The 144,179-nt window shown below is 40.9% G+C and overlaps 2 pseudogenes; one reads left to right on the top strand and one right to left on the bottom strand.

The window, feature by feature from the left end:
- Positions 1-79,356: 79,356 nt before the first annotated feature.
- LOC137210675 (ferritin light chain pseudogene) lies at positions 79,357-80,952 on the top strand (annotated as a pseudogene).
- A 2,826-nt stretch (positions 80,953-83,778) lies between these two features.
- On the bottom strand, positions 83,779-128,813 carry LOC137210209 (UDP-N-acetylglucosamine--peptide N-acetylglucosaminyltransferase 110 kDa subunit pseudogene; annotated as a pseudogene).
- Between the last annotated feature and the right edge of the window lie 15,366 nt (positions 128,814-144,179).

Raw genomic sequence — 144,179 nt, 5'->3', positions numbered from 1 at the left:
ACTCTGCGTGTGACTGGAGCAGAGAATGGGTAGGCGAAGGCTGGAAGTTAAGATGAAGTCATCCTTGAATAACATTAAAGTTTCCTCCTTTAACCTCAATTTCCACCTTCTACTCCCTTCACTAACATTGGAAAATTAAAAGTGAATTTGACTGGGTTGGTGACAATGGCAGTATGAAGCAAAGAGAGGAGAATAAGAGTAAAAAAATTAATAGTACCTTGGTGAAGCTGGGTAAATGATGGGTGGTGGTGTCACGTCAAAGCATGGGCAAGTGATTGTGACAAATACAGGCTTATTTCTTGACTATATGACTTCAGTTAAGGTACTTAAGCCCTCTAGGCTGCAGTCTCCCAACCTGTAAAATGGGGATAAAACCTCGCTTCCTCCAAGGTTTCTGTGAGGATCTAATGAGAAATGGAAGTAAGAGTTGAGTCCAGTAATCAGTTTTTAATACATATAAACTAATGTGAGGATAAGGGTAAGAATACTTGCTATCATTTATTGAATACTTACTATGTGTCCAATATTGTGCTAGTCTATTTACATATCTTTTCTCACTTAGCTTTCTTTTCTCTTATCTGCCTTTGTATAGGCAAGAGATAACTGATGGCTCAGTTATGAGGAAACGCAGTTGTGAGGAAAATGTCAGAGGGAAAATGTACCAGAAAGTTAATTCCTAATGGATCTGTCAGCCTTAAACAGAGCATGTCTGTGCTAAAATGTGTAAAATATCTGTGCTAAAACTACTCAATTGGACAAGTTTTGATAAAGTATTAACTTAATGAATAGGCATAAACAGCTTGGAGCTTTTTGGAGGGTATGTGGTAATATTAGTATTGGTGTGATGACTTTTGAAAGTTCTATGGCGTATAGAAGTCAAAAAGAAGACCCGGAAAGGGGGAAAACTCTCTCTGAAAGTTATTGGGGAAGTCTGGCTAGTAAGACTCCAAAAGGGAGAATCAGTAAGAGGCCAGGTTATTCATAGGCCTTCTAAGAATGTGTCCATGAGAAATATTTACAATGATTGGATGCCGGAATAAAGGAGAACACTGGCTCCACAAATGGTAACTTATTTTACACAAACAGGCTAATGATAAAAATAATGAAAATCTGATGGATTTTTGAGAGTTTCATTGACCAAACTGAGACAAAAGTGCATAACAGCTAGATGCTCATAGTTTTAATCAGTTCCCTTTGGAGTCAAGCAAATATAGCACCTGAAATGGTAAGGGACGTTTATGCAAGGTCACAAAGATTTTTGGTGGTGCATTTGGGATATAAACCCATTTCCGTAAGAATTCTTTCAGAAGTCAAATGTTTGCTTGTCAAAAATAGCATGAACTTACTTCCAGGAAAAGTTCCTAAGAAAAAATAATTTGAGTAATGAAGAACACTGATGTAACAGTTAATTTAAGAACCCAGAAATAGAGGTAAAGAGTAAAGCAATTATGGGTTAAGAGTCTGCATAAATTCCCCTGGAAGGGGGATATGGTCAGAGATGGCAATTTGAAAACAGTGAGTCACCAAAAGTAAAAGTTTAAATTACAAGCTGTTTTGGGGGTCTTCAAGCTGTTTTGGGGGTCTTCAAGAGAGATTTTATAGATTGAACAACAACAGCAGCAAGGATAAGATATAACGCTGTCATGTAGACTGCAGCCTGAAAAGAAAGCATTGCAGAAAAGCCACGTCATCCTGAATTTATATTTCCGTGCATTTGAACAGATTGGAGAGCAGTAAAGTTGTTTTAAGAGCGAGTGATTTAAGTCAGCCAGCTTGTGAATAATACGAGATATTTTTGCATTTACATTAACTTATGTCCATAAATAACGAACTTGAACAATGAACAAAATCCATAATCCTGATAATGCTAAGAAAACTGGAAAGATACCTTTACCTTGAAAAGACAGGATAAAGAAGACAGCATAGAAATTTAGGGAGATTGCAGTTTTGGAAAAATGATATTAACATTTATTAGCTGCTACAGCTTTGAAATGTGATGATTTAAAGAAAGAAGTAGACTGTTGATTTCTAAAAGGTAATGTGTTGGCTGAAAGAGAAGAGAATCTTGTTGAGACCTAAAGTGTTCTTTTAAGGATATATTTCAATGTCATTTCAAAAAATAAACGCATTTCCCATAACAAAACAGTGAGGTTAATGGAATAATACAGGTGAAAGCTTTTTGGCCGGAAGGAGTTCCATCCTTTGGAACAAAGTTTTATTGTTGAACACACCATGACCCGGGCCTGTGAGTGCCAGCACAGTGGCTGTTTTTACAAGATCTGGTACAATATGCACAGTAGTTCTGGCCTTAGCACTAGGCAAGGATCATTCTTTTTGTATCTTCCTGATTGCTTCCTCTACAGAAATGGGATAATCCCTCCTAAACTGGAAAGTAGTTTCTTCCCTCAATAAAACTAGTTTCTTCTCCAGGTTGAGCTTTTCCAACTCTTAGAGGTCTAAAATGAATGATATGAAACATACTATATTTGCATCTATTTTTATTTAAGAGTTATCTAAGGAGATTTATCTAATTAAATAGGAATTTCCTAAGAGACGCCAAAATAATCAAGTTTTCTTTAAAGATCATATATATTATATAACAAGATCCACCTAAGAGTTAAAATATAAGTAGGTATACAATTTAACTATTTGAAGATAATTTTTCTTCTTACCACTGAAGCAATAAGCAGGTAGTAGTACAATTTGGGGAAAACAATATTTCTGGCTTTTGTTTGTTTTATTTTAATTTGTGATATTCATGAGATCTTTTGTGAAGCCTTTGGGTATATAGTAAAATTCATGGGTTTTTAACTTTGTATTGACTCGTATTTTTGTAGGTTTTAAATTTTCTTCTGGCTTTAATTTATACTATCTCCTTTTACTTCTTCATTTAGAAATAATGTATTTTTCTCAGGATTGCAATCTCAGTGCAGTCCTCTACTTTTCTATTTGTTGGACGTTCTCTTAGACATCTACATTTTTATCTAGTTAGTACATTTCTAGTTTTTTATACAATTGGTAAGAACTCTTTAATCTTATGAATTCTTTATGTTTTCTCTTTGGAGACAAGATTTATAGGGATTTCCTTGGGCTTAAACTAGAAAGAAAAACGAATTTGCATATGAAATGTTGAAGGCTTTGTTACAAAGTGGATTAACATTATACGTATGTTTGAAATAAACTACTTCAACCAGAGCACCTAGCTGTTAACCTCCAGAATAATATCTATCATAAAATATGTGCATGCTTCCAACACATGGCATTGCCTCCTATTACTGCATGTCCAGGACAAGTTGTTTTGTCTTGTAGCAAACGGCATTAGCTCTTTGTACATTTTTTTTTTTTTAATGACAGCTATCCAAAAATCAAGCTGAACCCTTGTATGTGAGGACAGAAAAGGACAGTTTTTAGACAGGTCTAATATCCAGTTTCCAGTTGTACCTTTCAGTCACTTAGAGAGAAGACTTAGACCCTTGAAGCCCAAAGTCACAGGTTTTTTAGGATTATGGTAGTATATACCTCCAGTTTATAGAAAAAAAATGCATTGTAGAAAATCCAAGTTAAATTAGGACTAAAATCCAAGTTAAATCTAGAACTAAAGTTTTACTGCCCCCAATACTTGTAAACTCTAGGTTACTGCTCTGTTGTCCATTTCATCAGTTGCAGAATATTCAAGTTAGTCTTTCAATGCTAACAAGAACATAAAAATGCATTATGTCTAAAAGCAGAACATGATTGCCAAGCCAGATCTGCGCATTACCTGAGAGTTTGGGGGGCCACCCAAGCGGCATCTACTTGTTTGCTACTGACCTTCAGTTAGACTTGCTCAAGAATTGTTACAATGTAATAACATACACGCTTATGTACTCTTGAGTTTATTGAAAACACACAGCAAATGTGCACACACACACACATACACACCAGCACACCAGCACGCACCTACTCTAGAGCCTAGAATTTTAAGAGTCAGAACTGTTTATTTGCTTCTGGATTAAGATGGACCCTGTATTTCCTCAGCATGCTAATTAGAAACTCTATAAACAATTCAAAACCAGCTTCTTAAAATTCTGTTTTACAAAAATTGATGTTAAATATTGTCCTCAGAGAGTTCTACTCTGACTTTTCAAATTGTTTTTTTCTCCCTTCATGGAATAAACAGTTAGGGTTTCTTTTTGTTTGTTTTTTATATCTCATTGTAAAAAATTCTATCTTAAAAGCTGATTTATTATTTCTTCCTTAGCATGGATGACATGGGAACAAAGATGATATTTCATCAGTCTTGTTTTTATTTAAGTTGAAAGGTTATATATTTCTACTATCTACTGCAATAATGCTAAATATTTTTATAGTGCTTGTAAATCTTATGACATTATTTTTTTAGTTTGTATTTAAGGCATTTACTCAAAAGGGACCATATGCCTCAGTTCATGTCACTCTATCATCAGTGTGTACGGTCACTCTATTTTCTAATACTTTTAAGATTGGTTTTGGCCCCGACATTCCTCTGCCAGATTTATTTCCTTTATTTTCCCCTATATAGCACCATTTGGGCCATTTAATATGTAATTTCCCAACTCACCTTTCATAGTTATTTTAAACATGTGTATCTATTTGAAATACCGAATTGTTTTGTATTTTCTAATTTTTGCAAAAGTAGTATCGACTAAAAATCACATCCTATTCTTTTATTTTTTCTACACAAAATTATTGTTTTAAAATTTGTCTGTGTTGCTCCATGGAAATTATTGCTTCTGGCCACTGTCTAATATTCCACCATATGTTAATACCATGTTTTGCTTATCCATTACCCTGGTGATACATACTTAGGCTATTTTCAACACTTTATGTCCACCATAAAGCATTAATACACTCTTTCCACATGTCCCCTTGAGTAACAGTGCAGAGTAACAGTGCAGCTGTGGAATGGCTGAGGTAGAAGTCATATATATGCCTTATTTCACAGATTCCTCCCCGGAATAGCTGTACCATTTTCCCCTCACCAGCAATACTTGGAATTTCTCTCTTGCCATATCCTTTGTCACCACATGCTGTTAATCTGCATTTTTAAAAATTAATCAATTTATTTATTTTTGGCTGCATTGGGTCTTCGTTGCTACACTCAGGCTCTCTCTAGTTGCAGCGAGCTGGGTCTACTCTTCGTTGCGGTGCGCAGGCTTCTCATTGCAGTGGCTTCTCTTGTTGCGGAGCACAGGCTCTAGGCGTGCAGGCTCAGTAGTTGTGGCTCCCAGGCTCTAGAGCGCAGGCTCAGTAGTTGTGGTGTGCAGGCGGAGTTGCTCCACAGCATAATTTGCACTTTAACTTCTGGAAATTTGGCATGTGTGGATTCATATGAAGTAAGGTGTTTTAATTCTGCATTGCTCTGATTCTAGAAAAGTTAGGTCTTCATATACTTTCTTGCTATTCATGTTTTCCATTCTATGAATTGCCTATCATGACCTTCGCTCATTTTTCTATTGAGTTATTGTGTGTCTTTAGAGATGTAGAAGTTTTTGTATTCAGATGTTGTGTCCTTTGTTGGGTTTTAGATAATGTATATGTCTTCTACCCATCAACTGTTTTTCAGTCTGACTTTGGTATCCTTTATTGTACATAAAATTCTAATTTTTTATTAAAGTATAATTGATTTACAATATTATGTTAATTTCAGGTGTACAACATGGTGATTCAATATTTTTATAGATTATGCTCCATTGAAAGTTACTATAAAATATTGGCTATATTCCCATGCCCTACAATATATCCTTGTATCTCATTTATTTTATACATAGTTGTCTGCACTTCCTAATTCCCAGCCTGTATCTTGCCCCTTTCGCTTCCCTCTCCCCACTGGTAACCACTAGATTGTTTTCTATATCTGTGAATCTGTTTCTGTTTTGTTGTATTCATTCATTTGTCTTATTTTTTGATTCTACTTATAAGTGATATCATTACAGTATTTGTCTTTGTCTGACTTATTTCACTAAGCATAATACCCTCCAGGTCCATCTATGTTGTTGCAAATGACACAATTTAATCATTTTTTATGGCTGAGCAGTGTTCCATTGTGTATATATGGCACGTATTCTTTATTCATTTATCTGTTGATGGACACTTAGGTTGCTTCCATATCTTGGCTATTGTAAACAATGCTGTTATAAACACTGGATGTGGGTGCATGCATCTTTTCATATCAGTGTTTCTGTTTTCTTCAGATATATACCCAGGAGTGGAATTACTGGATTATATGGTAGTTCTGTTTTGTTTTTGTTTTTATTAACATCTTTATTGGAGTATAGTTGCTTTACAATGGTGTGTTAGTTTCTGCTTTATAACAAAGTGAGTCAGCTATACATATACATATGTCCCCATATCTTCTTCCTCTTGTGTCTCCCTCCCACCCTCCCTATCCCACCCCTCTAGTGGCTACATCAGTTAACATTCCCACCAACAGTGTACCAGGGTTCCCTTTTCTCCACATCCTCGCCAAGGCTTGTTAGTTTTGTTCTTTTTTATGATAGCCATTCTGACATGTGTGAGGTGATCTCTCATTGTGGTTTTGATTTGCATTTCCCTGATGGCTAGTGATGTTGAGCATCTTTTCATGTGCCTGTTGGCCATCTGTATGTTTTCTTTGGAAAAATGTCTATTCAGCTCTTCTGCCCATTTTTTTAAATCAGATTTTTTATATTAATAAATTATATAATTTTAATATATAGTTAAATTCATCACTTTTGCTTCATACAATGTATGCTTCTTTATTTTTCAAAGATCTATTTCATCTCTTACCCTGAAATCACAAATATATTACCTTGCAATTTCTTTTATTCTCTCTAGATTTTATATTTCACATTTAGATATTAAAACTATTGTATTTTAGTTTTGTACATTAGGTGGAATTATATAACACAATGGTTAATAGAATGATTTCTGTGGGGTTTAAGTTCCAGCTCCACCATGTACTTTTTAGGCTAGTCATTTTATCTCTCATACCTCAGTTTTTCCACCTGTAAAATGAGGATAATAGTTTATGCCTTGTGGATTTTTTTGTGATGATTAGGTGAGCTATATAGGACTGGGTACAACGTAAGTGATATCACTAGGTTAAGATCCAGTCTCATATCTCTTTTTAAAATGAGACTCTTTCCCCAAAAGCTGTAATTCAGCTTCCTGCATTGCACTATAATTCCATCTCTTTCATGTGCCAACTTCCTATCTGTATATAGCTCTATTTCTAGGCCACCTGTTTGATTTGTTTTCTTGTTTGCCATTTCTTCCAAGGGCATCACACAGTTCTTATCTATCATGACTTCCCAATATATCTTAATGTGTAGGGCACATTCTCCATTTTGAGCTTATTTTTCAAAACTACCTTAGCTGTATGGAGAACTTTATTCTTCCAGATACATTTTATTTTATTTTAATTTTTTTATAGAAGATAGAGCAATCTGCTCTTTTTTTTTCTTTTTTTTTGGCTGCATTGGGTCTTCATTGCTGCATGTGAGCTTTGTCTAGTTGCAGCGAGGGGTGGGGCAGGAGGCTACTCTTTGTTGTGGTGCACAGGCTTGTCATTGCAGTGTCTTCCCTTGTTGAGGAGCACAGGCTCCAGGCTCATGGGCTTCAGCAGTTGTGGCTCGTGGGCTCTAGAGTGCAGGCTCAGCAGTTGTGGTGCACCAGCTTAGTTGCTCCGTGGCATGTGGGATCTTCCTGGACCAGGGATTGAACCCATGTTCCCTCCATTGGCAGGCGGATTCTCAACCACTGCGCCACCAGGGAAGTCCCCCAGATACATTTTAGAATCACTTTTTTATGCTGTCCCTCAAAAAAAAAAAAAAAAACAAACGAGCTTGGCCTTTTATTACAGTTGCATTTAATTTTATAGATTAATATAAGGACATTTATATTATTATAGTAAGTCAGCTCATCCATACCTGTGATATATATTTCTTTTACTCATGTGTCCTCTAATAAAGTTTTCATTATGAAGATTTTCTGCATAATTTATTAGGTGAAACCCCATATCTCTATAGGTTTTGTTACTATGGTAAATTCATCTTGTATTGCATCTAGATATTGATGCTATGGAGGAACACAATTGATTTTGGTGTATTAATTTTTTTCCTGCCCCTATGTTGAGCTCTTTTCTTAGATTTAATAGCTTATTGATTTTCCTGTGTTTCCAATGACATACATAATCAAAACAATCTATAAATATGACATTTTTATCTATATTCTTCTAAACCTTCTCTCTTTCTATTTCTCTCAATACACAGCTCCAAAAAGGTCAGTTCCAATAGACCAGTAATGTTAGAAATCTTTATCTCAATTCTCTCCTTAAAGGAAATGCTAATTTTTTAAAAAAATTAGTAGTATAATAATTTTTGTTAATGTATACATGTGCCATGTATTTTTGGTATATAGCCTTTATCAAGGAAAGGTAGTTATTATTTGGATGTAGTTTTATAAAATTTACCCTACCCAATAGATTTTGAATCTCATGGGATGCTTTTTATCTCCTCTATCTAAAAAGAATGATGATATGATTTTCTCCTTTTATTTAACTAATACAGTGAATCACATGAATTGATTGGCTGATACTGAACCAACCTTGCATTCTCAAGGATAAACCCACTTGACCAAATTGTATTATAGTATAGATTAGCTTTTGCTGTATTACAAACCACCTCAAAACTTAGTGGCTTAGGGAGATCAGCTTGGTGCTTTGTGACCACCTAGAGGGGTGGGATACGGAGGGTGGGAGGGAGGGAGACACAAGAAGGAAGAGATATGGGAACATATGTATATGTATAACTGATTCAGTTTGTTATAAAGCAGAAACTAACACACCACTGTAAAGAAATTATACTCCAATAAAAAACAAAACAACCACAACAAAAAACTTAGTGGCTTAAAATAGCAGTTACTTGGCCATTTGGGCCTGGATTCATCTGGGTAGTGTTTTACTTTTGGTTTTATCTGGGCTCCTTCATGCAGTTTTAGTCAACTGATGGATCAGCTGAGTGAGAGCTGGTCTGAGACAGCCTCACTCACAGGTTTGGTGGTTGGCTTGGATGGTGGGAGCACCTGGTCCACTTGTCTTCAGAACCTAGTGGGCTAGTCCTTGGCAACTGAGCCATCAAGCTCTTTTGCTGTTGTCTCATCATGTGGGTTGAGTATGCCAAAGCCCAGTCCTGCTGAAGTGGTGACTCAGGAATGAGGGTGTCAGAAGGGGATTGTACCATAATTTTTGAAACATCCTATCACAATGATTTTAATATACCCTAAAACTCTGTGGAATAATAGTATATTTAGGTTTTTGACTTATATTTTTAATAAGGAAAATTTGATTGTAATGTTTTTTTTTATATTGCCCCTGTTTGGTATAATATTCTTCTTGCACCTCTAGCCCCATTATTCTAGCTTGGGGTACTTAAAATGTATTGAAGGGAATAGAAATGAGTATTGCATCTTAAATAAAATAGTCTTGGACAAGTGGTTCCCACTTATCACTGAGGTTGTTCAACAGGCTGCACTCTCACAGTGGACTATTGAAGCCTTATGCACACCAAGCATTACATCTCACTCATACCTTACTAGCATTCTTGTGCTGGTTCCTTGATTTTAATTTAAAAAGTAATAAGTCCTTGAAAAAATACAAAGTAAGAAGCAAAAACCCTCCATCACCCTAGTCTCTTTCCCTCACAGGGGAAGCAACTATAAAGTTAAGATGTCAATTTAAAAATATTTAGAAGATGAAAATGATTCTTAAAAGTCCCTGGGGGCATTTAATCATTGAAAGGTATGCTGAAGAAGGTAAGTGACAGTTTGACCTCCAGTCCAGAGACTATTGGCAATAAGTGTAAACAATGCTCTAACAACATGGCCTAATAGAACTATAGAACTAAAGAAAAAGCTAGGATTAGGATTATTGGGCCCAAATTCACATTTTTCATAATGAAGAACCTTAAAATCATGAAATATTGACTGATCTCTAATTCTAAGTCATTCCAGAATGCTATTTTCTATGTCGAATAGTGGAGTTTGAGAGAGACATAAGAAGGAATAAAGTCCAATTTGGTTTTAAAGAATCATGGAGAAATGAAGATTATTTCTGTCATAATTTCCCCATAGATAGAGCTCTTCTATGACTGACTGTTTCACTAAAGCAGGGAAATACAGGGTGTTATCCAGAAAATCATATCAGTTTACTTCAAGTCAGTCCTCTTCTGGGCAAACACATCTTTAACTTCATTTGTATTATATAGTATTTTAAATTATGAATTGTTTTGTCTTCTCAGGTCAGTTTCTTCTAGCCACGTGGGTTTGCTCTCTATTCCTTCCTCCTTCCCTCTCTTCCTTCTTCTCTCCTGTACTCCCTTTTTCATTAGTGAATTGGAAAGACGATTTCCTTATATATGCTAAACTATGCAATAGCAAAACCCCAAAATATAACTAACGTTTTATGAAGAAGACAATAATGAAAAAAAATTATAGTGGAAAAATCTTAGGAAACTGGAAGGAATTTGGGGGTCTTTCTGTCTCGAAGTAGATTTGGAATGTGCATTTCAGGTTCCCTTTTTTAATGCAGGGTTGCTAGTTGAGCCTTTATTTTGTTTCCAGAAAAACAATCAGCTTACATATTTTTTTAACAAGGTTTTCTTCACCTTTGGAAATTAGTAATGATTAAAAAGAATATTATATAGTTAAGTGATGTCTAACTTTTTTTCTCATGGGTTCACCGTAGTTCAGGTTATAGCCCTGATCTGTTTAATCCTCCAACAATCCTGAGAGGGAGCAAAGGGGCAGATGTTCTTTCCTCATTTCACAGATGAGAAAACTGAGGTTCAAAGATTCAAAGTGAGGTTAAATGCTTCTGCCAACGTCATTCTCTGAGGTGAAGCTGGAGCCAGGAATAGCACCTCATCCTCTTGTTTTCTCTCATGTGATTCTCCATCCGCTGACCCACTCTGACTATAAAAACGCACTGTACCAGGCCTCACACAGTCCCTGAAACGTCCTTTTAGTAGGACACTATGGTAGTGACAAGATTGAACAGATATAAAGAATGCTGTAAAAAAGGACCTGTCTTTTTTGTTGACTCCATCCCATAAAATTCCACAGCCACACTGCATGAGAAACATGAGACATCCATTAAGATCATGTTCCCATTAGTTCCCAAAATCTAGCTAGAACTAGATTTTGCAGAAATTGAAGACACACCTTGTGGCCTGACTGCTGAAAATGAGTGTCTCAGGAGTCAGAGAGGCATTGCTGCTCAACGAAGTCAAGAATGCCCTTTGCTAATTATTTCTCCTCCATTTCTGAGGGAATTTAAATTCATGATCGGCACCATATATTATACTTCAATACTATTCATCATCCATCTTGTACGTATTTGCAGGAAAGAATGTTGCCCAAGTCATTATATCCGCCATGATTCACAGTCGTATGACCTTAGGTGGCAGCTCAGCAGGAGCTTACCGGTGCCTTAAATCATCCCTGTTGTGGACATACAAGAGCGTGACCTCTGACTTCCCAAGCTGTCTCTTCATGAAATGAAAATGGAACTGAGAGTTTAGGGGAAAGTGTCTGGCTCTTGTAGTCATCTAATGAGGTCCTCATTTCTAGCTGCTAAGCATGCCCTTTAATTGGCGGTCACTCGAAAATCAATGATAATATAACTGTCCAACTCTTTGGATCTATTTTTCTCTCTGCTTTCTATCCTGCAAGTACACGATAAAAGAAACCACCCATTCAGCCATTATCTTGTGTCACTTACTATTCAGAGATCAGTCTTCCTTTATGTGCTCCTTCAGGAAAGACCTGGGTTGTATTTTTCACTTGCCTTTCAGGCAGAGAGTAGAGTCCTTGGCACAGATTAAGTCCTCAAAAATGTTAGATGGGTGGGCAGTGGATTGCAGCACATGAGCAACTACAGTAGCATTGTGATACATGACAAGGAAATGACCTCAGTTGGGGAAATAAATGCCTAGCACATATGCCGCCACTTTCCCCTTCCATCTTCATTACAGTCCTTACTAATCTATTATGACATTTTTTCCCATTGGGTCTAGACGTGACCTCAGGATCCTTGTAGAATATAAACAGTCCTGTGCAATGTAAACCTTGTATAATGTAAACAATGCTTTACTGTTTGATTTGAGTTGGGACACGAGAAGAATCTTATTTTCCGTCCATAACATAGACGTTGGGAATAATAGCTAATGCTTATGTAAACATATAGATTCATAGGATAGAAAAAATAATTTTTAAGAAATGACCTAGTACAGACTCAGGGGGAAAATATTGTTAACTTGATTATAGAAATTTGGTTCAGCCACTCAGCTTCAACCTTCAAAAATCATGTCACTTTTAATTTTAAACCAACATATGAATCCAAGGTATAGCAAAATAAACCATAAACCTTGCAGAACAGGGCCCTTCTAGATACGATCTCGTTAGGACCTGATCCTCCATGGTTGTATCTACACAGAGGGGTAATGCCAGGTCCCCTACTGGGAAGCTGAATTGGAGGAAGAGATAGACATAGAGGTACTATGGATAATTCTAGACTGACATGGTCATCAAGAAGTCCTATGAAAAATAATTTCTGGTGAGTATAGAGTAAATCAGCAATGAGAAATGGAGAGGATTGGAATTAAGTAGACTCATCACTACTCCGTGGTTATTACCGGTGTACCAGTTTAGCAATGAATTACTCAAGGTAATTGATGCTAGGTAGTCTAACAAACACTCCTGAAAGCCAAGTGTCTTAACTTAATAAATGTTTATTTCTCTTGTCAGAGACCAGTATGAATTAGGTGGTTCATTCTTAGCAGATTGCTTTCAAGTAGTGAATCAGGAACCCATGCCCCCTCCACCTTGAGGTGTTGTCTTAAATGCATGACTACCTAAACTACAGCAGAAGGGAACATGGGCAATCATGCATAATATCTCCTGGCCAGGCCTGAAAGTGGTAGACCCATACCCTTTCAACAAGAATGCAAAAACTTGACCTCTGCCTGGCTCCAAGGGAGGTTAGAAAAGGTCATTGTTCTGTGTGTCCAGGAAGAGGAGAATGGAATGCATCTCACTGTCTTATCCATAGCTGAAGGCAGGTAATCTGTGAGAGAGAGCAATGTTTGCAGATGGTGATACATGAAGATTGAGGAAGATTGATTTCTCAATCATTGAGGAGTACTGTTCCATCTAACTGAGTTTGGAATGGTAATAAAGTCATCCACTGAAAACTTACCAATCTAGTTTGTGTGCAAGATATTATGAATTATAGTCTTACCGTTAATTTAGCAGACCCACAAATATTTACATCTACCAAGCACCGTGCTGGCAACTGCAGCTTACCAGTACTTCTTTCCTGGGCCCTGGATAATTTCCAGTAGTTGATATCGGGATCTAAGCTATCCACTTGATGTGGACACTAGTCCCCTTGTAGCCCTCTCACAGGAGCCTTTAACCATTCGTGGCCAAAAACAAAGGAAATGGGCAAGAGTTACTGCTCTACTTATCAGAAAGTGTCTCCTAAAATCTTGTCTCCTAAATCATTTTTCTGGCCCCTTTATAGTAATTCTTTATTCACATTTCTTGGCCTACTGAACACTATAATCAAATCCTCCTTCAATTTTCTTTTTTCTGAAGTATATAAAACTACATTTTCTTCAGCCTTTTTTTAAAAAAATGATAATTATCTTGTTTATTTGTAGTTGGAAAATCTAATGAGATCACATATTTAAAAATCACATACTATCAAAAGGTAAATAGTAGTAGTAATTCCTTCTGGAATATTTTTGCCCCTCATCCAACCAACGTTAGGTCCCTTACCCCCTTTCTTAGCAACTTTTATTAATTTCTTATGTGTCTATCAGAAGTTTTTTGTGGCAGAGGTACATGTGTATGTTTCAGAGGTTACTGTTGTCATGAATTCACAGAAGCCAGAGCCTGGAAAGCATTAAGTGGTCCTGAGCACCCCATTTCCAATGAGAGAGCGTAGCAGTGCTCAAACGGCTGGGTGTCCTATAATTCAACTCAATTCTGGCACTATCTACCTGTAGATAGCATCAGATCTCACACGTGAAGGGCTCAGTCCAGCAGGAATGCACACACACACTTCAGGTGCCAGTCACCAAGTATATGTTGTCACCTGTGCTTCTGACCCTTGTACCACAGATTAGAGGTTCCAACGACCCCCTTCTTAGCTTTAATTAATTTGCCCAAGTGACTCAGAACTCACAGAAATATTCTATTAACTAGATTAACCGGTGTATTATAAAATGATAAAACTCAGCAACAGCCAGATAGAAAACATGTATAGGACGAGGTATGGGGAGAAAGCATGGAGCCCACTCTCCCCAAATCTCCATGTGCTCACCAACTGGGAAGCTCCCTGAACCCTGTCCTTGGGGGTTTATGGAGGCTTCAGTACACAGGCGTGTCTGAATAACTCATTGGCCATGGGCGATTGAGCTCAGTCTTGAGTGGCTCTTCCCTGCCCTGAGGGCAAGGGGGTGGGACCGAAAGTCCAACCTCTAATCACAAGGTTGGCTCCACAGGCTGCCTGCTCCCATCCTTAGGTGCTTTCTAAAGATCACCTTGTTAACATAACAAAAGACACCATTATCAGCTCATCACTTAGGAAATCCCAAGGGTTTTAGAAACTGTGGCAGAAACTGGGACAGAGACCAAAAATATAAATCTTATTACTCCTAAAGCACAGTTATCTAGGTAAATGTTTGTATCACCCCAAACAGGCAGTAGTCACCAGGGAAAATAAGTTAATTGCCAGTCTTTTCTATTAATTTTTAAAAATCAGATTTAAGAAGAGAATTTTTTGAATGGCCAGTGAAAATGTCTCTTACTTTAGCTCTTGCCCTTTTCTACTTATTATTTATTTTTTCAATTTTTAATTTAGTTTTGAAAAGTGTCTTTAAGTTATTTTAAGGTTAGAACCGAACCTTCCAGGGTTAAAAAAATATTGCGTCTCTTGAAAGAGATTATTTTAGACTTAGTGAAATGGATTTGATGCTAGAGAACATGTGACATCATACATTTGACCTTTTTGAAATGATTTACATTATATCAGCTACATTTTAAGTCCAGCAACTGTAACCAAAAAAAAGAAAAAAAACCCCTACTAATTAAGGCAACTTTGCAGATTGATGGCATTAGATTATCAATTAAGATCTCAGTTTTAAACCAGATTTTTCCTCTAAATAGTGATCCAAAGAACACTAGTTTTATGGTCATTCTAATTAGTCAGACAGCCTTCTGATTGTTTAGTGCCTTCACTTGAAGTTTGTTATATTTTTGAATGGCACCTATGCTCCCATGGGACATTAGTGAATGTGAAGTCAACAAAAAAGAAAAAAAAGTAAGAAAAAGGATTTTGTAGTAAAATAAACTTGAGAAATCCTGGGTTCAGGAAATTTAAACATGTTTCGTGACTGGAGGACTTTTGAGATGTGGAATGAGCTATAATGTGCTCTGTGAATTTCACTGTTAAGTAGAGTTTGGTCTGAAGTGTTTTTAAACTTTATTTGGCTCTACAACCCTTTGTCAGTGGAACATTTTAAAGGACTCTTTGTTTCTAGCAACTTTGGAAAATGCTGTTCTGGTCTCAGTTAAGCCCTTGAAATCTTAGCATTTGGAAGGAGATCCACACACAAGCTCATCCAATTTCTGGTACAGAAATCTACCATGTATCCATGCTATAGGCTTACTCAGCTGTGGATGAGTATTTTGATAACAAAATGCTCACTACCCATAAATCAGCTGATTCTATAGTCGGAATGCTGGTCTGTTAGGAGGTTTTAACCTTTTAAGTGCCTTTTACTATTAGAAAATTTTAAGTTTTAAAATTTTGTCTATTGGACCTAGATCTGATCTCTGGATTAAGATAAGTCCTACTCAAGTAAAAGAATCCTTATTTTTCAAGGATGATTTGTACATGAAAAAAAAAATCCATATACTTCAAATCATCTGTAAATAGTGACTGAAGAGTAATTGAAAATAGATTTGAAAATAATTTTCATTTGAAATTTATGTCAAAATATGTTATTATATAAACGAATCCAGTATATTTTCTCTTATAGCCAGTAAAATTTAGGTTAAATTTTAATTAAGCACAAGTACTACAATTTAAAAAAAAGAATTACATTTTGTTTTGAGTGATTATTTCAGCAAAACTGGTTTATGGGACAGTAAACTGTCCTTCCCTGCATGTTCAATGTTAGCAGCTCAAACAGGCTAATTCTGGTAAAAATTCAACAGTTTTCCAAGGCCTTCTCTTAATTATTTGATACTCAATTGTTTTTTCTTTTACTTCTATTGTATCTCTTTTTAAAATTGTTAACTACACATCCTCATTTATCAGTGGCTTTGTATGTTTAACCCAGCAGATCTCTGGTATTATTTACAATGGCTTCATGATATTATATCTTTAAAATTCAGAATTTCACTTTAAAGTTGATTTGGATTTTATTTCTATTATACGGTATTATGTTTATGTTATGAATCCATCAGTGAGTAATTTTCTGAAACAGGATGAGCAGTTTGCTGACTTAGAAGGGCTGGAATCTATAGACACCTTAAAATTAGGATGTAGATAACGAATAGTTGGATGACAAGAAACCCTGTTATATGAAAACAGGAATAATAAGGAGTGTTCCAAATCTTATCTTTTCTGTTCTTACTTTTCTCCAAAGGTTAGTTCTCGAGTCCTTAATTCTCCATTCAGTATTAAATGATTGACTATTTGCAGCCTTCCCACCATTCTCCCCACTTCTAGGTCTGAGTTGGGTAAACCTTTTGGTTTCATCCTTTTTTTGTGAAGTAGTGTTCCTAGTCAAGCCAGAAGGCTGTTCCATTAAAGGTTTAGCATTTTAGTGATTTTAGTAATAAGGGTAAGGATAAGTGGTCTTCAGCCCATCACAGTCTTCCACCCAACCTTTCTTCAGATGAATTTCCTGCAGTAGAAAAATCAGACAACCAGGCTGAATGATTGAGTCCCTGACTATGACTAGCAATGAACTACTCAGCCCTGGCTTCCTGGGCATGCCATCCTTCAAAAACAGCCTGCCAGATGGAATCTCAATCCCCTAGCTTGGCATTCAAGATACTCATACTCTAATCCACCAAAATCCAGTTCCAGTAGTTCTCCCCACTTCTTTCATATAGCAAATATCCATTCACCCAACTGCATTCACTTATCTGGAGTACAAGTTCTTTTCCTTATATTCCAATATATCCCTATTTCATCTGCCTAGGAAGTCTTTCAAATTCTTCACAATCCTAAATACTACATGGTCTTTACTTTCCTACCTTTACAACTTGACCTTAAGAAAATTTTTGCTTTCCAAGATCTATAAGTCAATCAATCAATAAACCATTAATAAGTTCATAGGCTGCTTCAATACAGTTCTCCTCAATACAAATATAGTTGCCAATATATTTGATCACATAGAAATGTATTTTAACTCACATATTTGTTATCTAAAATGATAGTATAGCACTCTTCATTTTGTTGGTTATTTTCACATGTTTTAATGTCAGTATCACCTCTTTGAAGACTTAAAGTATATGTTGTCCATTTTTTCAGTATTTTAGTATCCTGCCCTGTTTTACACTTAGTGGGTGTTCAATAAATGACGTTGACACTTCACAGAATGGAGAAAATTTTCCCTAATCCTACCTAATCCTACAAGCGTTGACCCTCTCTGACTTTGCACATCACTTGTTAATGGCAGCTGGGTAGTTGTGTTTGATAGAAATTCAAGAAAAAATTTCTACATGTTTCAAGACCAAAGCCACAGTCACATGAGGACCTTAGTCAGCATCATGAATATATTCTTAAACATATACAATGGAGAATTGCACTTTTATGATTTTGGGATGAATCACATGTAAAACAGTCATTCACATTTTATTTATTTATTTATTATTTTTAAATATCTTTATTGGAGTATAATTGCTTTACAATGGTGTGTTAGTTTCTGCTTTATAACAAAGTGAATCAGCTATACATATACATATATCCCCACATCTCCTCCCTCTTGCGTCTCCCTCCCACCCTCCCTATCCCACCCCTCTAGGTGGTCACAAAGCACTGAGCTGATCTCCCTGTGCTATGTGGCTACTTCCCACTAGCTGTCTATTTTACATTTGGTAGTGTATATATGTCCATGCCACTCTCTCTTTGTCCCAGCTTACCCTTCCCCCTCCGCGTGTCCTCAAGTCCATTCTCTATGTCTGCGTATTTATTCCTGTCCTGCCCCTAGGTTCTTCAGAACAATTTTTTCTTTCTTTCTTTTTTTTTCTTAGATTCCATATATATGTGTTAGCATATAGGATTTGTTTTTCTCTTTCTGACTTACTTCACTTTGTATGACAGACTCTAGGTCCATCCACCTCACTATGAATAACTCAATTTCGTTTCTTTTTACAGCTGAGTAATATTCCATTGTATATATGTGCCACATCTTCATTATCCATTCATCTGTCGCTGGACACTTAGGATGCTTCCATGTCCTGGCTATTGTAAATAGAGCTTCAAAGAGCATTGTGGTACATGTCTCTTTTTGAATGATGATTTTCTCAGGGTATATGCCCAGCAGTGGGATCGCTGGGTTGTATGGTAGTTCTATTTTTAGTTTTTTAAGGACCCTACCTACGGTTCTCCATAGTGACTGTATCAATTTACATTCCCACCAACAGTACAAGAGTGTTCCCTTTTCTCCACACCCTCTCCAGCATTTATTGTTTGTAGATTTTTTTGATGATGGCCATTCTGACGGGTGTGAGGTGATACCTCATTGCACTTTTGATTTGCATTTCTCTAATGATTAGTGATGTTGAGCATCCTTTCATGGGTTTGTTGTCAATCTGTATAGTTTCCTTGGAGAAATGTCTGTTTAGGGCTTCTGCCCATTTTGGGATTGGCTTGTTTGTTTTTTTGATATTGAGCTGCATGAGCTGCTTGTATATTTTGAGATTAATCCTTTGTCAGTTTCTTCATTTGCAAATATTTTCTCCCATTCTCAGGATTGTCTTTTCATCTTGTTTATGGTTTCCTTTGCTGTGCAAAAGCTGTTAAGTTTCATTAGGTCCCATTTGTTTATTTTTGTTTTTATTTCCATTTCTCTAGGAGGTGGGTCAAAAAGGATCTTGCTGTGATGTATGTCATAGAGTATTCTGCCTATGTTTTCCTCTAAGAGTTTTATAGCGTCTGGTCTTACATTTAGGTCTTTAATCCATTTTGAGTTTATTTTTGTGTATGGTGTTAGGGAGTGTTCTAATTTCATTCTTTTAAATGTAGCTGTCCAGTTTTCCCAGCACCATTATTGAAGAGGCTGTCTTTTCTCCATTGTATATTCTTGCCTCCTTTATGAAAAATAAGGTGACCATATGTGCATGGGTTTCTCTCTGGGCTTTCTATCCTGTTCCATTGATGTATATTTCTGTTTTTGTGCCAGTACCATACTGTCTTGGTTACTGTACCTTTGTAATATAGTTGAGGCCTGGGAGCCTAATTCCTCTAGCTCTGTTTTTCTTTCTCAAGATTGCTTTGGGTATTCAGGGTCTTTTGTGTTTCCATACAAATTGTGAAATTTTTTGTTCTAATTCTGTGAAAAATGCCGTTGGTAGTTGGATAGGTATTGCATTGAATCTGTAGATTGCTGTGGGTAGTATTGTCATTTTCACAATGTTGATTCTTCCAATCCAAGAACATGGTATATCTCTCCATCTGTTTGTATCATGTTTAATTTCTTTCCTCAGTGTCTTACCGTTTTCTGCATAAAGGTCTTTTGTCTCCTTAGGTAGGTTTCTTCCTAGGTATTTTATTCTTTTTGTTGCAGTGTTAAATGGGCGTGTTTCCTTAATTTGTGTTTCAGATTTTTCATTATTAGTGTATAGGAATGCAAGAGATTTCTGTTCATTTATTTTGTATCCTGCTATATAACCAAATTCATTGATTAGCTCTAGTAGTGTTCTGGTAGCATCTTTAGGATTCTCTATGTATAGTATCATGTCATCTGCAGACAGTGACAGCTTTACTTCTTCTTTTCCAATTCGGATTCCTTTTATTTCTTTTTCTTCTCTGATTTCTGTGGCTAGAACTTCCAAAACTATGTTGAATAATAGTGGTGAGAGTGAACAACCTTGTCTTGTTCCTCATCTTAGAGGAAATGGTTTCAGTTTTTCACCATTGAAAACGGTGTTGGCTGTGGGTTTGTCATATATGGCCTTTATTATGTTGAGGCAAGTTCCCTCTATGCCTACTTTCTGGAGGGTTTTTATCGTAAATGGGTGTTGAATTTTGTGGAAAGCTTTTCCTGCATCTATTGAGATGATCATATGGTTTTTCTCCTTCTATGTGTTAGTATGGTTTATCACATTGATTGATTTGCATATATTGAATAATGCCTTCATTCCTGGGATAAACCCCACTTGATCATGGTGTATGATCCTTTTAATGTGCTGTTGGATTTTGTTTGCTAGTATTTTGTTGAGGATTTTCGCATCTATGTTCATCAGTGATATTGGCCTGTAGTTTTCTTTCTTTGTGACATCTTTGTCTGGTTTTGGTATCAGGGTGATGGTGGCCTCGTAGAATGAGTTGGGGAATGTTTCTCTCCTGCTATATTTTGGAAGAGTTTGAGAAGGATAGGTGTTAGCTCTTCTCTAAATGTTTGCTAGAACTCGCCTGTGAAACCATCTGGTCCTGGGCTTTTGTTTGTTGGAAGATTTTTAATCACAGTTTCAATTTCAGTGCTTGTGATTGGTCTGTTCATATTTTCTATTTCTTCCTGATTCAGTCTTGGCAGGTTGTGCATTTCTAAGAATTTGTCCATTTCTTCCAGATTGTCCATTTTATTGGCATAGAGTTGCTTGTAGTGATCTCTCATGATCCATTGTATTTCTGCAGTGTCTGTTGTTACTTCTCCTTTTTCATTTGTAATTCTATTGATTTGAGTCTTCTTCCTTTTTTTCTTGATGAGTCTGGCTAGTGGTTTATCAATTTTGTTTATCTTCTCAAAGAACCAGCTTTTAGTTTTATTGATTTTTGCTCTTGTTTCCGTCATTTGTTTTTCATTTAATTCTGATCTGATTTTTATGATTTCTTTCCTTCTGCTAACTTTGGGTTTTTTTTTTGTTCTTCTTTCCCTATTTGCTTTAAGTGTAAGGTTAGATTGTTTATTTGAGTTGTTTCTTCCTTCTTGAGGTAGGCTTGTATTGCTATAAACTGCCCTCTTACAACTGCTTTTGCAGCATCCCGTACGTTTTGCGTCATCGTGTTTTCATTGTCATTCGTTTCTAGGTATTTTTTGATTTCCTCTTCGATTTCTTCAGTGATCTCTTGGTTATCTAGTAACATATTGTTTAGCCTCCATGTTTTTGTATTTTTTACAGTTTGTTTCCTGTAATTGATATCTAGTCTTGTAGCATTATGGTCAGAATAGATACTTGATACGATTTTAATTTTCTTACATTTACCAAGGCTTGACTTGTGACAAGTCAATATATGATCTACCCTGGAGAATGTTCCATGAGCACTTGAGAAGAAAGTGTATTCTGTTCTTTATGGATGAAATGTTCTATAAATATCAATTAAGTCCATCTTGTTTAATGTGTCATTTAAAGCTTGTGTTTCCTTATTTATTTTCATTTTGGATGATCTGTCCTTTGGTGAAAGTGAGGTGTTAAAGTCCCCTCCTATGATTGTGTTACTGTTGATTTCCCCTTCTATGGCTGTTAGCATTTGCCTTATGTATTGAGGTGCTCCTATTTCTGGTGCATAAATATTTACAATTGTTATATCTTCTTCTTGGATCGATCCCTTGATCATTATGTAGTGTCCTTCTTTGTCTCTTGTAATAGTCTTTATTTTAAAGTCTATTTTGTCCGATTTGAGAATTGTTATTCCAGCTTTCTTTTGATATCCATTTGCATGGAATATCTTTTTCCATCCCCTCACTTTCAGTCTGTATGTGTCCCTAGTATGTGTCTGAAGTGGTTCCTTTGTGGACAGCATATATAGGGGTCTTGTTTTTGTGTCCATTCAGCCAGTCTGTGTCCTTTGCTTGGAGCATTTAATTCATTTACATTAAGGTAGTTATTGATATGTATGTTCCTATTCCCATTTTCTTAATTCTTTTGGGGTTGTTATTGGAGGTTTTTTCCTTCTCTTATGTTTCCTATCTAGAGAATTTCCTTTAGCATTTGTAGTAAAGCTGGTTTTGTGGTGCTGAATTCTCTTAGCTTTGGCTTGTCTGTAAAGGTTTTAATTTCTCCATCGAATCTGAATGAGATCCTTGCTGGGTAGAATTATCTTGGTTGTAGGTTTTTCCCTTTCATCACTTTGAATATGTCTTGCCACTCCCTTCTGGCTTGCAGAGTTTCTGCTGAAAGGTCAGTTGTTAACCTTATGGGGATTCCCTTGTATGTTATTTGTTGTTTTCCCTTGCTGCTTTTAATATTTTTTCTTTGTATGTAATTTTTGATAGTTTGATTAATATGTGTCTTGGCATGTTTCTCCTTGGATATTTCCTGTATGGCACTGTCTGCGCTTCCTGGACTTGATTGCCTATTTCCTTTCCCATATAAGGGAAGTTTCCCACTGTATTCTCCTCAATATTTTCTCAGTCCCTTTCTTTTTCTCTTCGTCTTCTGCGATCCCTATAATTCTACTGTTGGTGTGTTTAATGTTGTCCCAGAGGTCTCTGAGACTGTCCTCAATTCTTTTTATTCTTTTTTCTTTATTCTGCTCTGCAGTAGTTATTCCTACCGTTTTATCTTCCAGGTCACTTTTCTGTTCTTCTGCCTCAGTTATTCTGCTATTGATTCCTTACAGAGAATTTTTAATTTCATTTATTGTGTTCTTCATCATTGTTTGTTTGCTCTTTAGTTCTTCTAGGTCCTTGTTAAACGTTTATTGTATTTTCTCCATTCTATTTCCAAGATTTTGGCTCATCTTTACTATGATTACTCTGAGTTCTTTTTCAGGTGGACTGCCTATTTCCTCTTCAGTTGTTTCGTCTGGTGGGTTTTTACCTTGTTCCTTCATCTGCTGTGTATTTCTCTGTATTCTCATTTTACTTAACTTACTGTGTTTGGGGTCTCCTTTTTGCAGGCTGCAGGTTCGTAGTTCCTGCTGTTTTTGGTGTCTGCCCCCAATGGCTAAGGTAGGTTCAGTGGGTTGTGTAGGCTTCCTGGTGGATGGGAGTGGTGCCTGTGTTCTGGTGGATGAGGCTGCATCTTGTCTTTCTGGTGGGCAGGACCGCATCCTGTGGTGTGTTTTGGGGTGTCTGTGACCTTATTATGATTTTAGGCAGCCTGTGTGCTAATGGGTGGAGTTATGTTCCTCTCTTGCTAGTTGTTTGGCATAGGGTTTCCAGCACTGTAGCTTGCTGGTCATTGAGTGGAGCTGGGTGTTAGCGTTTAGATGGAGATCTCTGGGAGAGCTTTCGCCTTTTGATATTATGTGGTGCTGGGGGGGTCTCTCGTGGACCAATGTCCTGAACTTGGCTCTCCTGCCTCAGAGGCACAGTCCTGACACCCTTCAGAGCACCCAGACCCTGTCAGCCACACGGCTCAGAACAAAAGGGAGAAAAAAAGAAAGAAAGTAAAAAAGTTATTAAAATAAAAAATATTAAAAATTTTTAAAAATTAAGTAATTTTTAAAAAGAAAGAAAGAAAGAAGAGAGCAACCAAACCAAAAAAGAAATCCACCAATGGTAACAAGCCCTATAAACTATACTAAAAAGCAGAAAAACAAAAGACGTACAGACAGAACCATAGGACAAATGGTATAAGCAAAGCTATACAGACAAAAATCACAGAAAGTCCACCGCCTCAATTTTGGGATGATTCATCGTCTATTCAGGTATTCCACTGCTGGGATAGATTTCCCTTTTTCTTCTTTGTTCACACAGCTCCTGGGGCTCAGCTTTGGATTTGGCCCCACCTCTGCGTGTAGGTCACCTGAGGGCGTCTTTTCTTCACCCAGGCAGTACAGGGTTAAAGGAGCAGCTGCTTCAGGGGCTCTGGCTCACTCAGGCCGGGGGGAGGGTGGGGTACGGAGTGCGGGGCGAGCCTGCCGCAGCAGAGGCCAGCGTGATGTTGCACCAGCCTGAGGCACTCCGTGTGTTCTCCCGCGGAAGTCCCTGGAATTCGGGACCCTGGCAATGGCGGGCTGCAAAGGCTCCCGGGAGGGGAAGTGTGGACAGTGGCTTGTGCTTTCACACAGGATTCTTGGTGGCTGCAGCAGCAGCCTTAGCATCTTATGCCTGTCTCTGGGATCCGTGCTGATAGCCGCGGCTCGCGCCCGTCTCTGGAGCTCGTTTCGGCAGTGCTTTATTAATCCCCTCTCCTTGCACACCCCGAAACAGTGGTGTCTTGCCTCTTAGGCAGATCCAGACATTTTCCTGGACTCCCTCCCAGCTAGCTGTGGCACACTAGCCCCCTTCAGGCTGTGTTCACGCAGCCAACCCCAGTCCTCTCCCTGGGATCCCACCTCTGAAGCCTGAGCCTCAGCTCGCAGCCCCCACCTGCCCTGGCAGGTGAGCAGAGAAGCCTCTGAGGCTGGTGAGTGCTGGTTGGCACCGATCTGTGCGGGATGCTCTCCGCTTTGCCCTTCGCACCCCTGTTGCTGTGCTCTCCTCCGTGTCTCCAAAGCTTCCCCCCACCCACTGCTCCCTGTCTCTACCAGTGAAGGGGCTTCATAGTGTGTGGAAACTTTTCCTCCTTCACAGCTCCCTCCCAGAGGTGCAGGTCCCATCCTATTCTTTTGTCTCTGTTTTTTCTTTTTTCTTTTGCCCTACCCAAGTACGTGGGGAGTTTCTTGCCTTTTGGGAAGTCTGAGGTCTTCTGCCAGCGTTCAGTAGGTGTTCTGTAGTTGTTCTGCATGTAGATGTATTTCTGATGTATTTGTGGGGAGGAAGGTGATCTCCACGTCTTACTCCTCTGCCATCTTGAAGGTTCATTCATATTTTAAATACTCTTCAGAGCACAATTTTTTAACTTTTATTTCTCTAAACATAATTATTTAATAATTAAGAGGTGTCAAAATATTACAGTTGGTTTTTCTTGTCATTCTGTTTGTTTGTTTGATCCCATATTGTATCTTGGAGATTTGGGGGCAACTTATATTCTGTAGCAGTATACAGTATATATGCACAATGTTTTAAAAATCTGATGTATAAATATTGAGTTTTACTGTCACCTAGATGGCAGATGTGCAAAAAATAAATTCATTAAAATATTTCTAATGTCCTGGTTTCAAAAGAGGGAGCACTTTGTCAATGTTCATCTCCTCACATAGTCATAAAGTTTCCTACTTTAACAAAAGTCACTTGGTTCTCTGCGCACCAATGAACTTGAATGTTAAATTTACAAGTTCATGCTAATGTGTTCTCTGCTAAATTTGGGAAATTTTCTTTCTGTGTATCCATTGATATTTCACTATTTATCATGGTGGTGTAAATGCTTGGGTTAGCTTGACCTAAAGGCATCCAAATTCATGGAAATGAATGTGGAAATGGGACAATATAATTAAATATCACAATTAATGGGCTTGATGCTCCTATTTCATTCTTCACACAAACATATTAAAAGTAGATTTTTTTTTATTACGTAAGACTTGGTTCTATATATAGTTCAGCCAGAAGTAAAATTATTCCTAAATCACCCTGTCTCTCAACCTAATGCATCAGCTTCAGCCTGTACACATAATGACAGTCAGACCTTGATTGGCTTTTTTCTCTTCCAACTGGCGGTGTAGACAGCAAACAGGAACCCTGTCTGAGAAGAGTTTGTGTATAGACCCAGAGAAAAATTTTAACATGGCACTGTTGTTTATGTTATGATCAACCAAATTTACTGATCCAGTCATTTATTTATTTGTCCTTACAAAGTCCTGTATTCATCCATCCATCACATTTCCTGAATACTTACCATGCACCAAATACTGAAAGTACAGTAATAAGCAAAACAGACATAGCCCACGTAGTCCCGGATTTCATAATTTGGAAAGCACAGCTGGACTAGAGTTACCCTTAGGAAAAATACGTTCAAATATAATTAGATAATCTCACGAATATGTGAAATGAATAATAAACATATGATGCTGTAAAAGCAACGAGACCCAGTATTTTCAAGAGGTCAAAGAAAGGCTTTTTTGTGTCAGTGCCATTTGAACTGAGATGGGAAGGACTCATTAACTAAACAATGGCGGTGATGGGGAAAGTAATCACTAGCTATCTGACCTCAGACAGGTTACTTAACCAGTTTATAGGTCAGTTTTCTCATCTATCAAATGACAAGGTTAATAGTACCTACTTTATAGGGTCTGGTGAGGATTTGGTAAGAGTTTAGGACTATGTTCACTACATGGGCTCTATGTAAATATTACATATTGTTGTTACACGGCATTTTTACCCATAGTTTGCTAAGTTAGAAACATACTGAAGAAAATAAAAATAATTAAATAGTACTGAATGTTGATTTCAGATTTATTCAAAGTAAGATGCAAGTGATAAACTTTCCATACAAAAAGTCACAATTCAGGTAGGGAGACAACATGGAAAATGTTGAAAGCGATGAAAATGATGATGTGAACTGCTTACAATATATGCATTATGAAATGACACCTAGAAAAACTGGAAATCAATGAAGTTGTGTTAATTGCTAGTTTTTCTGGAAAGGGAAGATGGATGCTTGCAATAAACTTAAATGAAAGATTTTTAAAAATGGTGCCCTGGGAACAGAGAGGCACAAAAGCATGCTCATAATTTTGTGGCTTGGGCTGAAGCATTTCTCAAATGTCCTTGAAAGTTTCCAAAGACAGTCTTTCCTCAGGAAAGTATTTCTCCTGTGAGTAAATAATGTTCTTGCCTAGAAATGAAATGCAGTAATATATTACATTGCAAGTGAACTGTTAGCAAGACTGGCAGCAGAAGTTCAGAAACAAATGTCTCATTGCAATCTAGAGTTTGAGGCTCTGTATCTGAACTTCCATAACTTCTAAAGGGATGCCCTTTGTATGAAATCAAAATAGTCCAGAGAAGAATTTTGACTTCTCTTTACTTAACTATTAGAAGGATTTATTTGGAATTATTATTGTGTCATGCATGTTCTGCCTTAAATTTTCTGTGGTTGAGTTGCACAATTGATAAGCTAAGGTTTCTTTCCACCATAAAAAGTTTCCTTTTAAGGAGTCCTATAATAATGACATTTAAAATACTTGCTTGCTTTTGAAGAAAGCTTCATGCTTTCCAAAGTGCTTTATAAACGCATTTCTATGAGGCAGGTGGAACATGTCCTGTCAACAGTATTTTACAGAAAAGAAAATGGAGGCTGTAAAGGAAAGCTGCTTGGTCGAGGTCATTCAGTGTGTTAGGCGAGTTTTCATCACAGGAGTACTCACAGTTGAGCAGGGAATCCAGCAGGGAAAGCTTAAGGCTTTAGTCTATCTTTACACACGTATTTTTGCATAAATGAAAAATTTACCCAAAATGAAGTGCATTAGGTACCTAGTACTGCCTTCTTGTTCCTTAGAGTCTAGTGAGGGATATAGACTGAGCATATTCTATCCCAATGAAGATAACTTAGATTTTTCTGAGGATGATCACTTGGGCTTTAGAATCTGAATTCCAGCTTGACCCCTTACATGAAGGAAGTTACTTAATCTTTCAGATCCTGTTTCTCCATCCCTTAAATGGCAATTTGAATGCTCTCTTATATGTTTATTAACTCATTCACTTAACAAAGCACCTGCTAGATCTCAAGTACTCTGCTAAGAATGGTGAAGCTTTTCTAGGAAGCCAGAAGGCATCCTTCAGTGGATAGCGGAGGTCAAGAGAGGTTAGAGTTAACACTTGAATTTGACAGTGGGAGAAGATGAAACGTTCACATGGCAAGGAAAAGAGAAAAAGACTATTATACAGGTTAAAGAGCTAGACCTGGAGATATTTGGAGTGACAAAATTTCTGAATTTTGATGTACCTTACTTCCTGCCTCAGTTTCCACATCTTGGAAATGGGAATAATGATTAAACATGTTTCACAGTATTCATTTGGTAGAGATTAAATGAGGATTAAATAAGCATGGAAAGTGGCATAGGACAAATTTGATAAATTATTATGTATGAAAGTGTGTATAAGTAAAATCAACTGCCATGACCCCTCTTCGTACCGAGTGATCACAGCACGCTTTAATTTTCTAGCTGAGTCTGGATATGGATTCGTAACTTTATTCAAACAGTGTATCAGGCACCACTTAACCTTTGGATTGGCTGGAAATTTTTGCTCCTCTGCTCTAATACAATTTAATTTTAATTTTGGTTTTTCAGGTACATGGGTATAAATAAGAGTGTTAAAGAAATATATTTCAGATTTTAAATTCAAAAATGTAGAAAAACTTTCTTTTACTATTTTTCATTTTACCTTTGGGTGCACTGATCAGCTACTTTTTCTTCTGCACCCAGGCAAAAGGGATTCTGAAGAAAACACTTGAAAATTTTGATTTCATTTATAAGATAGTGGGAGCCTCTGCCTGCTTGATTTACATTTGTGCTCACCTTCCACTTTATGCGGGAGGGGGCATACGAATAAAGGAAACTTTTATATGATTTCAAGTTATTTAATTCCTGATATTATATTTAGCCATGATAGTGTTATGATTTGCCTACAACATCCATCCTTCCTTTTCTTGTACCTTACCTTGTTCAGAGAGGACTTGTGCCTGTCCTGCTTTGAATTTCTCAACCAGTTCAGCTGCTAAAATCACAGGTGAAGCTTAGTTTCTGCTGATTTAATCCACCCAGTCGAGATAGAGTTTCTCATTTTATTCAGCAAATATTTACTCTGCCTTAAAAAAAGATTTTTTAAAAAATGCATGGTCTTATTTGCTGATGCTGCTGGGAATTAATTAATTAATTAAGTTTTAGGTTCACAGTAAAATTGAGCACAAGGTACAGAGATTTCCCACACATTCCTCTGGTGGGAATGTAATAAATTGGTACAGCCACTGTGGAAAACAGTACGGAGGTCCCTCAAAAGCTAAAAATAGAATTACCATATGATCCAGCAATCCCACTCCTGGGCATATATCCAGACAAAACTATAATTCAAAAAGATACATGCACCCCAATGTTCGTAGCATCGTAGCGGCGTTATTTACGATTGCCAAGACGTGGAAACAACCTGAGTGTCCATCAACAGATCAATGGATAAAGAAGATTTTTATATATATATATATATATATATATATATATATATATATATAGTAATATATATAATTTAAATTTATATATTTGCATACATATATATATATAAATACTACTCAGCCATAAAAAAGAATGAAATTAATTTTGCCATTTGCAGCAACATGGATGGACTTGGAGGGCATTATTCTAAGAGAAACAAGTCAGACAGAGAAAGGTAAATACTGTATGATACCGCTTATATGTGGAATCTAAGAAATAAAACAAACTAGTGAATATAACATAAAAGAAGCAGACTCACAGATATAGAGAATAAACTAGTAATTGCCAGTGGGGGAGGGGGGAAAGGCAATTTAAGAGTTGGAATTGGGGAGTGGGAAGTACAAACTATTGGGTGTAAAGTAGGCTCCAGGATGTATTGTACAACAGGGGGAATATAGCCAATATTTTGTAATAAATGGAAAGTAGTCTTTAAAATTGTATAAAGATATTTTCTTTTTTAAAAAGATACTTCTTAGCTGATAGAAGCTTTAGAAGTCTACAGAGGCAGATAATTTTAAAATTGCAGCATATAACTTCTGGAGCCTGGCTGACATTCTCACAGGAAGCTGCATGAAAATTACTTTCAAAGGCATTCATCACCTTAGCTTAAAGGAGTCTGTTCCTTCAGTGTGTATTAGTCCATGGTGCATCCTTACTTTGACTTATCTGTGAGGTTCACTTCTCGCCCCCAGGAACAAAGCCTGCAGAGGGGCAACTTGTTTGGCTTGGGAGCCTGCCCAATATGAAAAGTTTGCAGGCAAAATCAGAAAGAACAGCTGCAGGAGGAGAGATGAGGTTTGCCGACAGCTAACGATTCAGAAAGCAATTTGCATGAGAGCCTTCTGTTTAACAGGAGGCAGCATGTGCTGGGCAGTGGTTTACCATCCACTGCCAAGCTGGTTTCTACACCCTGAGTCCTCATTCCATCAAAACACGTGTCCTGAGGGAACGCCCAGCCACCAGCTTCCACTTACCTGAGTTAGCAAGACCTGCCGTCTAGAATTTCAGAGAGCTTTTCATTTATTAACTCACATGAATCTACTTTATCCTGAGGCTCTGGATACTAGTCCCATGCAAACTGATTTAATAACAAACATTTAAGTGCAAATCCAAGGTCATCTAGATAATATTCTTTGACAGCTTATTGCATATGAGGCACTGCACTGTGCACTTTTTATACCATATCGGACTTCATAACAGACCTCTGAAGTGGGTGGTTAAGTTTCCTGCCAAGGGATCCATACACAAGAAACGATCATCAGAAAAGACCAAAGTATTATTTATTACTAGTGAGCTAGTCGCTGTTACTTCATTTTGGAATTCTAATTGAGGCTTTCCTTCTCTCTCTCTCGCCCCCAAATCACAGATGACTAGGTCATGGGACAAGCTTAAGCTAACATGCCTTATTCTGTGAATCATAAGCTGAGCTACTGGGACAGAACCATGTGACACGTTTGTCCCTTTCAAATGTAATAATTCTACCCATTGCTCCATAGATGTTCTGGTTACTGACCAATAACATTAACAATTCCTCTTCCAAGAATAGGATGGAGGGGAAAGGCACTGGATCTCCTATGCCTCCCAAACATGTGAAGGCCAAAGCATGGTGGGAGGAGAAGCATATCTCTTCGTAATATGTTTTATTCCCTGTTTTATAGATGTGCATATGGAAGATTAGAAAGGCTGAGTAACTTGTCCATGTCATATAGCCCATGCTTCTAACTCTTTTATTATACCACTTATCCTTCTCACCTATCAATTTGCCTTGTATACTGATATCCTGAGAAACAGACCACTGTATGTATAGAAATGAACAACCATAAATAAGCTGGAAATGCATTTCTATTTACATTAACTAAGATAGTCACTTGTTTCTTTTAAGTGAGGTCCTCCACCTTTTTAGGGACCTGAGTAAACTAACGATGTGCTTCCATTGATTAAACAAGAATTCTCCAATATTCCATAGAAGAATCATACATTTCTTTAAGCCCTATGTATGCTTCTAGGGTTTAGATTCTAAATGAAATAGGTTTCTGTTTTTCATTAAAAAAAAATGAACACAGGATTTCACTTGTAAATTTATTAACTTTTTTTTTCTGTGTAGCAACAAGCAGTGACTATTGTTGGATTGGTGGACATAGTAGAGATGGCCATTCAGAAAATCACAAATTTTAGGAACTCTAGCATTCATGTAGCTCAGAACTGTAAGAAGAGACCAGAGGAAGATCAACATGCTTTAAAGTATATTACAAATCAATATTGAAATAGAGCTTAACGTATAATTCATCTGGAAAGACGCTCAGAACGTGATTGCCAGTTATTTAATATTCTGGTCAAAGACAATGGAAGCACTATTAAAGTATGGCATTTTGACTGCCATTGGAAAGGTCAGGTTTCAAACAGCAGTGCACTAGTTGTGCTCAAAATGACTAAAGAATGATGAATAATTAAGTGAAGAGGAAATGGGAGACCTGCACTCTAATCTTGTTTTGGCCACTGATGGGAATCATGTGGACTTTAAGCCCATCACACAATCATTTACCACCTTGGTTTTCTCACCTGTAAAATGAGGGAGTGACTGTAGTTCTTTAATAATCCTTCATGATCTTTAGCTCTGATTCTAGAAGCATCTTGATTTAATACAGTTTGAGGATTTATGTCTAAACTCTAGCAAGCAGAAAAATGTTCTTTTATTTCTAAAATGGACTTGACATTGTGTTAACAGAGCAAATGAAATCTCTTGAGTATTGTTCAAAGAACCACCAACTTAAAATTCATCCCCATTGTTGGTTTTTATTGTCTGTTTAACTTTTACTAGATCTATAATAGTTTTATTTATTTTCCTTTGCACCTGGACTGGCAGCCTGTGTGGTTGGAGAAACACATCACCACTTATTTTAGATACTTTGTTATCAGAGCCAACTCTGTAATCTTTGCTCTGCCTGTGAATTATTTATTTAATTTGATGTGTTTTTTCCTGGATTCATAGAATTTCCTTTTGTCATGATGCTTCTTTCCATTTATGGGACTGTAAATACAGCTGACTAAACCTCTCTAGTGGCCGAATACGTATCAGGTCTTTTGTGTGAAGGATGCTAGCTAATCTTCCCGTTCATAGGCTGACTACATTTTTATTCATTTGCTTTTTTTCTACTCACCCCTGACAGTAGTATCTGTGGAATAAATAAAATAATGATACCTACTACTTATTTAACTCGGATCAGAAAACTTGACCTTTTCCTAATTTTTTACATTTGCTAGCTTTGTGGCAATATGCACCCCTATTTTTCTCTGAATCTCAGTTCACCCTCTACATGGGAATAATTATGCCTACCATACAACGTGGTGATCATAAAAGAAATTCCGCCCATCTACTACCGTATTGGGGAAAAATATTTGGATTGACTTTGACCAGACTTGGAGGCACATGTTTGCAGTGGCCTGTTTGAAAATACTGACTACATGGGGTACAGTGGGATACTCTGAAGCCACCTTACAGAGGTAGATAATATCTCTCCCAGGGCATCAACACTAAAAGTGAGAAGCATTTTGATTTCTCATCAAGAAAGAAATGTTCTATGATGTTAATGGTTCTTAACTTTTGGTGATTCATTAAAATCTCCTGGGGAGCTTTTGATAATCTTAAAGCCCAGCCTGTAATTTATACCAATTAAATATGAATTTCTGGGGGTTGGACTGAGGCATTGGTATATTTTAAGGTTTGCAGAATGTAATGGTTAATTTTTAAGTGTCAACTCAACTATATCCTGAGATACACAGATATTTTTCTAAACATTATTTCTGGGTGGGTCTGTGAGGGTGTTCCCAGATGAGATTAGCATTTGAATTGGTAGCTGGAGTAAAGCAGATTTCCCTCCCCAGTGTAGGTGGGCCTCATCCAATCTCTTGAGGGCCCCAAAAGAATAAAAAGTCAGAGGAAAGGAGAATTTGCTCTCTCTGCCTGAGTGTTTGATCTGATCCCCTGCCCTCTGACTGTGGCTTACGTCAGTTCTGAAAACCACACCCCTGGATTTCCTAGTTTCCAGCTTATATTTCATATACAATATATTTAATATGTTTAATACCTATTACATATGTTAAAGCAATTACATACATTACATTATATTTATTATATATCTCCTATTGGTTCTGTTTCTCTGGAGTACCCTGACTAATATGGTGCTTCCAATACACTGTAAATATTGAGAACTACTATATATGTTAAAATACTATGGCTAAGGTATTACAAAAGTGGATGCTCTGACAGTGTAGTTCTGCTTCTTAAATGGGCAGCTCAATGAGGATAAGTAACAATGTAAATTATTTTTTTCATTTTAAATGGTGGCCAGTCATATATATATAAACACTTTGGGAGGCTATAAGACACTAATTAAAAGAACTTATAGGATATAAGCACTAAAACCACATCGACTCGCCACTCAGTAGAAGGAATTCTAGGCCCAAGATATAGAAACCTCCGTACCTGAATCATTGGAAAAGATGTAGAGAAGACTCTAGAACTATTGAAATTTTCGGAGATCCCTTGTGACCCTTTTGGAGGTCATGATATCAGGACTCACTGGCCCCTGAGTCTTGTTTTGTAATACAGAGAGGGACCCACAGTTACATAGTAAATTGACACCTGAGACTTGTTTTTTTTTTTCAGCTAGAAGTGGAAAGGAGAAATATCTTTCACTGAAGCAGAGAGTAGAGGTATAAGTGGGGAAGACAAGCTAAAGAAAGAGAAAAGAAAATAATCCATTTAGAGAAGACTTGCTCTTGGGGCAAGCCCTGGACGTATAGTCATTTATATATCCTATTTCAGGATACATTGCATGCTTTACTGTAAGTAAGCATTTAATGATTTGTCTTCCACATACTTTGTTTCATTAAAGAGATTCACTTCTGCTGGCATTTTGTTTCATGGGATCCCAGGCCCTTAGCATAGTCCCTTAGTAAAGTATTTGTGGAATGAATCAGTCAATATGTCCTCAAACTCAGTATCCTTCTCAAATCAGTTACCTGCTTTATACCATAACTGAGATTATATTATCATAGTGTTAGGACTCAAAGGGAAATATGATCTCGATTTTAGGGTGAGCGGCGAAGCTGCCGAGCGCCCGCGTCGCTGCCGCGGCCGGAAGACAGACGCCCCCCAAAGCCCCTCGCCTGGCTCGGACCAACGGAGCCGGCAGCCCAGCACTCCGGTGAGTGGCGGCTCCTCCCCAGCCCTAGACCCCCGCTGGGGACCGGCCGGCCGGGCTCTTTTGTGCAGCGCACCGGGGGTGCTCTGCATCCCCTCCGCGCGCCCGGGTCCGGTCCGCCGGACCCCATGGCTGCGGTGCCCGCGGTGCGATCGGTCTTTGTTTCCACCGGGGCCCGAGGCTCGGCTGGGCTCGGCTCGAAGCCTGGCAGGCAGCGCCGGGAAGGAGGAGGGGGAGGTGGACGAGAAGGGGGCGCGGGGATGGGGGGTTCTCGGGTTTCCTGGCCGCCCCGCGGCTCCCCCGGCTCGGGGCGAGGTGCGCGCCCAGCGCTGCCGCGTGCCCCCTCCTCCTTCCCCCTCCCTCCGTCTTTGGATTTAAAACTGCAGTTTGCTCTCCAGCTTGCTGAGTGTGTGGCGGGGGTGGGTGAAGGGGGGGACCGTGGGACCGGAGAACAAGGCTGGATTTTAGGAACGGCCCTGGGAAAAGGGGAGACTGCGGAGGGAGCAGCCCCTCCCCTTCAACCCCCAAATCCCAAGGTTCTGCTGGTGCTCTGGGAGTTGAGAGGCGGGGACCTAATGACCAGGAGCGGGTGTGGGGCGGAGGAGGGATTTGGGGGCGGCCAAGGCCGTAGGGGTTGGGCCGCGTGCCCGGTTACCTGGCGAACAAAGTCGGCTCACTTTTGCATAAATAAATAAATAATCGCCTATCGATGTGTTTCCTCTGAGGCTCTGATTGAATCGGGCCCCCTCTTCCCCAGGGGGTGGGGTGCTGAGTGACAGCTGTCAGCTCCCTGGGCCGGTAGCTGGGGGTGAATTGCAGAATCCCTCTGCTTTCTGGCTAAGGGCGCATTCCCCTGCTGGGTCCTGGTCCCCAGGCAGAGCCAGAGGGGCAGAGGGCTGGCTCTGAGTCTAGGAAATAACCTTGTTTCGTGTTCTACAGGAAAAGGGACAGCAACCCAGAGTTTGGGGGCTGGGGATGAAGACTGATGGGAGCTGGAGGGGTTCCCCAGCAGCCTGACGCCCCAGCCTCCTGCCAGGCGAAGGGGCCAGCTGAGGGAGGAAGGATGTGGGCCTTGCTGGCCTGAGGCGGGAGCTGGGGCCGTCCCTGAGACGGGCAGCGGGCACTGAGAGGGAGGAGGGAGAGAGAGAGAAGCGGGGGTGGGAATTCTCTACTGCAGACCCTGGGCGCCAGGGCCAGATGTGGAGGGGTGGGGAGTCCCCCCTCCCTCCTAGCTTGGGGGCCCTGGGGCTGGGCTGGGAGGGGCTGAGCCTGGTGCCCTCCGTTCTGCACCAGTGCCTGACTGGCAGGGCCAGCTGAATTTGGGCCCAGGCATCACCCTGGGAGGTCGGGCCAGGCTGCACCAGCCTGGCCCCTGAGCACAAGGAGGGACCCTTGGGGGGCCTGTGCCTGTCTGGCTGGGCAGGCGTTTCCCGCCAGACCAGTTGGTGTCAGGTGGGACTTGGCCCCAGTTCCCCGGGCAGAGCTCAGGGTGTGAGGACAAGTTTTGCCTCCGGGTCAGGGTGGCCACATTTTGTCCGCTGCTGCCGCCTGCAGGGTGGGGGCATGCGCCCGGGCCTGGGCACAGTCCTGCCAGGAGCATTTGGGGTGTTTCTATTGTTGGCTTGTTCCTGTTCCGTGTGGCCCGGTGTGTGTAGCTGTGTGAGCTGGGGCTGTAGGTGACAGATTACCAGTTGGTCGTCCCCCACCCACACACAGCCCCCACCCCTGCCGCCTGGAGGGGCAGGCTGGGTTGTGGTGGTGAGCTGCAGGGGGACCCCCCAGGTGGCATGTGCCTGCAGCTTGCCATCTCCCTCCTTTGAGCAGATGTATATTTTTATAGTAATGGAAAATCAAACTGGATAGTAAGTTGAATTCATTTTTTTCTTCTGCTGTGTCAATAGTTGGAATAACCCCTAGAGACTAGTGAACTTCTTGCCCCAGAGCTCCTACCCTCCAGAGATTGCAAAGATCAGTGAGGGCATGAGCTTTGGGGGACCAGTTCAAACCAGTGACTCTTGTCCCTCTTGGTCTGGCATTGGGGCAGGTGCCCAGGTGGGCGGGCATTGCCCCCTCCCCAGGCATTCCCCCCACACCCCACCCCACCGCAGGTGTAGTCTGTCCTCTCAGCCACCTCCTTGGTCAGTGCCTAAGCTGTGCCCAAGCCCTCAGGGACCTTCTCCTGGTGGGCTCTCTCCCCCTGCCTAGGCTCCCGGCCCACGTGTTGATATTTATTTTCTGTAGTAAAATCCATTTTTTATGCCGTTACTTTTGAAATAATATAGAGAGAAACAAATGTGATGTGTTTAAGTTGCCCTCTGTGAGTTTTTAATGTGATCTATGGCTGAGGTAGTGATGGAAGGAGCTGTTCGGCTTGGAGGAATTTGGTGTCATAAAGAAAAAGAGCTTGCTGTTTATTATGGTTGCTGGGCTGGGGGGTCTGGAACAGGGTCGTGGGGGCAGGGAGCCCCAGCACTCCCAGGTGCTGTGGATGGACAGGGTTGCTTCTCAGTTTGGAGGTGTATGGGTTCCAGGATTGTTTTGCATTGCTCCCCAGCCCTTGATGGGGCCTTTGGTGAGGGGGCTTGGGAGCTGGGGGGCTTTGTCCCCTCCCATTCCACCTGGTTAGATTGGGGCAAGGAGGCTTATGGAACCCCCTGCTGAGCTAAGTGGAGGTGTACTGTAGGGAGGATGGATTTGGATTCTAAAGGAGATTAAGAGACAGAGAGGCGGGATCTTTACCTGCTTGGTGTGGCTGTGCTGGAGGCTTGCGGGGCAAACTGTCCCTGGCAGAAGACCTTTTTTTTAGGGGGGGCTGATCTGGACCGGCAGAGCCCCAGAGGGACATTGCTTGTTCTCTATCAGCCTGGAGCGCTGGCTCGAGCCACTACCTCCTCTTGCCTCTGTTCCCCATTGGACAGGGCCTTCCTCCAGGCAAACCTGATCCCCCTCACTTCCCCTCTTCTCTGCTGTGCCCCACCCCAAGTCAACTTTTTTTTTTTTTTTTTTTTTGGTTTGTGGCATACAGAGCTCTGTGCCTCAGGCCAGCCACCCAAGACCACAGGGTGCCATGCCTTCATACCAGATGCCCAGGCACTTCTGGTGTGATTAGTGAGGTCAAGCAGACTCACCATTATGGGATGGAGCCCAGCTCTGCCTCTGGGTCCCCTGGGTCTCTTGGGACAGAGCCGGGGAGGGGGAAGCCAGGATGGGGTGGAGCTGGGAACTGAAGGGGGGGAGCAACGGTAACATTGTTGCTAATGTCAGCAGATGGGCCCCCCAGGGAGAGAGCTGGGGGAGGTGGGGAGGAAAGAGACCCAGAGAGCCCGACTTGAGGTGGAAAGAGGAAAAGATGATGACAGAAGCCAGTGATGAGGGGGTGAGAGAGAAAACGGTCAAGGAGAAGAGCCAGGATCACAGCCCCTGGAGATGGCATCCAGGGGACCAAGAAGGCCTAGGCATGTGCCACTCCCCACCCCACAGCCCAAAATGAGCGGGCACTGAGAGCCTCTCACCCAAGATCAATTGCTGCTAGGATAGTATCTGAAGGAGAGACAAGCAAACGTCTCTGGGAAAAGGGAGGAGGACAGGTGGGAGAGAGAGAGAAGGAAGCTCTCCCACAGGAGGAGGGAGAACGGGGAGACAGGGGGATTCCAGGGGTCACTTGACTAATGCTCCTGCCCCAGGGCAGCGTCTCCCCACTCCCCAAATGTCTGGGAACAGAGCCGACCTCTTCTTTGGACCTGGGGGCGGAGCCTGAGGCAGGTACAGCACCCCACAGGTTGTGGGCGCTCTGTCAGGAGGCACTGGGCTTTTAAAAGCGGGGAACATTAGGACTGTTAGAGACACCAGGGGTGTCATCTGGTTGGATCCCCCCCACCTTGTTTGACAGGAGGAAATCCAGTCTAGAGGGGCCCCCTCCCCTTGCTTGCCTGGGACCTAGGCTCTTTCCGTCCACCTCTCTGTAGTTAGAGAGCTGGAACAGCTGCAGGGGGCCTCCTGGGTGCGGAGGGGGCCAGAGCCTGAGGAGAGGAGCAGGCGGGCACCCTTGTGGCCAGAGCCCCCCCAGGGGAGGGGGAGGCGCCGCTGCTGGGAGAGAGGGAGGGAGGGGAGAGAGGAGGGGAAACAGTGAGTCAGGCTTCTAAGAGCTGAGGATGAGAGAGCCAGAGCTGGGAGGGAGAGGGTAGGGAGGGCTGCTCAGAAGTGAGGAGAGGGAGGGGGCCCAGCCCGGGGCAAGGAGAGCTCTAGAGGGAGGGAGCCAGCCCCTGGCCCTGGCCCAGCGGTAGGGCTGTGCAGGGCTGTGCAGCCAGCATGGACTTTGCCCGTGGCAGGTCAGGAAGGAGCCAGATTCTTGCCCCTGCGGCGTCCTTTTCATTCCCGGTGTCCTTTTCATTTCCTATTCCTCATTTATGATCCCACCCCAGGGTCTCAGGAAGAATGATTGACTGTGTCATCCCATCCCTTCCTCAGTTTCCCCATCTATTGTGGGATTTGGACTGTGAGCTCTTCTTAGAGAGGGAGGAACAGAGCCTCCTGGGAAGTGTTGGGGGGGTACTTCCTCCAGCTGCTGGCTTTGTGCCGGGGGCCCTGCTGGAGGCTGCCACCAGTCAGTGTAGGGTGCAGGTCTCCGCGGTAGGGCTCCTCTCGAGCCCTCAGAGTTGCTGGGCCAGGGAGTGGCGGTGGTGGGCCACGAGTGCTGGGGTGCAGTGTGTGTGTGTGTGTGTGTGTGTGTGTGGTGCCGGGCTGGCAATGGTAGGTGGACTGCCTGGGGCCTCTCAGGATGGCCAGGGCGTAGACAGGGCCACGAACTCCAGATGTCCAGAGCCAACCTCCATTTGGGGAGGGAGGAGACACCCTTGTGATCCACCCCCCTCCACCTTATCCCTGTGGGTCAGAGGCTCTGGGGCAGCTGGGAGGTAGGAATGGTCCCTGTGGGAGCTGGTGAGAACTGCCTATGGGGCCCCTCGTGTCCAGAGCTGGGACCAGCACTGGAGGGATCCCCAGGGACTGCCTGGGAGGGAGGAGGGAAGGAGCCCCCCTCCCACCCATCTGACAGGAAGCTATGGCTTCGTCCAAGGCCTGGCATCCCCCAGCCCTTCCCTCCTGGATCCCCAGCATCTCTTCCATTGGTGAGGGGATGAGGGAGGTGGGCACTGAAGCTTCCTCTCCTACAGGGCCTGGCTTTGGGGGGAACGGTGAAGTGAAGGCATAGTGAGGCCCCCTGCCTCCCCCTACGCGCACACACACAGACTCAGCTGCAGTGAGGCCCTGCTTTCTCCTCTCTCTGCTCTGGGGTCCTTGGCTTGGGAGCCCAGGGGAGGGGCCACTTCTGCAGCTGGTTGGCCCCGAACTCCCAGCTCAGCCAGCTGCTACTGAAGCTTCCAGAAGCTGCAGCTCTGCACCCCCTCCCCGCCCCCTGAGCCAGGAGAGGCCTTTGCTGACCTGGGGGAGGGTGTCTTGGTGAGCGAGTGGGCACCCTTAGAAGGACTAGCACAGACAACCAGACAGATGGGTGGCGGAGCAGATGGACAGAGACACCCACGCACAGGCAGACGGAGAGAGACAGACAGATGGACCAGGACTGGGAGAGACGGACATACAGAGGTGCTGGCAGAGACAGGAGTCAGAAAATTGGAAGGGCCTGGGGAGAGAGTAACAGACAGAGAGAGACAGAGACTTGGAGACAGGGAGATCCAAGGGGGGAGACAAGGTGACTGAGATGGGAGAAGGAGGGATACGGGGGAGAGAGGGAGGGGCAGGAAGAGATAAAGAAAGGGGGAAACCCAGACCGAGAGAAAGAGAGAGGAGAGACTGAAGGCTACAAACCACAAACAAGGATTTGATGAGAATCTGGAAGGTGTTTTCTCCTGCTTCCCTCCCCAAACCCCCAGGCCAGCCAAGTCTCCATTCCTTCCACCCCCGGCTCAGTTTCCAGCTGCTAAAGAGGTCAGGGAGAAAGAGAGAGAGGAAGACACACAGACACACACAGACACACAGACACACACACACACACACACACACACACTCACTCCCCCTAGATCCTAGAGACCCCTTTCCCCTGATCTCTTTGTAGGGGGAGGGAGTTGCGGAGGGTGCCTCTCCTAGCCCTGACCCCTACTCACAAATGTACATACCCCTTGTCTCAGAAAATATCCCAGAATACTTCCCACTCACTCCCCACTCACACTCACTGTGTGTCTCCTTGTGTAAGTGCACCCCCCCATACTCACACCTGTCAACAGGGGCCTGGCCTCACACACACTCACAAATACACATTTTGTGGCATACATGTCTCTGCTCTCACACTCATCTTGAATCTCACAAACATAACCGGTGAACCTGTCCCTATGCTTTCTTACCCATACAGGCAGTGACACACAGGCCTCATCGTGGCTTCTCAAAACATGTTGATACACACACATACACAGTCACACTCTCACACAACAGTGGCAGTCACCCCAGAGCCGAGAGAGGACTCTTTCTGTCTGGAGGGGAAGATCAGGGTTCCCAGGGAGCCATGGTGTCATGGTGGGGGGGTATGCCCCCCACTCTGACCTAGCTGGCAGGGCAGGGAGGCAGGAGACACTTTCAGCCGGTGGCAGCCTTCCTGCAGGGCCTGGCCTGGACACAGAGAAACTGGCTGGTGTGAAAGAGCTGAGAGCTGGTGAGAGTGTGTATGCACGTGTACAAACGTGCACGTATGTACAGGTATAAGGGATGATGAGTGTCTGTTACAATGTGTATGAGAGAGACTGAGTGCATATGAGGTGGGATATGGGTGTGACAGGGAGATCCACTCCCCAAGGTGTGTGGAGTGTGTGGGTGTGGGTGTGACAGCTACTTGTCGGGTATGTCTGTGTGGAGGCATGCATATGTGACAGGTGCCTGTGGCTGTACCTGGCTTTGCAGTGTGCGGGTGTGTGTCATGGGCGTATACATGTGAAGGACTGGGACTCTGGGGCTGAGGGGCATGTGTACCAGGGTGCAGTGTTCTGCAGATGTGAAGGTGTGGGGGATGTTTGCGTGTGAGTGTAGTGTAGGCAGGGTGGATGGATGAGGGGGTAGCTGCCTGTGTGAGGCTGTGAGCTCGTAGCCTGGGTTGGAGGGCTGTTTTCCAAGGCAAGGATGCTGCTCGAACAGAGGCCACCGGCATGAACACATGCGAAGGGGCTCCAAGGCACACAGTTGGGCGCTGACCCGCACAGACGTACAAGGACAGACATACCCGCCCCTGTCCTCCCTCTTGGTCTCTCCTGGCATCAGTGGTTTTCAAAGGAGCCTCCACGAGGACTGTTTGCTGTGCAGTTCCCCCCACCCCCCAGCCCGTGCCTCTTCAAGCACAGGGATGCCCTCCAGGCAGCTTTGTGGAGGCTCCTGCCTCGACCATCTGAAGGCAGATGGGTGGGCTGGGATCTGCTGCCGCCCCCCCAGGGAGCGAGGAGGCGGCACTGCTCCTTCAGCCTGGGCACAGGAAGAGACAGATGGACTGCCTGTCTCGACACCTGGACGTGGGGTCTGGGGGTGGGCGGGCACCACCGGCAGAGGGGCTCTAGCGGGCAGCCCCCAGGTGGGCCCGAGCAAAGGCCAGGACTCTGCCCTTCACCTCCTCAGAGGGGCACCCACCCTCACCCCGCAGCCCCATCACCTGTCTGGGCACAGGGGCCCAACTCCAGCCCCTTGTACCTCCTAAATACACAACCACTTCCCCACTCACAGCTCCAGCACCCCTAAACACAGCCCCAGCACGCCCCAAACACACAACCACCACATGCCTACCCACCCAAACACATATTACAGCCCTAGTACTTAACCAAAACCCAGATGTTTATGACCCCCAATATACCCCCAGACACCCCAACACACACACAAGGCTTCTACCACATCCTGAAACAGATCAACTCTTCCTCCAATCCCAGCACCTCCCCAGATACACCCAGGACCCTACTGTAGCCCTAATACCTTCCACACACTCAGGTTCTCAGAGTCCCAGCACCTAACCAGACACCCACAGACTCTCCCGACGGCCCCAGCGTTTCCCTCCGCTGCAGCTCATCACGTCCCCAGACACACCGATACAGCCCCCTACACCTTTCCAAACTCTCCCCGCGACATACACGTACACACACCGCCTCAACACCCACGCAGAGGAGGACACCCCTGTAGCCACACCATTTGCCTCAAACACACAGACAAGGTGCATCTTGGAACAGTAATGTCCTCTCAGCTTCTCGTACCTTCCAGGCCGTGCACGTGCATGCGCATCCCGCACACGCACACACACCCCCCAGGTCCCAGCACCTCCGCAAACAAGCAGTCCTCTTTGTGTTCCCCAGCAAGCTCCAGCTCCAGTACTCTCCTCAGCCATCCAAGGGCCCAGGGACAGCCCCCACCCCTCTCCAAACACCAGTCCCGCACTCATACACAAACACACAGGGCCCCAGCCCAGTCACCCCTGAGAGCAGCTCCGCCCTGCGCCCACACCTCACCCTGCAGCCGCACTCCCACCATCACACGTTCCAGCACAGCCTCCCTCCTCAGCGCTCTCCATCACCGCTCCCCCACCCCACCTTGTCCTCCCCAGCCTCCCTCCCCCAAACTCCCCCCAGATAGCCTCAGCCTTGCAGACACACTGGCCCACTCTTCCGTGCTCTGTCTCATTCTCAGCTGCCTGGTCCTCCCCCAGTTCCCAGAGCCTCCTCTGCCTGGGGAGGCATCTCCACCCCCCCTCATTGCCTCAGGCCTTTCATTCCTGGACAGTGAGGCTGTACATCTGGTTCAAAGCTGCCCCACCCAAGACCCTGTGCTCTGGGCACCCTGGCCTGGGCTTTGGGGCTTTGGGGCCTCTTTGGGGGCTCTTGGCACCTGGTCATCCTGGTGTGTCAGCCAAGAACTCTGAGTACCCAGCCATGCCCTGACTCTGTCGTGTATGGGTGGGGGTGGGGGGTCTGGGCAGGGGGATTTACCCCCAGCCTGCACATTCTCAGGTGCTTGCTAAATCCCCCTCTTCTTGGGCTCACCTGAGGGGGACATTGGGTCTGGAGCTTCAGGAAAAAAGATGGAGAAGGTGCTGGCTTGATATGCTTCCCCTCCCAACCCACCCCACCCCCAGATCCGGGCTTGGGGCTTGGTCTCCCTGGGAGTCAGTTCCAACAGTGAAGGTTACTTTACTAGATGCATGATTTTAAACGGAATCTCCACCATCTGTTCCACCCCCTAATTACAGATGCACAGACTCCGCCTCAGAGGGCAGCATGAGGTGAGTGATTTAGAGGCTGCTTCTGCCTGCATTAGGGCTGGGGAGACTGGGGGGGCCTCTGGGTATTGCTCACAGCCCCCCAGTCCCATCTCTTTCCCAGGGGCCCCTCGTGCCTCTTCTCTTGTTGGGGGAAAGGCTGCTAGAAAGGTGCCCCGACCCCCTAGACCTGAAAGAGGAAGCAACTGCAATGCTGAGGGAGGGGTCCCTGAGAGATCGCCTGTGTCCCAGGCCCCAAGTCTGGGGAGGCAAGCTCCATTAGAGCCTTAAAAAATTCAGTGGATCGATCTCTTGCCTGCTTCTTGTGCCCTGGGGAGCCACAGGTGCTGGCCTGGCCCAGCTGTCTGCTCACCCCAGGGTAGCAAGGATTAGTGAGGTTAGGGAGGGGGCGGTTAGAGCAGAGGTGGGGACATCCAGGTTTTGGCAGCAGAGGATGTGGCCAGGCACGCCAGGACCCACCAGGTGTGTTTGCACGTATGTGCCGGTCCTCCTTGGCGCAGCTGGTAGGCCCGACCCCAGCTTGAGCCTTGCCCTGTGGGGCTGGATGGGCACCAGGGGCCGGAGGGGATGGGCCAGGGCCTGGGCCTCAGAGGATTCCGAGGGACACCCCGAGGATGGGTCTACCTTTGCCCGTGGCTCCGGGGACCTGGGGCCCCGGCCAGCTCGCTGGTGGTGGTGGTGGCGGCCGCGGGCACGCTGCGGTAGAAGCTGGAGAATTCACTGTGGGAAGAAAGGGAGAGAGGCCGGGCTACAGGAATTTTAAAGATTGCTGCAGGCAGGAGGGTCTCTGGAACCTTGTGGAGCGGGCAGTCATGCAGAAGTAATCCTATCGCTGCCTGCCTGGAGGAGAGGAGAGGAGAGGGGGCTGGGAGGGGAAGGATGGCGCAGCCGCCCCTTTCCCACCTCAGCCCCTGCCCCAGCCAGCTGTGGAGGGAGCCCGGGACCCCAGGGGGCTCCCCCGGGGAGGCACCACCCTTCCACCGCTGCCTGTGCCCCCTGGAGGAGCGGCACCGCAGCTGTTGCTCGGCTAGGAGCTCTGGGTTTTATAAATAATGCAGCTTGGAGGTGGAGGCCAACTCAGCCTTGGGTCACCCACTGTGGCATCATCTCCAGCTGGCAGTCTTGTGGCAGAGCCCCTCTGCCTTCCAGCCTGCTCCTCCTCTTTTGCTATGTGAGTTTGGGCCAGAGGCCCAGCCTGTGTGAGCTGAGCCAGGGCAAAGGAGTGTGGAAGAACCCAGAACCCCCTGTCCTTTTGTACCCCGCCCCCACCAGCCTTCACAGGTTAACTGGCCACTGGCTCAGCAAATCCAGGCTGGGAAGGGATGACCCGCTGTACAGGGGCCTCCCCAGTTCCAGCCCCTCCATTTTGCAGATGGAGTAACCAAGCCCAGAGAGGGCAGGGATGGGCAAGGCCAGCCAGCTGATGAGCACCTCCTTCCTGTCCCATTCTGCTGTCAGTCAAGGCTCTTCTCAGCCTCAGCTCAGCTAAGAGCAGGGCCTGGGGGGCGGGGGGGATGTTTGGGAAAGTGGTTGCGGCTGAGACGTTGCCATGGCGATGCTGCAGGATGCCGAGCTGAAGTGGGGGTCTTACAGGGTCCCTGGGGCCCCCAGCTCCACACCCCTGTGGTCTTCTCCTCCCCATCTCCTGTCCCTCACCCAGAGGCCCGTCAGGCAGCTCCGGTGACAGGCTGGGTGGGTGACAGGTGGTGCAGGTGATGGGCTGGGTGGGTGACAGGTGGTGCAGGTGATGGGCTGGGTGGGTGACGAGCTGGGTGGGTGACAGGTGGTGCAGGTGATGGGCTTGGGTGGGTGACGAGTTGGGTGGGTGACAGGTGGTGCGGGTGCGAGGCAGGCAGGTGACAAGCTGGGTGGTGACAGACCCTGCTGATGACAGGCAGGGGGTGTGGTTGGCGGGGATGCTGTCTCCTGGCTGGTGGCCTGTCGCAGCCCCCCACCCTCACGCGTGTGCACATGCACAGACTCTGGGCTCAGAGCTTGGGGCTAAGATACTAATGAGGCTTATTACGTGTGGGGGGGCAGGTGCCCAGGCTCACTAATGAGAGGCCTTTAACGAAGAGGGGAGACAGCTGGGGGGCTCTGAGGTATTTGGCTGGCCCTCCTGGTCTGGAGGATGAGCCCGGTCGGGACCCCACCTACCCTTCCCCCCGGCCACTTGGCTTTGTGTTAATACTACCCACAGTCATGATAGTTACCACTGTCCAAGCGTTTGCTACACTGGCCGAGCCCTTTACATGCGTTTTCTTATTTCAACTCAGCAGTCGTAGGAGGGAGGCACTATTGCCCATTTTATGGATGAGGAATCTGAGGCTGAGAAGGCAAGGGACTTCACATAACAAGTTTCTGTTGCAGCTGACATTTTAATCTTAAGTCTTTCTGTCCCCAGAGCCCGTGCTCTTAACCATCCCACCAGTAACACTCAGGTCTTGGCGCAGACCCTGACCTTCTCTCAGGGCCTCAGTTTCACTCTTCTGGAAAATGGATGTGCGGTGGAGGAGTGAGCACCATATGTTCTTCAGCTCTGACTTGGGTGGCTTCAGGGGCTCCTCCAGTTAACTGCCAAAGCCTCACCCCATCTGGCCCAGATTCTAGGTGACACCCCTGGACTGGAGAGAGGGCAGGGCTTAGCACTGAGGGAGCGGAGCTGAAGGGGGGATGCCTGGGGTATCCAGACCACTTCCTGCATTGTGTGGTGGGGAGGCTGAGGCTTGGAGAGGAGCAGCAAGGGCCCAAGGCCACACACCCTGTAAGCTGTAGGGCCCCGTGGGATCCCAGGTCTCCTGGCCTGTTGGAAGGGCGGGGCTGGGAGTGGTGCCAGAGCTGGGAGGTCACCTCCTCCTGGACCCACCCACCAGCCTAGCTTCTTTCCTGGAGGTTGTGAGCCCCTACATCCTGGGAGGGTGCAGGGGGCTGTTGGCCACCTCTTTAGGGCCATGCCCCTTCCCCGTCAGTCTGGGCCCGTAGTGTCAGTTGATCTCCTCCCTTTGGGACCCATTGGGGTGGAAACTCCCTGGCAACAACTGATGGATGTGTTAAGGCCTTGACATTGGCCTGGGGCCACAGCATGACCCTGGAGGGACCAGGCTAGGGCTGGGGGGCTTGGAGGGGAATTTAAGGGAGAAGAATTAGGGTCATAAATCTTGGAGCGTCTGGGTTCTCTTCTCCTCGACCTTAATCTCTTACCAAACCTGCTCTCCGGCTGCTCATCCAAGTCTGAGGGTTGAGGGGGGTCCACCTGCCCATTCCCCTCTCCCTCCAACTGATGCCTCCCGCCCCGAAATTGCACCCCCTATGGGGAAGAACAAGTTGCAGCCACTGCTGCTGGACAGAATTAAGAACTTGTGTGTCTAGACTACTGGATTTGGCCTCTGATTCATAACGGTAGGCAGGGCAGAGAGCTTCACTGCCTCAGTGTCCCCAGCCTTGGGTTTGAAATGCTCTCCTGGTGCCTGACTGCTCAGTCAGGAAGGAGTGCTAAGACCAAGAGGGATTTCACAGCTGCGGGACACATGGCCCTGTCCTCAGAAGCCCCATTCTGAGATAAGCAGCACAGTCCTGGCCTTGAGAGCCCTCAAACCCAGAGGTGAGGTCTTGAACTCAGGCTGGGTGTGCGCTGAGGCTCAGGTAGGGAGTGGGTGGTGCTGGGTGGCTGGTCTGCTTTCTGAAGCAAAGGCCGAGGCTGGGGAGAGGCCAGAAGAAGGGTGGCGGTTTGCCTGGGGGGCTGAGGAGCCGTCTGTGGTTGGGGGTGGGAGCCTGGAAGGGTCTGGCTTTCCCATAGTCCCGGGCAGCTGTAGCCTGAAGTTCTGGGGCCCTCCTAGCTCCCCAGGGAACCCGCTGCTGCCCGGCCCTGGGGACCCAGGCGTCCTGGCGGGTGAGGGCGAGTCTCCGGCAGGCGCCCTGCCAAGCCTCGCAGCCTGCTCACCAGGAATCTTGTTGCTGAGAGATGGAAGATCCAGGTCGGGCCTGCAGCTCATCCCTCTCTTCCGGGAGGAGGAGGGGCCCAAAGATTGCTTCCTCCCATCTGGGGCAGGGCCCTCCTCAGCAGTGGGTGGGGCTGGGGGGCCCAGGACAGGCCTCTAAGACTCTGTCACTTGTCCTGGAGCCTAGCCCAGCCAGCAGTGGGCACCGGGGCACTCTGGAGGCAGAATGAGCCTGGTGTGGCAGAGGAGAGGTGGGGGTAGGGTGCTGAGGCCACAGGAGGCCCTGCATAGGGGCCTAAGCCTGGCCCTGGCCCCCACTGGCTCCCCCAGGGCGGAGGGTGAAGAGTTGGTTCTCTTCCATTATGGGAGCGTGATTTTATTCCACGTGTCACGGAGTCTGAGATTAACTTGCTCTCCAGTCTGTGACAAACCCCTCACACTCAACACAGACATACACACAGGCACAGAGACACACGGAGATCCTTGGTCTCACAAACACACCTTCCACAGACACACATAAGCATTTCCATGCTACAACGCATGGCAGACTCTCACATGCAGATACACAAGCACACACTCACACTTAAAGATACACCGAGATCTAGATCCACAGTCTCCAAAGCACAACGTTCTCCCACTCACACTAAGGCCACACAGACAGAGATACAAACAGGCGGTCCAGGGGGATGCTCGCAGCCCTACTTAGACATGCACAGATCAAGGATGCCCGGTGCCCCACAGGCACAGATACACATAGACACACACAACCCCAGACACAGTCTTGTGGGCAAGCCTAGACCAACCGCCACACACACTGAGACAAAGGCCCAGATACATACAGAGACAAAGACAGGCACAGACACACAGCCGGCAGCACGCACACAAGCACAGGCGTGCACACCCGGACGCAGACCAAGACAAGTAAATGCCCAGAGGTTTTGCTGTGGACAAAATGTGAGGCGCACACACACATCTGGGCCTCCTGCTCGACCTCTCTACCTGGGAACGTGGTGATCTGGCGCCCGTGGCCCCAGGGAGAACTCTGAGGAACCTTCTGCTCGGTCAGAGCCCCCCACCCTGGGCCCAGGGCCAGCCCCTACCTCTGGCTCCTGGCCCGTGGCCGAGGCCATGCAGCCACACCCTCAGCAGCGCCCTGACATCTTACCTTACCCTCCGCGTCGTGCACACTCACGGTCACACCGTCTCCTCCTGCACGTGCTCACAACACCCTCCACGCCCGCACACTTACGGTTTCTCCCTCACACCCCCCTCAGGTGTCCCCTCCTTGTTGTCTTTCTCAATCACTGTCCCCACCCCCTCGCTCTGCAGACATGCACAACCTCCGGCACAGCCTTCGTGGCCCACACCCTCGCCTTCTCACGCAGACCCCCATGCACAAATAGAACGCACGGGCTCTCCGCCACAGACCCACAAGCCACGTACACGTGCTCCTTCACATACTTCCTCAGCACTGCTCTCACAGACTGATTCACAAATGCAGCACACTCACACACGCACACTCCCCCGCATACATCCCCACCGCCTTCTCACATGCGCGTGTGCGTGCACACACACACTTTCAGAGCCTCCCTCACACCATCACTTTCCTTCCTCTGTCTCTCACAAACACGCCCTCTGCCAAGAGCGTGGCTCTGCTGCAGAGCAGCCCCTGAAGTACTTGTCACTGTACTCCACCACGTCCTTGGCCTTCCTGGCCTCAGTCTCTTCCTTCCCACCTCCAGCCCTGCATACTGTGGCCTTGTATTCTTTTGCCATTTCTCCGTTTAGTCAACAAGAATATATAGAGTATTCATTTATTCATTCAACAAATGTTGACTGAGCACTGATTATGGGTTAAGCATTGGGGATTCTATGATGACACAGGTCCTTCCCTCGTAGAGCTCTCAATTTTGTGTCCAATTCGTTTGCTGCTTGTCTCATCTGACTAGAATGGAAGGTAACCCTTGATCTTGGATGTTGAGAGATGTGTAGGAGTTCACAGGAGGAAAAGTAGGGGAAGGGTGTTCTAGGCAGAGGGCAAAGCATGTGCAGAGCCTACAAGTAAATCAGGGTACAGTAGGCTGGAAACTGAGGTGATGCTCAGAGACTAGAGGAGAAGCTGCAAAGAGGGAAGAAGCCAGATGTCACAGAGTTTAGATGCCATGCTTAGGGGTTTAGATTTTGTCTAGTGGGCCACAAGGAGTCATGGGAAGTCTTCAGTGACAGGACAGGGTGAGGAAATGATGGTGGTCTGACCTAGAAGAGGTGAGTGGGAAGGAAAGGAGACTCATTTAGGCACAAGAACCAGTGGGGTTCCAGTTCCAGAGCTCTGACCTCAGGAAAGTCACACAACCTCTGTGACCTGGGTCCATCACATGAGGATGGGAGACAGTACCAGAGCCGGGCTTATGGTATATGCTCGGTAAACAATAGGCATTATTGTCAGTTATCGGTAGGACATGGCAGGGCATCAGATGAGGAGGAGATTTTACTGAGCACCTACTGAGTGCTGGGTACTGCGCCAGGTGCTGGGGCCCAGAGGGGAGGTGGTCTGCGGCTTCAGGAAGCTCACACACCATAACCACAGCTCACGTGGACAACAGAGCGCGGGGTGTGAGGGTGGAGGCAAAGCACCTCGGAAGGTTAGAGGAGCATGAGGGCTCTGGGTGGCTCACGAAGGAGCTGGCATTGAGCCGGACCCTAAAGAGGCTGGTTGAACTTGGGCAGGCAGAGGTGGGAGAAGGAGCTTCGGGGAGAAGGAGCCCTGTGAACGACAGCCTGAGGGCAAGGGGTCTAATCTGGCTGTTGTGTGGGACACAGGAAGGGGGTGTCATGGGATGGGATTATGGAGGCGAGACCTTGGTGGCCAGGCTAAGAGGGGGTGTCAGCACGGGGTGAGCTGCACTCTAGAAATCCCATGTTTTGGTGGTAACATGGAATGTGTCCATTAGAGACTCTGCTCCAGGCTCCGCCAGGAGCCGTTGCCCTCAGTTTCCCCATCTGTGTGATGAGTTCAGTCTTGTTTAGGAGGGACTTCCGGTATTATGTCCTGGGGCTGGCCTAGCCTAGTTTGTTGGGCATCTTCTGGCCTGGGATTCTGGGTCTCAGCAGTGCTTCCTTCCTGAGCACCCTCAGCCAAAGAAAGGAGCAAAATGAGGGGTTCCCCAGAGGCAGGTTTTGGGTGCTGCAGATGAGGGGCCAGGAGCTCCACACGGAAGGGAGGGGTCTTTGCCTGGATCTGACTCCAAGCCCCAGAGGGAAACCAGAAGAGAATGTCAAGGTCCCTCTTCCCTCTCGCCCTGACCCGTGTGGTGGCAGATGTGGGCCATGTGCCCAGTCCCTGGTCCAGGGGATATCAGGACTATTCTGCCCACTGACAGAGGAGCAGGGCTTGGGTTCAAGAATGTGGCCCAGGGCTTAGAGTCCCCTGGGGTTAAGGAGCCAGGAGGCCAATCTTAGGGTGGCAGAGCCAAGTAAACGCCCATGGGTAACAGGGTTCATTTATATTTGGTGTTGCCAGGAGTTGTGGTCTAAGGCAAGTCCTGGTGACACCCAAAAAAATAAAAAAAATAAGAAAAAAAATGCTGATTTTATAAAGACTGCTTTCTTCCATAGTTGACAAACTTATGATGGTACCGATGGTTGGATACTACTCTTAGAGATGAAAAAGGTCTTAAGGAATCTTCCATATTCCATTCACCAATCTGTGTTCTTGTTCAAAGCAAAATTAATTCCTTTCAAAATTAACATATTAGCTTAATAATAACTTTTAATCTTAATCTATCTGTGAGAATGGGAATTTTGGGTAGGAAAAAGTGACAGAAGATGGGACAAAAAGAGAATTCATAGAAAGACAAAACAGAATTTTTTAAATGGTGGGTACAAACTTCTGTTTCCAACTATATCAGTTTACCTTAGGAAAACGTACTAGAAAGGCCAGATAAATCATAAGCAACATTTGACTGTGAGCGTTAGAAAGCTACTGAGGTAGCCATGACCTAGAAAAGTAAAATAGAGAAAGAAACTCACTGAAGTGAGAACAATATTCTGCACATGCGATTCTAGCCCAGTCATTTAGGAACTACTGATGAAGAGCAAAAGTCTGAGAAACCAAATGTGGCTCCTAAGAGGTAGAAAAGCCAGTAGATCTTAGGACAATGTCATAGGACTAAGGAAACCAGAGTTGGAATTGAGAAATAACAAGGCAGCTAGAATTTTAAGGACCAAAATCACAGAGAGAGTAAAGATTCAGAGAACAGAGCTGGATTCAGCAACAGTGTTCCCTTGTAGTATTTTCCATGTATAAAAGGTAGACAAGACAAGATGCTAAGAAGTCAAACAAAAGCTAACTGAAGTCAAAGCAAAGACTTAGTTGGCTCATAATGCTGAAGAGACAAAACTGGGGTTCAGAACCTATGAAAGATTTGTGGCCCAATGGAAAACTAATGATACGAATTAGGACACTGGAAGTCTCTACATATGTCTGAGTGTGTGTGTGTGTGTGTGTGTGTGTGTGTGTGTGTGTGTGTGTGTGTGTGTGTGTGTGTGTGTGTGTGTGTGTGTCTCTGTGTGTCTGTGTGTCTGTGTGTTAGGAAGGTTGATGCAACATCTACATTGAACCTTATAAAGAAGGAAAATGAGTATGAAGTTGGTCCAGGTGACTGAGGTGATCTTCCCCTACCTAAGAATAGGAAATTCTCTCCTCAAGAAAATACAGTTGACCCTGGAACAATGTAGTATTTAGAGCCGCTGACTCCCTGTGCAGTCAAAAATCCACATACAACTTTATGGTCGGCCCTTCTTATCTGTGGTTCTGAATCTGAGGATTCAACCAACCACAGCTCATTTAGTACTGTATTACTTATTGAAAAAAAAATCCATGTATAAGTGGATCTGTGCAGTTCAAACCCAGGTTGTCCAAAGGGCAACTGTAATATCATTCAGAGTCTCTACAACTTGTCATATCCCAAGTCTGGTATTCACTGAAGAACCACCAAGACTACCAAGAAAAGGAGAATTAGAATAAAAAACAAAACAGAATCAGAATCATAGATGACCTAAACATTAAATTTCATACATATTTCGGTAAATATTATCAAGTTCAAGAAAATAGATGACAAGGTGAAGAATTTAACTTGACAACTAGAAACTAGAAACTGATTGAAGTTGAACTGATAGAATTAAAAATTATACGAAATTTAAAACTCGGTAGTGGATTGGACACAGGTAAAGAGAGGTAAGTGAACTGGAAGATAGAGTAGTAACAATATTAAGACTAAAGCACGGGAAACGAAAAGAATAAAAGTACACATAAGCGCATTTGAGACATATGGGCCACAGTAAACATTTTTATCATATGTGTAAACTGGAGTCCAAAGAAAAAAGGAGAGAGAGATTGGGATGAAAACAATATTTCAGAAATATTAACAGCTGAGAGTTCTCTAAAACTAAAAAGAATATATGGAGCCTTAAATTCAATAAGCACTAAAAAAAAAAGCAACAAGAACAAATGCAAAGAAAACCACACCTAAGATCACCACAGTACAATTCATGAACAGCAAAGAAAAACATGACATCTTAAAAGCAGCCCAACGAAAAAGAGAGAGATTACTTTCAAAGGAACAATAGGATTAAGATTACAGTTTACTTCTCAGCGAAACTGAATGGATAGTAGAAAATAATGGAATAACATTTTTAAGTGCTAAAGAAAAGAGCTGCCCATTGGGAATTCTAGAGGCAGAGAAATTGTTGTTTGGAAGGAGAGATGCAATAAGGGAATTTGCAGACAAACAAAATTTAGAAAATATTTTCTCATCAGAACTGACTGAATTAAATTATAAAGGGAGACCTGCAGGCAGAAGGAAGATTATCACAGATGAACATAAGGACTTTATAAAGAATTATGTATAACAGAAAGGATAAATAAGTGGATAAACCTAAATAAAATCTAACAACACAAAAGGGTAATAATAAAATATATCAAAAATTAGAATGCATTAAAACAAATGGAAGAGGAAAATATAGTAAAAGAAATTTAAGATCTCAGCATTGCCTGAGAAGCAGTAAAAGAGCTAATAAGTCATGGTACATGTGTAACTGCTACTTATGTAAAAATAACAAGCTAATACAAGGGAAAATGGAATTTGAAGAAATCTCAAAGGAAGAAAGAAGAGCAAAAGGAACATAACAAGGTGGGACAAATAGTAAACAAGGAGTAAACGATCTGTAAGAAAATACATTAACTGTAAATACTCAAAGGACAAGGATTATTGAAACAAACAAAAAACATAATTCTATGCCACCTACAAGAGACAAGAGTCAGATTGAAAATGAAAGGATTCAACAATTATGTCATATCAACAATAAGTAAAATTGAAGAAGATTTTTTAATGTTAACATAGATTTGAAAGCAAAAAGTATCACTGGCGATAATGCAGGATAATAAAACCCACTGTTACTTTACAAGGAATATATTATAAATCTAAACTTCGATGCAATATATGAAGGGAAATTCCAAAAATCTAAGTAGAAATAGAAAAATCTGAATTACCTAGATCAGTAACATAGAACCACAACAATAAATCAGCAGATTATAGAAGATCTGAATACCATCATTAAAAACTTTGGCCTAAATTTATATAAAACACTGTACCAACAATGATGGAATATATATATCCCGCAGAAATTTTTAGGTGCACGTGGCACATTTATAAAATTGACTGTATTCTGGTTATAAAACAAGACTCCAAATAAGCAAGAAATTTAAAACTATATAACCAATATTTTAGCAAATAGTTGGATATTAAAAACATACTTCTGATCATTATGTAGGTCAAAGATAAAGTCGCAATGGGAATTAGAATTTTATTAATTGAATGATAATGAAAACATGCCATAACAAAACCTGTGGGTTGCAAATAAAGCTGTGGTCACAGAGAAGTTTATGTATTCCAATTATACTCTCTAAATGTAAAAGGGAAAGGAATAAAGCAACTAGAAGAGAACTTATCACCCTGAGGTAGGCAGCTCCTGAACTGTACCTGGTGGGGAAGGCAGGGCAGAACTTCAGGAGGCCAGCTGAGAGCACGGTGAACACCATGTCAGGAGCAGTCTCCAAGAAAGAGAATTTAATGTACAAAGGGATGCCTAAAATATATTTAAGAGCTAGCACCCTGACCCCTCTTAAGGATGACTTACGTTGCTGGGGAAAAAATAAGAAGTGCTCGATGTAGAAGGTGAATAGCTTTATAATTCCCAGGAGAATCTTGGTACCAGGACCACACAATGAAGAACTTGGAGTCCCCATGGCTAATCCAGCAGACAGAAAAGGAGGAACAGAGATGCGAGAGAAAATAAAGGGAACTCTTGGTGCAATTCGGTGCTGCTGCAGGCCCAAGTCCAGGTATGTGCTCTCTATCTCCACATCTTAAATAAAAGCCACCATGTTCCTCAGTCTTTCAGGTACTTAGAATTTCTCTTTAGAACCTGAAAATGGGGTCAGGTTTCCTGTCTGCATTGCTAGAGTACAAAATAGAGGCAGGATGTTTGAAATAGTTCTCCATCTGGCAGAGGAGGCCTTGAAGCTGTGAGCCACTCACTGCAAACCAGCAGGACATGAAGGATTCTTGAGCAGATCTGAAGCTACTGGGAGGCCTTTGAGGAGTTAAATCCCATAGTAAATACTGTACCTTCAATGGCCCCTTCTCCCTCTCTGTCCAGTCTTCCTCCACTCCCGTGGGGGCCCAAAGGGGTTAAATGAGCACTCTTTGACTTGTACTTGGTGGTCCCAGAACTTGACGTGGGCTTGGAGACTTCCAGGAAAAGTCTGCCTTCCATCTACTGGCTTGGGTTTCTTGGGCTCTCTGCTCCAGGCTAATCCCTTCAACCTGCTTTTCCCATTTCTGCCAATAATCCCCCTCTCCAGACCTTCCTAATGCTCTTCTGGGGCGGGAGGAGACTTACTGAGGGCAATGTTTATTTCTAGAGGGAGAGGTGACCACATGACTTCACACTGGTCGTCCCCTTGATTATTCAGTTTCTGTCTAGATTAGTCGTGGGTGTTTGTGCACCCCAGCCTCACCCCCAGGAGGCTTTAGAACACTATCCTTATCTCAGCACTGAGCCTCTCTCTAGCCTCCTTCCCTCTCTCTCCTTACCCATCTTTACCCACAGACTCGCAGGCTTTCTGGACCTCAGAGGAAGATAAGCACTTCACAGAACCTCTGCTACAGAACCAAACATATTGAAATGACTCTTTACGAAGATACTGAAACAACAGAAAAAGAATACATGACGATTGTTTCTCCTGAGGGTTCAGTTACCTAGGGGGCCTTTAGCAAACTTTGATAAATCTAACCTTTCCTTCCTTGGCAATAGTTGATCACACTGTGAGGAAAACAAGTTAGAGAATGGAAAAATAATATTTGGATTTCAACGAAATAATAAAGATGCAGGGACTATCTTTGACTTTTGCAAGGTAAGAAGAGAGTTTACATTTTGATTATTTGATGGCAGGAATCCCTTTTAAAACAGGGCCAGTCTGCATGATGCATTTAAAAATCAACCTTTTCAAATATAGCCATAACCCCCACAAGATTTCTTGATTTCTCTGGGGTCAGATAAACCGTCACATTTCACAGTGGTGCCCTGTATATGAAAGTGATAAACATAACCTGGAAGCACGGCAGTGGCTAAAACTATGGAGCTGGCAGCCATTCACTGAAAGGATTTTTTGCTTTTAATTCATTGCATAAAATGCTAATGTCCAAATTCAGGCAGGTAGATCTTACCAACCATCAAGAGCTTCAACCCTGCTAACAGCTAAGTATGCACTTTTAAACCCTACTTTGACTGCTCCAGAAACTTACTGGGTTTCGTTAATGCCTCTGTTACTATTTCCTTTGTGTCGTTTTCTTTTTCTTTAAAAACACAGCTGTGTGATCTTGGGGAAGTTATATTATTTCCTTGAGACTTGGTTGCCTTCTCTGTGAATATCTGGGTATAATTTTAGTATTGCTCAATAGAATTTTTGGTGATAATGAAAATATTCTATATCTGTACCATGCAATGCACTATTCAATAGCTACATGGAGCTAATAAACATCTTTGAAATATGGCAAATGCAACTGAGGAACTGATTTTTTAATCTTATTTTTAAATTTGTTTAAATATAAATAATGCCATGTGGCTAGCATCTGTTGACAGTACAGATCTACGTAATATTTTAAGGACACCCTCCACTCAAAAACTCTACCATTCATTAACTCAACCTAAATATTTTTGCCCTCTGACAAACAAAAAATAATTTATGCTTCCCTTGAAATTTTCTGTCAAGACCTTTATCTTTTTGGGGACATTATATTCTTAAAATTCACTTTGCTTTATGAAACTTTAATAATGCTGGAGTTTCCTGCCCTTGGTACCACCTTTGTGTTCATGGGAAATATTGTGGATGATCAAGGACCATTTCAAGAGATCATGGAGAGAAACCTCCTTCTGGATTTAATTTCATTATGAGGATGTCAAAATGCTACATTACTTAAAATAAAACCCGTACCGTTTTTATGCTAAGTTATATTCTACATGTAGATGGAAAAATGTTAAAAAGATTTTTAAAGAACTGCGCATCTGTTTTTGAAGCTGATTTGCCTCTTCAAGGCTTGCTAGCACTTTATCCATCTCAGTACTATTTCACTTAGTAAACAAATGCAGTTGCCATAATTGCTGCTTAGGTGTCTGTGTTCCCTTCTAGGCTATATGTTTTTGAAATTAGATACAATATTTATATCACAGCGCCTATGTATAGCACAATACCCACTGCTAATTCAGATTGTGTTTTAAGATATGAGACAAAATTTAAGACTTTTATTATAGTCATAAACATCTAGCAAACCAACCAGAAAATAAATGCTGGTTTTCAGTTGGTTGGCCGAGAACAAAAAAGCGAAGAATACCTAGTGCAAAACCATATCTCTGCTAACTACTGTTGGATTTAGAGCACACACATGCTAAAAAATATCTTCTTATCAAAGATTTGAGGTTGGACCTGAAAAAATTATATCAGAAGTGAAAATAATCATGTGGTCTGACCAGCGTGGATCACACAAAGTAAGTGTATACTATATATAAAGTAGATAGACTACGAGGTCCTACTGTATAGCACAGGCAACTATATTCAATACCTTGTAATAACCTATAATGGAAAAGGATCTGAAGAAGAAATACATATATCGGAATCACTTGGCTGTACACCTGAAACACAACATTGTCAATCAACTATACTTCAAGTAAAACAAAACAAAACAAAAAACTAAGTGTAAAGGGAAGTATAGTTTTATAAATTCACCTCTGATATCCAATGGACCAACTGAAAGACAACAGAAACTACAACTATCTAGGAGACAGGACATGGCCGGCAAACCAGGCCGTTACCCTCGGTAACGGTCATACCTGCCAAAAAATATACAGACTAGCCTGCATTCATGAATACATAGGAATTCTTCATTTATCTGGCATTGTTAGGCAATGAGGTATTGTATGTTAGGAGAAGTTTTTTTAACATGACAAATTGAAGATGAGTTATTTTAACCTTCACTCGGTAATGTTTTTCTAAAATTAAGAAATGTATCTACTGGTGTATCTAATGTTTCCTTGATAACTCGGGGTCATCAGTTCAATCAACGTTTGCATGAATAATGCAAATGGAAACAAGACAGGCATGCTTACTGAAACTGAAAATGACATAGCAATGGCTGGAATAACTGAGGAGAGAGCAAGAAAAAAGCAAAACTGAAAACAAACCGTGATCAGGAAACAATCAGTCAAGTTCTGACTTTCTGTACTTAGTTTCAAAAAGAGATACCACAAATCCCAGCGAGAGACTCCAGCATCATTAGCTGTCGTTCTCCTTTGTTTCCACCTTCCTTTCCTTTTCCTTCTACCCTAGATTGTTCCAGGAAGTGTTTATAGCTCCTTGCAAGACAAATTCTAATACTTGCTTTCTCTCACACAAACTTCACAATATGTCCATGTGGTAAATGGTGTGGAGGTAAAAGAATTCATCACAGGGACAACAGCTCCTACGAAAATAAAATTAGAAACTAGCTTCTAAACATGCAGAGAGAAGGGTGTCAGGCACTAATGTCCTTGCGAATTCCTCTCCATTTCTAATAGACATTCTTCTTTACCAAGATCCCTTTTTATTGGTGTCCTATTCCAGACTGCTCCACTCCACCCATCCTCATCCTGTAAAATACATTCACACTCTTTTGTGACCCTACTCATTTGCCCATTAAATAATCAGTCATAGAACTGTCGGAATTAAATATAGAGTGAAATTAAAATGGTGGAGTCACTTGGAGGGTTTAAGCAGCTCCACCAGAAAATACTGGGCATGGATTTAAAAGAGGCTGCGTGGGACTTGCTCTTGTCCAAGTTCTTTCTCAAGAAGTATCTGAAATAAGCCTAAATTCAGAGTTAATCAGACTGGCCTGCTTTCTCAGGTGGACTGGAATTCTGCTCTTTCCCTTCAACTCCCTGATGTCAGTGGTACTTTCCCGAGAGGAGGTGGACTTCTCTGCCTACTGGAGAAGCTCAGTTCCCCCCGGGCCCACTTCCTGTCTGAATCCCACACTTGAGGCCAGATGCCAGCCTTCGCAGAACATTCGTGGCCTCCATTCAGTTTTTGACCTGCTCAGATTGAGTCCCTGTGGACTCTTCCTCAGCTTGAAACCTGATCTTCTACCCCTTCCCTGACCTTGATGGTTACCTTCCTACTTTAGGCCTCAGGTGCTTTAGCTATAAAATGATATAGTTGCCCTTAATTCTGAAGTTTTCTTTCTAAAGCGCTACAGTGCGGTGGTTCCTTGAAAATGTTTCTCTTTGCTGGTTTTAATTTTGTAGAGAATTAAAACCCCAGCCACTCTAAAAGACAGTAAGTTACATTGGATAAGGAAAGTGTGCTTTTGTAGTTAGATTAACAGGGATGGAAGATGACTTAATATGTTTTAAGATACTCATGATCCGTTCTCGTGAGAGTCGGGGGAAGAAGGGGAAGAGAGTTAATAAAATACCAAACGATTGTGACAAATTAAGTTCACCAAGATGTAGCTGATTAGTTACTACTTGAATAAGCCACACAAATCCAATTCAAGTTGTCCTTTATTTTTCTAAGAAGGATCCCAGTGAACTGAGTCCCATGTTCAGTGACTCCACGTTCAATGGCTTAGTCTTTAAAAACTGTTATGTTGTTGGAAGAATATTGCCCATCAGTCCTAATTGATGTTTAGCTATCACGCACATTTGAAATAAATTTATTACTTTGCCTGATCTCAGTGTAATACATTCTAAAGGGGCAAAGAGCACACGAAAAGTTATGGAGTCTCCATCTTCTACACTAAAGTGTGCAATAGATTACATATTATTTGGCCGTGAAATTCACAAGCCATAGAAACCACACCATTAGCAATGTATGCAGTGGTAAACAGCAGGTAATGAGAATGATATAAAACCAAACAGACTGTGTAGGTTGGCACTGCTGCCAATAAAGCAATCATTAAATGCATTCATATGCATCTACGCTAGGTAAGCTCTTTAGGGCAATTGCTATGAGTTCTACATACCTGTCAGGATATTATATATAGCCCAGTTTCTATGCCCTTTATTCAAACACGCTGAGAAAGGGTTACTCTGGGTAAATTCAGACTTTTTCTCAATATAGAATTTGGTCAACATGCATTCTGAACAGCAAAATTTCACAGTATTTTCCTACACTAATTGCCACCTCAGCAAATGCAGGATTAAGTATAATAGATTATAAGAAGTTAGAAAGGAAAGATGGAAGAAAAGAAGGAAGGTAGAAGAAAGGTGGATATGGAGTACTTCAACATTTATGTAGAGTGGACCTAAAACTAACCTGAGGTTTCCCTGAATTATTAGCATATGCTATAGAAACTTAAATGAAAAAATTTAAAAACCCAGCAAGGGAAACTCAAAGATTCTTTGTTTTTTCACTTTACTGCATATACACATCCATCTTAAACAATCTATATGCTTATATCCAACAAGAGAGCATTGTTTTGCAAGGCTATTTGGGTTCTATCAGCATGTAAAGGTCGGACAACTCAACTTTAGCAGAGTTACCCTTCAGGTGAATAATTGCTTCTTTCAGGTTGCGAGCATTTGAATTCTCCAGAAATGTTTCCCAAAACATGAAAATTAAAAGAGTCCTAGGACAGCGTCCTTTAGAAGTTTTATAGTATCAAGGTTTTTGGAGGAGGAGTATCCTTGTCCATTATCAACACAATGATTCCAAGCAGATCAATTTATGCTGAGAATATTATATAACAGAACCCACTTCACATCCATTATACTGACAATGATCTTCCTTACTTCAACCTTGTGCTTCTTATAAAGTTGAAAATACTGAGCCAAGAACAGACAGTGACAATGCCAGAGACTCAGCTGTACCTATAGGTGCCTTCAGACAACATCAGCCACCCAGGCTAAAGTCCTGGTTTAAAACATCCCAACATGAATGAATCTCAAAAACCATATGCTGAGCAAGTGAAGCCAGATCAGAAGGGCACCCACTGTATTATTCAACTTACATGAAATTGTAAACTGGGCAAAAGTCATCTCTAAAGATAAAAAACAGATCCGTGGTTGCCTTGGGGTGGGAGATGGGGATACTTTTGCAAAAGCCTAGGAGGAAACTTTCTAGGGTTTTAGAATTGTTATCTATCTTTATGGGGGTGGTAGTTATACAAATGTATACATTAATTAAAAGTCACTGAACCGTTGACTAAAAATGTCTGCATTTTATTGTATGTAAATGATACCTTAATAAGGTTGATTACAAAATGAACCAAAACCAAAACAAAGCAGAAGAAAAACCTCTCAAGACCTCAAAGGAAATACACTGTTTTCTTCCAGGGTACCAGACTGGAAATGAGGCATTGGTCTGTTCTACCCTCAGATTATCTCTAGGATTATCTAGTCTATTTTAAAGCACTAGAGTTCTCTATAAGGAAAACTCACCCCATGTTTAATTTCTTTGATTTCTTCTGTGCCTCTTCTCCCAACACAGTGAAGCCATTCACGGAAGAAAAACCAGCTTTTTCCAACTTTGCATCACCATATATTCTTTGCAAACCTATTATTTATAGAATAAAATTTGGCGACACTTTGTAAAAATCTAGCTTTTTGAGACTTAAAAATCTTAACAGTTAACCTATTGCCTCCACTGGAATTTGGAAAAAAATTATTTTGAAAAGGAATAGCTGAGACTTGACAATTTTTGCTTTTTGTGATTTTCTCTTCCCCTAAGATAGAAGTGAGTAGGAATGAGAAACACATACATAAAGAAAAAATTATTGCTGCCTTTGCATGGTTATAATTTATAGGAGGCCCTTTTCAACAATAATCTATTATCAGAATCAATAAAATATAATCTCCATGAAGGCCAGGCCAGGATATTTGTCTCTTTTTCAGCAGATTGCAATACAAACCACATTCATGGATATGCTTCTTGATGATCTTTGTAATACTGTAACAGTTGACCATTTCCTCATGCCTCTTCACCTTAACTTCAACCTGGTTTTTCACTGATGACCTCACATTTCCTTCTCTATCACTTGGTTGTGGGCCTCTTTTCCAACTCCAACTCCAACTCGCATTTCACTCTGGAACCAAAGGAAAACTCACACCTTCCTGCTTTTTAGTGATACCTCAAGGTCATTTCCATATTGTGATCACCCTGAAGAATAGCCAGACAATTGTTATTTCAGAGCCATCTGACAGTTTGTAGCTCTAAAAATTAACTAAGGACCAAATTTGTCAAAAATATCCTAGTTTAAGATTTTGGTAATACAGCAACAGTAATCCCGAAGTCACTTATGACAATTAGTGTGGGAAGCACCCTCCTTCAGGAAGATCCTTTGCCATACAATACACTTTCCCTGTCAGGTAATAAGGAAGCATGGCCGAGGAAAGTAACCTTTTGTGGAAAGAAATACTTGGCTTCGAGAAAGCTTGCAGTTCATATCTTTTTCTTGAATTAGATTCCCCATTAATTACTTTATCCACAAAGAGGTAATTATCAGAGTTATGTAAGCAATTAAGGAGCTGCTACTCCACATTCTTTCAGCTTGTTGACCTTTCTCACTTTATTTCATGTGGCTATCTGAAACATCAGTGATTTACATGTCTTTTTTTTTTAAACAGATTTCTGTGTGTGTGTGTCCCCATGATGAAAACATCATTAAAGCAAAATATAATGAATAGACTCTTAAGAAGCAGAGTCTACTGAAAGTCCTGGAAAATATGAAAGCACTAATATTCATGGACAACTCTACACTCTGAAAGTTACTCCAAATGTTGTTGATGTGTGTTTTGTCTAGGAGTTTTTCAAATTTTCTACCATGATCATTTGTTAGTTTTATAATTACATAATAAAGGCGTTACATCATACAATCTTTTGTTATCCATTGCAGTTTTAAAACTATTCCTTTCCTTGTCCTCAGCAGATATGTCATAGATTATTAGTACACAAGCAAAGACTTTCAACGTAACAGTACTTTATAGTGAGAAGAACTATACTGAGCTATCTCTATCCTAAGACAATGCACTAGGAAAGCACTAGGAATTCTTAAGCACTAGGAATACAGAGACGATCAAGGGGCAAGTTCCTTGCCTTCGAGTATACATGATCATTATAGCAAATGCTTAAATAGCACTTAGTATGTAACTCACCACAGCAGTCTTATTATCCTCCTTTTTAATAGGTGAGCAGAGGAAGCCACAGGGAAGTCATAGGGTAAAGCCAGAATTTGAACCTAGGTAGACTAGTACACTCTCCATGGCTTTAACTACTACATTAAAAAATATATATATAAAACTCCAAGTATTCCAAAGTTACAAAACACTTATCTACCAAAACTCAAAAAGGAGCACACAAACTTGCATAGAAAATAAACATGTAAAAGTTCATAAATAAACCACAATATAACCTGCTCCACATAATATACTGACTGCAGTGTCCCGGGCCTCTCCCATCCTTAGGTAGCTGGAAATTACAACAAAATAATACTTTTCACCTTTGGAAGCCACACCATCTCTCATACCAACCAACCAATTACTTCCTTAGAATAGGAAATTAACCTGAATATCATAAAAAAAAATATATATATATATAGCATTACTGATGTAGAATCTTTGTTTAAAGACAATAATTTCAATAGCAGAGGGAACGTTACCATTGCAGGCTTCAGATAACATGTATATTTCTCAGATTTCTTGCTAAATCATATAATGCCATATTGTGTCTGAAGCTATTTTTTCAATAGTCCATTTTCTTAAATGGACTAGCAATGCCGTAAATACTGAGGAACATTTTGGCTCCCAAATCCTAAAGCCATTCTGATTATGCCTGGGTGATCATGGGGACATCATCGGAACTACCAGAGGACTGGCTGAAATACCAGTGTTCTGGCCAGCTTACAAATTAGAAATTATACAGAATCCAATTTTATTTTTTTGTTAAGTAACTCCTATGAGGCTGTTGGGATGTCAATGTAAAGTCCTTTCATGTGTAATCTTTATCCATTAGATAGGGAACAATGCCAATCCCCATCATAAATACTTTCACAACCTGACGCTGAAAATCCACTGTAGGGCCTAGGACCTGCAAATAGGATGTGAATCACACACATCCACTCATTCAGACAATCCACAAATACTCATTTTTAAGTCTACTATATGCCAATAATGTACCGGCCTCTCAGATGCTAAACCATGCTAAATGCTGAAACAGACATACTCAGTTCGGGCCCTCCTGGAACTTGTTACCTACAGAAGTGCCTTCATTGTAAATGGTCAGGTCTCAGCCAATGCTATTATCATTAGCAGGTGACCAAAGGATAGAGCTTGCTTTCTAAACAAGCTCCACACTCTTTGCTTTCAACATATTTGCTTTCCTTCAAGGCACATAATCCAGTAGTCAGTTTCTCCCAGTTAGTGGAGTTTGGGGAAAAGGTACCCAGTGAACAATTCCTTGTGGCCTCACTCTTTCCTCACACTCTGCTCTGTGGTTTTGAGCTAAAGAGACCTGGATTAAAGTCACTTGCTCTAACGTTATTATTTTAAAATACGGCTGCTGCTGCTTTGAGGATTTCCACTGGACCAACACAGCAGCAAAGCAGCACTGAATCAGAAGCAGGTAAATTTCAAAATGAGAGCTCTAAACATATCCACTCTCCTTTTGTTCTCCTCCTATCCCTTTGCTCTGAACACCTCTGCCCTGAGGCTTTGCCTTTACCCTTCTCTGATTACTGCTCCAAAAGGGTTTCCAAGAGCAGGGAGTATTTATGGTTTCATTTGCTCCCAAGTCCTTGGTGGAAAAGGATGCTTGCTTCCTGATTCTTACTAATTCCACACTCACATCATCAACACAAAAATCATTAAAAAAAAAATTTCCTCAGCTTCATATTTCTTCTGGGCCAACACTGAAAGAATATTTTCAAAGAAACAATATCCTCTCTCCTTTGCTCTTCTGAGTTTCACGTTCTTACCTCCAGTCTCATTTTCAACCCTTATTACGGGATGCATCACAAAAACAGAAGAAAGTTCTTTGTGCTTTCCTGTACCACCTAATTATTCTAATTTGTTCTGTCTCTACCAAACAGAATGCGAAATCAACACAAAGGCTGATTATGCGACCTTTTCCAAGGGAATGGTCTGAGAGTTGTCTATTTACTAATGAAGCTCAGTGTGTATTAAGGGTTGACTGAAGCAATCATCAGGAATTTTCATCCCTTAAATTAGTCTTTTCTACCAGATGCACATCTTTCATTTCGGATAATATAACTTTTAAGTTCAGGATACAACTGGACAAAAGAAAAGAAAAAAAGGTAACCAACACAACATTTGCAGTAATAACACAGTAAGAGCTCTCATCCTTCCCTGAGGAATTCAGCCTACTTTATGGACGCAATTTAGTACAAACTCATAAGAAAGCTAACAAAGCCCCAAACCACTTCACAAGAGCGTAGAGAGGTAAAGGTCAGAAATTATTACTGCCAGACCCAGCAGACAATGGCACCTACCGGAAAGAGCACAGGACAGGAAAACCTGGAAGCCTGTGTTCCAGTTTCGGTTATTCCTGTAAGCATTAGTATGATCTGAGTGAACTCAGCCTGCCTTGCTTTTTCCGTTTATAAAAACCTACATCATCCTCTCAGTAGAATGAAATGCCACATCTGAAAAGTTGCAGATCTCTTTAGGAAAGAAAAAAGCTCATGCTTTCCAACCAAAATGGAATAATTCAGTCAATGGAGACTTAATAAAAATCTGCCATAAAGCAATTGTTTACTTGAAATCTATCTTTTGTGGTATATTTATTGGGGTAAGGAGTGTAAGCAAATCATAATTAGAGTTACCGATTATTCCAGAAATCAAGGTCATTGAGTTCAGATTCCAACTTTGACCCTGACCCAGGCTTACAGAGATGTAAGATGTCCCAATACCTCATATCCACCATACATGGGAGAAACAAGGTATGCAGACAGATCCTCTTATAAATATCCCATATGTAGTGGTTTTAATACAGGGTCTCAGATTCATTGCCATTCTTCACATCCAGATGTGGGCATTTTCCCTTGAATTTAGGCAGGCTTTCCATGGCTTCAAACAATAGAGCAGGGGTCAGTAAATTATGGCTGGTGGGCCAAGTCTAGGCCTCTACCAGCTTTTATAAATGAAGTTTTATTGGAACACAGCCATGTTCCTTAGTATATGTATTGTTTGTGTCTGTTTTCACATCACAGCAGCAGAGCTAAGTAGTTGCAAAAGAGACTGTATGGCTTGTAATGCCTAAAATATTGACTGTCTGACACTTTATGGAAAAAGGTCTCCAACGCCTGCAATAGTATATAATGAAAGTGATGCTATGTAACATCTAAGACTAGGTCATAAAAGGTCATGCAGCTTTTGCATGATTCTCGTGGAATGCTTCAACCCTGGACACTCATTCTCTTGGGATACTCTATCTTGAATCCTAACTACCACGTTATGAGAAGTCCAAGCCACCTGGGCAGCCATCTATAGGCACTCCAGTCAACAGTCCTTGTTGGGCCCAGTCTTCAAGGGCCAGACATGTGAATTAAAATTATCTAGATGATTCCAGCCCCAGCCATCTGAATCCTCATGAGCTGAGGTTTCAGATATCAGTCATGGAGTAGAGACAAGCCATCTCCTCTGTGTACTGTTTGAATTGCTGACCCACAGAATCTGGGCACATATTAAAATTTTTGTTTATTTCACCACTAGGTTTGGACTTCTTTATTATGTAGCAATAGATAACTATAGCACTGTGTCTGTACACAGGATATCTACATTTCACAGAGCACAGATTTTTAGATGTGAATGTTGACTGCTCAATTTCTAAGAAGAACGTATACACACACATAGGTACAAAATGTTTATGTATATATAAATATTAGACCTATATAAACTAATCTATATTATCCATAAAATGAAGGGGACTTGATAATAGCTAACATTATTTTTCGGTATTTATTGTGTTCCAAGAACTGATAAATTCTTGCATTGTATGAATTTTCTCTTTCACCCTCATAGCAACTCCCTGAGAGAAGTAATGGTATCTCTATTTTATAGATGAGAAAACTGAGGCAAAAACAGATAACATGCTCAAGAGTACTCAACAAGTAAATAAATTTTAAAGTCAAGATTTGAACCCAGGTTCTCAAGTTTTAGATCCCTTACTCATACTCACCAAGCTATATACTGAGGAAGGGGATGAAAGCTGACGCCATTACCTCATGCTCAAGAAGTTAGACAGAAACTTAGCAGGTATGGTTGAAAGAAGACAGGACTTGGAGTCGTAAGTCCAGAGCCTGAGTTATGAGATGAATTCTCCTCTCATCTAGATATAGGTTTGTTTTTAGAAAATGAAGAAGATCACTGCATATTTTGATGGTTAATTTCTGTACTTAATGATTACCAAAGAATGGAATTTTACCAGGGAGCTATTTTGCAATGACATAAATTATTGATTCAAACTCAAACCTTTATTATAAATTATTGATTCAAAATCAAATCTTTATTATAAAGTCTCCCTTGCATCAGAAGTTTTTCCCACTCTTCATTTCTTTGAAACCCTTTCCTGTCTACTCTTGGCCAAAGCTTGAAGCCTAATTTAACACTTGGAAATAAAATAATGAAATAGTCATAACACAGCAATTCCAATGCCTACTGAAATGGAAGCTCTAAATAATTTTTCAGATAATTTAGGAAATTAAAAATATTTACATCATAGATGCAAAGACAGAAGTTACTTGTGTAATAAATGGTGAGACAAAAAGTTTCTGGTCAAGTAGATTTGTTTATATATGATCACTAATCTGAGTTCTACCCCTGTGCTAAAACCCAGTGACAGGTTGCATACAGCTTCTAAAGGGATAGTTCAGTGCATTGGGTCAAATTCATGCCATAAAATGTGGTATTAGTAGTAGTATTAGAAGACAGAGTGACTGTCTTCTTTGGGACATAGATGAAGACCCCAAGATAGACAATATCAAGGACAAATTATGTAGAATAAGATATTATCTCAGTCCTTGGACATGTCATCCAGGATAGAACAAGAAGTAGATTTATTATCAAGTACATGAAGCCAGAGACGGTAAGCAATGAGTGGTAGTTGGTTAAAATAGACAGGTTTTAGAAGCAGAGGCACGGATGTAGAAAACAAACTTAGGGTTACCAGGGGATTGTGGCAGGGAGGCTAAATTGGGAGATTGGGACTGAAATATACACACTACTATACATAAAATAGATAACTAATAAGAACCTGCTCTTCTTATTAGCCCAGGGAACTCCATTCAGTACTCTGTAATGGGCTATTTGGAAAATACTCCAAAAAAAAATAAAAGTGGGGCTTCCCTGGTGGCACAGTGGTTGAGAGTCGGCCTGCTGATGCAGGGGACACGGGTTCGTGCCCCGGTCCGCGAAGATCCCACATGCCGCGGAGCGGCTGGGCCCGTGAGCCATGGCTGCTGAGCCTGCGCGTCTGGAGCCTGTGCTCCACAACGGGAAAGGCCACAACAGTGAGAGGCCCGCGTACTGAAAAAAGAAAAAAAAAAGTAGATATATGTACATGTATAACTGATTCACTTTGCTGTACACCTGAAACTAACACAACACTGTAAATCAACTATACTCCAATAAAAATTTTTTAAAAAATAGGTTTTAAGAACCATAGTCAGGGAGCAGTGTGGATTGGAAAGACCTGGCAAGAAATATTTCTGCATCCTCAGACAATGCTCCCCAAGCTGGCTATTGCAAGGGTGAGCATTTAAGAGATCTTTGACCTAAGGAGGACATGAGATTAACAATCTATCCCAATGTGCATGAATTATTCTCCTCGGTGCTATCAGAAATCAGATGGCATCCTAGAGCAGGGGTCAGCAGATCTTTTTTGTAAAGGGTCAGATAGTAAATATTTTGGATTTTCTGTACCATACGTCTCCATTGCAACTGCCCATCTGCTGCTGTAGCACAGAAACAGCCATGCACAATACGTTAATGAATGGATGCGGCTGTGTTCAAGCTAAACGTTATGTACAAAACCAGGAGTCAAGCGAGATCTGATCAGTGGGCCAGAGTGTGCGGACGCCAGTTCTGGGTCAGTGTTCACAGCTGAATGAGTCATGAGGCCTTAAGTTCCAGTTCTCATTGTACTACTTTCTACCTGGGTGAACTTGGGTTCGTCCTTTTATTTATATGGGCCACTGTATTAGTCAAGGTTCTCCAGAAAAACAGAACCAACAGCATGTGTATACAATGTGCCCATATATACTGACAGATATAGATCTAGATATCGATATTGATACCTAGATCTATATCCATATCTAAAGATAGAGAAAGAGAGAGAGATTTTAAACAATTGGTTCACACAATAATAGAGGCTTGGTAAATTCAAAATCTGCAGGTTAGGCTGTCTAGAGACTCTCGGAAGAGTTGCAGTTCAATTTCTGTAAGTCTTCTGGCAGAATTCCTTTTTGCGACAGGGAGGTCAGTCTTTATTAAGAGCTTCAACTGATTGGATGAGGCCCATGCATATTATGGAGGATAATCTGCTTTACTCAAAGTCCACCACAAATTTAATTATGAATTTCATCCAAAAACACCATCACAGGGACTACCCTGCTGGCACAGTGGTTAAGAATCCGCCTGCCCATGCAGGGGACACAGGTTTGAGCCCTGGTCTGGGAAGATCTCACATGCCGTGGAGCAACTAAGCCCATGCACCACAGCTACTGAGCACATGCACCTAGCGCCCATGCTCTGCAACAAGAGAAGCCACCGCAATGAGAAGCCCGCACACCACAACAAAGAGTAGCCCTCGCTTGCTGCAAATAGAGAAAGCCCATGTGCAGCAACGAAGACCCAATGCAGCCAAAAATATAAATAAATAAAACATAAAAATTTTAAAAAACACAAAAACACCATCACAGAAATATCCAGAATAATATTTGACCAAATAACTGGGCATGGTGGCCCAGACAAATTGACATGGAAAATTCACCACCTAAGCCACAGTTTTGTCACCTTTTACTGAGAAATATGACTTATCTGAGCTATTTTGATACCTAGAAGGTACCTTCTAGAGGTAACACCCTCAGTATTTTACATGGTAGGCAGTAGAGGGAATGAGCCCATTTGCCCAGTCATATGACACCTAAAGGATAAAATTCTGTCTTCTCTCTCCAACCCACAAGGATGAATGCCAAAAATACATCACTTATATCTGCTTTAGCTAACATAGGATAGGTCTGGAACAGACCTATGCTCCCAGTAAGTCTCATGAAATGCTGTTTCATTAAGGAGAGACTTTACTTGCTAAGATTAGAAGCAAAAGAGGGTGGTGGATGAAAAACTGCCCAAGGATATAAGCTCATGCAAGGAAGCAGGAGAGAGAATGGGTATCCGAAGATGTGCGCTCTGAGCCAACACTAATTCCACAGCATCAGGTTATAATTCAGGGAGCCCAACCGCTGGGGTTTTTTTCCCCTTCTTCTTTTCCCCCAAAGAGGGACAAGCATACTGACAAAGGAAGAGTATCAGTCACCACAGATAAATTGCTTTTTAGAGGTGATCTCGCAAATGATTTGGCTCAGTGTAGACTATGATTTGGCTCCCCAAACCATAAGCTAGAGCATTTCATTCCAGGTTCTTCTTCAAATATCCATGATAGGTAAAACTCTGGCATCAAGTAGGTCTTGAAATCTCCCCAGGTGATTATGATATGCAACCACGGCTGAGAATCTGGAGATGTAGAGCAAATTTAAATTGAACTTTAGTTAAACAGTAAAACAAGCTCTGACTCTACTGGCTGGAGCTAGACAAGGGATATGGATTTAGTGGGATGAGAAGATAAAGGACACCAGGGAGTAAATCAAATGCTTTACACCTGTGCTTAGCTAATTGTTACTCAGATAATTCAGACAATCTTACAGCACCTGAACCCTGAAATGCCTTAGTTCTGTTTAAAAAAAAGTAACTCTTCAAGTAACTGAACTCTGAGAATCATGCCAATCATAAAGAAAAAGAAGAAATCTTATTTTTTGAATTAGTTGATTTCATATATACTGTTTCACTTTCATGATATTAACTAGTTATCTTTCTTTCCATTTTATCTTTGAGGAAAGTAAGGCTTTAAAGTCTCAGTAATTTTCTCAAGGTCACTTGTTAAGGGTGTGGTAGGCAGCATAATGGCTCCTAAAAATGCCCTCACCCTAATCCCTAGAACCCAATAATATGTTACCTTACATGGTAAAGAGGACTTTGCAGATATGACTGAAGTTATAGGCCTTGAGATAGAAAGATTATCCTGGATTACCTCATGGAACAAATCTAATTGCATGAGTCCTTAAAAGCAGAAAACCATTCCCAACTGTAGAAAGAGAAAGAGAGAGATGTCCTAATAGAAGCAGAATCAGAGAGATGCAACATTTTGGGTTTTGTAGGTGGAGAAAGGGGACTCTGAGTCAAGGACTACAAGTGACCGCTGGAAGCGGACAAAGTCCAAGGAACAGAAACATCCCTAAGAGCCTCCAGAAAAGAATGTACCTCTGCCAACACTTTTTTTTCTTTTTTAACCATCTTTATTGGAGTATAATTGCTTTACAATGGCGTGTTAGTTTCTGCTTTATAACAAAGTGAATCAGCTATACATACACATATATCCCCATATCTCCTCCCTCTTGCATCTCCCTACCACCCTCCCTTCCCTATCCCACACATCTAGGTGGACACAAAGCACAGAGCTGATCTCCCTGTGCTTTGTGGCTGCTTCCCACTAGCTAGCTCTTTTACATTTGGTAGTGTATATATGTCCATGCCACTCTCTCACTTCATCCCAGATTACCCTTCCTCATCCCTGTGTCCTCAAGTCCACTCTCTATGGCTGCGTCTTTATTCCTGCCCTGCCCCTAGGTTCTTCATAACCATTTTTTCTTTTTTTTTTAGATTCCATATATATGTGTTAGCATATGGTATTTGTTTTTCTCTTTCTGACTTACTTCACTCTGTATGACAGTCTCTAGGTCAATCCACCTCACTACAAATAACTCAATTTCATTTCTTTTTATGGCTGAGTAATATTCCATTGTATATATGTGCCACATCTTTATTCATTCATCTGTCGATCTTGCCAACACTTTTACTCAATTGAGACCAACGTCAGACTTGTAAGGTAATAAATTTACGTTGTTTTGAGTCACTAAATTTGGGATAATTTGTATGAAAGCAATAAAAAAAAATACAGAGGTCCTACAAGAGCCAGGCTATATATTTATACTTAAGTATTTCTGAAATGAATTTAACCTTGTGATTGACAGCAGCAGCAGCAGCAGCTTCCAAGGGATCCCACCACACACCTGAGGCAAAAGGAGCCTAATACAAAGCAGTGACAGCAGCAGGTCACTGCCCCACACTTGGGGTAGAGGGGGACTTGATCTACTGTAGCAGCAGCATAGCCTGAATGGGAACCCATCCTCCTGTGGCACTAGTCCCATCAACATTAGTCTAATCTGCTAGCATCTGCTGTGCCAGCAGGCCCAACATATACAAACCCTCCAACTCAGTAGCATTAAGTGAGCCAGGCTCAGTGTTTCCTGAAACTCATATCCAGCTGCACTGGAATCCAAGATATCACCTACTGTTATGAAAACATAAACAATAACAGAAGACTGGGAACTTCAGAAAGAAAAGGGGAACAATGGAATGGGTGAAAACAAATGGGGTAAATATAAGAGACTATCATTAGCCTCATGAGTTTCTTAAATTCTATATGATGGTCAAAGCAAAAATGATGACACCATCTGATGGGGTTCTCAATGTAGAGAAAGGAAATACTACAGAAAATCATACTTTAAAACTGGGGAATATTAAGAGACCTAAATGGAAGTAAAATTTTGAAACTTCACTTGAAGTAATGAAACACTGATTCCAGTAGGCTATGATAAGTTACATATGTATACTGTAATGCCAAAAGCAACCACTAAGAAAACTATACAAACAGTATACACAAATGATTATAAATGAATTAAATTAAAATGGACTTATTAAAAAATGTTTAAGTAACCCACAAGAAGGAAAAATAAGGGAAACACAGGATTGAGAAACTAAGGTAAAAGACAAAACAAAAAATAACATGGTAGACCAAATCTTTGACATGGCAATAATTACATTAACGGTAAATTATCTAAATAACCAAGTCAAAGACAGAGATTGGAAGAGTAGATAAAAAAAATCGCAAGCGTGATCCAACTATATACTGTCTATAAGAAGCTTACTTTAAACATCATGATATAGGTAGTTCAAAGTAAAAGGATGAAAATGATATATCATGTGAACATTAATCAGAAAAAGCAGGAATGGCTATATTAATATCAGATAAAGTAGACTTCAGAGCAAAGGAAATTATTAGGGGCAAAGAGGGTCATTACATAAAGATAACAGGAATAATCCACCTAGATGACCTAGTGATACTAAATGTGTGTGCACCAAACAACAGAACTTCAAAATGCATGAAGCAAACACTGAAAAAGGTAAAAGGAGAAAGTTTTAAATCCACAATTATTATTTGAGACTTCAACACAGCAATTTATACAACTACCAGAGAGAAAAATCAGCAAGGATATGGAAGAACTGAAAACATCATCAATCAACAGGATATAACTGACATTTAAAGAACACACTCAGTAAGAGCAGAATACATATTCAAGTGTCCATGGAACATTCACTCATATACCATATACTGGGCGATAAAAAAACATTAGCAGATTTAAAAGAATTAAAATCATAGAGAGTATGTTCTCTAGCCATAATGGAATCAGACTAGAAATCAATAAGAGAAAGACAACAGGAAAATCTTCAATCACATGAAAACTAAACATCACACTTCCAAATAACTCATGGGTAAAAAAGACAGCATCAAGGAAAAAATTTTTAAATGCATAGAATAAAAGAAAATGGAGATATAACAGATCAAAGTTTGTGGAATGAAGTGAAAGCAATGCTGAAAGGGAAGTTTATAGCACTAAATTGGGAAAGAAAATATTTCAAAGCAATAATCTAATTTTCTATATTAAAATAGTAAAAAAGGAAGAGGAAAAAACACTAAACAAGCAGAAAGAAGGAAATAATAAAGATGAAACAGAAATCCATGAAACGGAAAACAGGAAAATAGGGGGGAAAATCAATGAAACAAAAGGCTGGTTCTTTGAAATAAGCAATCTAACCAATAAAGATCTAGAAAGACTGATAAAGATTAAACAGAGAGATGGCACAAATCACAGATATCAGAAATGCAACCAGGGATACCATGACATATCCTGCAGGTTAATGAGGGACAAGTTACTATGAACAAGTCTACACTATAAATTCAAAAATGTAGATGAAATGGGCCAATGTTTCTACACCCAAAACTACCAAAACTCAGCCAAGATGAAATAGATAATCTCAATTTTCCTGTAACCATTAGAAATACTGGTTTTTCATTTAAAAACTCCCAAAAGAAATGTTCAGGCTTAGATGTTTCACTTTTACCCAAGACTTAAAGAATTAACACCAATTTTACATGATTTGATAAGAAATAGAAGTAGAGGGAACAGTTTCTAATTAATTTTATGAAGCAGTATTACCTTGATACCAAAACCAGACAGGGATAGTATAGAAAGAAGAAACCTACAGACCAATATTTTTTATGAAATTGGCTGAAAAACCCTCAGCCAAATATTAGCAAATTAAATCCAGAAATATATGAAAAGAATAATATACCATGACCAAGTGGGATTTATTCCAGTTATGCAAAGTTGGTTAAATATTTGAAAATTAAACAGTGTAATCCACCATATCCAATAGATTAAGGGGGAAAAGTCATGTGATCCTATCCATTAATGCAGAGAAAGCATTTGACAAAATCCAATCCCATTCATGATTTTAAAAAAAGAAGAAAAAAAACTCCAAGCAAACTAGGAATAGAAAAGGAGCATACTGAAACTCATAAAGATGATCTACAAACAACCTATACCGACATGATATTTAACTGTGAAAGACTGGATGCTTTCTCTGTAAGATCAGAAACAAGGCACCGATATCTGCTCTCACCACTTTTATTAAATATATCACTGGAGCTTCTAGTAAGAAAATAAAGCAAAAATAAATAAATACATAAATTTAAAAGTTAAATTTTTTAAAAGTTTATTTAAAAGATAAAAGGACTATTCCTACTACGTTGCATAGGAAGGAACATATCCTACTGAATGTTGAATAGTAATATATCCTATTATACTGAATAAGGAAAAGTAAAACTGTCTGTATCTGAAGATGAGATGATAATCTAAATGGAGAAAATACCAAGGAATCCACAAAAAGCTTGAGAAATAATATTAGTTTGTAAATGATTTAGAGTACAAGATCACCACAATTTTATCAAATTATATATTAATAACAAATGTGTAGAAGCTTAAATAAAACTATGTGATGCCATTTACAACTGACCTAAATAAATACTTAAATATAAGCCCAATAAGACATTTATAGGACCTCTAGACTGAAAATTACAAAATGCTGATGAAGAAAAAATTTTAAGTCCCAAACAAATAGGGAGACATACCTTGTTCATGGATTAGAAAACACAACATGATAAAGATGTCAATTCTCCCCAAGTTAAGAGGCTTAACACAATTACTCTTAAAATGCCCTCAAGGTTTTTGTGGATATAGACAAGCTTATTCTAAGATTTATATGGTAAGAAGAGGCTGAAGAATAGCTAAAACAACTTGTAAAGGAAGATGAAAATGGGAGGAATTACTCTACCCAATTTCAAGAGTTTGCAGTAATGATGGAGGGTAGATACATAGATCAATGGAATGGAATAGAGAACCCAGAAATAGACTGACATCAATACATATAACTTGTTTTTGACAGCAGTGCAAAAGCTATCAAGGAAGAATAGACTTTTCAAAAAATGGTACTGAAACAGTTGGACATCCCTCGACAAAAACAAACAAACAAAAAATGAACCTTAACCTCCACACCTTACACAAAAATTAAATCAAAGTGGATCATAATCTTAAATGTAAAAGCAGGACATTTTTAGAAAAAAAAATAGGAGAGAATGTTTGGCATCTAGAACTAGGGGAATAATTCTTAGACTTGACACCAAAAGTATGATCAATAAAGGCAAAAACTGATAAATTGGATCTCATCAAAATGAGTTAAAAATGCTTCATAGAAGATCCTTTTAAGTGGATGAAAACTCAAATTACACAGTAGGAAAACATATTTGAAAATCCCATATGAGACAAATGACTTGTATCTATAATATACAAAGAACTCTCCAAACAACTTAAAAAAATCCAACTAGAAAATAGGCAGAAGACAGGAACAGACATTTCATGGAAGAGAATATACACACGGCAAAGGAGCACATGAAAAGATGCTCAGCATCATTAGCCATTAGGGAAGTGCCAATTAAGACCATAATGAGATGTCAGAGAGTAACTAAAATTAAAGTATAGTGACAACATCAAATGCTGGCGAGTACATAGAAAAATTATATCACATCACTGGTGGGAAAATAAAATGGTTTAGCCACTCTGATCAACAGCTTGACAGTCTCTTTTAATCCTAAAAGTAGATTCACCCTACAACGCAGTAATTGTACTCTTGAGCATTTATCCAAAAGAAACAAAAACTTAATTAAGTTCCCACAGAAACTTACACATAAATGTTCATAGCAGTTTTATTTATAATAGCCCAAAACTGGCAACTACCCAAATGTCTTGCAGTGGATGAATGTTGAAACAAATTGTGATAAAATCTTATGATAGAATACTACCGAGCAACAAAAAGGAACAAATTATTAATATACGCAAAAATTGAAATGAACTTCAAGGGAATGATGCCGAGGGAAAAATTTTGAAAAGCCGATCTCCGAAGATTAAGTAATTCATGATTATGTTTACATATTATTCTTAAAATAACAAAACTGTGGAGATGGAGAACAGATTAGAAGTTGCCAAGGGTTAGAGTGGGGGTAGAAGGTACAGCGGGGGAACTCTGTGAGGTTTTTGTGGTTCCAGTACAAATAATACAGCAATCTTGGTTTTAATCCCTAAAGATTTCTAAAAGCAATTCCTAATAAGAGGTGTCCAGATATTTAGCAATGGCAGATTAGAGGTATAGCTCCCCAACATAACAACTTCAAAAGAGAACATACTAATTCAATGTATATGTTAATTTCAAAAAAAGGCCTGTCACAATACTTAAATGGTATATATCTTAACTATATTATTCTAAGTATCCAGCTATACCAGATGGACTAGCAAGATTTTCTGTACATTCAACCTTATTTAAGACAGTAAATCTTATAATAAGACAGTTAGAAAAAGAAAAAAAAACAAACCTCAACTACAGTTGGATATTCTCATAGGAAGATGAGGTGAAAATATGCAGCAGCGGTTCAAAAGCTTAAGCAGTGGCACCTAAATTTGGTTGTGCATTAGAAGCATCTGAAGCACTTTTTAAAAACCCTCACACTGACGGTTGGTCATCGTAGACCAATAAAATCATTTTAAATCTCCTCAGACGATGCCAATGTCTAGCCAGAACTGAGAACCAGCGGACTAAGCAGAAGGGGATGTTTCTACAAAGATCTCTTAACAGTAAGTCCTTTCACCCAATCAGATTTACCTCCCCGCAAAGGGCTAAAGAATGCTAGTGTTGTCCATACTTGCTTAGCTTTAATTAGCACTTGTGACTTGCCCAAAACCTAGATCATGTTTCCCCTAAATTTCATGTTATTCCCTACGTTTTTCAAACCCAGGGCTAAGGGGTTTGCCAGGATGAGATTTTAAGTGCTCACACAGGGCAAGTCCCTGGCAAACCAGGACAGCGGTCCCTCTACATTGAAATGTAAAGCATCCTAAATAACCCTGCCACTGCTCCCAGATCCTAGTCTGTGCCAACCAGTGGAGAAAAGGCATTCTCCATTACCACCACGGCAAATGCTGCTGTACTTGCCTTGGCTGGTCCCTATCTTTTCCAGGCACCACTCCCCTTCACCTGCTGGTGGACGCTTTGGCCAGCTGACAATGCAGATATTTTCAAACTTTAAGGTGAATAAAAATCATCTGGAGGGCCTGTTATAACAGAGATCACTGAGCCCCACCAGAGTTGCTGATTGCATAGGGCTGGGACAGGGCCCTAAAACTTGAATATCTGACACATTATCAGGGGACGCTGGTAAAACTGGTCAGGTTGTTACCGAATGCAGGTTCGTGTGTCTGAAGCACAGTGAGGCCAAACAAACCTAAAGGTTGGAGTCTGGAGCAGAGAAAGGTTTATTGCAGGATCGAGCAAGGAGAGGGGTGGCCCGAGTTCCAAAACACCCTGAAATCTCCAAAGGATTTCAGCAAAGCATGTTTAAAGGCCAGGTGAGGGAGGGACGTCCAAGGGAATGTGATCAGCTCGTGCACAATCCTCTGATTGGTTGATGTGGAGGCCACAGGGCAGGTAACATTATCCATCCTTAGCTGCCAGAAGGTCTGGGGGCTACGTGCTCATGATCATCAAGGAGTTAATTTCTTCCATTGGGTGGTGGTTTTTAGCATCTGAAAACTCAAGAAATATGCCTGAGATACTATTATCTGAGTACTTCAGAGAGGAACTACAGCAGAGGATATGGGGGATGGGTCTGTCCTAGGAAGGCCCCATAGGGTACTGCTTGGTTACAAGGTGACCATACTTTGAGAACCACTGCTCTAGTGGCTTGGAATGTTCAGAAAGTAATGGAAGAATCCCTTCCCAGGTCTAGATTCTAGTATCGCCAGCTATTTTGGTGGGGGGAAGGGTAAGTTTTGTCCTTGCTTGGACTTCTTGTTCATTTATAGCAAAGCCTATTTGAGGCAGTGCGCTCGGCAGTCCTGCAGTTCTGTCTTTTGCTTCAACAGTGTTTGGAATGAACAGACCCAGGGACGCTCCTTGCTCCAGCCCCCGACCACCCTCCAACCTTTCTTCCTGTCGCAACCTTTGGAATCAGCCACTCAGCTATCCTCAGCCTCCAGGACAGGCCAACACCGTTTTTTGAGCTTAGCTCCTTATCACTGATCAACCACGAGTTCCCAGGTGCGTCAGAATTATTCCATCGAGGTGGAGGCCGCCGTCCACCGCCTGTTCAACATGCATCTGGGGACACTTACCTCTCTCTGAGCTTCTATTTCGACAGCAACGATGGGACTCTGGACAGTGTGGGCCACATTTTTCGCCAACTGGCTGAGGAGAAGTGTGAGGGCGCCCAGCGTCTCTTGAAAATGCAAAACCAGTGCTGTGGCCGCGTCCTCTTCCAGGATGCGCGGAAGCCGTCTCAAGATGAGTGGGGTAAAACCCAGGACGCTGTGGAAGCCGCCATTCTTAGGGAGAAGAGCCTGCACCAGGCACTATCAGATCTGCGCGCCCTGGGTTCCGGCCGCGCAGACTCCCACCTCTGTGACTTCCTGGAGAGCCGCTTCCTGGAGGAGCAGGTGAAACTCATCAAGAAGATGGGCGACCACCTGACCAACCTCCGCAGGCTGGCTGGTCCGCAGGCTGTGCTGGGCGAGTATCTCTTTGAAAGGCTCACCCTCGAGCACAAACAGGAGTCTCTGAAGTCCAGCGGCCTCTGAGGAGCCCCTCTGGCATCAGAGCTTCTGCCTGAAGCCCTGCTCTGCAGCTACTAGGCAGCTTTGTAACCGCCCTGGAGCCCTCTCCCAAGCCTTGGACCAAATGGAAACAATAACGCTTTTTGCAGAAGGAAAAAAAAAAGCCTATTTGAAACACGAACAGAATAAAGAGGAGAAAAAGAAATATATATATATACATATATATATATTCATGTTTTTTTTCCTTTTTTAAAAAATTTATTTTACTGAAGTATAGTTGATATACAATGTTGTGTTAGTTTATGCTGTACAACAAAGTGATTCAGTTATACGTATATGTAGTTTTTCATATTCTTTTCCATTATGGTTAATTAAAGGACATTGACTATAGTTCCCTGTACTATACAGTAGGACCTTGTTGTTTATCCATCATATATATAATAGGTTACCTCTGCTAATCCCAAACTCCCAATCCATCACTCCCCCACCTCCCCCTTCCCCTCGGGAACCACAAGTTTGTGTGCTATGTCTGTGAGTCTGTTTCTGTTTCATGGATAAGTTCATTTGCATCATATTCTAGATTCCACATATAAGTGACATCATATGGTATTTGTCTTTCTCCTTCTCACTTACTTCATTTAGTATAATAGTCTCTAGGTCCAGCCATGTTGCTGCAAATGGCATTATTTCATTCTTTTTTATAGCTGAGTAGTATTCCATTTTATATATATCACATCTTCTTTATCCATTCATCTGTGAGTGGACATTTAGGTTGTTTGCATGTCTTGGCTATTATAAATAGTGCTGCTGTGAACATAGGGGTGCATGTATGTTTTCGAATTATAGTTTTGTCCAGATATTTGCCCAGGAGTAAGATTGCTGGATCATATGGTAGCTCTATTTTTAGCTTTTTGAGGAACTGCCATAGTGTTTCCATAGTGGTTGCACCAATTTACATCCCCACCAACAGTGTAGAAGTTAGTCAGAAAGAGAGAGACAAATACCGTATGCTAACACATATATATGGAATTTAAGAAAAAAAAAATGTCATGAAGAACCTAGAGGTAAAACAGGAATAAAGACACAGACTTACTAGAGAACGGACTTGAGGATATGGGGAGGGGGAAGGGTAAACTGTGACAAAGCGTGAGAGAGGCATGGACATATATTCATGTTATTTTAACATATGAATTGCCCCACTTTATCTGTGTGAAATAAGTTTGTTCCCGTTATTGGGCTGCTTCTCAAGCTTTGTTGATCATTTGAATTACCTAAAGAGCTTTTAAGAAAAACATTGGTGTCTGGGTCCCAGCCCCAGAGATTTTGATTCAGTAGGTCTAGGGAGGAGCCTGGGCACAGGGAGGTCTCAGAGTTCCCCAGGTGATTCTAATGTGCAGCAACTTTGGGAACCACCTCTTGGCTTCAATCCAGCTAGTGATCAGATATTAAATCTAAGACACATGGGCTAGTGCGTGAGCTCTAGGAAGATTCGTGCCAGGGAAAATGATCGATAGTTGTGTTACTTCTCTGAAATGGATTGAAATTTCCAATTAGCATGAACAGGGGAGGGTGAATGGGTGAATGCAATAAGGTGTATCATTTACGTATTGCCCTATGTGTGTGGCTAGAAGCTTTTGCAACTGAGGTCTGCCCAACTTTTCATGCTAATGGTAATGCTTGTCCTCCTAATGCAGCTGTAAACTTTATAAGCCCATAGGTAGACAGCATCACAAAATATTTACCCCTCCCCACTGGCCCACTCTCAAGCTTCTCTCCCCTTCCCCAATACACAAATGTACATCAATGCTCTTGAGACCACTATCAACATATTGACCTTCAATTCTTCTACTTTGCAGCTTCCCTCTTATCAGGAGATGTCAGCATTTAGTGCAAGGACAAATGCTTGCCTCTTGGTGAGTAATGTAGGCAATGCCTCCAAGAGACAAATAGCCCTTAGGGAGGGGGAAAAAGTCTTTCAAAAAGGTTGATGCCCAGAGGAGGCATTTTCAGTCATCTCAGCTTAGAGGTCAAATATCCAAAATTAAAAAGGTTAAAAAAAAGAAAAAGAAGAAAGCAAGGAAGAAAAGAAGGAAACAATTTTCTTATCTCATAGTAATAAGGCAGTTTTCCTTAAAAAAAAAAAAGACTTAAGCCTTAAATTCTCTTTCCTAATCAAACTGTGCTTTTCCGTCTTTAGACTATTCCTCTTATATCCTGTATTATTCATGACGTTTAATTCTTGAAATAGCACATGGCTGAAAACAGAAGCTAACCTCTTGTCCACTATGAATTAAATCTTCTTTTCCTAGGACCTGTCTACAGTGTACAATTTGGGGTTTGCCAACATAATTATTTTTTCTGAAATAAGTTACAGCATTTTGCCTTTTCAATATATAGTTATACAATATACCGTTAACACAACATAGTTAATATAGTCAATATAGTAAATACAACTATAACACACGTGATATGATGCCACTTTGGTGATTTTCTTCATCCATGTAATTCTGAAATTTGACAGTATAGTTTTCATATTCTAATGAGCTGAGTATTACCTTTGCAAGGAGAGAAAAATAAAATAAATTCATAATATTCTTGTGTGGTTTGCCCCTGGGGTGGATTACCATAATGGGGGATATTTGAGCCTTTCCCCAAGTCATTAAAAAACCTCCAGCGAGCAGCCCCTTGTCCTCTCCAGGGAGTGGGGGGAAAGGATCTTTAATCATAATAATCCTGGGGGGAGAAATCTCAGAAATAAGACATCTGCTTCTGTGCCTTGTTGTTTTGCAGAATAGCAATGATTGTTTTAGCAGCTTCTATTGCCATGTGTGTACAATAAGTAAATGAACATAAAATTGAATGAACGCATAAAAGAAGGATAAACCCACCCAGCTTAACAAATCCACTCTCTCACCTGCTGTGCCCTGAAACATGAAAGAAAGAATCACGGGATCATAAGGATTAATAAAATAACAGTCTCTGTTAACAATATTGACAGAAGGTATAGGAAAATTTGTCTGATGTGGGACCAACAGCTTAACTGCTTAATCCTTTTTTTTTTTTAAGGGCAACTCATTCATTTATTGTTTAAAGATTGCAAGACAACTTCTGAATTTCTGTAGCACAGTTTAAATGTTTTACTTTTTTGATAAATCAGAGTATAATAGAAAAAACAATTAGTTTCCAGTAATATCTATATCTCTATTCAGAATTAAGTCTTCCACAGACATGTAACCCGGAAACAAAATCCTGTTACAATAAGCAAAGCTTCAACAGAGCTGCTACTTTTCGGGCCAGGGAAAGGTTCATCCCTATAGGAGGAGGATGTGCTATGTAAAATGGCTGCAATGTCGCAGTCTTGAGGGCGCTGGAAGTCTATTATCCTATCCCACATTAAGTAGTTTGGTGAACTTCAAACATCCGTTCATCTGCAACCAAGCTGGCAAACCTTAACTGATATCTCAAGCAGGTAAAAAATAAATTAAAAGAAATCCTTACACTGATGTTCCTTGATTCACACTGTTAAATGGTTCATTAACATGTAATTCTGGCTAAGAATTACATTTGAGACTCCTTGCTCAGATTTTGGTTAACAGTACAAATCTTTCAGAAATTCAAGTTCTTATTAATCAATAATTTGTCAGCTAGGCTACATTCAGGCATCAGCTGCAACTACAGAATAGGTGCACTGCCTCAGCGCTTTGGAAAGACATAATCTAGAACACTACTAGCAGACAAAATATCTGTTACTAGACAGCACAGGTGCAGTACAGCAAGACAAAAACATATATTCATGTGTGCCGCGGACCAGCCGGAGAAAGAGGATTTCACCGCCCAGGGTCAGAAGGAACTGAAGTAGCACCGACGAATGGGGTCAGAAGGACCAAGACAATTGATGGTTGCAAGGCAAATTTTATTGCGCTACAGTTGCAGATTATCTAGACTAGAAAAAGGAAGGTTGCCAGATGGTGGTTTACATTATCTACAGACTGTCTCGGCTCAAGGTTAACTTCCCTGGGAGGAAACCCATAAACCCAGAAGCATCAAAAATAACCTGCATGTGCAGGGGGAAGACAGCTTTGCTTGTCTCATTTTACATTCTTTCTGATCTCTGGGCTCTGGTGATTTATCTCCCATGGAAAGGAGAAAGGAGGGGAACAAGTAGGGACAGTCCCTTCGAGCAGCGGCGGCATGCCTGGCATGTCCTTACCTGCTCTCAAGGCTGACTGCTTCCCACAGGTCCCCCTTTTTTATTTTTTAACTTTTGCTGCAAAATAATTCCATGAAGTTTAGTGCCGAGAGTAGTGTACTGTTGCATGAGGATACGAAACAGACATGAGAAGATTATTATCAATAATAGGCAAATTGTGGCCAGGGTAATAAATCCTGACAACCTTCCAGTAATCCAAGACTGAGGGTTTAACCACTTTAAATGATCCAGTAAAGTTTGAATTACATCTTCTGGCGAAACATCATCAAGATGTGTATTTTGTATATCCTGAATTTCAGCATTTAATTTCTTAAGATCAAGACTAATATTATTATCTGACCAAACACTCAGCAGATGCATTTTTACTTTTTCCCATTCCCAAATACAGTCACTGTACTTTTAAGGAGTAACACACATCCATGTATACTTTGCATGACAAGCTAAACGCATCCTCAATTTTAATGCTGCCATCTGATCTCCACTCCCCAAAATTGCGTTTTTAAATTCATCTAACTTGTTATTAATCCGTAAATCTATGTGACTTTGTAAAGATAAAGCAAGACTGGTATGTTGAGATAACTGATTAGCAAAGTGAGCATGATTAATACTCTGTGAAAGAGCAAGACCGGCAGTAGCCACAGTAGCAGACAGAGCAGCCGAGGCAAGTAAACTTACTATTAGCCACCCAAGAAAGCGTCTCCTCTGCAAGGCTTTAGAGAGTTCCACCCATGCCTGTACTCCAGTATCTTCATACCAAGGTTCTCTCAGATGTACAGGCACCATAACATACATGGGTTGCTTTAGTATAAGCACAGATTGCGTTCCTGCAGAAGGGAACATACAACTGCTAAAAATACAATTAACACAGCTAATATTATATCCTCCTTTGGAAGAATTACCAATGTTAATAGAACCACACAAAAGTGTATATGGAGGAGCAACACAAGTTATAACAGGTGTATTGGAATAAGTTAGAGCTAGTTTCCATATATCCCAGTTCTTTTGAAATGTGATAAACCTATCTATGATGGGAAAAGAAGAGATAAGAATTGACACCTTGGTATAACCTATAGTACACCATATTTGGTTATTATTCCAAGATGCATTGCAACGTTCAAAATTGGATCCAGGAAAGTTAACGGTCATAAGGGGAGGCAATTGATTTTTTGATTTTCTGTTAAGCATAGTAACCTTATGTCCAGCTATAAGTATCCCTTGTCCTCCAAGTAAACGCTTCATACAGAAATAATTTCCTGAATCTTCACCTGTAACCTTGGCTATAGTAATAGCGGAATCCCTAAGTGGTGAGGCCTATGAGATTTGACCTCTAATATTAATAGCTTGCCCATTTTATACCAAATGATGGTATCCTTAAGATCCTCTCGTCGGCTGGTAGCCTGGCATGTAAGAGTAATGTTGGTTCCTGTAAAACGAAGGATGCCTGGAGAGGCTGACAAACGAATTGATCCGTTCCCTCATAAACATCTGTATGCTCATAACTAATAGCCTTTACACATCCAGTTTCCAGATTCAATGGGCTAAGACAGACAGGATGGGTACTAAACCAGTTAGTGTAATTTACAGACATATTGATTTGTTTTATATTCCCAATAAGAGGCCCATAAACACTTATCATTGTAAAATACAGGAAACTCTGCTTCAGACCAAGATATGGGTTGTAATAGTGGAGGATCAGGTACATAGGCCCAGTAAGTTGCTGCATTAACAGAGGGAACACATGAAATGGTTGCCAACATAACCAAAAATAAAGTTACAGGTGTAACAGGATTATTCTGTTGTTTCACTGACTCTTGAACTCATGAAACCAGTTGTTTAATTTGACCCCAAGTTGGAACATCACTCCTTTGAGTCGTCCTGGCAAGTGGTCTCCTCTTCTTCTTCTTTTTCTCAATCAACACTGTCAAATTTTCTGGAGAGGTGCAGAGCTTCTTCATCTTCTGAACTAGGTGAGCTGTGGCGAGCCATCTATTTGCTTGACTAAGCGCTCAGGAAGCCAGCAAGGTCCAGGCGCTGATCTGGGAAAGATACACACGTGACCACGTCCCCAAATCAACACAGGATCAGGACCACGCCAAGTGCTGGTTAACGGATCTTTCCAGAGGACCTCCGGAGATTGAGAGGCCAATCTTGGCTCAGCCACCAACCTTCCCCCTGCAGAGCAGCCAAATTTGTCAACAGTGAGAACATTTAAAATAAACAGAGCATGATTTTATAAGGTTATGTGGCGTTGTTCTATACAGTTCCCCCCTTTTTATTTTTTCAATAGTTAGCTTTAAAGATCTATTTGCACGTTCTATAATACCTTGTCCTTGAGGGTTATATGGAATGCCTGTAATATGGGTAATTTTGTAATGAATTACAAAATGTTGCAAAAGCAGCGGGCCCATTATCTGTTTTAATAATTTTGGGAAGGTTCATGAAAGCAAAACAGTGTAATAAATGAGTGATAACATGTTTAGTAGCTTCTCCGGTCTGTGCTGTAGCACAGAGGAAACCAGAATACGTGTCGATAGTGACATGAACAAACTGTAATTTCCCAAAAGACGGGATATGAGTAACATCCATTTGCCATAAATGTCTAGGTAATAATCCACGAGGATTAACAACATAATGTGGAACAGGAAGGTGAGGTAAGCATTGCGGGCATTGCTTCACAATTTGTGGGGCGGCTTCACCAGTAAGGGAAAATTGTGTGTGTAATGTAGCCGCTGACTGACGGTGTAAAGCGTGCAACTGCTGTGCTGCTTGTGAAGCAGTTTGATCATAACTTACCATAATATGAGGGTGTCCAGGACATGGACCATGAGTATCAAGAGTATGGAGATAATGAATGCAGTATATTAGCCATTCTTGACAGCATGACGAACGGAAAGGAGGAGTACGGTAAATTGGGACATGTCCTGCTTTAGGGAAAAGAGATTGAGGAGGAGGAGTAACTTCAACTCTATTCTTGGGAGGAAAATGTACAGGATAAAGATCACGTTTAGATCGAGTTAAAACGTCTGCAGTCGCATTAAGTTTAGTCAATGGACCAGGCAAGTTAGAATGAGCACGGATATACAGACCTGCAACAGGACCATCATGGGAACGAATAAGCTGTTGAAGCAAACGAAAAGAGGATGATAATTCAGGGTCATTAGTATGTCCTATGCTCGCAGTCTCCAGAAGAAATCACAAGCTAATAAGATATTTACTATCAGAAAACAAATTAAAAGATATAGAAGGCAAATGTTTAGAAGACATAATGACAGCATACAGTTCAACACGTTGAGCTGAAGTCAAGGAAGTTTCTTTAATGAGGTTTGTTCCGTCATCAATGATTACAGTAGCCACTCCTGAAGAAGAACCGTCCGTAAAAACCAAAGGTACATGAGGAACAGGCTGTTGCCTAATTATAGAAGGAAAGATATGAGTTAAGTTTGCTGAATTGGATCAATTTATCAGCAGGGTAATGGCATTCCAAGGTACCTGAAAATGCTGCAAGAGCAAGACCCCATTCATTACTATGTTGAAAAAGCCAATTTTGTTGACTAACTGAATAAGGGATAATAATTTGAGAAGGTTCTATACTTATAGGTTGTAAGCATCTAGTTCTACCTTGCATTATTAAATTACTAATAAGTTCATAATAAGGGTTAATAACTTTAGAGGGTGTAGTTTTCATATGAATCTATTCAATAATTCCAACAGTTTGCCATAAGACGGCAGTAGGCACATGAGGAGTTGGACAAATTATTAAGAAAATTGGAAGGTGAGTATGAATTCTAGTTAATTGTGTAGAACTGATAGATCTATTGACTATTTGTAAAGCTTGAAATCCTTCTGGAGTCATAGAGCGTGAAGAAGAAGGATCTGAGTCACCTTTAAGAATATCAAACAAAGGCTGTAATTGAGCAGTAGTAAGTTTTAAGGAAGGCCTTAGCCAATTAATATCTCCAAGTAATTTTTGAAAAGCATTTAATGTTTTTAAATTATCAACTCGAATTTGCAGTTTTTGAGGCCTACTGGTAGTGTTATCAATATATTTTCCCAAATATAAAAATGGAGATTGTCTTTGAATTTTTTTTGAGGCAATGACCAAGCCAAATGATTGTAAGGACTGTTGTAAAAATTGAAAAGCAGTCTCTAATAAAGAAATATTATCAGTGGCTAAAAGTATATCATCCATATAATGTATGAGATATAACAATGGAAACCTTTTTCTCACAGGAGTCAAGGCCTGAGCCACATATTTTTGGCATAACGTAGGACTATTTGCCATGCCCTGAGGCAATACTTTCCATTGAAATCTCCTCATGGGTTCCTTAAAATTTAAGGCAGGCAAGCTAAAAGCAAAATGTTTTCTATCTTCAGGAAACAAAGGAATAGTGAAAAAACAATCTTTTAAATCTATAACTAAAAGATGATAATTGTGTGGTATGGCTGTTGGAGAGGGTAGGCCTGGTTGAAGAGCTCCCATTATTAGCATAGTTTTATTAACAGCTCTTAGATCCTGTAATAACCTATATTTTCCAGATTTTTTCTTGATAATAAAAATAGGAGTATTCCAAGGACTACTGGAAATTTCTAAATGCCCTAATTGTTCCAGTACTAATTGTTCTGCAGCTTCTCATTTCTCCTTTGTGAGGGGCCATTGGTCCACCCATACAGGGTCATCAGTCAGCCAAATAATTGGATCAGCAGTGAGTGGAGGAGAATCCAAGGCCCCTAAAAAAACCCAAACCTTGTCTATCATATTTTATTTTCACATCAATAGGATAGACAGTTCCTTGTTGATTTGTTCCCAGCCCTTTTGTGGGAAGAAATCCTTGATCCAACGTCATATTAGAGACTTGAGAGTTTGGACTATAAAGTAATACTCCCATTTCTTTTAATATATCTCGGCCCCAGAGGTTTAAAGGCAGCCCAGGCAAAACATAAGGCTGGAAATATCCTGAATGGCCCTCACTATCTTGCCATAAAAAAAACTGACTACTTTGCATAGGAGAAGAACTTTGTCCTATTCCGTGAAGTTCTGTAATAGTAGGACTAATGGGCCAACGTTTAGGCCAGTGTACCTGCGTCATAACAGAGACATCAGCTCCAGTGTCTAACAAACCTGAAAAAACCTTTCCATTAATGGTTCATTTCATTTCTGGACGTTCTCTCCCTATCTTCTGAATCCAGTAGGCAGCATTAGACGATCCAAAAGCCTTTGTTTCTCTCTTTTGATGTTGTAAAATTTGTCCATGAGGTACAAAGGGCAAAAGTAGCAATTGTGCAATTTGATCACCAGGAGAAATAGTTATTATATTTTTAATAGTTTGTGCCATGACTTTTATTTCTCCTTCGTAGTCAGAAACCATGACTCCTGGCATAACAGTTAAACCTTTCATGGTGACACTACTTCTTCCCAATAATAGTCCCATCAAACCCTTGGGTAAAGGTTCACAGATGCCCGTAGAGAGGGCCTGAGGACCCATTTCAGGAGTTAATACATATCGGGCGGAGGTACTGAGCTCCAGTCCTGCACTTCCTGGTGTTGCTCTGGAGAGCGAGGATATTGTATGTTTTTGGTTTTGGTTAATGTCTGATTGATAATTTGAGGAGGATACACAGACATTGCCCTTATTATTTGTTGGGGCCGGGGAAGGCCCCGGGAGGAGTTTCCCGACAGTCGTGGCCCATCCTTGTGGGCCACTGAGCAACAATCTTGTGCCCAATGTTTTCCCCTATTGCATTTACGGCATAAACCAGGGATTTTCTGACCATCTGGAGGTTTCTGAGTAGGGACGGAAGGACTAGGGTTAGAATTAAAAGATCTACATTCTCTAGCAAAAGGACCTGCCTTTCCGCATTTAAAACAAGTCTTTGTTTTCTTTTGATTGTTTTTGAACCCCACTTTAGTTAATGCTGCAGCCACAGCAGCACCCTGTATATAAGTAGGCCCAATGTCTGCACAAAGGCGAATATAATCCTCCAATGTTCCCCGTTTTCTCCAAGGTCGAATCGCAGCCTGACACTCATTATTAGCATTTTCAAAAGCAAGTTGCTTAACTACAATTGTACCAGTGAGTCCGTCCACAATGAGTCTCCCCACCGCCTGTGACAACCTATCTACAAAATCAGCATATGGTTCATCAGGTCCCTGTCTAAGTTTTGAAAGATCTTCAGTTTTGTGTGTAGAAGGACATTTCCTCCAGGCTTGTAATGCCAAATGATTTATTTGAGGATAAGCAACAAAGGGATAAGTTAATTGATCTTGTAAAGAAAGATATTGTCCTTCCCCAATCAGCATATGATAATCAACTGGAATATTATGGGCAGCATTCTTTTCTGCTTGTTCAGCAGCCCCTTCATAAAAATCAAACTTCCATATTAAATAATCTCCACCATTTAAACAAGCTCGTGCAATAGACTTCCAATCAGCGGGGGGAAGAGCTTCTCCTGTCAACCATAGCAGTAGTAAAAGGAGCAGTGGGCCCATATTGAGCACAGGCAGATTTTCAATCTTTCAAAACTTTCAAAGGGAGAGCCTGATGCTCCCTAGTAGCTTGTTGAGGATTATTAGGATCAGGTCTTTCTATGACGGGACAACAGAAAATAGGATCTTCTCCTCGTTTTATTGCTCCTTGTACAGCGCGCTGCAAGGGACTCAGCATTTTTACAGATGTGGATTTTTGAGGAAGACAGTCCTTATTAACCTGCAGCTTTTTCACTGACTTATCTATCACAGCCATTAGAAAATCATCCTCAGGATATTTCTCTCTTTTATGTTTACAAGCCTCATCTGTTAAGTCAAAATGTTCCTCTTCATCTAAAATATTTAAATTAATTAGCTCTTTCGGTTTAGGAAGTGGCGACACAGTAGTTGATAATACAGTCTCTCCTTCTGTCAGAGGCTTATGTTTTTCTGACTTTACATTCAAATCAACACTATCATGAGAAGAATCTAAACATATTTTTATCAGATTCCACAAACTATATGTAACAACAGGAGTATGAGTAGGCCCTCGAGACTCGTAATAATTTTTTAAATCTTCTCCAACTTTCTGCCAGATTTCTATGTCAACAGAGCCGCCATCAGGAAACCAGGGAGATACACCATGGATATGCTGTAAAAATTCAGTCAACAATAAAGTTCAGAAACTTTATTACCCCGAGCTCTAAGCATCAAAAGTAAAACCTGAGCAAATAATTCATACATCTTTGAGCCCTTTTGCCCCATCTTGTTTTACTTCTGACTATTGCCTTATGCCTCTATTAGTTTCACTTTTACTGGTGGCCACACATATTTTGCATAAGGGTTCTCTTACCTGCACTTTCTTTTTCTTTTAATTGCCTTCACGCTTCAGGTCCCTGTTCGAGTGCCACTTGCCGCGGACCAGCCGGAGAAAGAGGATCTCACCGCCCAGGGTCAGAAGGGAAGGGGTAAGGAACTGAAGTAGCACCGACGCATGGGGTCAGAAGGACCAAGACAACTGATGGTTGCAAGGCACATTTTATTATGCTACAGTTGCAGATTATCTAGCCTAGAAATCGGAAGGTTGCCAGATGGTGGATTACATTATCTACAGACTGTCTCGGCTCAAGGTTAACTTCCCTGGGAGGAAACCCATAAACCCAGAAGCATCAAAAATAACCTGCATGTGCAGGGGGGAGACAGCTTTGCTTGTCTCATTTTACATTCTTTCTGATCTCTGGGCTCTGGTGATTTATCTCCCATGGAATGGAACAAGGAGGGGAACAAGTAGGGACAGTCCCTTCGAGCAGCGGCGGCATGCCTGGCGTGTCCTTACCTGCCCTCAAGGCTGACTGCTTCCCACACGTATGTTGCCTTGTTTAAGCCTCAAGCCCTCGATCCTTTGTTGAAATACAATAATTTCATTCCTATGGTTTTCAATACCAAAAACTCAACCTCCAGGAGGGCTAAAGTCTAATTTGTACTCCAAACCAAGTAGCAGTGCAGTTCGCTACTACTGAGACTGAATCCATAAAGACTTCAAGACCACGTCCAGAAGACAAGTTATTATATATAATACCCTAGAAGGTCTGAAACATAATTATCATATACATAGCTGGTCCTTCAGAGCTTTTTACCTATAACATGTTTTTTGATGAAAGTTATTTAATGTACTGGAGATAACTGTGACTTACTGATCAAATATTTGAATACTTATACTTACCTGGGATTTCATTTCTGCTGAAAGAAAAAGGTAGAACAGGACTCACTAAAACAAACAAACAAACATTAGAAATGAAAGTAAAAATCTTAACACACACTATCACTTTTGGAAGCAGCATAGAGGGGCAGTCAACGGTAAAACACTGGTGAAATAGGTCAAAACTCTAGTCCAAAAATCCATTATTATTATCATCAGTGACAGTACCACAACTGTGCCCTTCAGAATTAATAATCACTCCTAAGAATCTTCATTTGGCACCAGATGATGCGGTTAAGAGAAACACTCTGGGAGGTTTTGAATCAGACTTGGTTTTTTGTTAGCCAAGTTACAGGAGAATTTTTAAAGTGGGGGGAAGGGAAGAAGGAAACGGACCAGGAAAAGAATTTAAGCCATCATCTATAAACCAACAAATCACTGATAGTTCCGAACATTATGTCAGACACTAAAATGACTGATATAGGCTCAAGTGGTTTACAAAACCTATAAAAAGATTACACCAGCAAAGTCCCCATTTATCTGTAGAGTTCAGAAACTAAAACAAGGAATATTTTAGCTTAAAAGCTTATCTCAAGAGAATCATACACACTTCACATGAATAAAAATACCTGAAAACAAACATTTTTAAAAGCTCCAATACCCAAAATATAAAGAAAAATATTAATTCAGAAGGCTCAATCAATCCATGATAATCACAAAACGGCTGGGCAATCTCTATCTCCCTTCCACACTAACCATCCATCCCATGGAAGACCAAGGGAGAGCAGACCTTCCAGACTTACCTTCCAGACCTTCCAGACACCTGGCTGCTGCAAAATTCTATGGAGACTCCTTGTGCAACAGCAGTTTCCCATCTCTTGTGTCTCTCCCTATCATGATCATGATCATGCAGGAAGCAAGTCTGGCTGTGCTATTTCTTATTATTGTCTGTCACCCATCTGCAGCATGGTATTGTACAGATAAGGAAAAAGTAGTTCCCTTTCCCCCAGAAGGTTGAGGCTCAGGTACAGGGTAATTCTCCTGTGCACACAGTCATTATTTAGGCCGACTCAGTGACTTCAACAGGCTTAATCACGTGATCAGGTTTGTTGCCAGCTGCGTAATGCTCCCACATCTGTAGATAGAGCCGCTCTAGGTCCATTGTGTATTGTTTGGTGTTGAACAGAGGGCTAGATGTTCTCTGCTTCCAGACTTTGCCACGAATTTTCTTCAGGTATTCTAGATCAGTTCCCAGTTTCACAGCTATGTCTTCATATTCTTGTCTATTTTGAGCAATAAGCTCAAGACAGCCTAAACAAGTGAGCTGGGAAGCTGCAACTCGGGAAGCAAGAGTCTCTCCTGGCATAGTCACCACGGGTGTCCCTGACCAAAGGACATCCATCCCTGTGGTGTGTCCATTACAGAGTGGAGTGTCCAAGCAGACATCAGCCAGCTGGCCTCTCCGAACATGTTCCTCTTTAGGAGCAACAGGTGAAAAAATGATACGCTTCTGGGGAAGGCCCATATTTTGTGCATACTGTTGAATATTAGGTTCTCCTACTGCTGGAAAACGCAACAGCCACAGTACGCTATTGGGAACACGCTTCAGAATATTTGCCCACATCTGCAAAGTAGATGGGTCAATTTTATATAACTGATTGAAGTTACAGTACACAATGGCATCTTCCGGTAACCCGTACTGAGAACGTGTGGTTACAATAATGGTACGGGGAACCTCCTCTCCAGTGGCAGCCTTAATGTTGATCTGGGTAGTTGCCAGTCCATTGCTAAGACTGAATCCATTAATTGTTATCTGAATTTGTCCTCTGTTAATCATTTCAATAACTGCCTCTGCAATAGTATTCATAGAAATGACAGGCATATTAAGAGCCGTATTACTGCTGTCTGCGTTGTCTCCTCCATCAGGACATTTCATCTTGACAATCTGCACATCTGGGAGACTATCAAGAAATGCTTTGAGGTCGATGCCATTCAGCACAATCCGATTGTCATAAATGTGCCCATTGGACTTAAAATCGATGACTGCCTTCTTCTTCAGGTGAGGGAACATATTAGCATGATCACCAATAAAGAAAGTATGGGGCATATAAGCCAGTTTCTCAGAATACTGCTCAGCAACTTCAGCAGGTGAAGTTTCCTGATCAGTGATGATATAATCCATGAAAAGCACGCCACTGGTCCCAGGGTAGCCCAGCCACATTGCCTGAATAGGAGCTGGCCTGAGAGCAAAGAGTTCATTTCGAGCACCCCTGGTATAACCATTCATATTTACAAGGATGTGTATACCATCTTGATGGATGCGATCAGCTGCTTTCCCATTGCGTGGAATCTGAGAAAGATCAGTGAAATGATGGGCTTCTGCCATCACCTTTGCTCGGAAGTTTGTGCCATCATCTGGGCTCAGGGCATGACAGAATACCTCAAATTTATCAGGATTGTGCATGCCTGGAATAGACTGCATAAGATGAGAAGTAGGATGATTCCCAAAGTCAGAACTCACGTATCCTACACGCAGTCGACCATCACTGAGCTTCAAGTCTTTTGGATGTTCGTACGGTGGTTTATGAAGGACACTGATCTCATCCAAGCAGAGGTTCCCACGGCTCTCAGCAATAGCCTTCCTGAAGCCATGAGAAAGAGGATAGAGCATACTATGATGAGGCTGCACAGAAGGCAACCTATTCTTCTCCAGTTGGTCAGCCACAATGCTGACCAACTTCTTCATTCGCTCATCATAGTCTGTCCAATCACAGACAATCTGCAGGCAATGAGCCAAATCACAATAAGCGTCAGGAAAATCAGGTTCAAGCTTCAGAGCAGTGCGATAAGAAGCAATTGCTTCTGGAATATTCCCTGAATACTTGTGAATGGAAGCCACATTGCTGTGGGCATCCGCAAGTGCAGGGTTAATCTGAATGGCACGAGTATAACACTGCAAGGCTCCCTGAACATCCTGCATCTCCTTTAGAGTGTCTCCCATGTTACAGTAGGCATCAGCAAAGGTAGGACTGATTCGAACAGCCTCCTTATAATGCATCAGAGCTTCCTGCAGTTTTCCCTGCTGCTGCAATACACTTGCTAAATTTGAATGGGCAACAGCAAACTCTGGGAAGACTTCTAATGCTTTACAATACAAGCGAACTGCCTCTTCAAAGTTTCCCTGGTCTCCTTTGATATTGGCTAGGTTATTCAGAGAGTCTGCATGGGTGGGACACAGCCGCAGAGCTGTATTATAACACTCTTCTGCTTCGGCAACACTGCCCTTCTCTTCCAGAGCGTTGGCTAGGTTGCAGTAAGCATCAGGGAAATGTGGTTGCAATTCAATAGCTCGCCTGTAGGTGTCTACTGCCAGATCCATCAGGCCTTGCTCATAGTATACACAAGCCAGGTTGGCATGTACCACTGCATGATTTGGGCTCAAGCTTAGGGCACAAAGGTAAGCTGCCACAGCTCTGTCAAAAATCCGTGCCTCTTTCAAGACATTTCCTAAATTGATATAAGCATCCGGAAAATTGGGGTCAAGTGTGACAGCCTTTTCAAAGTGATGAATTGCAAGCCAAATCTCCCCTTGTGCATTGAAAACACAGCCAAGATTACTCCAAGCTACTGCAAAGTTCGGTTGCATCTCCATTGCTTTCAAATAACATGCCTTGGCTCCTTCCAAGCGACCCAGGGCTTTGAGCAGGTTCCCCAGGTCACTGCGAACACAGTACAAATCAGGATTGCACTGAAGAGCAGAGACGTAAGCTTGTACTGCCCCTTCCATGTCGCCTGCTGCTACCAAAGCGGCTGCCAGGTTAATATAACCATCGATGAAATATGGTTTGAGATGCAATGCATGCCGGTAATGCTCAATTGCTTCCTGCAACTGCCCTCTTTCCTTGTACACATTCCCCAAATTCGAATAGGCTTCTGCCAGAAGAGGGTTCTGTTTAATTGCCAGAGTACTAAAGTGGGCAGATCTGTCCAGCCTTCGACACTGGAAGTGTAGAGATGAAAGTAATAAAACTACTCCAGTATTGTCTGGCTCTTGTCTCCACAGCTGCATGCAGTGTCTCTCAGCTGCCTCAAAATCTCCTGCCTGATACTCTCGATGTGCCAACTCAGCTAACCCTTGGAAGGAAAGCATACGTTTCATTGGTTCTGTGCTGTCGGCCACGTTGCCCACAGAAGACGCCATCTGGAGCTTCTGGAGAGAGTGAGAAAAGGGGGTAATTGAGTCCCGCTGCTGCCACTACTGGCAAGAATGTTTCTAGAGGTAGCAAATACGAGGAGAGCAGCCGTACCACTGCTTTGGCAGGCTTAAGCGGCGGCAACAGTTACACGCACTGAAACTTAGGAACTCTGGTTGGCCATCTACCTCTCACGCTCTTGAAATCTTAATTCTTAACCCTGCCCTCTTCCACCATTTTTCTCCTAATCAGGGAATAAAAATTACCTATACACTTGCCTTAGAAGAAATCAAAAGTCAGTAGTCCAAACACTTTTTAAAATTTTGTTTTCTGTCCAGTTGGAAAGGAAATACATGATTGACTTTACTTCATCATTCATATAGTCAATGTGGAAAACATTAGGGCCGTGAATTTCAATACAGTAAGATCAGAAAATTTTAAATTGGCCTTCCCAAACCACTAATAAGTAACCAATGTTGTATATAATGCTAAAATCTTAGAGACCGAGTTTGATATTTTAAAAGTTCTGAAAGGATTAGCTAATTTCTCCTCATCATACTTCTCATGCCTCAAACCTGAGTATTACTTTTTTAAAATTAAATTTATCTTTATTTATTTATTTTTATTTTGGCTGCGTTGGGTCTTCAATGCTGCGTGCAGACTTTCTCTAGTAGCGGTGAGCGGGGGCTACTCTTTGTTGCGGTGCCTGGGCTTCTCATCACAGCAGCTTCTATTGTTGTTCCACAACTCTATGGGTTCCTTTTTAGGTCCTATGAAGAACCCTAGAAATTAGTTCATGGAATTATAAGTTTTTGCAAAATTGTCAGAAGTGAGATATTTTAACGTCCATCAGGTAAGACCAGCATCTCTTTCTTTGCCAATTTTCCTTCTATCATATTCCGCTATGTTGGATCATATTGGAATGGCCACAGGCTTTTTTGAAATCTGGCTAAGGAGATTTTCTTTTTTCTGTGGTACGCGGGCCTCTCACTGTTGTGGCCTCTCCCGTTGTGGAGCACAGGCTCTGGACGCACAGGCTCAGCGGCCATGGCTCACGGGCCTAGCCGCTCCGCGGCATGTGGGAGCTTCCCGGACCGGGACACGAACCCGTGTCCCCTGCGTCGGCAGGTGGATTCTCAACCACTGCGCCACCAGGGAAGCCCTAAGGAGATGTTTTAAGTGAGGCTATTATGTGATTTTCAGACACCGCCATATGTAATTGACTATATACTATCCCATTACAGGAATAACTTCCAGTACTCATACTGACTACTCTACTGACTTAACCTAGCACAAGACACAGAAGCATAAGGACAAAAACCACCTTACAATATAGCCATGTCTTGCACTTCACAGCTCTCAAAGCATGTGCGTTTGAAGAAGAAAAAAAGAACTGAAAAGTACAAAACCAGAAGCTATTCTGTGGAAAATTATTTCAATCATCAGGCATGTGAAAGATAAGTCAAAGATTCAGTTCTCATTAATGCTTAGTCAAAACGGAAATTTTCTTCTGTCAAGAATATACTCCAGGGGCTTCCCTGATGGCGCAGTGGTTAAGAAGCCACCTGCCAATGCAGGGGACAAGGGTTCGAGTCCTGGTCCGGGAAGATCCCACATGTCACGGAGCAACTAAGCCGGTGTGCCACAACTACAGAACCTGCGCTCTAGAGCCCATGAGCCACGACTATTGAGCCTGCGAGCCACAACTACTGAAGCCTCCGTGCCTAGCGCCCGTGCTCTGCAACAAAAGAAGCCACCGCAATGAGAAGCCTGTGCACCGCAACGAAGAGTAGCCCCCAGTCCCTGCAAGTAGAGAAAGCCTGCACACAGCAACGAAGACCCAACACAGCCAAAAATAAATGAATGAATGAATGAATGAATGAATGAATGAATGAATATACTCCATCAACAATGTGTGTAATGGCATGGTATGAATGAGTATTTTATCAGAATCCCTGTAATGCACAAACCTATAGCAGTACTGAAATCAGTAATGCATTTATAATAGTAAATACTTATGACGAAGTAATCCATAGAGGTTTTCTCAAAGTTAACAATGAAAATGAATGTGACATTATCAATAATAAATTGTGAAGCTGAAATAAACTTTTCTAAACTATTAATAACTAGAAGCAAATTCTAATCAACCATGCTACAAGAAATCTATGTCTAAAAACTACAAAGTTTATTTCTTAAAATTTTATTTCGAAAATACATAAACTGTCGTATGAGGAGGCAGTTAAAGAATATATAGCTAAAAGAGTGGGGGAAAAGTTTTATAGAGACACATCTGGCAGTAGTTAATTTTTAAATGTCATTTTTCTAGATTATGTGACACCTATAGTATTGATATTTGAAAGCATTTAAAAAATTGTAATTTGAAGATTTGCTACTTCCAGGTAGAATAAAATATTTTGAAGCAAAACAACGTTTGCACTGAGAAAAACAAAAAAAGCCAAATAAAATAGCCAGCATTCCATCAAAAAGTTCTAGACAAACCAAGAGATAGAATCATATGGCTAAAATTCTAAGAACAGATAATACAAAAATATTTATGTAAGATATTGTGTGTCTTTATCAGGAAAAGTCTTTATCAAGAAAAGACTTTAAAATCATCAGAATTAATATTATATTTTATTTATTTGTATATTATATTTATATATAGATATTTATATAAAGAACTTAAAGCCCTAGTTAAGGCAGTGACAATAGCAGTAGCAGTGGGAGTGAAAAGAAATGGTTAGATTCAAGCATATTTTGTCAGGAAAAGTCCATGATCAAATGTCTGACTGCATACGTGCGATGGATACACGGAGTGGGAAAAATCAAAGTTAACTATAGAGGTTTTAGTGAAGATGGGGTTGCCGTCACCCAACCCAAGGGGCTGCAATCATCCCCAAGGTCTAGGAGACTCAAAGGGAAGGTCATGGTCAGAGGCAAAGTAAATTGGTGGGAAAATAAGACTCCCAGGACTTCCGGGAAGATGGCGGAAGAGTAAGACGCGGAGATCACGTTCCTCCCCACAGATACACCAGAAATACATCTACGCATGGAACAACTCCTACAGAGCATCTACTGAACGCTGGCAGAAGACCTCAGACCTCCCAAAAGGCAAGAAACCCCCCACGTACCTGGGTAGGACAAAAGAAAAAACTAAACAGAGACAAAAGGATAGGGACGGGTCCTGCACCAGCGGGAGAGAGCTGTGAAGGAGGAAAAGTGTCCACACACTAGGAAGCCCCTTCGCGGGTGGAGGCTTCGGGAGGCGGAGTGGGGGAGCTTGGGAGCCGCGGAGGAGAGCACAGCAACAGGGGTGCGGAGGACAAAGCGGACAGATTCCAGCGCAGAGGATCGGGCCGACCGGAACTCGCCAGCCGAGAGGCTTGTCTGCTCGCCCGCCGGGGCGGGCGGGACTGGGAGCTGAGGCTCCGGCTTTTGTCGGAGCGCCGGGAGAGGACTGAGGTTGGCGGCGTGAACACAGCCTGCAGGGCGTTAGTGCACCGCGGCTGGCCGGGAGAGAGTCCGGGGAGAAGTCTGGAACTGCCGAAGAGGCAAGAGACTTTTACGTCCCTCTTTGTTTCCTGGTGCACGAGGAGAGGGGATTAAGAACGCTGCTTGAGAGAGCTCCAGGGACGGGCGCGAGCCGCGGCTAAAAGTGCGGAGCCCAGAGACAGACATGAGACGCTAGGGCCGCTGCTGCCGCCACCGGGAGGCCTGTGTGCGAACACAGGTCACTAGCCACACGCCCTTCCGGGGAGCCTGTGCAGCCCGCCACTGCCAGGGTCCCGGGATCCAGGGACAACTCCCCCGGGAGAACGCACAGGCGCGCCTCAGGCTGCAACGTCTCGCCGGCCTCTGCCGCCGCAGGCCCGCCCCACACTCCGTGCCCCTCCCTACCCCCGGGCCTGAGTGAGCCAGAGCCTCCGAATCAGCGGCTCCTTTAACCCCGTCCTGTCTGAGCAAAGAACAGACGCCCTCCGGCGACCTACACGCACAGGCGGGGCTAAATCCAAAGCTGAGCCCCTGGGAGCTGTGAGAACAAAGAAGAGAAAGGGAAATCTCTCCCAGCAGCATCAGAAGCAGCGGATTAAAGCTCCACAATCAACTGGATGTACCCTGCATCTGTGGAATACCTGAATAGACAACCAATCATCCCAAATTAAGGAGCCGTGTGGATGAAAGGCTCTTGGTGCTGCAGCCAGGAGTCAGTGCTGTGCCTCTGAGGTGGGAGAGCCAACTTCAGGACACTGATCCACAAGAGACCTCCCAGCTGCACATAATATCAAACAGCAAAAATTTCCGAGAGATCTCCATCTCAACGCCAGCACCCAGCTTCACTCAACGACCAGCAAGCTGCAGTGCTGGACATCCTATGCCAAACAACTAGCAAGACAGGAACACAACCCCACCCATTAGCAGAGAGGCGGCCCAAAATCATAATAAGTCTACAGACACCCCAAAACACACCACCAGACGTGGACCTGCCCACCAGAAAGACAAGATCTAGCCACATCCACCAGAACACAGGCACTAGTACCCTCCACCAGGAAGCCTACACAACCCACTGAACCAACCTTAGCCACTGGGGACAGACACAAAAAACAACAGGAACTACGAACCTTCAGCCTGCAAAAAAGGAGACCCCAAACACAGTAAGATAAGCAAAATGAAAAGACAGAAAAACACACCGCAGATGAAGGAGCAAGATAAAAACCCATCAGACCTAACAATTGAAGAGGAAATAGGCAGTCTACCTGAAAAAGAATTCAAAATAATGATAGTAAGGTTGATCCGAAATCTTGGAGATAGAATGGACAATAGAATGGACAAAATGCAAGAATCAGTTAACAAGGACCTAGAAGAACTAAAGATGAAACAAGCAACGATGAACAACACAATAAATGAAATTAAAAGTACTCTAGATGGGATCAATAGCAGAATAACTGAGGCAGAAGAACGGATAAGTGACCTGGAAGATAAAATAGTGGAAATAACTACTGCAGAGCAGAATAAAGAAAAAAGAATGAAAAGAACTGAGGACAGTCTCAGAGACCTCTGGGACAACATTAAACGTACCAACATTCGAATTATAGGGGTTCCAGAAGAAGAAGAGAAAAAGAAAGGGACTGAGAAAATATTTGAAGAGATTATAGTTGAAAAACTTCCCTAATATGGGAAAGGAAATAGTTAATCAAGTCCAGGAAGCACAGAGAGTCCCATACAGGATAAATACAAGGAGAAATACGCCAAGACACATATTAATCAAACTGTCAAAAATTAAATACAAAGAAAACATATTAAAAGCAGCAAGGGAAAAACAACAAATAACACACAAGGGAATCCCCATAAGGTTAACAGCTGATCTTTCAGCAGAAACTCTGCAAGCCAGAAGGGAGTGGCAGGACATATTGAAAGTGTTGAAGGAGAAAAACCTGCAACCAAGATTACTCTACCCAGCAAGGATCTCATTCAGATTTGATGGAGAAATTAAAACCTTTAGAGACAAGCAAAAGCTGAGAGAGTTCAGCACCACCAAACCAGCTCTACAACAACTGCTAAAGGAACTTCTCTAGGCAAGAAACACAAAAGAAGGAAAAGACCTACAATAACAAACCCAAAACAATTAAGAAAATGGGAATGGGAACACACATATCGATAATTACCTTAAATGTAAATGGACTAAATGCTCCCACCAAAAGACACAGATTGGCTGAATGGATACAAAAACAAGACCCATATATTTGCTGTCTACAAGAGACCCGTATGCTAACACATATATATGGAATTTAAGAAAAAAAAAATGTCATGAAAAACCTAGGGGTGAAACAGGAATAAAGACACAGACTTACTAGAGAATGGACTTGAGGCTATGGGGAGGGGGAAGGGTAAACGGTGACAAAGCAATAAAGAGGCATGGACATGTATACACTACCAAACGTAAGGTAGATAGCTAGTGGGAAGCAGCCGCATAGCACAGGGAGATCAGCTCGGTGCTGTGTGACCGCCTGGAGGGGTGGGATAGGGAGGGTGGGAGGGAGGGTGACGCAAGCGAGAAGAGATATGGGAACATATGTATATATATAACTGATTCATTTTGTTGTGAAGCTGAAACTAACATACCATTGTAAAGCAATTATGCTCCAATAAAGATGTTTAAAAAAAAAAAAAAAAAAAAAAAGACTCCCAGTCTCTCCATCTCCTTATACCAGTTTTTTTTTAAACATCTTTATTGGAGTATAATTGCTTTACAATGGTGTGTTAGTTTCTGCTTTATAACAAAGTAAATCAGTTATACATATGTCCCCATGTCTCCTCCCTCTTGCATCTCCCTCCCTCCCACCCTCCTTATCCCACCCCTCTAGGTGGTCACAAAGCACCGAGCGCATCTCCCTGTGCTATGCGGAAGCTTCCCACTAGCTATCTATTCCTTATACCAGTTTTGTTTTTCTGCTCATATACGTAGCAGCATTTCATTCAAGGGGAAAGTCATTGATCTGACTGGTCAAATTAAACAACATAGTTCAAGGAACATTTACAGTGGTTAGTTCCTCCACAATTTAGAAAGTCACATTCATAATTTCCCTCTTCCTACACCGCGGAACACATTGGCCATTCCTCCAAAGTTTCCACTCCACAGAGTGGACCAGAGATGACGTGAGCCCAGAACTGAGAGCTTGGCATGAGATGGTGTCAGCCCCATGTAGAGCTCTGGCATAAGTTATAACCCAACCCAGCTCTACAGAGAGCTCTGCATGGAATCCTGGGAGTAAACTCAGCCATAATAATGTGATTCTGTTTTTCATTTGCTTTTCTTCCTTGCTTAACTTTCCCTGGCCACTCTGACAAACAAACTTTCAGGCATTCCTGGGCCACTCACTAACTTTATTCCATTTTATGTCATCCAGATTCCCAAGAAAATTACTAACTATAAGGAGGGATATTTGGAACATGGTGAGTTTTAGATGCCTGAAATATACAGGTCATTGAATCCACTTAAGTAGCAAATTATCTGGATCTCAAATACGCCAGTAGAATAGCAGACTACGCTCAATTTAATGTACTCTTACTGGAGACACACGTAAATTCTGGGTCAATTTTGAAAAAGTTAAAAGGACATAGCTGAGATTAAAAGAAAGAAAGGAACACGTGCATGTTTCAGAAAGTAACAGAGAAATTAAATCCAGAGAAAGAAGAGCGGACTGATGTCTGTGGGTTCCGTTCCTTAGTATAGGCCTTATGTAAATAGGGGCTGGAGCTAGAAATCTAACATTACCTTGAGGCCAGGAATTTATAGACTCAGGATGTAACAATATTGAGAAGTTGGTACAGATATTCTACAGAAATTTCATGAGGAACTGCTTAGTCCATTAAGAGGACCAAGGGCGGTGGTGAGGAAGATTGATATCTCTTGAAAACCTTCAGGTACAGAAAACATCAACACCTCTGAAAAGTAGGCCTCTCCTTCCCAGCGTTGTGATGGCCAGGTTGTCACTAACCTGTAAGGCCCTGTATGAATCAGAAACTGCAAGGAGAGTAATTCAAAGAAAAACAGATGCAGGATGGGTGTGGCAATAAATCCTAGGACCCTATCAGAAACAAAATTAAAACCACTCTAAAGGGAAATTTTAACAAACCAGAGCAGATAGTATCCTAACCAGAATAGAATAATAATTCTGAGGAAGTTACTTTAGTTTTTAAGTAATATTCAAGTAATATTCAATTAATATTCAAATAAGTAATATTTAAGTAATATTCAACATCCAGAGCAAAATTCACTTAAGTACTGTACTGGTGGAAACTAGGCAGCACTATGGAGACAATAAAAAGGTGTTTACCATCAAAAAACATCAAGGTAAGAAAGATAATGTCTGATTTTTAATTATCCTGTGGTTTATTGAAATCTTTTGGAAACCCAAAATAGAGAAAACCTAGCAGGCAATGAAGACTTAAATCTTTAGAGATTTATCAACTCATCTATAAAAGCTTTATTAATCTCCTCTTTTAATACCATTGCTGAGAGGTATAAATGTGTCCAGTGATAGGGTTGAAGAAGCCTGAGAGAATTTCAATTGTTTACTATTCTTGGTCAGCTATTAAGACCTTTCAGGAGCATCTTGATTATCATGGCATCATCCAACAAAAAGCAGGATATTTTACAGAAAGTCCTGGTCCACTTTTTGGCTTGCTTTTGTGTTTATGTTTTTGGTTTTCTCATATTGGGCGGTACATTAGGCTACCTATTGCACACTCCCTCATTCATGCATGCATTCATTCAAACAATATTTACTGAGTTGAGATATTTAATTAACACCCAATAAATGATGTTTAGATGAATGAATGCGCTTTTTATCAAAGTAAGTGTAAGTACTGAGAAAAATTACAGAATGTATGATCCCAGCCTCACAAAAGCGTATAATTGTGTTGAGGATATAACATATGCTGGTGAAATAACTAATATATCATATTGGACAGTTTCTAAGTTCAAAAATGAGTTTTTGTAAATAATCAGAGCCTAAGGAGGACAAAGAAGGGACAGTTCATTATGGGTTGAATCTATCAATAAATGTACATTTCAGATGAGATTTGAGATTGACCTTAAAGAAAGAAGAGGACTTAGATATATGAACAGAGAACAAAAAAGGCATGGTGATAGCATGTGCATAGATAGTGTGGCCAATATTTATGTTCTTCATTAAAGACAGTCAGAGATAACCCAAATGTAACTGTTCCCATGGGTCCATTCTCAGTATCCAAACAAAACAGCAAATCCTATCTTAGTAAAACTAATGAAAAACACAGTCTTTAACAAAGACATTGTGAAGGAAAGGGGGAGAGAAAGGCTTGTGTCCCACACCACACAACAAAACTTATTTAATTATTTGTTTCATTTTCTCCCTCTGAAAATTTCCTCTCCCTCTCTCTGTACGTCTCTCTTCTCCCACCACATCTGGCCACACTCTGCCAGCCACCTTTCCAGATCTTTCCAGAACTCTCCATCCTAGTTTCATTATGCCACAAGTTTAACATCTCACAGGTCTCCAGGATGCATCCTCATCACTTATTCCACAAAGACAAACAAAGGACACTTCTCAGGATCAAGTTTCTTGGAAGGAAGAGGTCACGAGGAGTGATTGTAAATAATATAAGGTGGAGAGCAGTGACTTAAAATACCATTTTTCCTCTTAGAATGTGAATACAGGGAACTTTGGGAAACTAGAAAATCTAGAAAGGATTCATTGATAATTATTTATTTTCAATGAATAAAATAAAATGTAATAATACGGCTAAACTCTGACAGATTAACTTTTTCAAAAGTTGCTTTCACACACCTTCACTATTGGGATGTTTGATAAACACACCTTTCTTCTTTCTTTGCAGATACTGGCACCAAACTTTCAAACAATAAGAACCTTCCCATAAGTCCCTTGCCAGGCAAGATTAAGGTATAACAATCCAAACAGATTTTTGAAGTAGATAACTGGTTGAAAGCACAGGAAAAGAGCTGGGTTGCTCTTTTTCAACAGTCACATAATGAGTAATGTGGGAATTGGTTTACAAAGTCTCTCTCCATGAGGGGCTAAGGTTAAGATTAGAACTTCTGAGGCCAGAAGAGCAAAATAACTACAACAACACACATATTTTCAAGAGCCGCCCTTTGGAGGTGAGGGATTGATTTTTCCCACGCTTTTTTCAGCAGCCCACCTGGTGTCTTTATTAAATGACATAAGAGAATACAGTGTGGCCAAGAAGGCTTAGATTTCCTTAGCCCCAAGTCAGATATTCTCAAGTGACTGTCCACTCAAATTAAAAAGAGATTTACAAGAGGAAACTGGATACAACTGAGTGTACTTTTATTTCAACCCTTTACCTGAATGTTTTGTTTTGATTTCAGTTCTCCACTGAAGTTGCCTACATTAATATATTTTTAAGAACATTTCCTTAAGTTGAAGTATTCATTCAGTATATTCATTTACTATAATTGAGAAAAGCCAAATGACTTAGGCAAATTCATTTCTATATTGCCACAGCAGTGTATTGTGAACTAAATGACACCTGGCAGTTCTTTACTCAGATACTAACTCAATTAGAAGGCAGAACAAGGATACCTACCCATTCAGGGAAGGAAAGGTCACTTAGCCTCTGTAGCTGTCTTAGGTCTCTTATCATCACAGTAACAAACTGAAGACTAAAAACCATACGATCATCTCAATAGATGCAGAAAAAGCTTTTGAAAAAATTCAATATCCATTCATGGTAAAAACTCTCCAGAAAGTGGGCATAGAGGGAACATACCTCAACATAATAAAGGCCATATATGACAAGCCCATAGGTAACATACTCAATGGTGAAAAGCTGAAAGCATTTCCCCTAAGATCAGGAACAAGACAAGGATGCCCACTCTCACCACTTTTATTGAACAGAGTTTTGGAAGTCCTAGCCACAGCAATCAGACAAGAAAAAATAAATAAATAAAAGGACTCCAAAATGGAAAGGAAAAAGTAAAACTGTCACTGTTTGCAGATGGCATGATACATAGAAAATCTGAAAGACACCATCAAAAAACTATTCGAGCTCAAACATGAACTTGGTAAATTTGCAGGATACAATACATTTCTATATATAAATTTTGTATTTCTATACACTCACAGTGAACTATCAGAAAGAGAAATTAAGGAAACAATCCCATTTACAATCGCATAAAAAAGAATAAAATACATAAGAACAAACCTGCCTAAGGAGGTAAAAGACCTGTACCCAGGAAACTATATGACTCTCATAAAAGAAATGAAAGATGACACAAACAGCTGGAAAGATATACCATGGTCACGGATTGGAAGAATTAATATTGTTAAAATGACCATCATACCCAAGGAAATCTACGCATTCAATGCAGTCTGTATCAACATATCAAGGGCATTTTCCACAGACCTAGAACAAATAATTTTAAAGTTTGTATGGAAACACAAAAGATCCTGAATAGCTAAAACAGTCTTGAGAAAGAAGAACACAACTGGAGGAATCATGCTCCCTGGCTTCAGACTGTGCTACAAACCTACAGTAATCAAAACAGTATGGTACTGGCACAAAAACATCCATCACTGGAACAGAATAGAGAGCCCAGAAAGAAACCCATGCACTTGTGGTCAATGAATCTATGACAAAGGAGGCAAGAATATGCAATGGAGAAAAGTCTGGGCTTCCTTAGGGATGGTTTCATCAATTAATTTGTTTTCTTAAATGGACCATACTTTTCCATGTCTTTGTATACCTTGTGAGTTTTTTGGTTGAACATTTGGCTTTCAAATATTGTAATGTGGTGTCTATGGAAATCAGATTCTCCCACTTTCCCAGGGTTTTCTGGGCTTTTGATTGTTGAAGGCTGTAGTAGTCTGTTTGTTTAGGGACCTTTCCAAACTAGTTTTGCAATGACTGTACCCCTTATCGTATGTAGGCACTGAAGTCTCTGTTCCTTTAGTTCATGTTTAGCTAATGTTTTGACAGAGATGTCCTTGAATTCCTGCACCTAAGACAAACAAATATACACAAGCACATCCACATGCACACTCAAAACCACACACCTCTCCCCATTGTGCAGATTGCTGGATCACTCCTTCAACATTTAGCTGACCTGCACTGAGTTCAGGGCTCAGCCCATGGTAAAAGCTTAGAGACTCCTCTGGTGTTTTCAGAACATGCATCTTATCTTGAGTATGCATGTGGCTTTCTTAATTTCTCTGGACACATGTGTACTTTTTGTATGTTCTAAGTTCCCAAAGAATCTCCCCCAACTTTTGCTCCTGCATCTTATGTGGTCTATTGTATTTCAATGCACAGTCTTCTGCCCCAGCCATCTGTGCTTTGTCAGTTCACCTTGCACTTTTTTTGAGCAACGACCGCTGCTTTTCCAGACTGTGTTCCAGGTTAGCTAAGACAGAGATAAGCATCTTGTGTCAGTCCTTCAGGTAGCTCCCAGACAGGTTAGAACAGATACACATAATAATCCGAGAGTATGGGCTCTTCTGCTCCCTCCTGAAGCAGGATTGAGGGCCCCATACTACGAATGGTCTGCTGCTACTTTAAGACTATCACTGCATTAAGACCCCACCACTTTAAGACCACCACTACACTAAGAGTAGATGGGGCAAGGGCAAGTAAAAATGCCACAAAGCTTTCCTGCCATTTTCAAATTGCCTCTTCCCTGGTTCAGTATGTGTTTGCTTGCTGTAAATCTTTGCCTGATTTCAGGACTAAGAGAAACTCAAGGAACGCCACAACAAGAAACAATATAATCAAACTCTCAGATGCCAAAAGACAGAGAAAGAATCTTTACTCCCAAAGGAGAAAGAAAAAACAAATCTGTTACAAAGCAGGGATCCTCAAAAAGATTCATAGCTAATTTCCTATCTGAAACCACGGAAGCAAGAGGCCAGACATATTTAAAGTGCTGAAAGAAAAAAACTGTCCACCAAGAATTCTATATTTGGCCAAACTGGTTTCAAAACGTAGGGAGAAATTAACACATTCCCAGATGAACAAAGGCTGAGGGCGTTTGTTTTACAACTTCCTAACACTGCCCTATGACAAATGCTAAATTGAACCTTCAGGTTGAAATGAAAGGACACTAGACAGCAACTCGAAGCTGTATAAAGAAACAGAAATCTCCAGTAAAGATAAATATATGGGCAGATACTAAAGCCAGTATTGTGCTACTGGCTTGTAACTCTACTTTTTATTTCTTACATGATTGAAAAAACAAATGCATAAAATAATCATAAATCCATGTTATTGGGCTCACAAAGTATAAAGGTGTAATTTGTGACAACAATAATGTAAGGAGGAGGAATGGAACTGTAGAGGAACAGAGTTTCTGTGTGCTATTGAAGTTGGTTTCAATTCAAATGATATTGGTTGAACTTTAGAAGGGTAAATGTAATCTTCTTGATAACCACAAAGAAAATATCAATAGACTATATGCAAAAAGAAATGAAAAGGAATCAAGAGTTCACTACAACAAAATCGGCTAAGCACAGAAGAAGTCAGTAATGGAGTAAATGAGGGGCAAAAAATGCATAAGACATACAGAAAACAACCAGGAAACAGACAGAATTAAGTTCTTCCTCATCAGTAATTTTTGAAAAAGTAAGTGGATTAAGCTCTCCAATAAAAAGATAAAAATTGGCGGGCTTCCCTGGTGGCACAGTGGTTGAGAGTCCGCCTGCCGATGCAGGGGACACGGGTTCGTGGAGGATCCCACATGCCGCGGAGCGGCTGGGCCCGTGAGCCATGGACGCTGAGCCTGCGCTTCCGGAGCCTGTGCTCCGCAACGGGAGAGGCCACAACAGTGAGAGGCCCGCGTACCACAAAAAAAAAAAAAAAAAAAAAAAAAAAAAAAAAGATAAATATTGGCAGAATGGACTTTAAAAACATCCATAATCCAAGTATATGCTGCCCGCAAAAAACTCACTTGGTTTCAAGAGACACAAGTTAGTTGAAAGTTAAAGCACAGAATAAAATATCCCATGCAAATAGTAACAAAGAGAAAGAAAGAGAGAGAGAGAAAAAGGAAGGAAGGAAGGAAGATAGATCTGGGATGGCTACGTTAATATCACACAAAATAAACTTTAAATCAAAAACTATCACAAGAGGAAAAGGAGGCCACTATATGTTGATAACAAGTTCAATCTATCAAGAAGATATAACAACTATAAACATATATGTACCAAACATCCCCCAAATATGTGAAGCAGACATTGACAGAATTGAAGGAAGAAATAGATAGTTCTAAAATAATAGTTGGAGATCAATACCTTGCTTTCAATAATGGATAACACATCTAGACAGAAGATCAGTAGAGAGGTAGGGGGACTGAATAACACATTTAACCAACTAAACCTAACAGCCATATATAGATCACTCCACTCAACAACAGCAGAATACACATTTTTCTCAAGTACACATGGAACATTCTCCAGGAAAGACCATATGTTACGCCACAATACAAGTACCAATACATTTTTAAGAAACTGAAATCATACAAAGTATCTTCTTTAGCCACAGTGAAAGGAAGGTAGAAATCAATAACAGAACCATTGGTAGCCATTTCCCATCATGCCTGCCACACAGGATATAAAGCAATGAAGGGAAAAACATAATTGACCATTTAGAAAAGTGGGAAAGAGGACATATCATTGACACAGAGTGTGTGCTGTTTCCCGTTGTCAGAGATAGAAATAAATTAGCATCATTTATTCATTAGTGTGTTAATTTCTTGGTCAATCATTGCGCAGCCAGTGTTTCTGCCTGATGGGAAGATTTCCTATACTCAGTGTTGAGTGGAGACAACCTTGAAAGGGACATTTAAAAGGATTATACTGTGATGGGCTTAGCAGTACCCTTCCTCCTATGCCAGTATTTAGGCTGGGGTATTTCCATGCAGTGTGTACAACCGTAGGCCCCAGGTCACCAGAATTTAGTTGGATTCGTTTTGTTAATACATTCCCTCAGTACTTTGTCTTTTATTTCACTGTTGCATTTACTTCATTCTTTATTATCACTGCGAAACAACTTTGTTTCCTGTTCAGATGCCAAAAAGTGGATATCAATACCTCCTGAGTTTTACACATCACAGGTCTGTTTTACATATCAGAGACAGAGACAGCAACTATTTCCAATGACTTTGAGACATGCTTTGAACATGCGATTAACATGTTGAGTGTTGAACTGTGTGTCGAGCTCATTACACTTGCTCTAAAAGGTTTCAAACTGCAAAGATTTAAAAATCTTTATCTTTGAATAGTTTTCCTGTGCTGTCCCTTTGTGTCAGACTGTTAATGTGCAGTCTGGCACCTTCAAATAATGTGGCTTTGTAACCAATTATTTACATGTTGTTTTATCCACAGAGAATCTTTTTTTTTTAAATAAATTTATTTATTTTTGGCTGTGTTGGGTCTTTGTTGCTACACATGGGCTTTCTCTAGTTGGGGCGAGTGGGGGCTACTCTACATTGTGGTGTGCGGGCTCCTCATTGCTGTGGCTTCTCTCGTTGCAGAGCATGGGCTCTAGGAGCTGGGGTTTCAGTAGTTGTGGCACGCGGGCTTCAGTAGTTGTGGCTCATTGGCCCTAGAGCACAGGCTCAATAGTCGTGGCGCAAGGGCTTAGTTGCTCCGCGGCATGTGGGATCTTCCCAGACCAGGGCCCGAACCCATGTCCCCTGCACTGGCAGGAGGATTCCCAACCACTGTGCCACCAGGGAAGTCCCCACACAGAGAAGCTTAAGGTCAAAACATACAACTCGATTAACTACACGTCCTCCTGTTCACATTTCCCTCATCTTTTCTTCATCTTCTATGTTTCCTTGGCACTGTTTATATTAAGTGCTTTTGCCATTCTATTTGATTGTCTGTATTCCGGTGAGTTACCACAATGCTTTATGAGACACGGTAGGATATAAATGCATTTAAGATATATATATATAATATATATATAATTTGCTTCAGTGCAGTGTTTTTTGTTTTCTGTACTGAATTCATTAGCATGGGTCGGTATAAAATTTAGCATAGGTCAATATGTAATTTGTAAACTAATAAGGTCTTAAAAGTGAGGAATTAAGTCTTTTAAATTTAATTATTTATTGTAAAGAGCAGAATAGCATACGTAAACAGGTGCCTAAGGAAAACTTGTATTCTAATATGGAACTCTCATGAACACCTTTTTTTTTTTTTTTCTTCTAACGGTATGATAGTAGGCCATTTGATTATTTTTATGGCTTTAACTTTAGAACAATGAAATATTCGTAAATTTTAAAAAGTATTTTTCTTTATTTGATGCGGGTGGGATACTGGAGAAATGAAAGGTCAAACACCTATTGAGGAATCCATACTTGTCTATATATTGTGTACTTTTATTTCAATAACTGATTTAAAATTCCTAGAAGGATGCTATAATAAGTTATTATGCCATTTTACAGACTGAATTAAGTGAATTTCAGGGAGGTATGAAACTTGCCTAAGGCTATCCAGCTACCAAGCGGTAGAAGTGAGAATTAAATCCAGGTATACCTATCGCCAAAGTTTCTGCTCATCTCTTTACATCATCCACTTTTAATAGCCAATGCTTTCCTGCTTACAAATATGATTGAGGTTTCCAGACAGTCAACAGTCCTTTTTAATCAGATAGAAAAATTACTGTTGATTCTCTAAAGACATATTCCTTTTCCATTAAGTGACTTTAGTTGTTCAAATAATACTTCCAGACAGTAGTAATCATACAGTTGGAGACTAAGAACAGAACTCAGGGATGTGTCTAGCAGTCAGTAAAGACCAACTGGGCTCACTGATGATATTTACGGTCATTTCCTCTAGACTAACATAATCTTATTATAAGACCCTAATAATTCACAGTACTGCCCTTGCCTGATTGTTTGTTCTTCTCCCTCTATCACTCTCTCTTTCCCCATATTATTATTATTTTTGGCAATTTTTGGTGAATTAAATTCAGGGATTAGTATTCAGGAGTACTCGTCACAAAAGCAGAGAATCTTAGCTCACACCAAAGGAAGAAAATAGAGAAAAAGTATAAATTATATGAATACACACACATACATACATGTGCCAAATATATGTTGCACTTCTCCAAAATCTATTCAGTATCTGCACATTTACTGTATATTAGCAGTAAGATCAGAAATGAGCGTAACGCTCTGTTTACAAGGCACAGAAAAGAGACCCAAATATGGAAATTACTAGCAATGAGAATGGGGAAGAAAGACTACAACAAGGAATGTAGATGATATTTTTGTTTCCTAGCTATGATGCCAAATATTGAACTTTCAACTTGAGACAAGGAGGCCATAAAAAGTTGTATGAGTTTCCTAGAGCTGCCATGACAAAGTACCAGAGACTGAGGAGGTTAAACAACAGAAATTTACTTACTCACAGGTCTAGAGGCTAGAAATCTGAGATAAGGTGTCAGCAGGATTGATTTCTTCTCAAGTATCTCTTCTTGGTTTGTAGATGCCATGTTTTCCTTTTGTCTTCACATGGTCTTCTCTCTGTGCATGTCTGTGTCCTAATATTTTCTTTTTATAAGGACACCAGTCATATTGGATTAGAGCCCACCCATTTGACCTCATTTGACCTCAATTACCTACTTAAGGGCCTTATCTCCAAATACAGTCATATTACGAGGTATTGGGGGTTAAGACTTCCACATATTAACTTGAGCAGGACACAATTCAGCGGATAATAGAAGATAAGAGTAATTTAAGCAAGTAACTATTGTTTACAGTGAGTTGCTTAAGGATATGAATTTACTCAAGAAAAACAAGAAGAAATTACATAACACTGTACGTTATACAAAGATATTAAATTAATCATCATAACATCCTGTGAGATGGGCATTAAATTAGACTAAGCAAGATGAAGCAACTTATCCAGAATTGTATAGTTGGTACTTTCCAGAATTTAAACCAGGTATTTTCCCAGTTCCATTCTATGTTATATATTCATTTCATTAGTTGAAATGAATTTTGAGTCTTCATTTTGCTTAGTTTCTGAAGTTACATGGGGATAGAATGGAGTTGGATATTTTCAGTGACATTCACACATGGGGAAGGAAATTGAGTCCAGAAGCTTCAGCAATGTTTCCATGGAGAACACTAACAACAGAACCAGAAACACCGTTATCCTTTTGGTTCAGCGATCTTTCCTGAAGCACTACAAGAATCAATCTTAAGAAGCCCAGTGTTTTCCAAACTTTCACCAATGGGCTCTGTAGGGTCCTCTAACAGTATCTAAGAGACTAACTAGTTTCACATCCCAAGCCACTTAAGACAAGGAGTTCTGATTGTTCTCTGTGAGGAAATCAAGTGACAATCATAGCTGGTGATTTAGGATAGTTTCTTCAGGGCCCAGGCAAAACCTAGTACACAGTAATAATCATTGTTAACTGCATCTTTGACAAGGATTAATCAGGTATCAAAGAGGTCTATAAATTGGGAGAAATTATGATCAAAGAGAAACATAGACCACAGATATTTAATTAATGCTCAATTTTTTATGAGTTTAACTTCGGTTAACCTAATTTTCCTTCTTCTAGACAATTTCCAATTCGTCTCCACAAAGAGACCAGAATAAGCACCTTCCAATACAAGATTTATTGTGTTGCTTTAATTTACAGCATACAGTGACTTCTACATTCACTCCACCAAGTTTTGCCAGGAGAGAAAAGGAGATGTTATATAGTTTGTCTTGAATTAGATATGCCACCATACTTGACTTAGCTCATCCTACTGGAAGCACTTTGAGGGCAGATTCTACAGTCTTGTCTTACATCCTCTATGGAATCAAGCCAAGGGAATCACACACAGTTACAGCTGGAAAAACATTTGTTCTGGGTTAATACTTTTAGCCTTTACCACCAAGACTTTATCAGCAAGACCTACATTTACAGTCTCTAAACAGGAGACCTTCTTGCCTTCCCTTTTCATATTGACTAGGAAGGTAAAGGGAAGAACTGAGAAGTACCCAAAGTCAGCTAGCAGCCAGCACAGATAAATCATCTGTGGAGATATTGTTTCTTTCAAAAGATATAAACATAAGAGGAAGTCCTAATGTTTGAAGCAACTGTGCATAATAAAATTCCATGAAAACCTAGAAATCCAGATGCAGATCAGTAACATATTGGTTAAATAAGCTGTTATGTTCATGCAATGGACACGTGTACATACATTAAGAAGAACGAGATACTCTTTTCTATGAGATTCTCTTTTCACTGAACTCATCAGTGCTGCAAACACAATGTTACATAATACTTTTTCTTTAACATTATATCAGGCATCCTCATCTTGTCCTGCATTTATTGCCAGCGTTACTAAAGTCTATCACTTACCTCTTTCTCTTTTAGACATATAATTTCTTCTTATTTTGGAAGCATTCATCAATCCCTATTATACTCTTTCTTTCAAATTACAAATGAATATTGAATTTTATAAAATATCTTTTGGGGGATATTTCAAGTGATTGTATACTTTTGCTCTCCTTTGACCTTGTTATATGGTAAATTATATTTTGTTATTTTATATTGTGCTATTTATTATATATTGTATTATGTTTACTAATGACATTTATTATATTATAATTACATTATTTTTAAGGTAGCATTTTGTTTTAGATAGACAAAACAACCAGTGGAATAGGAAGCATCTTAAAATTAGATGCAAGGTATAAGGGAATTGAGATTAAAATAAAATTCACGTTTTGGATCAGTAGCAAAAATCATTCAACGAAAGTGGGAAAATATAGCTATCATAGAATTACTAAATTCTAGATACAGCAACTAGTTAAAAGTTAAAAAATAATGAAAGTGTAAAAGTATCAGAAACCTGGGAGACTTGAAATAAATTATTCATGAGGAATATCTTTCTAAGATACAAAGAAAAAAGGATACATTTAATTATATAAGAATTAAAATCTTCCTCATGGCAAAATGCACTACAAAGGTCAGAAAACAAGCAAAAGAAATTGGGAAATATATTTAGAAATGGATATGCCTTCTTTACAACTTTTGAGGGAAGCACATGTTTCTTTTTCCTTTAACCTGTTATGTGGGTATTAATCTATAATGTAAGTGCATGGTTCCTTTCCTTTAACCTGTAATGTGAGATTTAATCTATATGGTAAGTGCATGGTTCCTTTCCTTTCATCTGTAATGTGAGTGTCAACATGGGGCACTGTTTCCAAGCACAGACTTTGGATGTTCCTGTACTGGTCCCGTCACTGACCATCCACAAAAACTTACAAATGTTGCTTTACTTTCCTGGGGGTTAGAGTCTTAGCTAAGAAATGGAAGCAAAATAGAACTTTCCCCCAGGGATGACAGAAGGTTTAAAGGAGTAAATATGTAAGTGACTTGGCACAGTGCCTAGTACAAGAGAGATCAATATAAGTACTTAGCAATTTTTTAAAGAGACAGAGGAAAGAAATAAAATGTGGTGATTTCAATCTATTGATATATATTCTTGACATTAAACTACCTTTTCATTCATTGGATGACCTAACTTGCTCATGCTTTTTCTTACTCTAGTGAACGTGGGTAGCTAATATCATAGTTTAAAATTTTTCCTTTTATATTTACAAGTAAATTTGACCTGTAAATTTCTTTTTCCTTACAGTCCTAATCTATTTTCAGTATTAGGATTATATAGACTTCATAAGATGAATAAAGGAGCATTCTTCCTTTGCTACTCTCTAGAAGTTTTTCTTTGTTAATATTGATGTTATCTGTTTAACAGAAGTTGGATAGAATTCACCTCCCAAATGATCTGGCCGGGTCTGGTATTTTCTTGGTGAAAGCCTGTAAACTATTGACTTAATTCCATTACTGGTGCAAGAATTCCAGCTACAAATTTCCTCTTGTGTCAGTTTTGGTAAACTTTAGGAGCTAGGAAATTGTCCACTTTACAGAAATGTTCAAATTTACTGGCATTTCATATATTCTCTGTTTGTACTCTCTGCTATAACACTGTCCTGATTCTTTCTGTATATTGTTTACTTACGTTTTTGTTTTGCTTAATCAAAGTTTGTTTTTTTAAATCTTTTCAAAGAATATTCTTTTGACTTACTAAATCACCTCAATTTTATACTTTTTTCTGTTTTATTAAGTTCTGCTCATATCTTTATTGTCTATTTTTCTATGTTCTCAGGGTTTATTGTTTTACTCTTCTGATGTCAATTAAAACACTTGGTTATTAATTTTAATAACTCTTTTTACTTATAAATAGTTGAACTTTTTGAAGGTTCCAGTTTAGTTGTACGTATCTAAGGGTCAGCTCCTCCTCATAGTTGCTGGCCTAAGGTTTAGTTCACCCTATAGCAATGTATATATTGACATTTTTTCCCCTCAACTTTCTGTGTTTTGCTACTTCTCACTTCTCTTTGCAGAGAAGCCCTTTGAAATACCCTTATTTTACAGCCAAAAAATCTTTAAAATACTGTGTATTTTTTAAGATAAATCAATTTCTATAATTAGGCAGGAAATCTGATCTGCCATATTTTTAAAAACAGCATAAATTCACTCTTCTCCACGATTAATCTGCTGTATTACACGACCTTCGAGTTTTTAGCTTTATCAATGACATGTACTTTAAAAATGTTTGAAAGATCCTACCCAGTCTTTTAAAACATCCTTGCTCCTTGTTTCAGTTCTAGTTTTATGTATATTTTCTGCCTGGCACCTGATAATTCCAACATCTGATGGATGGCCTTGGGAATTTAATTCTGGTATTGATTGTTTTTGCTGATTCTCTCCACTTGTAGCTGATTTCTTCATTATTGTGTAAATTTAGATCATGAGCTCACGTTTAGCTAAACTTTATCTGTGGGAACGCTGTAGGCCTGTGTTGAAGGTCTACTTCTCCAGAAAGGGTTTAGTTTTGTGTTTGGAATACCACCGATTTGGGAGCATTTTAAGTTAATTTCTTAGCTTCTGTTTGCAAGACCGCAAATAAATTTGCAACCCAAACACTGTGAACACAGATCTGCAGTTCAGAATTCTCAAGATTTCCTACCTGTTTCCTACCCAGAGCAGAGGCCAAGAGAATTTGCTCTTAGCCTCCCTTTGCCAGCAGATATTTTTTTCTCCTGGCACACCCTTTCATTAAAGGTGAAGCCAGGGATAGGTAGGTTTAGTTCTAACTTCCCATCTAGTAGGGATGGAGTCTTACCTCCTGCCTCCCATGTGGTCATGGCCATTTAAAAACAAGTCTCTATACCAGGTGTGTCATTCAACTACGGCCTGTATTCCAAATCCAGACAGCTGCCTATTTTTTATGGCCTATGAGCTATGAATAATTTTCACATTTTAACTGGTAGCATTTTAAATGGTTACCTAAGTACCTAAATAATATCCTCAGTTTTGCCTCTCTGGCTTACAAAGCCTAAAATATTTGCCATTTGGCTCCATAAAAACAGGATTTCCAGCTTCTGTTCTAAGCTATCAAGATCTTCAATCCACTCTTAATAGAGCTATCACTCTCATACATGGACCACCCTTCCTTCATGGGTCCTGGAAATTTCGACTGCACACTTCCAAAATCAACCACGCACTTAAAAATAAGTTGTGTACATTTAACCTAGCATACCTAACCCATTTCTGTTAGGAGAGTTTTTCAAGTAATCTTGCCCACCGTATTCTTCAGAACTTCATTAATAATGGCAAAAAACTGGGCTTAACTGGTGGCACGGTGGTTGAGAGTCCGCCTGCCGATGCAGGGGACACGGGTTCGTGCCCCGGTCCGGGAAGGTCCCATATGCCGCGGAGCGGCTCGGCCTGTGAGCCATGGCCGCTGAGCCTGTGCGTCCGGAGCCTGTGCTCCGCAACGGGAGAGGCCGCAACAGTGAGAGGCCTACGTACCAAAAAAAAAACAAACAAAAAAAGGCAAAAAATTAAAACACATTCAACAAAAATGCGAAATGTTCATAACAATTATAGAAGCACATACAGTAGAAAATTATAAACTGTTATTGAAACAGTGAGACATAACTTTTTATTCTTAAAGAACTATATTTAGGTCCCTTTTGTTTAAATAAGTATATTTCTGTGTATGTATGTATACAGTCATGTATTTATATACACATACATTATTTGTATATTTATATAAACATATGAAATACATACCTATACACATACCTTTGATTTATATTTGTATACATAGACAGGAATATAATTATATATTATATATTTATATACATTGAACTGAAAAGTGGTAGTATACATATATATCGTGTATAAACGTGTGTCTACGTGCATGTGTAGAAAAGCGGGTTGACAGATATGGAAGCATGAGTTAGACAGGGTTCAAGATTTTAAAAGTACTTATGTGTAGGTAGTGAGGTTAAGGCCCATTTGATTGAAAATATTGCATATTTTTACATCAATTGTTATGATGACCAGATTCCTATGTCAATAAAATTATAAATAGCTATACATACTCGTATGTGTAATGTATAACTAAAAGATATATAGTTTTATATATGTATTATATTTATATTATATAATACAATTATACTAATACATTATATATTGCTATATAGAATATATTAACTATCGTGTCTTATATCAGATAATAATAATTATATATTTATATATTATGATATAATTGTTTTATAATCAATATTACAGGATATATCATATTAATATTATGAACATATTAACCATAGAAATACATTTCATTACTCATATATTTTGTATATAATATATGCTAGGCAAAAATATATATTAATATAATACATAATTGTTATACACTAATATAAATATTAGTATATTACACTTATACATCAATATAATATTTAATATTGGTATATTTATATTATTTTTAATATATACATAGCTAATGCTCTTTAAAGCCATCTGCTACAAGTAGAGTAAGACCAGGAGTATGGCCAAAGCAAATTGTAAAAATATTAGATTACTTATATTCATTTATATGTCATTTTCCTGGAATCTGCATCTGGCTACTAGAGAGGACACAAAGCAAAATCAACAAAAAGTGCCCAAGACATAGGATCCTTTATTCATTGGAACCTCAAAGGAAACACAGTGCTATTCAGTCCCCCTTCAAAGAGCCAAGAGCAAACCTTGAAGCACCCAGTAAAAGCCAATTCAAACAAAAAAGCTTTTCCACTTAAACTGGAAAAAGTTAAGTTCCCAAGAGACCCCCTACATCAACCACTGACGCTCATTTGGCAGTAAGAACAATAATGTTCACCGAACAACAAGAAACGCAAAACAATAGGTGTTTTACCAAAAACACAAAAAACCAGCTAATTAGTGTCTTTCCTGTTTGAAAGAAGGGGGTGGGAAGTGGGCAGACGACCTGATAGGAAAGATAAAAAGAAAAGGAAAAGGAAAATAACAGTTTCCAGTTTGACACTCAAGCTGTCTTCTGCATCCATTTCGTCAAGACCACCAAGTCAATGTGGAGGCTTTTTCCTCCTTCCCTTTGCTTTTCATGAGACCGATCACAACCAGCACTGCAGATTCCATCGAATTAAGGAATGCTGTTGCCTACATGTGTGAATGAGCTGTGAGTAAAGTACTGAAGTAGAGGACACCTAAAGTGAAACGTCTTCATGAATGTCCACGTGGCTGAGCAGCAGGTTAACCTTTCATAGATGTGCTAAAGAAGAAGAGTTGGGTTTTATTTTATTTACTTTTCCCTGGACTGTGTTGAATGACTATCATCGACAAGTTCAGGCTACTTTTTGCTGAGGATTAATGCACTGGGAGAGCTGAGAGAACACTGAACAGTAGAGCTGTCTTTTTCTTGACCAGTTCACCTTAGTTTCCCAAACTCTAAGTCTTTCCCTAATTCTTTCTCCTTTTTATTGTAGTAAAATGAACATAACACAAAATTCACCATTTTGATCATTTTACAATTCACTGTACCATTCAGTGGAATTTACTACTGTCACAATGTTGTGTAACTATCACCACTGTCCAACTACAAAACATTTTCATCACCCCAAGAGGAAACATACACCCATTTTGAGGAGTCATTCCCTATTTCCCTCTCTTCCAAACCCCTGGAAACCACTAATGTATAATATTTTCCGTGTGTATGGATTTGCCACTGCTGGACATTTCATATAAATGGAACCATACAATATAGAGCCTTTCGTGCCTGACTTCTTTCACTTAGTTGCATCCATGATGTAGCATGTATCAGTAATCCATTCACTTCTATGGCTGAATTCCCTGATCCTGTTTTCTTCATACTGTTTGAATACAAAATTTAAAATAAGTTGAGAGTGAAGCTCTGTTTTAAGGGCACATCTACGAGGCCAACTCTTTTAAAAAAGGTGAAAAGGGAGATATTGTTGTGAAATGATAATCGTTGAGAAGCCTCAGCCAATTTGATAATGAAAAGTTTGGGAAATGTTGCAAAAAATTATCTGCTTTATATTAAAAGCCTTTTAAGCAAGGATTCAGGAGACTGTCTTTTTCTTGCAGGTAACTGAAATGAGTCAGAAGGAAATAACTGCCCTTTAAAACAGATTTTGAAAGGATTCTATTTATTCTTAATAGACGAATGGGAGTACAAGTAGTTCACATCCAATATGGACTCCCTGTCCAAACACTGTTTATCGTTTTAGCCACCACTATCGAATTATATTTCTTGAGAGTAAGGCAGCTCAATTCCTGCATATTACTTTTTTTCCCTGTAAAATTCATCTATCAAATTCATCAATCCATTAATACAGTATAAACAAGAGATGTTCATGTTTCAGTGCAGTTCAAATATCAGGTATAAAGAACCACCAGCAAGAAAAAGAATCCTATATCTCTTGCCAGAATGTGGTCAGCTCTGGGGTGCTTTGCTAGCTGAAACACACTTTCATTGTTAAGAGGATAGAGGCTGTTTAAGAGGGATGAGAGCCAAAAAATGTTAACTACGTGTATGTGTTAAGAACAGTGCTAGGTTATCTCATATTCTATATCAGCCAAGGCTCACCATTTTACATATGTGAAAAGCTAAGTTAGAAGTGTTTTAGTAGGGCTTCCCTGGTGGCGCAGTGGTTAAGAATCTGCCTGCCAGTGCAGGGGACGCGGGTTTGAGCCCTGGTCCGGGAAGCTCCCACATGCCACGGAGCAACTAAGAGCATGTGCCACAACTACTGAGCCTGCACTCTAGAGCCCGTGAACCACAGCTACTGAAGCCCACACACCTAGACCCCGCGCTCAGCAACAAAGAGAAGCCACCACAATGAGAAGCCCGCGCACCGTAACAAAGAGTAGCCCCCGCTCACCACAACTAGAGAAAGCCCACGCATAGCAAGGAAGAGCCAACGCAGCCAAAAATAAATCTATTTAAAAAAAAAAAGTGTTTTAGTAACTTACTAAAAGGCACACAATCAGTAAATTTGAGCAAGAATTCAATCCCAAATCTGTCACACTGAAGTTTAAGCTAATACATGAGATTAATAAAAACAGCACTAAATTAAAAGTTCAGAGATATTTTTAATTTCATACTCTTTCACTAACGCTCTTTGGAGATAAATCATGTCTTTTATATGGGCCTTAGTCTTCACAACTATAATAGTTGGAAGCTTGACTAGATGATCTGTATGTAGTCTTCCAATTCTAAAATGTTCCACTCATTTGGATTCCTACAATAATTGCCCTTGCAATACATGCATGCTGCCACCAAGCAGCCGCAGAGACTATTAGTTCCTTTTATATCCCTAGTGGGGAGTGCATTTTGACATCAGACTTACCGGTCAATAGTACAACCTGTTACTATAACTATAAAATAACAAAATAATCTGGTATTATTTCCTGTAAAGCAGAAGCTTTCCATTGTCTGTGAATCATATCAGAATCACCTGTAGGTTTGTTTGGTTGTGTTTTAACATCTTTATTGGAGTATAATTGCTTTACAATGGTGTGTTAGTTTCTGCTTTATAACACCTGTAGGTTTTTAAACATAGAGGAAATCCATAACCCATTGAATGAGAATCTTCAGAGACAGGACATGGGCATCTGGATTTTTGGGCTCCCATCATTCGTATATTTTATTTTATTTTATTTTTTGCCTATGTACAATATTTGTCACATCCTCTTGAATCTTTAAATGTTTCTTTTTGTTTTAAAATTTTAGAATATTCCATAATCTTCACCTACTTTTCATAAGCTGTTATCTGTTATGTTTATTCGATCTTGTGCTTCTCCTGGTTAAGTCTTCTTTTTTTCCTTTTTTTTTGGCGGGGGGGGGGGGGCCCTGCCTCATGGCTTGCAGGATCTTAGTTCCCTGACCGGGAATTGGACCCCAGGGCCCCAGCAGTGAAAGCGCCAAGTTCTAACCACTGGACCACCAGGGAAGTCCCAAGACTTCTGTTTTAAATGACTTTTTTTCCCACTCTAATTCATTCCCGGGATCAGTTTCATGTTTGAACATTAAACCAACCTTGCATTACTAGAATAAAGCTACTTTGATTGTGATATATGATTGTTTTACATACCATGGATACAGTTTGTGCTTCTGTTTACACATTTTGCATGCATGTTCAAAAGAGAAACTGGCCTGTGATTCTATTCTTGTAATATTCTTTTTAGTTTTGATCTGAAGCTTATGTTGGCCTTATAAATATTTTGAGCAATATATACTTTTCTGTTTCCTGGAAGATTTTTATGTAAGATTACCAATATTTCTTCCCTAAATATTTGGAACAATTTACTTGGAAAGCCATTTATCCCTGGAAATCATTTTCTGTAAAGGTACTTAATTATACAAACAACTTTTGCAGTAGATATAGGTTTTTGAGATATGTTTTCTTTCTTGGGTTAGTCTTGTTAGCTTGCATTTTTAAAGAATTTGTCATTTTCGATGAATTTTCAAATTTATAAATATGAAATTATCATAATTTTAACAGCTTTATTGGGATGTAATTTACATACCATAATTTCAACACTTTAATGTATACAATTCAGTGGTTCTCAGTGTAACCACTAAAAGACTTGTGTAAGCATCACAACAATCCAATTTTAGATTTCTGTCCCCCCACTAAAAACCCATTACACATTAACAAGCTTTTTTCAATCTCCTCAACCCTCTCAGCCCTAGGCAACCACTCATCTACTTCCTGTCTCTACAGATTTGCTATTCTGGGCATTTCATATAAATGGGACCGTACAATATGTGATCTTTTGTGAGTGGCTGCTTTTACTTTACATAATGCTTTCATGGTTCATCCATGTTGTAACATGGATCAATAGATCATTCCTTTCTATAGCTGAATGCTATTCTATTGTATGGATATTCCACATTTTGTTTATTCATTTATCCGGTTGTCATTCGAATTATTTCCACCTTTTGTTTTTAGAAATATGCTTCTATGAACATTCACGTACAAGCTTTTGTGCAGACATAAGTTTTTATTTCTCTTAGGTATGTATTTAGTAGTGGAACTGCTGGATCATAGGGTAACTTTATGTTTAACACTTGCAGGAACTCTCAAGCTGTTCTGTAAAATGGCCGCACCATTTTACATTCCCACCAGCAATGGATGTGGGTTTCAATCTCTTCTCTTACAGCCTAGCATGTCATCTATGCTGGAAAACGTTTCACATGTAGTTGAGCAGGATGAGTATTTTACTGTTTGGTTGAGTGTTCTGTAAACATTTATTAGGTCTTGTTAATTCATAGTCTCGTCCAAGTCTTCTATATCGTTGTTGATCTTCTGCCTAACTGTTCTATCCATTATTGACTGTGGAGTTCTGAAGCCTCTACCTAATGTTGTGCAATTATCTATTTCTTCCTTCAATTCTTCATGGATTTTGGTATTCTTCATGTATTTTGGTTTTACCTTGTTCAGGGCAAATATGTTAAAGATTTTTGTATCTTCCCTTTCTTTATCATAAAATGTCCCTTTTCATATCTAGTAACCTTTTTGTTTGTTTTAAAGTCTATTTTTTCTGGTATTAGTATAGCCACTTCAGCAATGCTTACGGTTGCTATTTGCATGAGGTATATTTTTTCATCCTTTTACTTTGTACACATTAGACTTTTGAATCCAAGCAGTGTCTCCTATAGAAAACATTTTTTAATACCCAGTTCGACAATATCTGCCTTTTGATTGTACTGTTTAATTCATTTACATTTAGTTTTTATTATTGATATGGTAGGATTTATTTATGTCTATCACTTTACCTTTGGTTTTCTACATGTCTCATGTTTTTGTTTTTTTGTTATTGTTGTTGTTCCTCCATTTTCCTTTTATAGTAAGTAGATATTTTCTACTGTAACATGTAATTCCTTTAATGATTTTTAACCACATTGTTTGAGTAATGGCTGCACTAGGGCTTACGGAATACATCTCAGAATCTCTTCAGATTTTTACTAGGTTCATTCCAGATAGAAACAGAAACTGTACTTTTATAGAGCTGTATGCCTTCCCCTCTTTTTTGTTTTTATTACATTTATATATGTTACATACTTAACAACATATTATAATAATTACTTCTCACAAGCTTATTTTTTCAAAGAGCTTGGAGAAGAAAGTTGAGCAAATAAATATTTTTGAGTTTGTCGGGTAATCTATTTACCATTTCTGGTTCTCTTCCTTTCTTCCTGCGGATTCAGCTTATGATCTACTGTCATTTTTATTCTAACACAGCTTTGTTCTCACTGCCTTCGTTGTGCCATATCATCAAATATATGATTTTTTTTATGTTATATAGAGAACAATCCAAATATAGTCATATTGGTTAGGCACTTACTTTTTAAATTTGTTAAGAGAAGAAAGGAGAAGAAATTTGAAATTACAGTATCTTTTATAATTCCCTACACAACTGCTCTAGTCAGCATTCTTTGTTTTGTTTGTATGCCTTGAGTTACTGTCTGCTATCATTTGAAGAACTTCTACTAGTATTGCTTGTGAAGCCCGTCTGCTAACAATGAACTCACTCAGTTTCTGTTTCTGTTTCTGAGTTATGGTGAAGTATTGATGATAAGTTGTGGAGTGGTAGGAAAAACTAAAATGCGATGTGCTGTATGATGTATGTTTCACTGAAGTGTCTTGGTTAAATTCTAATGATTTATGATAGAAATCACATAAAGCAAGCATCACAATTCTCCAGGAATGTTCTGTAGAATGCTAATGTTAATGATGAATATGTGATCCCAAATCTTTCACTTGTATTGACCTTATCTCATTAATTCTTCTCCCAACAATGCCATAACTAGAGCTGAGTTCTAAAGTGTACCTTCCCCTTTTCCAATAGAAATGGTCCCACAATTTCAGAAAGTTCTCAAAGGTGAAAAAGTGCACACGGCGTTTATCACGTTTGCAAATGCCAATGAAAATGCTAAGGTAACACTGTCCAAAAGGCAATATTCTTCTGTGAGGGCACCCAACTTTAAACAAATACACATATTCTAAATACAGCTTAGATCTGTGACATGTTTTGGCCAATGAAGTGTGAGCAGACATGATGGCCTTCAATGAGCAGCAGAGGCCTTAAATGGGCTTGTGCAGTTGGGCTCACCTCTTATGTTTCAGTGAACTTTGTGAGAAGACAGGGCCTGGGAGCTGCGGCCTCACAGTTGGGCTCCAGAGGAACATGTGTGTTACAGACCTCAAACTGACTCAAAACACGGAGCAAAACCAGCCATCTAGAGGTCTAAAAGAGAGCCACTGCAGCTAGCCAATAGGTCCAAGAAAAATAAATTCTTGTTTATGGAACTGAGTTTTGGGTCGATTTGTTCCAAAGCATTATCACAGCAAGAGCTGACTAACACAACATCCTCCAAATCATTGTTATGTAAATGGATGCCACCATGCCTACAAGTAAGGCAATTGTGTACTCAAATTGTGAGAGTCCTTGAACTCTTGGTGCCTCTCCAACACAATGTACATGGCTAAATTTCCACAAATAAGTTCACTAATATACCACAAAGATCTCCCTAAGCTTTTATTAAATGTAATGCAAAGTTCTTTCTTTTCATTTTCTGCTTCTACATAGTTAAAATGCTTTTTATCAATGTAAAATGGCTCTTACCTTTTGGCTTCTGTCGTGAGAGTCTTTTGAACTCTGAAACACTGTAGGATATCACCTATATATAGAATCTAAAACATACAACAATTGAATGAATATAACAAAAAAGAAGGAGAGTAACCGATATAGAGAACAAACCAATGGCTGCCAGTGCGGAGGGGGAGGAGGGGGCAATACAGGGGTGGGGAAGTGAGAGATGTAAACTACTGGGTGTACGACAGGCTCAAGGATGTATTGTACAACACAGGGAATATAGCCAATGTTTTGTAATAACTGTAAATGTAAAGTAACCTTTAAAAAGGATATAAAAATTTTTTTAAAAAGAAATCATACTTAAAATTCGAAACAATTTAAATGTCCATCAACAGGAAAATGCACATATAAATTACTGGATTTCCCTACATGAGAATCCTACGTAGCGAGGAAAGTACATGAACTAGACAGATCTTTACATGTCAGCATGGATGAACCTAGCAAAGATAACACTAAATAAAGCAAGTAACAAGAGAAAACAAAATAGAATACGATATGCAGTTTAAGAATACTTAAAATTGTAGCCTACATAGAAAGACATCCATGCCACTGATGGAGACCAAGTTCAGAGGAGTGGTTACCCAGGGTCAGCTGGGGAATTGCTGTGCTTGGGAAAGTGGTCACACCAGAGACTCTTCAACAGGAATGGTAATGTTTCACTTCACACGCTGGCTGGAGGACGGAGGAGTGTCTGCGCTGTTATAATGTGAGCACGCTGCATGTAAAAGCCATTGCTGACCACATCTAGGGGAACTGATGCGTGGGAGCTGGTAGTGGGTGGAGGCATCCAGAAGGTGGTGGTAGAAGAGAAACATTGTACATGTAACGCCTAAGGCCTGACCAGAGGACGACCACTGCTCTAGAAACTGGACACAAATCCAACTTCTACGGCCAATCTTAGAAGACAAACTGAGGCATATTTAAAATTTTAACACTTTATGTGCGCAAAAATAGATTCAATTCAGGCAGCACAAAGCGGAAGAGGTGAGGAGCACTCCAGCCATAGGACCTGCAGAGATGTTTATTTTAAAAGGGCAGAAGCAAAGCAAGGAAACGAGTGATTTGCTATGGCTTTAACGCCTAGTTGGTGGTTTGTGACTGGGTGTCCTCAGCGTGTTCGTCACCCTGAGGCGCTGACAGGCTTAGATTTTGGTTGGTTTAAGTAGGCGGCCGCATCGCTAGAGCCACCGCAGGCTAACGGCCTCCTTGCAGGGCTAATTTACTAACACCAATTGTCTGAGTCCTTCCTCTTACTCAGTCACTTCACTTCCTACGCCTCACTTTCTCTTCTCTAAAGTGGATATTCAGTAGTAAATTCTCTGTGGAGGTGTCAGGACAAAACAAAGTGATTATTAGGAACCACGATCATGTCCTGAATGCACGGAACATGTCACCGTTTGCCAACCACCGTGTCAAGTCAGCAGAAACGACAGAAATTAAGAGCTCTCCGCAGAAATTCACACACGCGTGCACCAGGTAAGGGTCCACAGGCAGACGTTCACTCAGCCTTTCCTGTGTCCCTCACGGAGTTCACGCTCTCTCCTGGGCGGGGCGAGCACCGACACTTTGCGGGAGTTTAACTACTTTTAAAATGCACTGATACAACCATGTCTCACTTTTGTTTGGATCAGTCAGCAAACGCTTTTTGGAAACCCCAAATTCTCCACACCTCCTACCTTTCGCGCTGCCGTAGTCTCGAAGCTGCCGACACCGCTCCTCAGGCCGCGTCGTCAGGGGAGGCGGGTCTGCGTGCTGCTCCTCAAGCCGCGTCGTCAAGGGAGGCGGGTCTGCGTGCGGACGCACGGCGAGCGCGCAGAAGTCTTCGAGCCCCGCCCCCACGGGCCCGCCCGGAGGCTTAAGCCGCAACTCCGCGGCTCGGGAGGGCGTTGATGCCCGCGCCAACACCAGACCGCGCGTGGGCTCCGGAGCGCGGCATGGAGGGCCCGGCCTAGCTGGGGCCCGTGGCCCTATGTCTTCGGGCCGCAGCCGCCGGGCGGTGGGCGCCCGAGGGGCCGGGAGGCGAGCCGGGACCCACAGGCGGGTGTGGGCATCCTGTCTGCAGCCAGCGTCCCCGAGGCCGCGCCCAGCCATGATCACTCGGTGAAGCTGCGCCCGGACAGCGCGGCCGACTCCTTCTCGCGCTCTGAGGACCTGTGCGCGCTGCAGGACTCAGTGCCTCTGCCCTCCGTGTGGGCTTCCCTGAGGGAGGGCCTGCTGGACTTAACGCCGACTGCCTCCGCGGGTAGACTGGGCGCCGCTCCTGAGCACCCTCTGCCCCTGATCTGTATCCAGAGCTTCTTCCAGCCACGGCATGTCGAGACAGGTTTGTACTTCCCGCTTCCAGGGGCCCTCGTGTGGGCGCTGAGAAGCGGGGTATTAAATGGTTAAAGGTGGAGGGTGGGCACTAGAACCGGTGCCCAGTGCCCGGGTGTGCGTGCACTAGACGGGGCGTGCGGCTTAGGACTCCTGCCAGCTCGGTGACCCCGGCCGAGTGCCTTAAGGCTTCAAGGTCTTAGTGTTCTCATCTGTAGCATGGGCTTAACAGGACCCAGCCTCCGTGGCGGTTACAAGGATGCACTGTGTTAATGCTTCTACACTCTACAAAGTAGAACACTTAGCACAGTTTGGAGCACCGTTAATTGTTGCACGGATGTTACCTGGTCTGTTGAATGACTTTGCCTGGTACACACCAAAGCGATTAGGAAATGGATATATCCCAGCTTCATTTCCTTTCCATTCAAACGGGGCTCAGGAAAAAAAAATTTTTTTTCAATAGGTGTATCATATATAGTGGAAAGAGCACCGGTGTCAAGGCAGCTTAGGGTTTGAATTCCAGGGCTTATGCTCTCTGTGGCCTGGACAGGTTTCTTTTGCACTACAATCCCCACACTTGTAAAACGACATTAAAAACCACTCTTTCTGTGGGTTCTTAGAATTAATTAAGCAGGTTATGTGTGTAAAGTATCCTGGCACTTGAATGAGTTGTCAGAACCAAGGGCTGCTGGAGACCATGCTTCTGCCCTAGGGAATCTTCCCTTCTACTGGGCAGCAAGTAAACACAAGCACAGGAGTCAGTGCTCTGGAAGAAGTGAGTTCTGCTGCTACAGAGCACAGAATCTCTTTTTTCTTTGATTTAATTTTTATTCTATATTGGAGGATAGTTGATTTACAATATTGTGTTAGTTTCAGGTGTACAGTAAAGTGATTCAGTTATACATATATCCATTCCTTTTCAGATTCTTTTCCCGTACACTTTGTTACAGGATATGGAGTAGAGGTCCCTGTGCTATGCAGTAGATCCTTGTTGATTATTTTATATATAGTCGTGTGTATATGTTAATGCCAAACTCCTGATGTATCCCTCCCCGCCATCTTTCCCCTTTGCAGAGCACAGAAACTTGGAAGGGCAAGTTCAGGGTAGGATTCTTGGAGGAAGTGCCGTCCTTTCTAAGGATATGTAGAAGCTCCTGGGGTGGCAGGAGAAAGCAGTGTGTGTTGAAGTTTGAGAAATGTAAGAAAATATGGCAAAACTAATGTACAGGACTGGAACTCAGGGTTTGGGAAAGAAATGAGAGTCGATACTGAAAACTTAGTGGGGCCCAACAGAAAGGCGCCTTGTTTGTCCTGTCAGAAGTTTGGATGTTTATCCTGAAGGCTGCGGGAAACACCAAAGAACAGTGAAATGGAATTCTGGTTTAGAGGCTCACTTGGACCTCCATGTGGAAGGCAGTTGATTGGGTGCAGGGTGAATTGTAATCTAAGGGTCCCACTTAAGTTATAAAAGGTGGGACCGGGTTTTGCAGATCTGAGAGAGAATGGGTGAGGCCTGGTGACCAGTTAGAAAAGGAAGGGCAGCAAGCATGGGTGACAGTGTACAGCTGCATCTTTTTGAGAGATACAGAGCACAGTAGAAAGGGATTGGGGGTGGCGAGAGGATCTTACTTCATCTTCAGTGCTTTAGAGGGGCCTGGTAGACAGGTCTGGGCCCAAGGTACAGATGTGGGCTTTTGGGAGGACAGGTGTTTGAAGGCATGGTAGAGACTTAGGTTATCCACAAGAATATCCAAAGAATCATAGGTCTGAGAGTTTTTTTAAGTGGGTATATTTGAGGATGTTTATAAGCTGAGAGAAAGTGGCCAACAGAGGAAGGGTGTAAAGATCTAGGAGAGGAAGTGATTGTTCATTTGTTTTTGAAAAGCTGAACACTTATCGTGTGCCTGGCCCGTTTCTAGGATCTGGGGTTCACACCTTCTGTTATCTCTTCTGCAAGGACAGTTCAGTTCATCCCCTGGTGAACAGAAGTCAGATTATTCTTTGCATCCCATTCAGGTGTAAGAACTGTTTTGTACCTCTGAAGGGAAGCAAGCTCTATCCTTTGGTCACCTGCTGATGATAATAGCATTGGCTGAGACCAGACCATTTACAGTGAAGGCACTTCTGTAGGTAATAAGTTCCAGGAGGGCCCGAACTGAGTATGTCTGTTTCAGCATTTAGCATGGTTTAGCATCTGAGAGGCCGGTACATTATTGGCATATAGTAGACTTAAAAATGAATATTTGTGGATTGTCTGAATGAGTGGATGTGTGTGATTCACATCCTATTTGCAGGTCCTATGCCCTGCAATGGATTTTCAGTGTCAGGTTGTGAAAGTATTTATGACGGGGATTGGCATTGTTCCCTATCTAATGGATAAAGATTACACATGAAAGGACTTTACACTGACATCCCAAAAGCCTCATAGGAATTACTTAACAAAAAAATAAAATTGGATTCTGTATAATTTCTAATTTGTAAGCTGGCCAGAACACTGGTATTTCAGCCAGTCCTCTGGTAGTTCCGATGACGTCCCCATGATCACCCAGGCATAATCAGAATGGCTTTAGGATTTGGGAGCCAAAGTGTTCCTCAGTATTTACGGCTTTGCTCGTCCATTTAAGAAAATGGACTATTGAAAAAATAGCTTCAGACACAATATGGCATTTTATGATTTAGCATGAAATCTGAGAAATATAGAGGTTATCGGAAGCCTGCAATGGTAAAGTTCCCTCTGCTATTGAAGTTATTGTCTTTAAACAAAGATTCTACATCACTAATGCTATATATATATATATTTTATGATATTCAGGTTAATTTCCAATTCTAAGGAAGTAATTGGTTGGTTGGTATGAGAGATGGTGTGGCTTCCAAAGGTGAAAAGTATTATTTTGTTGTAATTTCCGGCTACCTAAGGATGGGAGAGGCCCAGGACACTGCAGTCAGTATATTATGTGGAGCAGGTTATATTGTGGTTTATTTATGAACTTTTACATGTTTATTTTCTTCTTTGCGGTATGCGGGCCTCTCACTGTTGCGGCCTCTCCCGTTGAGGAGCACAGGCTCCGGACGCGCAGGCTCAGCGGCCATGGCTCACGGGCCTAGCCGCTCCGCGGCATGTGGGATCTTCCCGGACTGGGGCACGAACCTGTGTCCCCTTCATCGGCAGGCAGACTCTCAACCACTGCGCCACAAGGGAAGCCCACATGTTTATTTTCTATGCAAGTTTGTGTGCTCCTTTTTGAGTTTTGGTAGATAAGTGTTTTGTAACTTTGGAATACTTGGAGTTATATATATATATGTATATATGTATATATATAAAACTTATATATATATATATATATATAAAACTTATATATATATATATATATTTTAATGTAGTAGTTAAAGCCGTGGAGAGTGTACTAGTCTACCTAGGTTCAAATTCTGGCTTTACCCTATGACTTCCCTGTGGCTTCCTCTGCTCAACTATTAAAAAGGAGGATAATAAGACTGCTGTGGTGAGTTACATACTAAGTGTTATTTAAGCATTTGCTGTAATGATCATGTATACTCGAAGGCAAGGAACTTGCCCCTTGATCGTCTTTGTATTCCTAGTGCTTAAGAATTCCTAGTGCTTTCCTAGTGCATTGTCTTAGGATAGAGATAGCTCAGTATAGTTCTTCTCACTATAAAGTACTGTTACGTTGAAAGTCTTTGCTTGTGTACTAATAATCTATGACATATCTGCTGAGGACAAGGAAAGGAATAGTTTTAAAACTGCAATGGATAACAAAAGATTGTATGATGTAATGCCTTTATTATGTAATTATAAAACTAACAAATGATCATGGTAGAAAATTTGAAAAACTCCTAGACAAAAGAGACATCAACAACATTTGGAGTAACTTTCAGAGTGTAGAGTTGTCCATGAATATTAGTGCTTTCATATTTTCCAGGACTTTCAGTAGACTCTGCTTCTTAAGAGTCTGTTCATGATATTTTACTTTAATGATGTTTTCATCATGGGGACACACACACACACAGAAATCTGTTAAAAAAAAAAAGAAAGGCATGTAAATCACTGATGTTTCAGATAGCCACATGAAATAAAGTGAGAAAGGTCAACAAGCTGAAAGAATGTGGAGTAGCAGCTCCTTAATTGCTTACATAACTCTGATAATTACCTCTTTGTGGATAAAGTAATTAATGGGGAATCTAATTCAAGAAAAAGATATGAACTTCAAGCCTTCTCGAAGCCAAGTATTTCTTTCCACAAAAGGTTACTTTCCACGGCCATTCTTCCTTATTACCAGACAGGGAAAGAGTATTGTATGGCAAAGGATCTTCCTGAAGGAGGGTGCTTCCCACACTGATTGTCATAAATGACTTCGGAATTACTGTTGTTGTATTACCAAAATCTTAAACTAGGATATTTTTGTCAAATGCGGTCCTTAGTTAATTTTTAGAGCTACAAACTGTCAGATGGCTCTGAAATAACAATTGTCTGGCTATTCTGCAGGGTGATCACAATATGGTAATGACCTTGAGGTATCACTAAAAAGCAGGAAGGTGTGAGTCCTTTGGTGCCAGAGTGAAATGTGAGTTGGAGTTGGAGTTGGAAAAGAGGCCCACAACCAAGTGATAGAGAAGGAAATGTGAGGTCATTGACCAGGTTGAAGTTAAGGTGAAGAGGCATGAGGAAATGGTCAACTGTTACAGTATTACAAAGATCATCAAGAAGCATATCCATGAATGTGGTTTGTATTGCAATCTGCTGAAAAAGAGACAAATATCCTGGCCTGGCCTTCATGGAGATTATATTTTATTGATTCTGATAATAGATTATTGTTGAAAAGGGCCTCCTATAAATTATAACCATGCAAAGGCAGCAAGATAATTTTTTTTTTCTTTATGTGTTTCTCATTCCTACTCACTTCTCTCTTAGGGGAAGAGAAAATCGCACACACAAAAAAATGTCAAGTCTCAGCTATTCCTTTTCAAAATAATTTTTTTCCAAATTCCAGTGGAGGCAATAGGTTAACTGTTAAGATTTGTAAGCCTCAAAAAGCTAGATTTTTACAAAGTGTAGCCAAATTTCATTCCATAAATAATAGCTTTGGAAAGAATATGTGGTGATGCAAAGTTGGAAAAAGCTGGTTTTCCTTCCGTGAATGGCTTCACTGTGTTGGGAGAAGAGGCAGAGAAGAAATCAAAGTAATTAAACATGGGGTGAGTTTTCCTGATAGGGGACTCTAGTGCTTTAAAATAGACTAGATAATCCTAGGGATAATCTGAGGGTAGAACAGACCAATGCCTCATTTCCAATCTGGTACCCTGGAAGAAAACAGTATATTTCCTTTGAGGTCTTGAGAGGTTTTTCTTCTGCTTTGTTTTGGTTTTGGTTCATTTTGTAATCAAACTTATTAAGGTATCATTTACATACAATAAAATGCAGACATTTTTAGTCAACGGTTCAGTGACTTTTAATTAATGTATACATTTGTTTAACTACCACCCCCATAAAGATAGATAACAATTCTAAAACCCTAGAAAGTTTCCTCCTAGGCTTTTGCAAAAGTATCCCCATCTCCTACCCCAAGGCAACCACGGATCTGTTTTTTATCTTTAGAGACGACTTTTGCCGAGTTTAGAATTTCATGTAAGTTGAATAATACAGTAGGTGGCCTTTTGATCTGGCTTCACTTGCTCAGCATATGGTTTTTGAGATTCATTCATGTTGGGATGTTTTAAACCAGGACTTTAGCCTGGGTGGCTGATGTTGTCTGAAGGCACCTATAGGTACATCTGAGTCTCTGGCATTGTCACTGTCTGTTCTTGGCTCAGTATTTTCAACTTTATAAGAAGCACAAGGTTGAAGTAAGGAAGATCATTGTCAGTATAATGGAGGTGAAGTGGGTTCTGTTATATAATAATATTCTCAGCAAAAATTGACCTGCTTGGAATCATTGTGTTGATAATCGACAAGGATTCTCTTCCTCCAAAAGCCTTGATACTATAAAACTTCTAAAGGACGCTGTCCTAGGACCCTTCTTTTAGTTTTCATATTTTGGGAAACATTTCTGGAAAATTCAAATGCTCGCAACCTGAAAGAAGCACTTATTCACCTGAAGGCTAACTCTGCTAAAGTTGAGTTGTCCGACCTTTACATGCTGATAGAACCCAAATAGCCTCGCAAAACAATGCTCTCTTGTTGGATATAAGCATATAGATTGTTTAAGGTGGCGGTGTGTATGCAGTAAAGTGAAAAAACAAAGAATCTTTGAGTTTCCCTTGCTGTTTTTTTTATTTTTTCATTTAAGTTTCTATAGCGTATGCTAATAGCTCAGGGAAACCTCAGGTTAGTTTTAGGTCCACTCTTTACATAAATGTTGAAGTACTCCATACCCACCTTTTTTCTACCTTCGTTCTTTTCTTCCATCTTTCCTTTCTAACTTCTTATAATCCATTATACTTAATCCTGCATTTGCTGAGGTGGCAATTAGTGTAGGAAAATACTGTGAAATTTTGCTGTTCAGAATGCATGTTGACCAAATTCTATATTGAGAAAAGGTCTGAATTTACCCAGAGTAACCCTTTCTCAGAGTCTTTGAATAAACGCCATAGAAAGTGGGCTATATATAATATCCTGACAAGTATGTAGAACTCATAGCAATTGCCCTAAAGAGCTTACCTAGCGTAGATGCATATGAATGCATTTAATGATTGTTTTATTGGCAGCAGTGCCAACATACACAGTCTGTTTTGTTTTATATCATTCTCATTACCTGCTGTTTACCACTGTATACATTGCTAATGGCGTGGTTTCTATGGCTTGTGAATTTCATGGCCAAATAATATGTAATTTATTGCACACTTCAGTGTAGAAGATGGAGACTCCATAACTTTTCGTGTGCTCTTTGCCCCTTTGGAATGTATTACACTGAGATCAGGCAAAGTAATAAATTTATTTCAAATGTGCATGATAGCTAAACATCAATTAGGACTGATGGGCAATATTCTTCCAGCAACATAACAGTTTTTAAAGACTAAGCCATTGAACGTGGAGTCACTGAACATGGGACTCAGTTCACTGGGATCCTTCTTAGAAAAATAAAGGACAACTTGAATTGGATTTGTGTGGCTTATTCAAGTAGTAACTAATCAGCTACATCTTGGTGAACTTAATTTGTCACAATCGTTTGGTATTTTATTAACTCTCTTCCCCTTCTTCCCCCGACTCTCACGAGAACGGATCATGAGTATCTTAAAACATATTAAGTCATCTTCCATCCCTGTTAATCTAACTACAAAAGCACACTTTCCTTATCCAATGTAACTTACTGTCTTTTAGAGTGGCTGGGGTTTTAATTCTCTACAAAATTAAAACCAGCAAAGAGAAACATTTTCAAGGAACCACCGCACTGTAGCGCTTTAGAAAGAAAACTTCAGAATTAAGGGCAACTATATCATTTTATAGCTAAAGCACCTGAGGCCTAAAGTAGGAAGGTAACCATCAAGGTCAGGGAAGGGGTAGAAGATCAGGTTTCAAGCTGAGGAAGAGTCCACAGGGACTCAATCTGAGCAGGTCAAAACCTGAAAGGAGACCACAAATGTTCTGGGAAGGCTGGCATCTGGCCTCAAGTGTGGGATTCAGACAGGGAGTGGGCCCGGGGGGAACTGCGCTTCTGCAGTAGGCAGAGAAGTCCACCTCCCCTCCGGAAAGTGCCACTGACATCAGGGAGTTGAGGGGAAAGAGCAATGAATTCCAGTCCACCTGAGAAAGCAGGCCAGTCTGATTAACTCTGAATTTAGGCTTATTTCAGATACTTCTTGAGAAAGAACCTGGACAAGAGCAAGTCCCACGCAGCCTCTTTTAAATCCATGCCCAGTATTTTCTGGTGGAGCTGCTTAAACCCTCCAAGTGACTCCAGTATTTTAATTTCACTCTGTATTTAATTCCGACAGTTCTATGACTGATTATTTAATGGGCAAATGAGTAGGGTCACAAAAGAGTGTGAATGTATTTTACAGGATGAGGATGGGCGGAGTGGAGCAGTCTGGAACAGGACAGCAATAAAAAGGGGTCTTGGTAAAGAAGAACGTCTATTAGAAATGGAGAGGAATTCGCAAGGAAATTAGTGCCTGACACCACGCCCTTCTCTCTGCATGTTTAGAAGCTAGTTTCTAATTTTATTTTCATAGGAGATGTGCCTGTGATGAATTGTCTTTTACCTCCACACTATTTATCACATGGACATATTGTGAAGTTTGTGTGAGAGAAAGCAAGTATTAGCATTTGTTTTGCAAGGAGCTATAAACACTTCCTGGAACAATCTAGGGTAGAAGGAAAAGGAAAGGAAGGTGGAAACAAAGGAGAATGACAGCTAATGATGCTGGAGTCTCTCGCTGGGATTTGTGGTATCTCTTTTTGAAACTAAGTACAGAAAGTCAGAACTTGACTGATTGTTTCTTGATCACGGTTTGTTTTCATTTTTGTTTTTTTCTTGCTCTCTCATCAGTTACTCCAGCCAGTGCCATGTCATTTTCAGTTTCAGTAAGCATGCCTGTCTTGTTTCCATTTGCATTATTCATGCAAACGTGATTGAACTGATGACCCCGAGTTATCATGGAAATAAGTGGATAAACCTAAATAAAATCTAACAGCACAGAAAAGTAATAATAAAATATATCAAAAATTAGAATGCATTAAAACAAATGGAAGAAGAAAAAGTAGTAAAAGAAATTTAAGATCTCAGCCTTGCTTGAGAAGCAGTAAAAGAACTAATAAGTCATGGTACATGTGTAACTGCTACTTGTATAAAATTAACAAGCTAATATAAGGGAAAATGGAATTTGAAGAAATCTCAAAGGAAGAAATAAGAGCAAAAGGAACATAACAAGGTGGGACAAAGAGTAAACAAGGAGTAAACGGTCTGTAAGAAAATACATTAACTGTAAATACTCAAATTAAAGGACAAGGATTATTGAAACAAACAAACATAATTCTATGCCACCTACAAGAGACAAGAGTCAGATTGAAAATGAAAGGATTCAAAAGTTATGTCATAACAACAGTAAGTAAAATTGAAGAAGATTTTTTAATGTTAACATAGATTTGAAAGCGAAAAGTATCACTGGCGATAAGGCAGGATAATAAAACCCACTGTTACTTTACAAAGAATATATTATAAATCTAAACTTCAATGCAATATATGAAGGGAAATTCCAAAAATCTAAGTAGAAATAGAAAAATCTAAATTACCTAGATCAGAAACATAGAAACACAACAACAAATCGGCAGATTATAGAAGATCTGAATACCATCATGAAAAACTTTGGCCTAAATTTACATAAAACACCGCACCAACAATGATGGAATATATATGTTACGCAGAAAATTTTAGGTGCACATGGCACATTTATAAAATTGACTGTATTCTGGTTATAAAACAAGATTCTGAATAAGCAAGAAATTTAAACCTATATAACCAATATTTTACCAAATAGTTGGATATTAAAAACATACTTCTGATCATTACATAGGTCAAAGATAAAGTTGCAATGGGAATTAGAATTTTATTAATTCAATGATAATGAAAATATGCCATAACAAAACCTGTGGGTTGCAAATAAAGCTGTGGTCATAGAGAAGTTTATGTATTCCAGTTATACTCTCTAAATATAAAAGGGAAAGGAATAAAGCAACTAGAAGAGAACCTATCACCCTGAGGTAGGCAGCTCCTGAACTGTACCTGTTGGGGAAGGCAGGGCAGAACTTCAGGAGGCCAGCTGGGAGCATGGTGAACACCATGTCAGGAGCAGTCTCCAAGAAAGAGAATTTAACGTACAAAGGGATGACTAAAATATATTTAAGAGCTAGCACCCTGACCCCTCTTAAGGATGACTTATGTTGCTGGGGAAAAAATAAGAAGTGCTCGATGTAGAAGGTGAATAGCTTTATAATTCCCAGGAGAATCTTGGTACCAGGACCACACAATGAAGAACTTGGAGTCCCCATGGCTAATCCAGCAGACAGAAAAGGAGGAACAGAGATGCGAGAGAAAATAAAGGGAACTCTTGGTGCAATTCGGTGCTGCTGCAGGCCCAAGTCCAGGTATGTGCTCTCTATCTCCACATCTTAAATAAAAGCCACCATGTTCCTCAGTCTTTCAGGTACTTAGAATTTCTCTTTAGAACCTGAAAATGGGGTCAGGTTTCCTGTCTGCATTGCTAGAGTACAAAATAGAGGCAGGATGTTTGAAATAGTTCTCCATCTGGCAGAGGAGGCCTTGAAGCTGTGAGCCACTCACTGCAAACCAGCAGGACATGAAGGATTCTTGAGCAGATCTGAAGCTACTGGGAGGCCTTTGAGGAGTTAAATCCCATAGTAAATACTGTACCTTCAATGGCCCCTTCTCCCTCTCTGTCCAGTCTTCCTCCACTCCCGTGGGGGCCCAAAGGGGTTAAATGAGCACTCTTTGACTTGTACTTGGTGGTCCCAGAACTTGACGTGGGCTTGGAGACTTCCAGGAAAAGTCTGCCTTCCATCTACTGGCTTGGGTTTCTTGGGCTCTCTGCTCCAGGCTAATCCCTTCAACCTGCTTTTTCCATTTCTGCCAATAATCCCCCTCTCCAGACCTTCCTAATGCTCTTCTGGGGTGGGAGGAGACTTACTGAGGGCAATGTTTATTTCTAGAGGGAGAGGTGACCACATGACTTCACAGTGGTCGTCCCCTTGATTATTCAGTTTCTGTCTAGATTAGTCGTGGGTGTTTGTGCACCCCAGCCTCACCCCCAGGAGGCTTTAGAACACTGTCCTTATCTCAGCACTGAGCCTCTCTCTAGCCTCCTTCCCTCTCTCTCCTTACCCATCTTTACCCACAGACTCACAGGCTTTCTGCACTTCTGATGAAGATAAGCACTTCACAGAACCTCTGCTACAGAACCAAACATATTGAAATGACTCTTTACGAAGATACTGAAACAACAGAAAAAGAATACATGACGATTGTTTCTCCTGAGGGTTCAGTTTCCTAGGGGGCCTTTAGCAATCTTTGACTGATAAATCTAACCTTTCCTTCCTTGGCAATAGTTGATCACACTGTGAGGAAAACAAGTTAGAGAATGGAAAAATAATATTTGGATTTCAACGAAATAATAAAGATGCAGGGGCTATCTTTGACTTTTGCAAGGTGAGAAGACAGTTTACATGTTGATTATTTGATGGCAGGAATCCCTTTTAAAACAGGGCCAGTCTGCATGATGCCTTTAAAAATCAACCTTTTCAAATATAGCCATAACCCCCACAAGATTTCTTGATTTCTCTGGGGTCAGATAAACCGTCACATTTCACAGTGGTGCCCTGTACATGAAAGTGATAAACATAACCTGGAAGCACGGCAGTGGCTAAAAATATGGAGCTGGTAGCCATTCGTTGAAATTATTTTTTGCTTTTAATTCATAGCATAAAATGCTAATGTCCAAATTCAGGCAGGTAGATCTTACCAACCATCAAGAGCTTCAACCCTGCTAACAGCTAAGTATGCACTTTTAAACCCTACTTTGACTGCTCCAGAAACTTACTGGGTTTCTTTAATGCCTATTTTACTATTTCCTTTGTGTCATTTTGTTTTTCTTTAAAAACACAGCTGTGTGATCTTGGGGAAGTTATATTATTTCCTTGAGACTTGGTTGCCTTCTCTGTGCATATCTGGGTATAATTTTAGTATTGCTCAATAAAATTTTTGTTGATAATGAAAATATTCTATATCTGTACTATGTAAAGCAGTATTCAACAGCTACATGGAGCTAATAAACATCTTTGAAACATGGCAAATGCAAATGAGGAACTGAATTTTTAATCTTATTTTTAAATTTGTTTAAATATAAATAACGCCACGTGGCTAGCATCTGTTGACAGTACAGATCTACATAATATTTTAAGGACACTCTCCACTCAAAAACTCTACCATTCATTAACTCAACCTAAATATTTTTGCCCCCTGACAAACAGAAAATAATTTATGCTTCCCTTGAAATTATCTGTCAAGTCCTTTATCAGTTTGGGGACATTATATTCTTAAAATTCACTTTGCTTTATGAAACTTTAATAATGTTGGAGTTCCCTGCCCTTGGTACCACCTTTGTGATGATGGGAAATATTGTGGATGATCAAGGACCATTTCAAGAGATCATGGAGAGAAATCTCCTTTTGGATTTAATTTCATTATGAGGATGTCAAAATGCTACATTACTTAAAATAAAACCCATACCGATTTTATGCTAAGTTATATGCTACATGTAGCTGGAAAAATGTTAAAAGGTTTTTTAAAGAACTGCACATCTGTTTCTGAAGCTGATTTGGCTGTTCAAGGCTTGCTAGCACTTTATCCATCTCAGTACTATTTCACTTAGTAAACAAATGCAGTTGCCATAATTGCTGCATATGTGTCTGTGTTCCCTTCTAGGCTATATGTTTTTGAAGTTAGAAACTATATTTATATCACAGCCCTTATGTATAGCACAATATCCATTGCTAATTCAGATTGTGTTTTAACATATGAGACAAAATGTAAGAGTTTTATTATAGTCATAAACATCTAGCAAACCAACCAGAAAATAAAAACTAATTTTCAATAGGTTGGCCAAGAACAAAAAAGAGAGGAATACCTAGTGCAAAATCATATCTCTAATAACTACTGTTGGATTTAGAGCACACACATGCTAAACTTATTTTAAAATATCTTCTCATCAAAGATTTGAGGTTGGACCAGAAAATATTATATCAGAAGTGAAAATAATTATGTGGTCTGACCAGCGTGGATCATACAAAGTAAGTGTATACTATATATAAACTAGATAAACTACGAGGGCCTACTGTATAGCACAGGCAACTATATTCAACACCTTGTAATAACCTGTAAAGGAAAAGGATCTGAAAAAATAAATATATATATCTGAATCACTTGGCTGTACACTTGAAACACAACATTGTCAATCAACTATACTTCAAGTAAAACAAAACAAAACAAAGTAAAGTGTAAAGGGAAGTATAGTTTTATAAATTCACCTCTGATATCCAATGGACCAACTGAAAGACAACAGAAAGTACAACTTTCTAGGAGACAGGACATGGCCAGCAAACCAGGCCGTTACCCTCGGTAACGGTCATACCTGCCAAAAAAATATACAGACTAGCCTGCATTCATGAATTCATAGGAATTCTTCATTTATCTGGCATTATTAGGCAATGAGGTATTGTATGTTAGGAAAAGTTTTTTTTTAAATAACAAATTTAAGAGGAGTTATTTTAAACTTCACTCGGTAATGTTTTTCTAAAATTAAGAAATGTATCCACTGGTGTATCTAATGTTTCCGTGATAACTCCGGGTCATCAGTTCAATCAACATTTGCATGAATAATGCAAATGGAAACAAGACAGGCATGCTTACTGAAACTGAAAATACATGGCACTGGCTGGAGTAACTGATGAGAAAGCAAGAAAAAAACAAAAATGAAAACAAACCGTGATCAAGAAACAATCGGTCAAGGTCTGACTTTCTGTACTTAGTTTCAAAAAGAGATACCACAAATCCCAGCGGGAGACTCCAGCATCATTAGCTGTCTTTCTCCTTTATTTCCACCTTCCTTTCCTTTTCCTTCTACCCTAGATTGTTCCAGGAAGTGTTTATAGCTCCTTGCAAGACACATTCTAATACTTGCTTTCTCTCACACTAACTTCACAATATGTCCATGTGATAAATAGTGTGGAGGTAAAAGACAATTCATCACAGGCACATCTCCTATGAAAATAAAATTAGAAACTAGCTTCTAAACATGCAGAGAGAAGGGCGTGGTGTCAGGCACTAATTTCCTTGCGAATTCCTCTCCATTTCTAATAGACGTTCTTCTTTACCAAGATCCCTTTTTATTGGTGTCCTGTTCCAGACTGCTCCACTCCACCCATCCTCATCCTGTAAAATACATTCACACTCTTTTGTGACCCTACTCATTTGCCCATTAAATAATCAGTCATAGAACTGTCGGAATTAAATACAGAGTGAAATTAAAATACTGGAGTCACTTGGAGGGTTTAAGCAGCTCCACCAGAAAATACTGGGCATGGATTTAAAAGAGGCTGCGTGGGACTTGCTCTTGTCCAAGTTCTTTCTCAAGAAGTATCTGAAATAAGCCTAAATTCAGAGTTAATCAGACTGGCCTGCTTTCTCAGGTGGACTGGAATTCATTGCTCTTTCCCCTCAACTCCCTGATGTCAGTGGCACTTTCTGGAGGGGAGGTGGACTTCTCTGCCTACTGCAGAAGCGCAGTTCCCCCCGGGCCCACTCCCTGTCTGAATCCCACACTTGAGGCCAGATGCCAGCATTCCCAGAACATTTGTGGTCTCCTTTCAGTTTTTGACCTGCTCAGATTGAGTCCCTGTAGACTCTTCCTCAGCTTGAAACCTCATCTTCTACCCCTTCCCTGACCTTGATGTTTACCTGCCTACTTTAGGCCTCAGGTGCTTTAGCTATAAAATGATATAGTTGCCCTTAATTCTAAAGTTTTCTTTCTAAAGCGCTACAATGCGGTGGCTCCTTGAAAATGTTTCTCTTTGCTGGTTTTAATTTTGTAGAGAATTAAAACCCCAGCCACTCTAAAAGACAGTAAGTTACATTGGATAAGGACAGTGTGCGTTTTTAGTTAGATTAACAGGGATGGAAGATGACGTAATATGTTTTAAGATATTCATGATCCATTCTCGTGAGAGTTGGGGGAAGAAGGGGAAGAGAGTTAATAAAATACCAAACGACTGTGACAAATTAAGTTCACCAAGATGTAGCTGATTAGT

This window comes from Pseudorca crassidens, chromosome 17 (assembly GCF_039906515.1).
Source record: "Pseudorca crassidens isolate mPseCra1 chromosome 17, mPseCra1.hap1, whole genome shotgun sequence".
Classification (NCBI taxonomy): domain Eukaryota; kingdom Metazoa; phylum Chordata; class Mammalia; order Artiodactyla; family Delphinidae; genus Pseudorca; species Pseudorca crassidens.
This window is presented reverse-complemented; position numbering and strand designations above follow the sequence as displayed.